The sequence below is a fragment of the Castor canadensis genome, chromosome 10, assembly GCF_047511655.1.
Source record: "Castor canadensis chromosome 10, mCasCan1.hap1v2, whole genome shotgun sequence".
NCBI classification, from domain to species: domain Eukaryota; kingdom Metazoa; phylum Chordata; class Mammalia; order Rodentia; family Castoridae; genus Castor; species Castor canadensis.
This window is the reverse complement of record NC_133395.1, coordinates 80681598-80825776: the sequence shown is the minus strand read 5'-3', so window position 1 is coordinate 80825776 and position 144179 is coordinate 80681598. Positions and strand designations below refer to the sequence as shown.

Genomic DNA, 144179 nt, shown 5'->3' with positions numbered 1-144179 from the left:
GATAGTGAAGGAAGATGGCTGTACAATAAACCTACAGACAACAGAACGGGGAGCCAGAGGGCTTCAGGGAGAATATGAGAGACAATGACATTAACAGCTAGTCTGAAAAATTTGACCACTGAAGGAGTTTTATAGTCTGTTTGAATGTCAGGGGAAGGATTAGTTAAAACTACATTCAAAAACTTGAGCCAGAAAAAATGCTCACCATCTCTAGCAGTAAAGGAAATGCAAATTAAAACCACACTAAGATTCCACCTCACCCCTGTTAGAATAGCCATAATAAGCAACACCACTAACAACAGGTGTTGGTGAGGATGTGGGGAAAAAGGAACCCTCTTACACTGTTGGTGGGAATGTAAACTAGTACAAGCACTCTGGAAAAAAATTTGGAGGCTACTTAAAAATCAAAACATTAATCTACCATTTTATCCAGCAATACCACTCTTGGGGATATACCCAAAAGATTGTGACACAGGTTACTCCAGAGGCACCTGCACACCCATGTTTATTGCAGCACTATTCACAACAGCCAAGTTATGGAAACAGCCAAGATGCCCCACTACTGATAAATGGATCAAGAAAATGTGGTATCTACACAATGGAATTTTATGCAGCCATGAAGAAGAACGAAATGTTATCATTTGCAGGTAAATGGATGGAATTGGAGAACATCATTCTGAGTGAGGTTAGTCTGGCCCAAAAGACCAAAAATTGTATGTTCTCCCTCATATGTGGACATTAGATCAAGGGCAAACACAACAATGGGATTGGACTTTGAGCACATGATAAAAGCAAGAGCACACAAGGGAGGAGTGAGGATAGGTAAGACACCCAAAAAACTAGATAGCATTTGTTGCCCTCAACGCAGAGAAACTAAAGCAGATACCTTAAAAGCAACTGAGGCCAATAGGAACCAGGCCAAGGGGACCAGGAACTAGAGAAAAGGTTAGTTCAAAAAGAATTAACCTAAAAGGTAACACACACGCACAGGAAATTAATGTGAGTCAACTCCCTGTATAGCTATCCTTATCTCAACCAGCAAAAACCCTTGTTCCTTCCTATTATTGCTTATACTCTCTCTACAACAAAATTAGAGATAAAGGAAGAATAGTTTCTGCCGGGTAGCAAGAGGGTAGGGAGGAGGGGGGTGGGGGGTTAAGAGAGGGGGCAGTGGGAAGTGGGGAGAAATGACCCAAACATTGTATGCACTTATGAATAAGAGAAAAAAAAAAACTTGAGCCAGTGCTGGGCATGGTTGTGCACACCTGTAATCTCAGCACTCGGGAGGCTGAGCCAGGAGGATCATGACTTCGAGGCCAGCCTGAGCTACATAATGAGACTATTTCAAAACACACAGAAGAAAAAACATAATCCAGCAAGCAAACAAGAAAGGATAATTATTACTCCAAGAAAAATGTCATATTAAAAGGGGGCAGATATTAGAGCTGTGTGAAAAGCTAGAAGCATCAACGTTGAGGGCCCCCAGAAGCTGGAGAGGCAATGAAGGGTTCAGTCCAGAGCCTTAGCGGGAGCCTGGCCCTCAGCTCTGTGGCCTCATACTGGAGCCCTGGGATCTGTAAGTGAATAACCCAAGTTGTTTTAAGCCACCCCATTTGTGGCTCTCTGTTACAGCAGCCCTACAAAATTAATATGCTCATACTCTTGGGACAATATGGCTCCCCTCTGAGTGACTCTCCATCATTAGCTGTCCATTGGCTGGAGTATCCCCACTGATGATCCGTCTAACTCCCAACTCGCAGCAAACTGGCCTCACCCTGTCCAGCACTCACACCTCACGCTGTCGCCACCAAGACCCCCTGGAAACCTGTGATGAAGAAAGTGCTAATTCACTGTGATTAGACACACAATCAACCATCAGCCAGATGCAGAGGAACCTTTTTAAGACACCCTTGGCTAACTGGGGCCAATAGGAAAAGGGGACCAGGAACTAGAGAAAAGGTTAGATCAAAAAGAATTAACCTAGAAGGTAACACACATGCACAGGAAATCAATGTGAGTCAATGCCCTGTATAGCTATCCTTACCTCAACCAGCAAAAACCCTTGTTCCTTCTTATTATTGCTTATACTCTCTCTACAACAAAATTAGAAATAAGGGCAAAATAGTTGGGTATTGAGGGGGTGGGGGCGGAGTGGGTGGTAAGGGAGGGGGTGGGGGCAGGGGGGAGAAATGACCCAAGCCTTGTATGCACATATGAATAATAAAAGAAAAAAATAAAAAGTAAAGAGGAGAAACAGAAAAAAAAATCTAGATTCTGCATATGAGAGAAAAATAAAAAAAAAAAAAACGAAGAAAAAAAAAAAAAGACACCTTGGCTAAATCCCACTCCCAATTTTCACAGTACTGTTCTGAATGGTCTCCACTTTCTTGCGACTGAAACTGTGACTGTAACTGTGGGGTCACTCAGATCACCATCCTGCATCAGGGTTCTGCCATGCCACCAGCTAAGTCCTCAGCACCTGCCCAGTGTGGTGGTCGATTGATTACCCCACCTGCCTCATCTGACCTCTGTCCCATGCTCCCATCAAACAGGACTCTTGCTGGAGCTGAGTCAGCTTCAGGAGCCAGATGTGGCACAGCTGCAAGGTTCCAGAACACTTTTGAGAAAGCATGGTGACCTCACCTGGAAGCTGCTACCATAGGAGAGAGAAAGCTAACTGGCCTAGGCCATGTGCACTGGCGATCACACAGGCTGACCCTCCCCTGCACTGGCCCTCACCTCTCGGCATCAGCCACTCACCAGCAGCGTTCATCTTGATCTTGTCACCACCAGGTCCTCCCTGTTAGGAGGGGCCTCCTTCGACAGGCATATCCTGGATTCCATGCTCCCTGGGCTCAGACCCAGTGGACCCGCTCCTCCCCATCTGCTCCTCCTCTCCCAGCTCTCTGGTATCTTCGTCAACCTTCCCTTGAAGGTGCTCATCTGTCTCTCTTCCCACTCAGCATTGGAAACTCCTTCTCAAAGACAATCAGTGAGTTCATCCTAATTGCATTTAAATGATAGTCACAATGAGTTGAACTTGACTTAGGGATTCAGGTGAGACAGTTTCTGTTATTTACAAGTCTCATACTTTCATGCAACACAATGAGCACTGTAAGTGAAAAATGGACAGTATAAGAGAAAGGATTGCTCGTTACCAATACATCTACCCAGGAGGGTCTTTGCTATGAAGTACTCTGAAAGCAGGTGATCGAGTGTCCAGGAGTTAATGGTGGAGTTTCGGGGGCTGCTGAAGACCATATTCCCATGATAGACCTCTGGGATCATAAGACTGATGGTAGTTTCCAGAACATGGCAGGAATTCAAGAGAACAGGGCAAACACAATCATTGCAGAGAGAATGGTGGAATTAAAGAATTAATTAATTAATCCCTAGGAAGGCAATTGGAGAGGAGCCAGTGACCGAGGATGGACTGGGTCACATTTGCCCTCAAATTTCAAGCAGTGGAGTGCTTTCTTCAAATTAAGAACAAAGGAAAGCAGGGTTCTGGTTAAAGCTGAGGTCAGAGGGCTGGCACCTGTCACTCAGTCCCATTGATTCTAGAAGTGAGTCCCTGTAGAACTGGAAAGTTGAGATGGTTTGGAGACCACTGGCTGGGGAATTCACCTTTCCTCACCTAACTCACAGCCACAACGGGCCATTGGCTATGTATATTGCTAAAATATTTGTGCTGGGTTACCAGAATACATATGTGGAGTTACAATATCTAGTTAAGAATTTAATTGCACACACCTTTCTTTTTTTTTTTTATTCATATGTGCATACAATGTTTGGATCATTTCTTCCCCCTTCTCCCCCGCCCCCTCCCTTACCGCCCCACCCTGCTCCCTCCCTTACTCCCCCTAACCCCTCACTATCAGGCAGAAACTATTTTACCCTTATCTCTAATTTTGTTGAAGAGAGAGTATAAGCAATAATAGGAAGGAACAAGGGTTTTTGCTGGTTGAGATAAGGATAGCTATACAGGGAGTTGACTCACATTAATTTCCTGTGCATGTGTGTTACCTTCTAGGTTAATTCTTTTTTATCTAACCTTTTCTCTAGTTCCTGGTCCCCTTCTCCTACTGGCCTCAGTTGTTTTTAAGGTATCTGCATTAGTTTCTCTGCATTGAGGGCAACAAATGCTATCTAGTTTCTTAGGTGTCTTACCTATCATCACACCTCCCTTGTGTGCTCTCGCTTTATCATGTGATCAAAGTCCATTCCCCTTGTTGTGTTTGCCCTTGATCTAATGTCCACATATGAGGGAGAACATATGATTTTTGGTCTTTTGGGCTAGGCTAACCTCACTCAGAATGATGTTCTCCAATTCCATCCATTTACCAGTGAATGATAGCACTTCTTCTTCATGGCTGCATAAAATTCCATTGTGTATAAATACCACATTTTCTTAATCCATTCATCAGTAGTGGGGCATCTTGGCTGTTTCCATAACTTGGCTATTGTGAAGCACACGCCTTTCTATTTGTGACTTTTTCTTAGGACACTTCAAATGCTTGAACTTCACAAGTTCAGCACCTGATACCCAGCGATGGGGACATCTGACATCTGTTGCACCCTCTTCGGTAGCTCTCTTAATTACTCATCCACTCAGTAAAGATTTAATAAATATTGATGAACTGTACATATGCATACGTATTCATATATATGCAGTGGGGACACAGATTTGAATGAGCATAACGCCCTCCTCTAAACTACATTAGTGGAGGAGATCATGGGGTAGTGTGATGGAAAGTAGAGGACGAGGACACACAGGACGTCAGGGGGCCGGGGAGAGCAGTAAGCAGAAGCCTAAGGATGCTTTCCGTGGGGACATTTCCCAGGAGGACTGATTCACTAGAGAGTGGGCGATGCAGTTGTTACAGACATGTATCCATAAGTTTCTAATGCAATCTCATGCTAAATAATTTTAACAAGCCATTTCATTTTATAGTTATGAAAAAGATAATTGGATTTCTTAATGCCAGTAATAACATAACATTTGCAATAGCATTGAAGACATCCAATAGTCAGTTCTAAGGATTTGCTGTAATGTCGTCTAAAGTCACTTTAAACCCCGAGCCAGCAAACATTGAACCACTGCTAGTAGATGGGGAAAAGCCAGCTCTGCAAGCCTCTTGTCACGTTTTCTTCAAATGATGACTCGTGGCCTTGTTTGTTTGCCTCTTGTTTCAAGACACCTGATTTAATGTGGTTGTTGACTTACTGACATCAAGCTTACAGCCAATTGTAACCCACATGTTCACTGCACAGGGCACAGGGCAACCTGGGTCCTCAGCTATGCTGGGAATGCTGGGAGGGGCCGAATGCCCTTCCCCCCACTGTGAACAGCATGGCACAGGCCAGGCCGCAGAGACAGTGTTCAAGGTCTGAGTGCTGAAACAGGAAGACCTCAGATGGGGATCGAGACCTCGGCTCAAATGTTGTACCTCTCTGCCCATCCACACGAGACCATGAGAGCACCACAAGGTTTGTTTGTTTGTTTATTCATCCTTTTTCAGGACTAGGGATGGTCCCAGGGCTTTACGCATGCTAGGCAAGAATTCTCCCACTGATCTACATCCGCAGCCCCACAAGTATTGATCGATCACACTCTGAGGGAGAAAGATGTCGCTTCTTATTTTGGTATGGTGATCGAGAGACTTCCTGAGTACAGGAGAGGTTCAGGAGGACTCCCAAGTACAAGTGAGTTCCAGAGGAGAACCCCTAGTTCTAGGGGAACCCAGGAGAATCAGACAGCTGTGCTTACCTCTTCTCTTTCTTTCCTTGCTTCTTTCTTCCCAGGCACAGATTAAACAACAAGGGAAAACAGCCTTAGCCTTCATGATGTATCTCCCTCAGGAGGTATTTTAAAGAACTCAGGTTTTAAGGAGAAGGGGTCAAGAGAAAAAGTTAGTTTTCTTTATAGTAATGCATGGCTGACCCTGACATTTTGGGACCCTCCAGGTTATCTAAGACTACAACTATAGTAATCTGAGCAATAAATAAATTAAGTAAGCCCTTTGGACACAAGTCACTCACAGTGGGCCATTTCCAAATAAGGGAGACAGAAAATTAAGAGTTCCTGGGCTGGGGATGTAGCTCAAGTGTTTGAGTGCTTGCCTAGGAAGCAGGAGAACCTGAATTCAAATCCCAGTACCACCAATGAAAGAAAAAAGAAAAAAAATGCTAAAAAAAATTGCATCTGAACATATATAGACTTTTAACTGGATGCCAGTGGCTCACACCTGTAATCCTAGCTATTCAGGAGCAGAGATCAGGAGGACCACTGTTTGAAGCCAATCCAGGCAAATAGTTCTCAAGACCCAATCTCAGAAAAAAAAAAAAACATCACAAAAAAGAGCTGGCAGAGTGGTTCAAGGTATAGTACCTGAGTTCATATCCCACTACCAAAAAAAAATAGTCTCATGCAGCTGACAAAATTGTATTTTGGGGTCCCTTTTGGTCCCACATCATCAGCCTTTTTGCTCACTTAAACTAAACTTAAACTTTTGCTCACTTAAACATGGGCTCACTTAAACTAATTTGGACTTTTGTCATTTTTCTTCCTTCCTTTCTTTTTTGTGGTACTGGTGTTTGAACCTGGTGCCTTGCACTTGTAAGGCAGATGCTGTACCACTTGAGTGTGCTTTTCCTCTGGTTATTTTGGAGACAGAGTCTCCCTTTTTGCCTAGGCCAGCCTAGAATGTGATCCTTCTATTTTCATCTTCCCTTCACAGCTGGGATGACAAGCATGAGCCACCTAAATGGCTTTTTTCCATTTAGATGGGATCTTGAAAACTTTTTGCCCAGGCTGGCCTGGGATAGCAATCATCCCAATCTCAGCCTCCCCCTTAGCTTGGGATGACAGATGTGGATCACTGGCCTTTTTTCTCACAGGAAAATTTGGACTTTGTAATTTTATGTTGGCAACTAGCAAGAAAGAGATATAGATACAGAAAAACCAGGAGGTTGTAGGAAATCTATGGTTTATGTAAAAATGAAAGTCCTAAATCCATCTTGCTATCCCCTAGGGAGAATTCCACCTGACTGGTCCATTTGTAACCTATGACTAAAAGGTTTATCTGGGAGTGCACACTAAATTAATGTGTGTTTTAGTCTTTTAAGCATTGAGCAAAAAATGTAATCTGCTCCTAGAATTCCAGAAAGCAGCTGTGATCACTTCTTTTTTTTTTTTCATTTTTGAGTTCATTTTATGCATGCTTAAGATGACATTCTTGGTAAGCCTACTTTAATTTGTGTGTGTGTGTGCAACTTTGGATGATTCTTGGACTGCAATAATAGAGTTATTGTAGATGGGCTGTTTTCTCTGCTTTCTCCTCTCCTCTGCTGCCTCTTGTAAAAACTGCTTATTCAAAAGTCCTTATCTCAGCCAGTCTAACTAAAGACAAGTGTTGAAGAGTTAACTTGCAGGCTGGCAGGATGGCTCAAGTAGTAGAGCACTTGCTCAGCAAGCTCAAGGCCCTGAGTTCAAACCCCAATACTGCTGACAAAAAACACTTGGCGACTAAGAGAAAAAAGATCATTTTAAAACCGAGCCATTTATTACATGTGGATAGGTGAGCTGAATCTGTTTCATTCTCTTGTAAATATATTTTAAATTCAATTTACTTTTATGGGTCTTTTAGCAAAATGTGTTTTTGTAAATTGTTATTGTATTAAAAAAAAAACCCACACAGTTTAAGATTGCTTTTTCCTGGGTCTTCATTATGAGTAAAATTATTAATACTTGAGATTCTGTTGTCAGATATGGTGGCTCATCCTTGTAATCCCAGCTACTCAGAAGGTGGAGATTAAGAGGATCACAGTTTGAGGCCAGTCCAGGCAAAAAGTAAGCAAGACCTCATCTTGACAAAAAAAAAACAAGAAAAAATCTGAGCATAGTGTCACATACCTGTTAATCCCGACCCTGCAGGAGGCATAGGAAAGAGGATAGCAGTCCAGGCCAACCCAGGGAAAAGCTCAACCCTCAACCTCTAAAAACAACCAAAGCAAAAAGAGTTGGGGGCATAACTCAAGTGGTAGAGCACTTGCCTAGCAGGTGCCAGGCCTTGAGTTCAAGTTGCAGTACTGCAAAAAAAATTTTTAAAAAAGGCTTAAGAGTCTAATTAGCAGATGTAATTCTAATTAACAGATGTAATTCTATATGAGACCCAAGGTCAAAATGTAGTACATTGATGTAAAGGAAAACCTAATTCTCTATGTGAGCAACAAGGCTATCTTAAAAAATATCTTTCTACTCTTAGCAATATTTTACCAAAAAGAAAACCTCACTTAAAGGACAAAGATTTTGTGTTCTATCAAAATAATTGCTTGCATTTTCTGCTAATTTTGTCAGGCTTTTGACTGTTTAGGAAACTGAGTCATGGTTCATTTAAGTATCTGTGTCACAGTCTCTCAAATGATCACTTTATAACTGTGGCTAAACAAATTATTATTTTAGGTAATGATAGTACATTGAACATCCTGTATGTCCGTGACTAGAAATGTGTGGACCGTATGTCTCAGCTTTATCTAAGTGTTGTTAAGTGTTAAAAGTATGTAAGTTTAATACCCACGAGGTGACCAGCAGGGCTCTCTTCTATGCAATATGGGTTGTTTATAGACCTTCAACTTACAAAATGGTTAATGAAATGTTTTGGCATTTCTGCTGTTTGTAATCAGTGCCCCGTCAGATGGAAAAAACTTGCCATTTGGGTGGTCCTGCTATTTAAAATGTGACTAAATTGAGCATTGATGTATATAATCAGGAAATAAGTCTATTTGTTCTCATTAACATCTGTCCCTTGACTTATAAGAAGCACCTGACTTTCGTCAGTATTATATACCAAAGATTCTAAATCTTACTTCAAAGGTAGAAACTAAATTAATATATAAAGGACTCATGTGAGGCTGCCATGCTAATCATTGCTTTGAATGTTAGATGTCTTTATGTTGCCCAAATGCACTTCCTTTAAGATGAAGAACTTAGGAAATCCTTTGACCAGGCTTGTGTCCTCCAAATTAAACTGTTAGTGATGCCAGCCCTTTACAGGCTTGGTTTGTGTGCTCTTAATTGAATCAGGACTATCATATTTAAGCAGAGGACATGTCCCAAAACTGTGCTCCAAGCTGAGCCGTTCTAATAAGGATCAGGCTTTGGTCATCTAGATGGTGTATGTAAATAAGCACATTCTAGCTTACTTAAAACTTATTTTTTTTTTTTTTGGTGTGACTGGGTCTGAACTCACTTGCAAAGTAGGTGCTCTACCCCTTGAGCCAAGCCTCCAGTCCATCTTGCTCTGGTTATTTTGGAGATGTCTGCCATCTGCCAAACTACTTGCCCAGACTGGCCTCAAATTGCAATCCTCCTGATCCCAGTCTCCCAAGTAGCTAGGATTACAGGGTGAGCCACCAGCACTTGGCTCTATTCATTTATTCTTAAAAGACAAAATTAAATGGGGCTATATATAAGGTGAACTATTTTTAATAATATATATACACACACACATATATAGTCATTCTTTACACTGAAAATTTAAATGTATCTTTAAGAAGATACTAAGGCGATCTTGATGGTCCTGACTTAATGCTGTCAATCATAATTATCCTAAAAAAGCTTTATTTAATGGAAATATCTAGACTGTTCAGTGATTGCCAAACTTTTTGCAAAATTCTAACCATGGCTGTTATCTGAAGTTTGGTTCCTTCTCTAAAGCATTAAACTCATGGAAAATGGCTGTAGCAAGTATTTATTTTTCAAACAAATTTGTTTTTTTAAATATTTGTTCTTGTTTGTTTTGTTTTATATTTTCCTAGTAAACTGTTGTAACAGATGTCTAATTTAGGCAACAGAACTTTACTATAGAAACAAAACTTCTAACAAAACAACCTACACAGTATTTTGAGATGCTAGGACATCACTCAATACACAGAATTAAACTGAAGAATGGACACCAGATAAGCCTACCCTAAAAGTCACTCCTTCTAAACCTCTTGTTGCTTCAATTTTGCTGAGTGAGGCTTATGGGCACTGACTTCCAGCTGTCTGTCACTTCTCCCCAGCATGGGGTTACATCAGATCATCTGGGATGACTCTCATCCTGGTGTCAAGGAACAATTAACACAGGGCGGTTGAGCAGCAATGTCTTCAGAAGAAAACCATTCAGAGACAAGGGAAAGTTTTCAGAGTAAAGATGGATTCATGCTAGGTGTGGTGGTACACACCTGTAGTCCCAGCACTTGAGAGGCTAAAACAGGAGGATCGTGAATTTGAGGTCAGCTGAACTACGTACCTAGACTGTATCAAACAAACAATAAACTCTAACAGCAAAAATGGAGTCATTTGAGTCAACCCTTCCCAAAGTAACTAAAGCCAAGAAGTTTTGCACATCTGATAGAAGAAAAATCTTTCAAAAGCTTTAAAAGATTTACTGGCATTTACCCTCACCCTGGGAATCCCTGATGTGGATTAGTTCTTCAATCTGTATGTAGCTGGAAGTCAGAGTACGGCATTCGCAGTTCTTCAAAACACTGAGTCAAATTCCTTAGCTTATAGCTTGTTTTTAAAACACTTACATAGTCACATCCAAAGACAAGCTTGTTGGAGTCACATTCCAAAAATGAATCCTATTTCTCTTGGATCTCTACAGCAGAATCCAGAAACAGCCAGATTCATTCATCCAAGACTAAAAATTGTACCACCAAATAAAAGCTGATGAGGAAACGGAGGCCCACACTAACTGGCTTGGAGACCCAAGATTTGGAGGAAGCATAAGTTCTATGCCATGAGCTGATTAGTTTGGCTGCGCTGTGGATGGCTGAAGTTTTCAATATGTGAAGTCCATAGACTTCACATTCCCTTAATGTTTTTATAATTTTTCCTTAAAAATCTTTCCTTTCAGTGACTAACACAGAGATACTCCTGATATCCTCTGGTCCTGACTCTGGAAGCCCAGCAACTGAATTTTCTGCCAACTAAATTTCCCACATCACCTTTTGGCTAAGATAGGAGGTCAGCTTCTACTCTCTTAGTAGATAGGATCAATGTTTGCTCTTAACATAAAATAGCTGTTTAAAAAAAAGTGGATTTTTTATTTCTTTTATGATTAAAAGGGGCCAACGTTGTTTAGGGGAAAATGAGACAGGACAGATAGACAGGTTACTGGAACATTTTTTTTTTAATTAAGAATGGCGGGTGGGTGGTGGAGAGGGGAATCAGATTGCTGATGGGCAGCATTACCTTTCAATGTCTTCAGTAACGAGAAATGCAACCTGAGGTACCAGCTGCAAGGACAGGCAATAGCCAGAGAAAGTCAGCTGACTAGAGCTCTAAAACAACTGCCACACTCAGTGGTGTTCGGACACAGATGAGTGACAGCAGCTTTTCACACCCCTTACTTTCCAAATGAAGCAGTGAACCAGATGTCTAGGTGGAAAAGGGAAACAAGCTTACCGTGGAGAAGCCAGACAGTCACTAGACTCCCTGAGCAGGGCAAATCATGGACTTCAAGGGTGGCAGAGTGTTTTCTGACCCACTAGCTGTGCTCAGGCATTCTGTCACCCACATCACTTCAGATGGATGAAGGGACAATCCATGAAGAGGAAATAACAATTGGGAACACATATGCACACAGATGTATAGCAAACAATGAGGTTAAAGCAATAACAGAGTTCCTCAAAAAAGAAAAGTGCAGGACCTGATGAACTCACTGCCGAATTCTACCAGAACTTTTAAGAACTAACACCAGCACTCCTCAAACTTTCCCATGAAATAGAAAGGGAAGAAACACTGCCACAATCATTTTATGAAGTCAGCATTACACTCGTCCCCAAATCAGACAAGGACACAAAGAAAAAAAGAGAATTAGAGACTAATCTATTTCATGAATCTAACTGCAGGCTGTTAGATGGTGAGCAGAGACGGTGCTCACTTAAAACCTTTCTCTCTCTTTCTCTCCTTTTTTCTTTTCTTTCTTTTTTTAAATAGAGTCTTGCTATGTAGCCCAGGCTGGCCTCGAACTCAAGATTCTCCTGCCTGGCCAGTGCTAGGATTATAGGCGTGTCCCACCACACTCAATTGATTCAAAGATTTTCTAAGTGATAACAGCTATACTATGGAACCACACACACATTTTTTTTAAGTGAAATAGTCACTCAAAAATTTAGAAAAGCAGCTGGACAGCAGTGGCTCACACCTGTAATCCTACCTATTGGGAGACTGAGATCAGAAAGATCATGGTTCCAGGCCATTTTGGGCAAATAATTCCCCATCTCCAAAATAACCAGAGCAAAATGGTTTAGAGGCAAGGCTCAAACAGTAGAGCACCTGCTTTGCAAGCATGGAGTGGAGCCCTGAGTTCAAACACCAGTCCCACCAAATGAAAAAGCAAAAAAATTCAGACAGGCATGAACCACAAAAAAGGTCCATGCCAAATTCGAAGGTGGGATTAAATTTGTCAACAACTAAATGGAATTGCACAATATCCTAAAGAGACACTGTTAGAGTTTGACATGCTCTAAGAATTAGATTTTTTTTTCATCAAACTCTGTATGAAGTGGATAAGACGAGTGGATATGTGCCTTCCTAGGAGGCCTGTGTGGTGCAATAGCAGAAAATGCACTCTTCAGACTTAGGCTGAAATCAGGGCTGCCAAAGCTTTTGGTCACATGACCTGAAGCAAGTTGTTTAACACTATGTGGTGTGAGGACAATACCAAGAGCTGACCTTTGACCCATGGTCAACTCTATGCTTGATTTTCAAACACCTAGTCAGCCCTAATATGATTAGTGGTCATATTAGAAGAGATAGTCTGATAATAAAAGCGCTCTAAGCCTGTTTTGGGGCATTGTTGGGGATCTGTGCTTTGTAGGGAAAGCTCTTGTCCTGACTTGACAATCTTAAAACATATGCATGTGTGTACAGACTTCTACACGCACACGTGTGCAGTCTTCCCCACTGTTCTCAAATGGGGTAGGTGGGGAAGAGCTGAAAAAGTGTAATGAAAAAATATAAATTCTCTCTCTCTTTCTCTCACTGGGTATTGAATCTCATGTCTTCTGCTAGTTTATTTTTATTACATCCATCAGCTTCTAAAAATTCCCTGAATAAAACCTGCCTCTGAAAGAGCTCTACCCTGCCCCCACAAGAGAACAGAATGATCACCCTTTGTGACCTTGCAATGAACAAAACATTCTAATAGATTTTTTTAATGCAACATATCCCAATATATTGAAATAAAGTTCAAGTCAAAACATACTTAAGAGGCAAATTAGATCATTTTGAACTAGCCAAGAGCATATCTCTCAATAAGAATATGTCATTAATACTAATGTAAAATTTCATAAGGAAAATAATGTTAAGATCAATTATCAGAAATACATTGGTAGTTGGAAACTACTTTCTCTATGAATCAAACAGGAAAAAATAAATAAAAATGTAAGAAATCTGAACTATGTAATAAATATTACCAAGTTCATTACTCTCACAGTAGAAAACATACTTCCTTTTCAAGTGTCCAGATAACATTCACACACACCAAAAAAACTGATGAGCTAGACCTGGTGGTGCAGGGCTGTAATCCTGGAGACTGGAGGATTGTGAGTTGCAGGCCAACCTGGGTACATAGCAAAATCTAAGAGATTTTTTGAAGTTGTTTTGTACTATTTCTTCAGTCTCAGGATTTTATGAAAGAAAGAGGAGCAAGGTGCATTTCAATGAAATAAGATACAAATATCTACCATCTTCCTCTTTGATGTGAAGTGAGACTCCTGCTGGGTTTTAAATGCATTGCTGTGACCTTGTCCCCTTGTAGGCACTGTTGCCCTCTGTAAGCTCTGCAAGGATTGTGCATTTATGGAGACCTGTGTGCTGGAAGTCAGAAGGGCCTGGACAGCCACCATGAAGGATCAGGGAGCACTCCGATCCTACTCCAAACCAAACAAGCCCCAGAAGCAGAGGAGTCCCCAGACCTTCTCTCCCCACCCATCCCCCCCCCCACCCCCGCTTCCTTCCTTCCTTCTTCCTTCCCCTCCTCACTCAGTCACCATTTACCAATCTCAACGTTCAGGGCAAGAGATAAAGAGATAACAAGATGAGTAAGACATAGTCCCTGCCCCTCTGGGCTCCAGTCTGATGAAAGAAAAGAGGGAGGTGTGAGGTACACACACCTGAGTGGAATGGAGTCAGAGAGACTCACTGCAGGCCATTGATGTCCCCACACCTCCAGAAGACTGCTTCCTCCTAGGTGCTGAGTGCGGCAGGTCCTGGCCTGACCATCCAAACAGATGCCCTGTATCACTGATGATCACTGCATTTGCATAGACTGGAGGTGTCTGTGGGCACCTATCCCTCTTGGAAACTGGGTAGAAAAATTGAAGGTAACATAACTTTGTCCACCAGGCCACCAGTTATTGGGAAAAATGATTATAAGTCATTAGTAAATGTATAATGCAGTCAGGGCCAGGTGCTCTGAGGGCACAAAGAGGAGGATTTTGCTGTGTATCTCAGCCATAGGTGGGGACAGATGGTAAGTGCTCACACCTTGCATCCTGGACCCTGGAGACAGCCCACCTGATACACTTCAAAATCAAATTCCATAAAGGAGGCCCCCCAAAGTTCATTTTTATTTAATTCCTCTTTCTAGATAAGAAACATAGCAGCAATAGAACAACAATCAGATGGGCTGAGGTGTAGCTCAGTGCTTGCCTAGTGTGTGCCAGGCCCAGGGTTCCATCCCCAGCACTTGAAAAAAAGCAGATAAATGCTTTTTTTACTTCTTATTGAAACTTGAAGGGGGTTTTGTTTTGTTTGTTTGTTTGTGGCAGCACTGGGGTTTGAACTCAAGGCCTTGCTTGTGCTAGACCTGCACTCTACCCTTGAGCCACACGACCCATCCTGAACTTGAAGTTTGAAATAGAATTTGGTGGTGGTGTCTTAACAGAATCTTGCTTCTCAGAAGTGATCCTAGGAAAGCTGAGGTTTGCTTGTGTGCTCTGTTCTGTTTTCAGAGTTTGTCTTGGAATTGTTTGGAGAAGTAGTTGTTGCTTGTTTTTGGTTTTAGAATAATAAGAGCTGGCAACAGAAGATGTCAGGCCTGCAACACCACAGTCAAGTGCTCCTACAACTCAGTAGCTCTCCAAACCTGAGCATAAGAAGAACCTTTACCGCGGACAAGGAAAGGAAAAGAAAAGAACAATAAACATTTTTGCAAAAATGCAGTGTTCAAGAGAAACTTCCTGGCCTGGCCTACATCTGCTGATTGGTAACATGTCACTCAGGTCAAACCCAACAGAATGAGCCTTGTTCTGATGCTGGCCTAATAACATCCCAAGAAAACTGTAGCTCTGGCAAGGGAGAAAAGCAGGCTGTGCTCAGAGCTGTCATTTGAGTTGAAAAGGCACTGTGATTTTTCTTTTAAAGGAACATCTTCAGTTTCTGAAGCCGTGCACACAGCTCCCTAATGGCACCTTAAAATTTTCCACTGGAGTCACTTGTGGGAAAAAATTCTGATCAGGCCACAGCATGTTGCCCAATTCTGCTGCCTGGGACACGCAACAGAGGCCTTGGCAGCTTTTGCTTCCTTGCCCAGGAAAATAATAATTCCACACAGTAGCTCTTCAGGTCTGTTCCAATCACAGCTGAGTCTTCTGGGCCAATCACAAATGGTACACTTGCGTAGAAACTGGGATTTAGTCTTCTAAATCAAGCCACCCTCTGCCAGGTGAGGAAGGACTTGGGGGTGCAGCCTTGCCTGAGGCCACACAGGGACCAGAGGAGCTCTGCAGGGGCCCTGACCTGGTTTCACTAGCAACTAGTCCTTAAATTGTCCTTAAACTAGCATCTGTCCTTCAGTGTTGCCAGCACCTTCTGTGCCTCACTCTACCTAGAATTGTCCCTCACTGTCCATTCCCAGTCTATTCCTCACAACCCTTCCTAATCTGCACCAACAGCCAGTGTTGTCTGCACCAATCCATACACAGCCAGGTGTGTCACTGGTCTCCAGGGCTTCAGTTAACCACGTGACCTTGAGAAAGTTACTTAACACCTGTGGATCTCAGGTTCATCAACTCTCAGAGGGCCCCTGACACAGAACTCACCTGACACAGGGTCTGCCTGGGGCAGAAACGGCCTCCTCAGCAAGCCCTGCACTAACCTTGCTCAAGTACTCAGCAAAAAGATTGGACACACATTCACACCTTGACACTTCCAGTTAATGTGAGACCACTTCCGGTTAATCTCCTTTCCATCTTAAATGCCACCTAAATGACAGTGAAGAGCAAAGGTGAAAACTCACAAGAACAGAGAAGGTGGAAGAGAACAGGGAGGATGGGAAGCCAAGTCACATTTGAGGGTGATGTCAAGACAATCTTTACCTCTGTGTTCCCTTTCCTAGGAACCTACTGGAAGATGAAACCAAGAAAGAGGAAGACGTGGAGCCCAGAGAGCAGAAGCCCAGACAGGGTAAGGGGAGCCTGGGTGGCCAGGGACAACTGACCTGGAGAACCTGCCTGGCCTGCAGCAGAAGAAAGGACACTGTCCAGAAACAAGTGGAACATAGAGTGTTTGGATCTAAGTCTGGGAAATCAAAAAACTATTTCTGGGCAGGCGACAGATTTTTGTGAAGAGAAGGAAGAACTTGAACAAGAGACATTCAGAAAACTAAGCACTGGAAAACACAGGCATACTTTACTCTACAGAGGTAAGTTGTAAGAGAAAGAAAACAGAAACACAGAGTACCATTTGGCCCAGAAGCAATTAGGTACACAGTTCAAATAATTTCACCAAAATAGGAGATAGGCTTGTGTTGTGTGAGAGTGAGGTGAGGGATGTGCGGGTTTTGTAAGAGTTAAACCTTAAACTACCATGCTAAAAAAAAAGTCAACAGATCTAAAATCCATAAATCAAAAAGTAGCATAAATACACATTATTTAAAAATATTGAGGTAAGTATCAAAAGAGCTAAAGGAAATGAAACGCAGGCGGGGTGCATGGCTCATATCTGTAATCCCAGCTAGTCAAGAGGATCAAGGTTCAAGGACAGCCTGGGCAAAAATTTAGCAAGATCCCATCCCACATTCAACAAAAAAGCTGGGTGCGCTTGTACATAGCTGTCATCCCAGCTACACAGGAAATATAAGTAGGAGGATTGCAGTCCAAGCTGGCCAGGGCAACAAACGTGAAACCCTACCTGAAAAACAACCAAAGCAAGAAGGGGTGAGGGTGTGGTTCACATGATAGTGTCTTCCCAGCAAGTGCAAGACCCTGAGTTCAAACCCCACTACCAGAAAGAAAGGGAGGGAGGAAGGAGAGAGGGAAGGAGGGAGGGAAGAAAGGAAGGAAGGAAGGAGGGAAGGAAGGGAAACGAAGAAGGAAGGGAAGAGAAGAAAGGAAGGAAAAGGAGAAAAAAGAAAAAGAAAAATGAACAGGATGAGCTGCCTCTGGGGCTCAGTATTGGATGAGTAGAGAGACTAGCAGAAAACTGACATATTTTCTTGTAAGCTTGAAATTTCTAATTGAAATTTTAAACATTTACCATTTTGATAAAATTTTATTTAATTTTAGTTAATATCCAGTGAACTACATAGAGCAAAATACAATTAAAACTTGTAGTTTATAATTTAAATGATGAAATGATCTATCAATATCAACAGTAGGCCCTGACCTTAAGTGAGAAGAAACTGGAGGGGGAAGCTTGAGGCCAGAAAGACCCTTCATGACCCTGGAAGCCAATTATTGCTGACAATAGTGCCTACCACACCATGCCCTGGAGACTTAGAAAGGGACTTGAAAGGCCAGACCACCAAAGAGATCAAGTGTTTGATGGTAGAGAAGAGTCTAGGGAAGGAAGGAAGAAAGGAAGGACTTACGTCTCTAAGTGAGTTGGGTCAAGCCATTGGCTCACTTTCTCTTTGTGTCTTTGTAAAGCATGTTGGCTTCAGGCAAATCAGGAAGCTTTCTGTGAGATTGATGAGTACTTCCCCAGGGCTGCTAAAGAGAGGTCACAATATCCATCTTCCTTATTAGCATATTAGGATCACGTGCCATTCTCCCGCAGAGTTGACTAACGTGGCTTTGAGCCCCACACAAAGGTGTGTGGTTATTGGGAAGGCCACCAAGGGGCTCATTTATGAGCAATTTGGCTGTGGTGAGATCCTGGCCATTGGACGTGGTTGTAGGCATTGAGCAAAGAGAGCAACAATGACTTCTTGTCCCCAAGGAATTTACCAGATTAAGGACATGTAAAAGAATCAAACTAACCCCAGAACAGGCAGACTGAGAGAGATGCCTTGTAAATAACTTGAAGCACGCTGGTTTTCTGTGAGAGTTCAATGAAGGCCTCAGAGACGGGGTGATGACTAGATTGGTCATCAACTGTCATGGCCCAATGAGTTACTTCTGCAATCTCCTTATGGGGCTGAGTGTCCCCTCCTTATTCGCTCACCTTCTGTCACCATGCATCAATCTGTTGTTCAATTACAAAAAAAAAAGTTCTAGATTGAAAAGTTGTGATGAAGCATTTACTGAGTGTTCACTTAAAATTGGGTCATTTAACTATATCAGTGTGTTCATTACCTTTTCATTGCTGTGACAAGACACCCGATGCAATCAACTTATAATGAAGAAAGGTTTATTTTGACTCATAGTTTAAGAGGTTTTGATCCATGGTCATTTAGCTCTATTGCTTTGGGGCCTGTGGTTAGACAAAACATCACAGTGAGGAGTGGGTGGCAGAGCAGCCAGAAAGCATGGGTTGTTGGATTCCCTTAAAGGGCACTCTCCCATAACTTCCTCTAACTAGGCTTTTCCTCTTAAAGGCTCTACCACATCCTGGTAGTGCTCAGTCTAGCTTTACACATGGGCCTTTGGTAGACATTTCCAAAGCATAGCAACTGCTGAGTCTTAAACCTGCTGGCCCCTCATTCCTCACCTCCCCAGCACTCCAGCTAACCCATGTCATTCGTGTGATCCATGGTTGTGACTTCTACCACAAAACCAGCAGCAGCTGCACTATGCCTCCATCATTCAGAAAATTCTGAAGCCACAGGGATTCAGCTCAGAAGACAAAATCTCCAGGGCCCATCTATTGCACCAACCACCTTTACCTCGGTCAGCTGATAAATCCTGCGGAGCTAGTACTTGTTAAAAAATTCTCCACAGGAAGGAACAAACAGCAAGCTGTCAAGTGTGAGATGACTTCTGTGCTATGAGAAATGCGTAAACCATTTGGGACTCTAAGATCATGTTTTCAAATAGCTGATCTGTGAAAGAACCGTTATCTTGGCGATGACTGTGAAACCACTTGTGTGGAATGAGAATGAAAGTAGTAAGGATGCTAGATGGCAAAAGCAACGTTGTAACCCCAGGGAAGCAACAGGAGTGCAAGTGTTAGAAACGATCCCGTGAGAGGACAAGCTGATTCTGTGAGGCGATGGCAGAGGGCAGTTCAGAAGAACCTGGCGCTGGGGTCAAGAGGGAAACAAAAGAAAAACTAGAGAGACCCGTTTAGGAAGAAAACATTTAAAAGATAAAAGGTTTTAATTTCAAAGCTTTCCTCTTTCCCAACATATTTCTGAAGTAGAATTTGAAATGAAAGCCAAACAACTGCAAACCAATACAATGGTGACAGCTCACTGGCATAGAGCTCAGCATGGCTTGTGGAGCCCCACTGGCCTGGCCTTCTGGCCACTGTCACCAGGCTTCCCAAAAGCTGTCTGTGCAAATTTCCAGGCACAACATTCTCATAAGGGTGACATGTGATACTTACAAAAGGACTGGATACCCTTGAAGTGTCTCCTGGGAACCACACTCACATTCCACTTGTGCACGGAAGTCATCCACACCAAGATTTAAGGAGCACAGTCTCATCATGTATGTGACCATACACAGTGCTTACTCAGCACAGTTGATCACATTATTTGTTTAGCCAAACCTGCTGCAGAACGACATGCAGCTGTTTTAAGGACCGAATTCATTCCCCCTGGGAGAAGCTTTGTGCACGTGGGTTCGAGGTCAGGAGAAGCTCAGACACTGGTTCCACCTCTTGATTGATAGGACCTAGGCAGGTCACTTTTCTGCTCTGAGGCATGGTTCTCTCAGATGGAGGGATTATAATTAACTTCTCTGAAAATCACATAAAGCCATTTTTAAACATGCTTCATATACTGTAAAAACAGGCATTAGGACAGGCTCTGGAAATAGATAACCATGATAGACATAAGAAGGCAACAAAAAATGGAGCCATGTCCCCCTGCTTGAACTTGAGCCATCTGTGACTTGTTTGGGTCAACAGAATATAGCAGAAATGTTGCTTGTGATAGGTCCAGGCCTATACCTTGGGATCCAGCTGCCACGTGAGAAACTCAAGCTAAACTTTAAATGCTGAGAGACCATGAGGAAAGGACCCTAAGGAAATAGAGGCCCGCACCACACATGCCAGCCAGCCTGGTTTCCAGCCAAACAAAAAGCTCAAAAGACTCCACAGTTGAGCAGCAGAACCACCTGGCTGAGCCCAGCCAACCCATGGTCATGAGAAATGATAAGTTTGGGAATGATTTGTTACACAGCAACAGACAACTTGAACCATGACTCTTAAGGGGAAGTTCTAGAACAGTTTCCATTGTTGGCAAAATTCTGTGCCTTCTATAGGGGAGGCTCTGAAGAGGACAGTCATCATTGGATCACGTAAGTACTCCTTTGGGTGTGTATAGATTGACACATGGGCCTTGTTGTCTTATGAATGGAAAGAGGGAAGGGAAGAGGACTAGCAAGTGACAGGTGCTAGGCACTGGGATTGCCTAACAGCTTAACTCACCAGCTTAACACCTTTCCCAACCCCTGTCCTGAACCCCACAAATACTTGACTTCTTTTAAGTGCAAATTCATTTTTATACTTTTCTCCTTTATTTAAAAAATTACTGTTATGCTTTGCTCATATTGGCATCCATTTAAATCGTCATTCAACATACTGAGGGAGGGAGATAGTTGGAGGAGGGAAAATGGCTTTGGAGATTTGAGCTAAGCCTATGTTCACCCCAAAGAAGCTGCTGACTCCTTGTGCCTAGATGCCATTTCTCCCTGCTCTGCCAGGGTGGCATCACATCTACCTGTATTGCCACCTAGCCGAGAAAGAGCCAGCCCTGATACAGCTTGGATAAGTGTGTCTCAAAGGCCCATGTGTTAAAAGGCTTGGCCCCTGGTTCGTGGCACTATTGGGAGGTAATAGAACATTTAAGAGATGGAACCTAGGCCAGGAGCCAGTGACTCACATCTGTAATCCTGGCTACTCAGGAGGCAGAGATAGGACGATCAAGGTTTTTGACGCCAGCCCTGGACAAATAGTTCAGGAGATCCTATCTTGAAAAAACTCATCACAAAAAGGGGCTGGTAGAATAGCTCAAGTGGTAGAACACTGCCTAGCAAATATGAAACACTGAGTTCAAATCACAGTACCACCAAAAAAGAGGTGGAGCCTAACGGAAGTTCTTCTAGTCATTGGAGGGGCATACCCTTGAGGGGCTATTAGGACCCTGGCTCCTTCCTCTTCCTCTCTTTTGTTTCTTGACCATGAGGTGAACAGTTTGTCTGGAGCTGCTGCCAAGGGGGCCAACCTGTCTCCAAAACTGTGAGCTGAAATAACCTTTCCTCTTTATAAATTGATCATCTCAGGTATTTGTTGCAATAATGGACAACAACTAACACAATCTCCTAAGTCTGTCACCTTCAGACTTTCCATGTATCTGTCACTCCCACATTTGGCCACCTACCTCTGTCTTCCACCCATGTCAGGAGATCCACCCCTGACACCACGTTCTGTGCATAATTCTACCGAGGAGATGCTAAGGAAACACGTGCTATGGAATGCCAAGATGTTGTTCAAACTCCACATTCAGACCAAGCTGGTTTACTGAACAGCACAAGGTGATAACTTCTACCCAGGAGTGAATGGTGGCTACTGAAGTTGGAGCAGGCTGTGCTCTCACTGTGCATTGTACATTTCAGGAAGTGTAAAACTTACAAGCTCTCCAAGCACACAAACTGCTACTTTAAGTATAAAAACCTTCCAAAAGGTAGGGCCTTTTAGGATTACAATTCTCATTCTCAAACTGTTTTCTCTTGTATCACAGATAAAAGGGAAAAAGTCATAAGGGGGAGCATTGTATACTCAGCATCATAGAAGTCAATTATTTGGGCAGAACTTGTCCACATGATAGTGCAAACTGGCACTACATTTCAGAGACATCAAAAGTGCTGCCCTTGGAAGGGATTGAGGTAGTTCTCATGGGACTCTGAGTTAGTGCTCAAGAGAGTGAGCTCTTACAAGAGTGCGCCTGACCCCTGTGACTCCTGTGGCTTCCTGTCTGACCATGTGATCTCTCTCCCTTGTATACAATTCCACCATTGTGATGTCAACCACCATGAGGTCCTCACCAGAGCCAGGCTGGCACAAGTGTCATGCCCTTGAACCTCCAGGATTGTGAGCTAAATAAAACTCTTTATGTTAAAAAAAAAAAAAAGAAGCCAAGAGCTGGACACTGGTGGTTCACAGTTGTAATCCTAGCTACCTGAGACTGAGATCAGGAGGATCAAGGTTCAAGGCCAGCCCGGGCAAATAATTCTCAGATCCCATCCCCAAAATAAGCTAATCAAAAATGGGCTGGAGGTTTGACTCAAGTGGTAGAGCACCTGCTTTGCAAATGTGAAGACTTGAGTTCAAATCCCAGACACACACACACACACACACAGTAAGAAATTTAAACCAGAAAGATTGATCTTCCCCAGGGAGTACATCAAAAACCAGCAATGCCACCAGGCCTCATGGTGCATCATTTACACCGCTTCGTCTTCTAGAGCCTTGGGTTCCTGGAGAATCTAATCAAAGCTGTGGATGCTTCCCCTAGAGAAATGCCCTGGAGCACACAGACACAAACTTCTGTGTACAGTTTCATGGAGCTCATGAACTAGAAGTTCATCTTTGTACTTTCTCTGGCAGATGTGGATTCCAGATTAAGAATTCCTTACATGATAAGGGAGATCCTGTCCTGAGGCCAGGAGAGCGGCTCGGTCCCACTTAACTATGCATTTGTTAGCTGTGCCTCTCGAGGGACCTCTCTTTACCTGGGAGCTTCAGTTAACTCGACTGCAGAGAGGGGAATCACAACTCTTGTATTTCAGTGATTGTTGTAAAGCTTCAAATAACAAAATTGAGAAGATGCACTGAAGAGATGGCTGAAATGTGTTGTCAAGTTCTAAGGAAACATCAACTGCAGCTAACAGAGTACAGACAGTATTCTCAACAGACACTAGCCATGGGCCATAACATCCATAAATAAATCATAAGAAGAAACCAGATATAATGAGGTTGACTCTCCAGAACTTCATCTGAGGATTCAACCAACTGTGGATCAAGGACATCTGAAAACAAATTGTGTCTGTACCGAACATACAGACTCTTTTCTTGTCAATATTCCCTAAGCAACACAGTGCATAGCATTTACTTTTTTTTTTGTATTACTGGGATTTGAACTCAGGGCGTACACCTTTTTTTGTGATGGGTTTTTTCAAGATAGGGTTTTGTGCACTGTTTACCCAGGCTAGCTTCGAACTGTGATCCTCCTGAGTAGCTAGGATTACAGGTGTGAGCCTCTGGCACCCAGCTTAGCATTTACATTTTATTAGCAATTAGAAATCATCTAGAGATGACAAACCACATAGAAGGATTGTTTAGGTTCTGTGCAAATACATAGCATTTGAAGCAAGGGCCTTGAGGATCCATGGATTTTGGTATCCACAGTTGGGGGTGGGGGTGGGAGGAGATGTGTGTGTCCTGGGATCAGTCCCCCATGGATACTGATAGGCGACTGTACCTGTCCCTTGCCACTTTCAAGGATCTTGATTGTGAGGGTGAAAGGAAGAAATACCACCGGTAAGAGCTGGACTAACAAGAAAGATGCCCAAGATAACCTGATTAAAGCAAGAACAGGAGAAAAGGGACTAGCGTTCCATTGGGCTTTGCACAAAGGCAGCCGGGCCCGTGTTCAGTGTCCTCACACTCTGTCCTCCACCGCAAGTAGGCACTCTCCCTGGCTGCTAACTTACTGCATCCCATTTTTATTTTATTTTACATTTCTTCTCTTTCAGGAAGCTATAACCTATTGTTTACTCTATATCTTCCTACCACATAATATGATAACATTCCATCTGGACACTTTTGTTGACCTATCTGTTGATTATTTTAATGTCTCTGGCTCTTCAGACTGTAGACTCGAGAGCACCATGTCAGTGACAGTGGCACTCTCCACACCGACTCTAAATGGGATAATTGGTAGTTATGAAAGAAGTTACTCCAGTATAACTGGCTGCTCCCACCCAAAAAGCTTAAAGACCTGAATCATGCTGAAGTCATCAGAGGGCAGCCCAGAATACACAAGCTCACTTGCCCTAAAGAGCTCAAAGCACATCACAGTCATTTGTTTGTTACAAACCGGTCACTAAAGGCAAAAAAAGAAACTAAATTGGTAAAGCCAAGGTGGCTTTACCTGGTCAACCTCTTAACCCACAGGAGCCTGTTCTCCTTGTCCAGAAAATAGCACTCTGGTTAGAGAGCCTCACAGCCATTCTCGCTTCCTTCCTTCCTCCTTCTTCCTGTTGTATTCTGCCACTAAGCCTGCTTGACAATAGTGCGTTCCTCCTATGTAGTCCTGTGTATATCACTTAAAGATAGCAATACATTCTGAGAAGTGTGTCAGCTGACTTCATTGATGTTTGAACACCCTGGAGTGCACTCACACACGCCTACATCGCTGAGATCAACCAAGAGATAATGTCAACAGCAGACATGGGAGCCTGCTACCCACATAACACAGAACACTGCTTAAAACTATTTCCTAAGTAGAAAAAGGGCACCATGAAATCATGGCTTAGAAGTATGGTATAGTAAAAATATTCACCAGTATGAAGTCGTTTGTTAACCATCAGTTATTACGTACTATGCATGATTGCACTGCTATACGTTTATATGACTAACACTGCTGTACTCAGCATCACCACACCACTTGCCACCATGGCACACTGTGCACCACAAGCCCAAAGCAACAGGGCCAAGCAACCATGGATTGAAACCATGAGCCAAAATAAACCTTTCCTCCTTATCAGGTAGCTCAGGTCTTTTGTTACAGTGACAAAAAGTTGACTGAGACCCTCCAAATCCCAGTAAAACCACCACCACCAAGGCCACCAGTTGAACAGACCACATTAGTGGAACATTCACCGCAGTTTCCCTGAAACTGTAGCCTACAGACACTCTGCATGAGAGCAACTTGGGATGAAGTTAAAAACAGAGACCTTGAGTTCTGGGCCCAATAAAAAGAAAAACCTATCAACCAGAATTCTGTATACAGAAAAAATATCCTTTAAAAAAGTGAAAGCATTCTCAGGTAAACAAAAACAGGAAATCTATTGCAAACAGACATGCTCTTCAAGAAATGCTGAAAGTCTTTGGGCTGAAGGGACACAGATAAAAATTCTATTTCCGGGAAGAATGAACATCTCAGAAAATGGAAAATGTAAAAAAAAATATATATATATATATATAAATTCTTTTTAATTTCATTAAAAAGCATCTGACTCTTAGTCCAAAGAGTAAAACAATAGAATGTAGGCTTTCTAAAATATGTAGATGAAAATGTATGTGACAATAACAAATATATGTGATAATGGAAACTTTACTGCAAGTCTCCCATATATTCTATTTTACTTGAGGTAGGACGATATTAGTTCTAAGCAAATTGTGAGAAGTTAAAGATGCTGATTTTAGCTCCCAGAGCGCTGGTTCTCAGAGCATGGTCCTCACTGGATCACTTAGCACCCATCAGAAATCCACATTGACGGCCCTGCCCCAGACCTTCTGAATTTAAAAACCTAGGGGTGGGCCTAGAAATTTGTGTTTTAACAAGCTCTTAAAGTATGCCAACCACTTCCCTAGAGCAACTGATAAATATAATGCAAAAAGATACAGCCAAGGGCTGAAGATGTGGCTCGAGCAGTACAGCATCTGCATAGCAAACTTGAAGCCATGAGTTCAAATCCTAGTATTACCAAAAAATAAAATAAAATAAAAAGACACAGCTAAAAAGCCATTAGAATAAATAAATTGGAATAGTAGAAAATAGTCAATTGACTCCAAAGAAAATAAGAAAGGACAAAGACAGTGATAAGAGATAGAAGGAGAGACAGAAACAGAGAAATAGCAAAATAGCAACTAAATCCAGTCATAGCTATAATTCCATTAAATGTAAAGGGACTGAAAGTTTTAATTCAAGGCAACAATTAGCAGACAGAAAAAAACAGAAGCAAGGCTCAAGTATATTCTTTTACAAAAGATCTAGCTTAAATAAAAAGGCATAAATAGATTAAAAGCGAAAGAATGGAGAAATCTATACATGCAAACACCACTTACATGAGAACTGGAGGTAAGGAATCTATCTAAGATAAGGAACAATACTTCAAGGTCAAAGTGCCACAAATACACACCAAATGTGAATGTGTGTGTGCCTAATGACAGCACTTGAGAATTCATAAAGCAAAAACTAACAAAGCTGAAGAGAAAAGCAGACATAGCCACGATGACGGTTGAGTAATAATACTACTCTCTCTCTAACTGATTGACCATGTAGACAAAAACTATAAGGAAACAGAATATCTGAATGACACCATCAACTGCTTTGACCTCATGACATTCACAGAACACAACACCCAACACTGTGGAATCTGCATTTTCAAGAGCACACGAACTCTTCATAGAGGTCCGCCTTATATGGGACCTTAAAGCAAGTCTCAATAAATTTCAAGAGATGAAAGTGACCAAAATAGAATTAAATTGGAAATCAACTAATAATAAGATATGCATAAAAGCTCCCCAAATGAGTAATCCAAAATATAAACATTTAATTAACTTGGGTCAAAGAAAACATTGCTAAACAAATTAGAAAATAATTTCAACCTAATGATAGTGAAAATGTAAAACCAAAATTATGAGCTACAACTAAAACAATGCTTACAGTTCAAAATTTTGTAGTCATGTAACACTAGAAAGGAAGATTGCTCAAAACTCAAACACACAACATAGCTTCCCACTCACCCACCCATTCCATCAGCACCAGTTTTTAGGATAGGATACCCATCAAAGTTCTCTGCTTCAAAATACCTCTTTCAGCAGCTTTCAGAACATGTGAAAATGTTGAGAGAACCATTTCAATTTAAACACTGCAAAGAAACAACATTTTGAGTTTTCGTGTCCTCACTTCTTAAAATAAATGAGTCCATAGCTGCCAAAGAAAAATCCAGTGATGACGAAACACAGGTAAAAGTTCTCTAAAAAAAACAGTAAAGATATAAACTAGGAGGAACGAGTATCCAAGATGGCAGAGGAGTGGAGAGCATGAATAATAAACTTTATTTTATTTATTTAATTTTTGGCAGTACTGGGATTTGAACTCAGGGCTTCACACTTGCTAGGCAGGTGCTCTACCACTGAAGCTATGCCTCCAGCCCCTAAATAATAAACTTCAAAATGTTCTGGTTTCACCTACATGGAAGTGTAAAATTAGTCACATTCCAGATAGGAGTAAGTTCAAAACACAAGCATAATGTTGAAGTAGAGGCAAAAGTCTTGATTTTTCTGGTAGTTGATTCTATAATACTAGTAAACAAAAAGGTCCCATGGGACTTTGGTTCTAACAATATTAACTAATGCTACATGATAGATCTAAAAACTTGTCTATGCTTAGGGACAAAAATATAACACAGATGAACAGGCAAGGATCTCAGATGGCTGCTGAAAGGACAAGCACATGCCATGATGGACAGGTCAAATCCCAGAGCCCGAGGGAGGTGACTGGATGAGAGTGCCATGTCTGCAAGACACCTCCTAGGGGTGGTGCAGCGGGCTCTATGCTTAAGAGGGAAGTGGATAACTGGAAACCAAGCTTCTTCATGGCCCGTTGCAAGCACTTGGAAACTCCTGAAAGTCCCAAAAAGTCCTGGTAATAGAACCAAGAGCCACTGTTGACATTGGCACCTTACCCTCCCAGTGCCCTACAGTCAAGGTCTCCTTTTCTCTGTCATTTGAAGTGACAGGGATGGTTTGGCCATGGATGTAAGGAGTCATAGTCACGAGATGGGCAACTCATGTTCCTAGTAGGCAAGCAGGTTGGCTCAGGCTTACAAGGGGCAGAGAGGTGGAGCAAGGGTATTCAGGGGATCCCTGCAGGTCACCAGCTGCAAGAGCCCATAGACAGATCCACCAACCCGTGGATCCCATTTCCCAGCACCCTGAGGACTCCACCAACGCCTACTGGGATGAGCAGGAAACACTAGAGTCACAGCGTTCCTGTCCATGAGTGGAATTCACAGCACACGCTTGCGCTGCAGGGTTTAGCCATACTCACACGCAGCCCCATTCTTCTCACTGCTCCTTCCAGGGACTTGAGTAATATCGGCAGTGCTCGGGGAAGTCGGTCCCAGCTGGAAGTCCTTGCTGGGCAGCTCTGTGAGCAAAGTCACAGCAAGTCACTCCTGACTCATGACGGTATCTCTGTCATCAAGCCCACATCATTCTTATAAAGAACACAGGGTGACCGCACAACATGGGGAGGTGAGCAAGTCTCCCTTACTCTAACTTCAGCCAGTGTTGGATGTTAACATTAGAGCATTTTCCTGAATGACACCTGACACCTGCCAATGACAGCCTGGTGTCTGCACCTGCACTAGTCACTTTGCATACACAGAGCGGCTCCTGATGGCTGCATGTGATCCCACCCAGCTCCCCTGAGCAACCTGAGGCAGGACAACTAACTGAGGCTTTGTGAGGTTGAGCGTTTCTTTACCCTGGTGGCGGTGTACATCTCGAATCAAGGTATTTAATTATCCAATCTATATCAAATAGGACTCACAAGAAACAACTCAGCTTTAATCAGCTGGTATTTTCTAGGAAGCCCACTCTTTTTTTTTTTTTAAGTGCCCACTAAACACAGACCAAAAATGGCAAAGAAACTTAAACAGGTAGCTGGAGAAGTTCAGCTTGGTTAGCCCCATGGGATCCCAGTGAAGGCGAAGTTGGGTGTTTGCTGGGAGCTTTGAGGACTGCTCACAGCACAGTGCTGATCTCCTTGTTGGAACAATCTTAAGTGGAGAAGCAATCTGAGACGTATCCAGGTGCAGCACGTCTAACACGTATGAAGGACAGCATCGAGCTGCCCTGGCCCACCCCATGCACACTGTGGTATGGGGCAGGGAAAGTGCTGGGCAGGAATTGAGGCAGGTCCCAGCTAGTTTCCTGCCCAGGCAAGTCCCTCTGTCTGTGTGTCTGGCATGGCCTCGGCCAACAAATACTTGTTACCTGAAGAAACAAATGAACCATCCTGAGCCCTGCAAAATATAAACAAAGTCTACTTCATCTACTGAGAACTGTTTGCACGGGGGTTGGTGCGTGTGGAACCCTAGAGCGCTTAGCCTGTGTGAACATGAATAGCTACCTTCCCTTGCTTCCTGAGTAAGGTGCCAGTGCCCCCTGAGAGGAGCCTCCTCACCGACCACCCACACCTACCCACTGTGGTAGCTTGCTCCCTGTCTGCAGAGCCGTGGTGGAGGCCTAGGCCCAGGAAACCAGACCCTTTGCTTTCATTTCAGTTTTTCCTGAAGAATGGAACTTGAGCTGGTTCCCATAACCCTGTTCACACAGTCTGAGTTTAGAAAAGATTTCAATATAACTCCTTATACCATACTACATTACATGGACTTTTGTGTTAGTGATTAATTACATTCAAAAGGATTGACGGCCATGTCACACCTGTAGTCGTACGTTTAGACTGATGATTTCTTAATAAAGGAAGCATGTTCTTTAAAATCATTAATTCAGTTAGGAAAGTGAGCCATAATTCAATTTAACAATGTTCGCTGAGAGCCTGCTGCATACAGGCACTTTCCTGGGTGCTGGATGCTGACGCTAGTACTGGATGATGGTGCTGGGTACTAGGTTCTAGATGCTGGGTTTGCTGTTCGGTGCTAGTGCTGGGTGCTAAGTGCTAGGAGTGTCAATAGTGATGTGTCTGTCCCCAAGGGTCTTTTACTCTAAAGACATGGAAATACACCTCCAATGTAAGATGTCAGAAAGGCCTGCGTACTAAATACTGGTATGATAAGATACCTCAGGATAGTGGGAGAGAGGGAATTCTCAGCAATAAGAACGAAGAGGAGCAATCTCATCCAAACCTTGAAGGATAAGAGCCATGTTCCAGGATGGAGGAAGCAAAACCCAAATTGCAGGGGCAGCACAAACACCAGGCCAAGGCAGCTCTAGGGCTCTGTAGGACACGAGCGTGAGCAGAGGTGAGCTAGTGCAGTGAGGCCAGCAGTTGGTCCCTGCCTGTAGGACACTGGGAGGTGTGTGGACACTGTGCTAAGGCACACAGCAGGGCACAGCAGGATGTGAGGAGCCAGAGAGGTGGACAAGACTGTTTGAGAAATGCAACTGCAGCTGCGGTGAGGGAGAGAAGTAGGGACACCTGACTGATGTCCTCCTCCCCAGGCGAAGCCTCCAGAACACTTTGCCTGTGCCCTCCAGGCTGGTGTCGCTCATCTTCAGGGCACCCTGATGCCCCCTGTCACAATCCTCCTGTGAGTTTGGGGAGGGAAGCAAAGGATAAAGAGGCTTCTAACCAGAGAGGAGGACCCAAAGGAAAGGTGGATGGGACACTTCTCAAATGTTTCTCCCCCAGTCACTAGTCACCGTGCTTCTCCCTCCCCTCTCCATCTTTTCCTTGCTATGAAATAAAATTGAGCATTGTAAATAACAATAGATGTGAAAAGTCTTTATTTCTATGTTCTGTCATCCCCCACACTCATGGGAAACTAGCCACAAGAGATATGGAACTCTTCACTACTCACCTGTCAGGGAATATCATTTATCCGCTCAAAGGGGTGAGTGATGCCTTCAGAGTTTGTCATGACCTGTCAGAGAGGCAGGTTTGGGTAGCTCAGTGCCACCCAAACACAAGGATGTTCATTTTGGAGTGACTGACACTAAACAGCTCTTCTGATACTACCTGTAACAGCACCAGGTCCCAGACATAATCCTCGTCATGAGCACAAAGACAGATATTGATCCTTCCCTAAGCAGACGTGAGAGCTTCTGTGGCCAGTTTGTTTAGCTGAGCCAAGTTTTTGGTTAAAGATTCAAAGGAGAAGCCATGCGACACAGTCTTATTTGATCAGGAAAGTCAGGAGCTGCCTGTCTGAATTGCTGGAGCTACGAGCCTAAGAAGAGAAGTGGCCTGGGCCCCTGGTCAAAGTCTCATGAAGGACCCGGAAAGATCCAAGCACTGTTTCAAGGGCTGAAGTCAGGTCAGACTGCAAGTAACAGGCTCAGCTCCTCCTTTGAATGAATAACCGTGTCCACATCCACCTTCTCATCAGAAATAAGTGCTTTGAGGAACCCCATCCTGCAAAGGTGGAAGATGAGAAGTGACAGACTTTCTAAGTGGCTTATCAGAGCCTGCTGGCTTCCCTCTGTGAAATGGAAAGGAACTATTTTCTATTCTGTGAAGATAGAAAGCCTCTGAACTTCCTAAGAAGTCACAGCATGGAAATTGTAAATAAGTAACCTTGTGTATGGTGGCCAGAGCCACCTTTGCTATATAACGACAGGGTTAGAGAAGATAGAGGCTTATCAATTTGTGCTCAGAGACAAATGGACTATAACTTACAGTGCTCCAGGGCCAGCCCCGGCCACCCACACACCTGTTCTTTCATTTGTTTATCCATCCATCCATTCATTCATTCATTCGGAGTACTAGGTGCTGCTTTAGATCTGGAACACGATTGTTTCAGCCATCTGCTGAATGAATTAAAAACAAAATCAAAGCAGGAAACAAGGTAATAGAGAACATAGTTGTTAACAGAACAAAATGTTTAAACATCCTATTGATTTGTATGTACAGATTATTTGATACAGAATATTCCTCTCTTAATGCAAGACCTTAAGCTAATGAACCAAAGATTGTTTTAAATTAGCAGACTTTATTCTTTTATGTACTTTATTTTTGCAGTGCTGGAGATGGAACCCAGAGCCTTGCACGTGCTAGGCAAGAGCTCTATCACTGAGCTACATCTCCAGCCCTTGATTTTTTTAAGACTGAATCTCACTATGTAGACCAGGGTGGCTTTGAATTTTCCGGAATTACAGGTGTGATCTTTTATTTTTAAGAGCAGCTTTATATTTACAGGAAAATTAGGCATACAGTATAGAGAATTCCCAGAGACCCTCCTCCTACAACAGTTTTCTCTGCTATTAACAAGTTGCAGTAGTGTGGCAAATTTGTTACAATTGATGTGCCAATGTCAACACGTGATTATTCACTAAAGCCCAGGTTACATGAGGGGGTCACTGTTAGCGGGGTATCCTCTCAGAGTGTGGGCAGATGTATAATGCCATGTGTCCCCATTACAATGTCACAGAGTCATTTCACTGTCTAAAACTCTTTGTGCCACCCATTCACCCCTCCCTCTCCCCAACCCTTGACATTCACTGATCTTTTCACTGTCACCGTAGTTTTACCGTTTCCAGAACGTCAGATACTTGGAATCAGTCATCCAGCGTGCAGCCTTTCACTTAGCAGTGTCCACTCGAAGCTCCTTGAGTCTTTCACTGCCCCATAGCTTTTCATCTCTGAGTAGTACCCATTGTCTGGATGCATCACTGCTTGTTCATCCATTCACCTGTCAAGGACGTCTCGCTTGTTTACAAGTTTTGTCAGTTGTGAACAGATTTCTATAACCATCCTGTGCAGGTTCTTTCGTGAACCTGAGTTTTTGACTCTGTTGGGTAAATACTAAGGAACTGCATTTCTAGATCACATGGTAACTGTGCTTACCTTGCAAGAAACTGCCAAGCCTTTCTGGCTTGGCTGGGCCACTATGCTTTCCCACCAGCAGGGAAGGAGTTCCTGTGGCTCCACATGGCCACTCCAACAGGTGTGCAGTGCTACCTCACTGCTCTTCTAATTGCATCTCCTTGACGACAGATGACATGAGGCATTTCTTCACATGCTCACTCAGCATCTGTATAGGTCTTCTTTGGTAAAATGTCTTTAAGGTTTTTGCCCTTTTTTAATTGAGGCATTTGTTTTCTTATTGTTGAGTATTTTAGGTACTGGTCCTTTATTGAGTCGCTGTATTTTCTCCCAACCTGTGGCTCAGTTTCTCATTTTCTTCGCGACGTCTTTTGCAGGGCAGAAGTTTGTAATTGAATGGAGTCCAACTTTATAATTTTTTCTTTCATGGATGGTTCTTTTGGAGCTGTACCTGATAAGTTACCACCAAACCTAAATCACCCAAATTTTCTCCTACCTTGTCTTCTAGAAGGTTTAAAGTTTTGCATTTTACATTGTAGGCGCATGATCCATTTTGTATTAACTTTTGTGAAAGGTGTTACCACTTTTTAAAAACACTGTCTTTTCTCATTGAATTGCTTTTGTCCTTAAAAACTAAATCTTTAAACTGACAAATATGGTAGGGGTTGGTTGGTTGTTTGTTTTGGGAATGGGGTTTGAACTCAGGACTTCACACTTCCAAAGCAGGCACTCTACCACTTGAGCCACATCTCCAGCCCACTTTGCTCTGGTTATTTTGAAGATGGATCTCTCTAACTTTTCACCAGGGCTGGCCTCAAACCTCGATCCTCCTGATCTCAGCTTCCCAAGTAGCTAGGATTACAGGCATGAGCCACTTTTTAAGTCAGCCAAATCTACAGCAACCAAAAGGAATAAAGAGAGAGTCTGAAAAATATGCTTCTAAATACCAAAAGCAGGAGAAGCCCATGGGGCAGATTTGAGCCCCAGTTATTCCCCTCAGTGACCCTGGGGCACTGAATTACCTCCCCACCAAGTCTTCACGTGCAAACAACCTGGCATGTCAGAGCAGAGGCTGAAGTGGTCCAGAGGCTAGATGGCACAATGGGGAGCCCAGGAACAAAAGGGCCACCACCCCAACACAACACCATCCCAGCTGAGATTAGATACTGCCCTCCCCAAATCACATGTGGCAACACCATCAAATTACAACCTGGCAAGACAAGACAGAAAGGGGCGAGGGACGGGGAACATGACACAAACGGGACTGTCTGCAGCTGACACTTTTGCTGACATTTGGGCTGGGAAACAGAGAAGGAAGGTAGCAGGAGTTGTCAGGACCTTGCAGGAAGCTTGTGAGGGAGGATGGGGTGGGGAGGGTGGTGCTGGGAGCACTGCTGGAGCAGCTCCAGGTCCCTTTCTCTGTGTCCCCTACATGTCACACTCTGTGGTCTCTGAAATAGCACCCAGAATTGACTGAAAATGCACTTTCAGACTTGCTTCAGATTAAGGGAGGACCCCAGAGCCAACAACCAAGACCCCAACTGAGTGTCACCTCTGTACACCCAACACACTGAGACCAGGGCAAGAGAAATCTCACGGCAGCACCCTTCTTTGGGGAGAACCACCAGACCTTGAAGATGGGCATGTTTCCTCATGGCCAAGAGCAGGTGGAAAGGGAGGTACCGGAAAAGCTCACTGGAAACTCCATTAGGAGTTCCAGGAGACACCTAAAATACATAGTCTGTATCTCACTTCCTGGCCAGGCATGCCTGTGCGCTCCTGGGGTTTTCTGATACTCTATCCTGAATTCCTTAGCTCTTGCTGCCAGGCAGGCCCTCCACTCAAAAAATCACCATGTGCTGTGTTCAGCCTAAGCCCTGAAAACTATCATTGGTAGTACACACATGCTAAAACTGTCAGATAGTAAGGCTTCCATTTTTTAGAATAGCCAAAGAAAAACAGTAAACAAACAAAATCCAATGAAAAAGTTCATCACTCTAAAGGAATACATTTGTAGTTAATGAATTTGACATCTAGCAGTGGGTGATTTCTTCATTTCCAAAGGGCACACTCGTCAGCAAATGTCTCATATATTTTTCATTGTTTTCAGAGAAAGGATGAATTCGATCGTATTCAAACATACCAAGTCTCTTCTGTTTATTTTTAATCTTTTTTCTTATAATAAATGTATCATATATTCATTGTATGGGGGGAGGAACAAAATTAAAATTGCTTGTAAAATCACTTATAGCAAATAACAGATAATGGTTAACATCATACACAGCTGGGCATGGTGGTACATGCCTGTAATCCCAGCCCTTGAGAGGCAGAGGCAGGAGGACTGTGACTTGGAGGCCAAACAAACAAAACCATCACGTAGTTCCTTTTAGTTTGTATACCATACATAAAATTAGGATCTTAACAAGTCTCTGCTCTGTTCAGAAACCTTTTCTTTAAAGTCCAGGACCTGATGGATTCTCTGCTGAATTCTATCAGACCTTTAAAGAAGAACTGACACCAACCTTCCTTAAACTGTTCCATGAAATAGAAAGGGAAGGAAAACTGCCAAACACATTTTATGAAGCCAGTATTACACTTATCCCAAAACCAGGCAAAGACACCTCCAAAAAGGAGAACTATAGGCCAATCTCCTTAATGAACATTGATGCAAAAATCCTCAACAAAATAACAGCAAACCGAATTCAACAACACATCAAAAAGATTATTCACCACAGCCAAATAGGTTTCATCCCAGGGATGCAGGGGTGGTTCAATATACGAAAATCAATAAACGTAATAAACCACATTAACAGAAGCAAAGACAAAAACCACTTAATCATCTCAATAGATGCAGAAAAAGCCTTTGATAAGATCCAACACCATTTCATGATAAAAGCTCTAAGAAAACTAGGAATAGAAGGAAAGTTCCTCAACATTATAAAAGCTATATATGACAAACCTACAGCCAGCATTATACTTAACGGAGAAAAATTAAAACCATTCCCTCTAAAATCAGGAACCAGACAAGGATGCCCACTATCTCCACTCCTATTCAACATAGTACTGGAATTCCCAGCCAGAGCAATTAGGCAAGAAGAAGGAATAAAAGGAATACAAATAGATAAAGAAACTGTCAAAATATCCCTATTTGCAGACGACATGATCCTATACCTTAAAGACCCAAAAAACTCTACTCAGAAGCTTCTGCACATCATCAATAGCTATAGCAAGGTAGCAGGATATAAAATCAACATAGAAAAATCATTAGCATTTCTATACACTAACAATGAGCAAACGGAAAAAGAATGTATAAAAACAATTCCATTTACAATAGCCTCAAAAAAAAATCAAATACCTAGGTGTAAACCTAACAAAAGATGTGAATGACCTCTACAAAGAAAACTATAAACTTCTGAAGAAAGAGACTGAGGAAGATTATAGAAAGTGGAGAGATCTCCCATGCTCATGGATTGATAGAATCAACATAGTAAAAATATCTATACTCCCAAAAGTAATCTATATGTTTAATGCAATTCCCATCAAAATTCCAATGACATTCATTAAAGAGATTGAAAAATCTACTGTTAAATTTATATGGAAACACAAGAGGCCACGAATAGCCAAGGCAATACTCAGTCAAAAGAACAATGCTGGAGGTATCACAATACCTGACTTCAAACTATATTACAAAGCAATAACAATAAAAACAGCATGGTACTGGCACAAAAACAAACATGAAGACCAGTGGAACAGAATAGAGGACCCAAATATGAAGCCAGACAACTATAACCAACTTGTCTTTGACAAAGGAGCTAAAAATATATGATGGAGAAATAGCAGCCTCTTCAACAAAAACTGCTGGGAAAACTGGTTAGCAGTCTGCAAAAAACTGAAACTAGATCCATGCATATCACCCTATACCAAGATTAACTCAAAATGGATCAAGGATCTAAATATCAGACCACAAACTCTAAAGTTGATACAGGAAAGAGTAGGAAATACTCTGGAGTTAGTAGGTATAGGCAAGAACTTTCTCAATGGAACCCCAGCAGCACAGCAACTAAGAGATAGCATAGATAAATGGGACCTTATAAAACTAAAAAGCTTCTGTTCATCAAAAGAAGTGGTCTCTAAACTGAAGAGAACACCCACAGAGTGGGAGAAAATATTTGCCAGCTACACATCAGACAAAGGACTGATAATCAGAACATATAGGGAACTTAAAAAACTAAATTCTCCCAAAACTAATGAACCAATAAAGAAATGAGCAAATGAACTAAACAGAACTTTCTCAAAAGAAGAAATTCAAATGGCCAAAAAACACATGAAAAAATGCTCACCATCTCTAGCAATAAAGGAAATGCAAATTAAAACCACACTAAGATTCCACCTCACCCCTGTTAGAATAGCCATCATTAGCAACACCACCACCAACAGGTGTTGGCGAGGATTCCGGGAAAAAGGAACCCTTATACACTGTTGGTGGGAATGTAAACTAGTACAACCACTGTGGAAAAAAATTTGGAGGCTACTCAAAAAGCTAGACATTGATCTACCATTTGATCCAGCAATACCACTCTTGGGGATATACCCAAAACACTATGACACAGGTTACTCCAGAGGCACCTGCACACCCATGTTTATTGCGGCACTATTCACAATAGCCAAGTTATGGAAACAGCCAAGATGCCCCACCACTGACGAATGGATTAAGAAAATGTGGTATCTATACACAATGGAATTTTATGCAGCCATGAAGAACGAAATGTTATCATTCGCTGGTAAATGGATGGAATTGGAGAACATCATTCTGAGTGAGGTTAGCCTGGCCCAAAAGACCAAAAATCATATGTTCTCCCTCATATGTGGACATTAGATCAAGGGCAAACACAACAAGGGGATTGGACTTTGAGCACATGATAAAAGCGAGAGCACACAAGGGAGGGGTGAGGATAGGTAAGACACCTAAAAAAATTAGCTAGCATTTGTTGCCCTCAATACAGAGAAACTAAAGCAGATACCTTAAAAGCAACTGAGGCCAATCGGAAAAGGGGACCAGGAACTAGAGAAAAGGTGAGATCAAAAAGAATTAACCTGGAAGGTAACACACACACACACAGGAAATCAATGTGAGTCAACTCCCTGTATAGCTATCCTTATCTCAACCAGCAAAAACCCTTGTTCCTTCCTATTATTGCTTATACTCTCTCTACAACAAAATTAGAAATAAGGGCAAAATAGTTTCTGCTGGGTACTGAGGGGGTAGAGGGGAGAGGGAGGGGGCGGAGTGGGTGGTAAGGGAGAGGGTGGGGGCTGGGGGGGAGAAATGACCCAAGCCTTGTATGCATATATGAATAATAAAATTAAAAAAAAAAGAAACCTTTTCTTTGCTCTCGTGTTCTTGCCCTATCCATGGCTTCTGTTGCCCTTGATCTTTTCACAGCCCTCACTGCTGTTCTGCACATGGTTGCTTGGTGACTGGCTGCACTACCCAAATGTGAGCTCTTCAAAGGAGCAGTAACCTGTGGGCTCAGAAGGCTTTATGCATGGCAGGAATCAGCAGTGCTGGGAGGACGAATAGACCCACTTGGTTAATTTTATGTGTGAACTTGGCTAGGTCATGGTGCCAGGTTTGCTCAACACCTGTCTATCAAAGGCTTTTTTAGATGTGAATAACAGTTAAATCTTTGAGTAAGCAGATGACCCTGCACAATGCGGGGTCATGCAAGCAGTTGAAGGCCATGGAGAAGAGGCTGAGGTCCCTGAGAAAGAGGGGCTTGCCCCCCAGCTGTCTCCAGACTGTGCTGAATCACCAATTCCTCCCCGGGTCTCCACCCTGCCCTGTAGATTACTGATTTGCCAGCCACACAAAGCATGAGTTTCTTAAAATAAATCTGTGAATACACACACATACAGACAGACAGACACACACCACACTTCCTATCAGTTCCGTTTCTCTGGAAGAGCTATGATTCACTCACTTACAACCCTTCAAGAAACTGTCCCCACCTAGCCTGACATTGCCATACTTGTCCCTCTCCCAGCCCAGCCTCCTCCTCCCCGATCCCTACTCCCTCGGGGCTCGCTCTGCTTGCAGCCTTTCTGTAAGACTCAGTGCTTAGACTTCTGGCTTCTCTCTCACTGTGTCCCATAAAAAGACAAATTACTGGTGGTGCACGCCTGTGGCTCCACTTGGGGGTGGCTCAAGGCAGGTCGGGGAGCAGGTGACCATATCTAAAAGCAAAACTAAAGCAAAAGGGACTGGGGCTTGGCTCAAGTGGTAGAGTGCTTGCAAGCATGAAGCCCTAATTCGAACCCCAGAACTAGCAAGGAAAAAAAAAGAAAAAAAGGCAAATTCTAGCAAACGTAGCTTAAAGACCTAAGCTGGCCCATGTTCACAGTTGTGGAATCCGGCCACTCTCAGGACCAGAGCAGTTTCTGAGAACTCAGGGCTGCCACACCACACAACATTTATGAACAGAAAGCAGAAGTGACACAAAGATGGCTTAACTGTCACAGCCCAGCCCTTGTCTCACTTGAATGCATAAATCACCTGCCACTGACTGAGAAAGCTCAGTTGCTGTGATTGATGGATTGATGATTGGCGGATTGATCACTTTTTATACTAAATTAGCTTGCAGTTTGTTGTGTAAGGGCTCAAGTACAAAGGCTTCCTTTTAATTTAACATTAGAGAACTCGGTCCTCCATATACTGACTGAATTTGACCAGCTCTCTCTGCCGATTATGTGGAAGCACGGCGTGCGTGCATGAAGCGATGGTCCTGGGGAAGCGGCAGTGATACAGAGACAAGTAGTGGGGTCTGTCCCGAATGTCCAGACAGTTGAGGAAGCACATGCGAGGGAGGCAGCATGGTGCCCACCTGAGTATCTGAGAGGGAGGCTGGGTGCCACTGGAGGAAGAGCGGGCCCAGGACACAGCCAGGAGGGTCAGGAGGAGGCAGGTGTGAGGGCTGAGCCTCATGCTAGATCTCCAGATCCAGAGCGCCTCCCTGACTGGCCATCTCACTTCACAAGAACCTTTTACCACAGCCCAAGGCCAGGGTCACCAACAGCGCACACTCCCAAGTCAACTTTTTGGTCAGCATCTCTTTCAGCTCGTAGCAGAAATCTGCGACTCTCTGGCTCATTCTGGCTCCAAACCGAATGTCTTCTCTCCCCAGTGGCCACTGTGTCCGCATGTTTCTCATTCCCAGCCCCAGGGACTCGGCCACACAGTCCTGAGAATTCCTTCAGCCCCACCCCCAGCTTACTGACCTTTGGGTGGCCTCTGCACAGCCCCTTGCCTGGCAGATCCCAGGTGCCCATTCTGTTCTGGTTGTGACTGTCTCCCAGGGCCGTGGTCACACTAGGTGAGAGCAGTTTAGGAAAGTGCAGAGACACTGAACCTCTATTGGTGCCACCCAAATTTCAATGGTTCAGCACTGCTCTAACCACAAACCAGAGGACTGACAAGAACCAGAAGTTTACTGGTGCCCAGTCCTGGAAGCAGCCAAGACCAAAGTGAGGGGCAGGCAGGTTTGACAACTGATTCTGAGATGGTGACTGTCTCACTTATCTTCACAGGCACAAGGGGGGAGGGCAAAAGAGCAAAAGGGGACCGAACTCCCCCTTTGATAAGGTCATTAATACCACCCAGGAGGGTGGGGCCCTGGGGCCTAATTTCTTTTTAAAGGTCTCACCTTTTACTCTCACAGCAACAATTAAATTCTGACATGGGCTTGAGAGAGAACATTCCAAGCACTTCAGGTAGTCATCCCACATTCCAGCCAGGCCAGCCCTCCCTATCACCAATACACATGTTCATCCCAGAGGCCATGTGCCGCCCAGGTTGTTTGTTGAGCTTCCTCATCTTCCACCTCATTGAGCCATCCCTTTCTTAACCTCTTGCAGTGCAGAAGTTGGCTTTTTAATGTCTCATTTCTCTTTTTTTTTGGGAGGGGGGCGGTATTGGGTTTGAACTCAGGGCCTCACGCTTGCTAGGCAGGCACTCTACTACTTGAGCCACTCTGCCAGCCTTTTTTGTGTGTTGGGTATTTCAAGATAGAGTGTCTTAAACTATTTGCCCTGGCTGACCTTGAACCTTGACCCTCCTGATCTCTGCCTCCTATATAGTGCGGATTACAGGCGTGAGCCATTGGCACCCAGCTCTCATTTGTGTTTACCTCATGAAATACTTTTCTGTGAAATATTATTGTATTATGTTAAAATATATTATATATTCTTCTATTATCAGAGGCAAGAAAATTTTAACAACTCACCCCAGGATGTGGATTTAAGGTCACAAAAATGTTACCCAAAAATAAGTACTGAACTGCCAGTGATGTATCCCAAAGAAGTTACTGATGAGTTATTAAAGAAACCCTGGAAATAAGTTTTACAAATTCATTTTTTAAACAATAAAGCAAATGAAAGAAGAAAAAGAGCCTAGGTAAATGTATTAGAAGAAAATTACAGGGCTGGCAGAGTAGCTCAAGTGGTAAAGCACCTACCTGGCAAGCATGTACCAGTACCACCAAAAAAGAGAGAGAGAGAGACAATTACAATCCACTGAGGTGTACTTTGACATGAGCAGAGAGGCGAAGATGTGTTTAAGAGCTGTGGACTCCAGACAGGTTAGAAAGCAAGATGCCAAGACGGAGGGTGGGCAGGTCCTTGCAAGCCCCCGGCCTCCATGTGATAGCACTTGACTGAAAAGGCATTTTATCCGGCCCCACTGCTTCATGGAAATAACGCTGGAAACCATTTTCCCTGATTCTAGTCTCTGCATTAGACCATGTGTGGGAATGGACTGGCCTCCCACGTGGACTGTCCACCAAGTGTACACCAGGGACAGGGGCATCTCCAACAGGAAAGAAATACATGAGCCTGTGGCCTGGGATCTAATCTCTTTAGGATTTGAAGACTTCACAGCATCATTTCTGAGCCTGCAGAGTAACCCACAACACGACACCCTTCACCTCACTGTATGCAGGAGCCTTCAGCCTCGCTGATGGGGTTCGGGCACCTCCACATTTGACAGCCCCTTTCTGTGTGACAGTAAGTGCCACCCTCCCTGTGAGAGTCTAAGCATGTTGAGAGCCAGCATGATGCTGCATTGTTCCTTATAGATTCCACCCTATTATGTGCAAGGCCCCTGGAACTAGTCTTTTCCTTGTCACTTTCACCGGTCACATTCTTCTCCTAATATTTGCAGTTAATTCACTCAACAAACGCTTCTTGAATGCATTCATTCAACAAATGTCTGTGGAATCCCTGAGCACATCGAGTGTAGCTCTGGTGCTTGAATGCGGTACCAAAAGTTGGGCAACCAGCCACGATTCCTGTCAGCAAGGAGCCCACAGCTAGGCAGGATGACGAAGATGAGCAAGTGCACATCACACCTGTAGTGCTCCAGGAAAGGGACACAATTCCTTGGAGAAATGGCTGCTAGAACTGAGCTGGGGATGTCCCAGGTGAGCCTGGAGCTTCTTTAGCACCAGGCAGAAAGTGTTGAAACACCCTTGCACACATACACAATTCTGGTGAGTATCAAAAGGGAACAGGAGTAGAGTGAACGAGCTCTCAACAATCAAATTGGAGACAATTTAAACAAAATATTGGATTCTAATGCAGGGTATAAAATAAATATCCATGAGTCCACACCAGTAGGAGTAAATGATTGACTAAATGAATGAATTGGGAGAAGGTACCAATGTCACACGCAGGACACTGACACACCCTCAGGGAGGTGAAGCCTCATTCTCCACCTAAGTATGGGCTGTGCCAGGTGACCTCCTTCCAAGAAGCACAGTGAAGGAGAAAGAACTCTCAGTGGAGAAACCAAAGAAACCTGAGCCCTGAGGTCAAGGTCAACATCAACAGTGACAAGCTGTGCTGGTGAGAGAGTGTGTCTTTGCTATGAGATGGAAATCACTTCTGCGGTCTTCCTCCCAAGACATATATAAACCCTATTCAATCATGAGTTAAAAATCAGAGAAACCCCAGTTAAGCCACATTCTGCTGAATACAGTATGGGATCTTTTTGTTGAATGAATAGACAAATGTTAGTTTTCAGTTCAAGTGAGCACACATTTCCTTCTCTGCAGGCATCTAGGACCGCGTCAGTTAAATGGCAGAGTCCCTGTGTGGTGTTTTTAGGTTGGATGGGGAAAGCCTGAGCACTGGAGGCGAGTCCCTCCAAAAGCACATGCGCTGGCAGTAGGCAGTGGCTCCTCCTTCTTTTCAAAAAGGTCAAGAGGCCACTTAGAATTTATAGATTTTCCAAAGAGCCTCTCACCCACCCTTCCTTCACATTTCCTCGTATTGCAGAACCCACACTCACACATTTTGCGCCCATTAAATTTACAGCTTCATTAATCACCACAAAGATGCAGAGAGAAGTTATTAATCAAGTGAATTTCATGTCACCAATTACAGCCAGGACTACAAGTGTCTTTTTAAGAGTGGTGCAATACTATTAAGTGGACAGAGGGTGGTAATCACCTCCTAAACGTTTGACACACAAAATCACCATTCCAGACATCTTTGTATCATTAGCATAAAATGTTTAATTAACTTCTCAGTTTTCCAGTGAACATTTTATCAGGTCCATAACTTTGTACAATCCACATCTAGTTTCTGTTGCAACAAGACCACCTAAGAAATGACAATGAATGAGGAGGTTAAATACTAGGAAACAAATGCCAAAATAAAAAGTCCACACCTTTAGGCTGGTGTGGATAATCAGAACAAGAAAAGAGATCATTTCAAGTGGTTCCCTTCTGGATGCCAGCACAGTATTGCATTCTCTGTGGCAGCTTTGGTCTGAGGGGTTCTATCCTGCATGGGTCCTTGAACAACTTCCACTGGTCCAGAAAGTAAATGCTCTGGCACCGTTTTGCAAGGAACCAGCTGCTGGATGAGCTCATGGCATGCTTCAGAAAAAGCAAAAGCTAATTCCAGGATTGCTGTGCTGAGCAAAACACAAATACTCATAGAATCACATGTACTATATGCAAAGTACTTTACCTATTACTGTAGAAATGCAAAAAAGAAAAAGCAAAGAAGGCTTAAATTGTTTATAATCCCCAAGCAAGCTTACCATCTGCTTAGAAAAGTCAAGTTGTTTTCCTCTGCAGACAGATGTGCCTGTCTGGAGTGTGTTTAGAGTGTGATGGGGAAGAGACTGGGAGATACACCATCATCAGACTGTGGAAAGTGAGAGAGGCTCAGGGAACACCAGGGCAGCCTGTGTCTAATTTGTGCCTTTCCACCCTTGGGTTCAAGGCCATCCCAGGGGCCATCCAAAGTGTTCTAAACTTGTTTGACCCAGAACCATTTCTCTGAGAATCCCACATTCAAGCATCTTGGAAGGTGGATTTTTATAAAGTCTTGGTTCAATCACCATGACTTGGAAGACACATTTTATTTTTTTTTTCATTTTTCTTTTATTATTCATATATGCATACAAGGCTTGGGTCATTTCTCCCCCCTGCCCCCACCCCCTCCCTTACCACCCACTCCGCCCCCTCCCTCTCCCCCCCCAATACCCAGCAGAAACTATTTTGCCCTTATTTCTAATTTTGTTGTAGAGAGAGTATAAGCAATAATAGGAAGGAACAAGGGTTTTTGCTGGTTGAGATAAGGATAACTATACAGGGCATTGATCACATTGATTTCCTGTGCATGGGTGTTACCTTCTAGGTTAATTCTTTTTGATCTAACCTTTTCTCTAGTACCTGTTCCCCTTTTCCTATTGGCCTCAGTTGCTTTAAGGTATCTGCTTTAGTTTCTCTGCGTTAAGGGCAACAAATGCTAGCTAGTTTTTTAGGTGTCTTACCTATCCTCACACCTCCCTTGTGTGTTCTTGCTTTTATCATGTGATCAAAGTTCAATCCCCTTGTGTTTGCCCTTGATCTAATGTCCACATATGAGGGAGAACATACGATTTTTGGTCTTTTGGGCCAGACTAACCTCACTCAGAATGATGTTCTCCAATTCCATCCATTTACCAGCGAATGATAACATTTCGTTCTTCATGGCTGCATAAAATTCCATTGTGTATAGATACCACATTTTCTTAATTCATTCGTCAGTGCTGGGGCATCTTGGCTGTTTCCATAACTTGGCTATTGTGAATAGTGCTGCAATAAACATGGATGTGCAGGTGCCTCTGGAGTAACAGTCTTTTGGGTATATCCCCAAGAGGGAAGACACATTTTAGATACCTCCATTAGTCCTGTTTCCTGAGAGAATATGACCCGACAGGTAAAATATGGTCAAGGTGGGGACATTTAATTGCCAACTAATTTTGTGGAATAAGCAAGTTACACTTCTCTTGTCTCCTGTAGGACAGGTCAGAAAACCTGTAAAGCCGGGTCCTTAAATGACTTCCAGCGTTTCCACCCCACCAGCCCCTGCACCACCCTGTGCTCTGGCCCTGTCTGTGACATCAGGGGACACCACCGAGTGTCTCGATGGTACACCAGTCTGAGGAAAGCCACTCCGCTTCCCCAGAAGGCTTCAAAGGTTGGAGGTAACTAATAAAAACACCCGTTGTAAGTCCTCTAAGTGGCCAGTGAGAATAAAGCACCTCCTGGCCGCTCTGGAGCAGAAGGCACGGTACGCGGGTACCAGGCAGGCGGCAAGAGGATGGCAGTGTCCATCCAGCAAGGGAGAGGACAACGCGCCCCGGGGAAATGCAGCCTGCCCCTAACTGCGTTCCCATGGGAACCCTAGCACGCCAGCCACAGAGCTCCAGACTTATCCCAGGCTCTGCCATCAGACCTGGCTGGGCTGGCCTCATCTCCGGCCCCACGTCCCCCGGCCGGGCTCTCAGTGCCCCGCGCGCCTGTCACCTCGGGACGAGGACCCGGCCGTGCGCCCCCAGCCCGGAGGAAGGGTGGGAGGGGCCCGGCCTGGGCCCCGGGGCGCTCGATCACCGATCGCCACCCGCAGCGCCCGAGCCGCGTCAGGGCAGAGGCGGGGAGGGGCGCGGTTAAAAGGCGCTGCAGGTGGGAACCGGTCCCTGGCCTGACCGTGCGTCTCCGACTCCCGCCCGTCACCCGCCCGGGAGCCCGCGGCGCGCAGCCGACCTGCCGCCTGGCCCGAGCCGAGAAGAGGGCGCAGCCGGTTCGCTGATCCCCAGGTAAGCGGCCCCGCGCGGCTGGGCACTCTTCCCGGAGAAGCTCCAGCGGGCGAGGTTGCCCGTGTCGCCGCGATGCCCAGGGCGGCGGGGTGGGTGCCGCGCGTGGCTCCCGCGTCCTCATCCGCTCCATCCGCATCCCCCGCGCGCGCCGGGTCCCGCCGCCCCTGCTCGCTCGCTCGCTCTCTAGCTCTCTCTAGCTCGCCCCAGGAACCACGATGGACTGGTTTGGCTTTCGCGGCAGGCTTTACGCGTGTGTGCATTGTGTGTAGAAGTGGTCCTTCCTCCACCCCTCCCCCCACACACACCCATTTCTTTTGCTGCGTTTTTGGATTTTCATCACTTGGCGGGAAGGGAGTCCACCGACGTTTCCCGCTTGAATTTGGGGAGCGGAAAGCCAGGTCAAGAGATGGTATTTAACTTCAGTGAAACTCTGCGACCTGGGATGACAGATAAATTCTGGGGAGAACTGACCAGAACTGGCTGCATGGCTTAAGTCCTAGGAACTTGTGAAATGCTGATGACAGTGGTGTGGACAACAGTAATTAAAAGTAATTGGTGACACATCTTGTTAAAAGGTGCAGTCACCAGTCCAGTTAGGACTTCCTGTCGGGCGAAGGAGCCAGTCCCAGGTGTCCTGCACCCTATGTTTTGCTGACTTCTGTTGGCGTCCCTTCCCAAGACAAGGACCGGGGTCCGGGTGAGTGTGGCCTGCACGCTGCTATTGACACTTGGAGGGGCTAAGAACCTGAAGCTATGGTCAGGGACACGGAGTTCAACGACCTCAGTGTCCCTTAGGTGGAAGCTCACTGTCGGGTTTGTGCCTGACTGAGTTAACCCAGCTCCCTTATTGTTTTCCGTCAAGTAGACTTTATGCTTTCCTTGCCCCAGTTCTAGCGGTCTCACCAATGTTCTAGAAGAAAATGTCCTGCCCGGCTCCCCGCCCCCCTGCACTTTCCTTAGAACTGCAGGATGCTGCTCAAAACGGCTCCTGTGGAGAGCTTTGTCTGTTGTTTGGATTGGGCAGAGTCTTTGGGGGTGTTCTGTGCCAGAGGAGGGGGGTGTTAGGAAGAGAGAACACCAAGTCTCATAATTGGGGGTGCCAAGGGCTACCCTTCATCACTGTGGGGACTAAGACCCAGAGGACACTGGTCTGTCCACCTGCTCCACTAGTTGTTTTTAGGACAATTTCTGGTACAGGTAATGGCAATTTAATTCTCTTTTTCTTACTTTTTCCCTTCTGAACTATAAGAGCGTCAAGAAGGAAAAGAACTGTGTAAGATCTGAGGTAACAGTGTCAGTAGTGTGAAAGAATGATGCTCTAACAGCACATCCCGCCACCATCTTTGTTTAGTCTGAACATTCTAGGGGCTATGAGTAGAGTGTGTACATTAGTTAAAGTGATAAAGGAATAAAATCTTGGGAAGTCATTTGTGACCAAACTTCTTGGTGGCAAGGGCACAATACTTCCAGTGGCTACTGCTTGGATTGACCTGCTTGATCCATGAGACTGTCGTGGACCCCTGGGGGCCATTTGTTGAACATAAAGATTTGGTTTTCTTAAGTGCACAGACACTGCTAACAAGTCCCAGACAAGGAAAGGTGAACTTGGGGGGAATCATTTTTGTAACTATGGATTTTTCAAGTGGAGTAAGAGACATGGAATTCTAGGAAGTGTCTGTAAGCTTCCTTTTTATTGACTTAATTCTGAATCCTAACTTGGTTGTCATAACTGGCTGTCACTTTGAAAACACAGTGGCTATTGACTATCATATTATCCCTTGGATCACCTGCGATTTCTAAAGACAAAAGATGTTGACTCTTCTTGATTAAAGAAAGAGTTTGAGCTTTTTCTAAGTTGCTGATTTGGGTTAAGGGTGTACCAATTTCTCACGCTCTTCTACATTCCCAGTTTTTAATGTTTGAAGAACAGGTTAAGGTTTGGAATAGGAGCTCATCATTATTGTTGTTATTTTGATAGGAAGAACTATATTAAAGAGCATCATTGGTGTGTGTGTGTGTGTGTGTGTGTGTGTGTGTGTGCGTGTATGAAGTACAAAGCAATAGAAAACTGACAACATCCAAACTTACCCCATAACAGTTCTGGGAAGGAGAAAAGCTACCCACAAAGTTCATTCAATGAACATGGGCGGGAGGAGTTCAAAAAATGTGGCAACAACTTCTATTTTTTCTTCAACAGGAGACCTCCATACTGACGTCCAGAAATAGAGCAAAGATTTACATTTGCACCAGCCCTGCTCTGCTGCCTTCCCCACAAGCAAGTGGTGGAGAGGAAATCAGAAGCCCCGCAGCGGGACCTTGCCCCATTCTTGGAGCCTGACACACCGGGAGTCCTTGAAAATAAGGCTCAGGTTTGCTTGTTTTACTCCGTCCTTGTTTTCCTTTTCTTCTCAACTCTGCAGAACTCACGTGGACATTGTGAGGAGCATGCTTTCAGATCTATCAAATATCTGCCAAATGACTTTTTCAAACTCACTACCAATCTAAAAAAAAGAAAGATTCTTCCTACCTCTTGGAGTATGCTGACGGGTAATGCTATCATATTTAAGATTTTAGTTTGCAGGGAAGCTAAACTGGCATTGTCCAAGCAGCTATGATTAAATTCCTAAATAAAAAGTTTTAAAATAATCAAGAGATTACCCTTCTATTAAAATGCAGTAGGCATAAGCGATTTCAGCTATGAGAGGGAAGAACATACAACCTGCAAATACAAATAAGAAGGAAACCTGTGTTTCCTTCTTATTTTTGGAGCTAAATATTTAGGAGATGGAATTTTAATATCAAGAATGGACATGAAGTTATGCATTGTAACTAGAGATATGTCACAAAACCAGACACAGTTTACCTTCCTAAGTTTACATGGAGCAGCATTCTTAAGGTGACAACTACAGGAGCTAAGCATGATTATTTGTTCCTTGTAAGAGAGCCAGAAAGCTGTCAGTCACAATACACCTCTAGTTTCTGAAGAGTTAAGATTCCTCCTGTTGAAGGAGCCCCTCCCAGTGGCTCCAGCCCAGTTGAAACCTGAAAGCAAAGAGGAATTTGTTTTACTGTGGTTGCAAATGGTTCTACTGGGTGCAGTTAATCTTGGAAAGTAATTTTAAATTAGTGACAATTTCCCAATAAGTGTTGGGCCTCCCACTCTTTTCTAACCAAAGTATTTATGAAAGTCCCCCCCCCCCACCCAGGTCATGTGTTTCTGCAAAGGAAGTTCAAGGGCTGGAACTTCCATATCTCCCTCTCCTTGCTCTTTGGCCCCTTCCTCAGTCTGTTCCCACACTGGCCAAGGTGTCTTTCCCCATGACAGGAAGGAGAGAACAGGCAAGTGGAACCCATATCCTCTCTAACCTGGCTGAATCTTCAGCTGTCTGTCACCTCTGTCCTCACACAGCTCTTTTGGTGGGGAAGAGTCTCCTGGAGGGCAGCCAGGCCCTTCCAGTGACTGCAGTCATGTGGCCAGAAGTTTAGGGCTCAGTAAGTCCAAAAAGAGGCCCACCACCCAGGCCTGTCTCTTACTACTGTGAGGCCACCCCTTCTTCCTGGCTTCTGGCCTGCAGAGAATGCTATGCAGGGCAGATTCGCAGACTTGGTTGGTAAGACCTCAGGAACGATATGGTCCAGACGAGAGAATTGCAGGCAAGTTTCACTGTTAGGCAACATTGGTTCAGGCTCCCTGAAGCCCTGGGTATCCCATAGGGCCAAGGGGAGCATGGAGGGAAGAAAACGGTTATCTTTTCAGATCATTTCTTCTGACGCAAGTAACAGGGCCTTTGTTACTCTTGAGGGAAGATCCTTTGAATCAGGTGACTTGCTTTTTTCCTGGCTAATTGTCTTGAGTGACCAGTAGGCTAAACACACCTATATTTGGGCTTGACCTCATTTTGTGACCTGGGTATCTTGTTTATTTTTTTCTTCCTTTAAAGGTATAGGCAGACTCTTTAATTTTTAATATTAAAGTTGTAAGCATGGTTGAAACAGATTGTTTTTCTCTGCAGTTTTGCTACTTGGGTAGAAAGGACAGGCTTCAGAGTGTGTCATTTGGAGACCTAGAAAAATCAAAAGAAATGAAACAAGCTGCTGTTGTCATAATCATTTTTAAAGGGCAGAAGCTCAGCATTGTAGAGGTCAAGGCTTCTTCCTCTATTTAGGAAGCTAGAACCAACATTCCTGGGGGCAAATTCTAGAGCCTCATCTGTGACTTCAGCCCTCAGAATTCTTCAGGTCCTCCAGTCCTTCTTTTGGCAACTTGACCCATTGGCTTCTGAGAAGGGCAGATGGCAGGTGACCACAGATGTGCATTGTCCAGGCAGGTGATGGGTCAGGAACTTGGAGAGGAAACAGTCTTCTTACCTGCAGGGGCTTTAAATTCTGTGGACCTCAAAGCATGGGGAAAATGTGACCGGACACATTATTGAGCAATGAGAAGACCCTGTATTATAAACGAACAGGTCTGGCTCTGTAGGGGCTGGCTGCTGTAAAATGTGTTTAAACCTCAAGGTGTATGAATTTCTGCCTCCTCACTGCTCACATCCTGAAATGACTCCAGGACAGAATGGCAATAATTAGGAAAATGTATTGTACTGCCTTTCGTCAGGGACTAAAACTTATTTTTATAACTCATTTTTAAGATGAGTTTATCAAAGGGACTTTTTCTGTGGACGCTGAAAGTCTCTTTGGGCTATAGAATAAGACGCATATGAAAGGGAATATTTAATAAGTACTCTTTAATTATGGAGTCTGGGGACCCCTGCTGTCCAGTGGGCCCCTGTCTCAGCCATGGCTGGGCTCCCCCAGTCTCTGGCTCAGTACTTTGAGATGAGAACCGTAGTTTTAGAGAGCCTATTTCAGTCAGGCATAGTGGCTCACCCCTATTATTCCAGCACTCAGGAGGTAGAAACAGGAGGATCGCAAGTTTGAGGCCAGCCCAGGAAAAGGTAGGGAGACACTGTTTCAAAAACAAAATTAAAAGGAGGGGAGGGCTGGCAGCGAAGCTCAAGTTGCCTAGCATTTGTCAGGCCCTAGGTCCAATTCCCAATGCCACAAAACAGGGAGCTATCTTCAATTTTCTCAGCTTTTTTGTTTGTTTTTAAGCACACCCCTGCTTTTCCACTAATGCTAAGCACTGGATCCATTTCTCAGTTCTAGATCAGTACAAGGTTTGAACCCTTCTGCTACAAATACTGAGATTGGTGCAATCACGTGTGGCACCGATGCCCTGCTAATGAGGAACCACTGATGTTAAGTTCCATGTGAGGATGGAGTTATTAAGCAACCATGACAACACAGTCAGCTTCCTGATGGTATAGGAGATATCTACAGATGCTATTCAGACCTGAGGCACCTGTCCCTGCCATTGTCATGGCTGCTACTACCAGTCTCTTACAAGGAAGTTTAATGATGCTGTTTAAGAACTTTGCTGGACGTTAACTAGAAGGCTTCCCAGATTGTGTATACACATATACAATAGCCAAAAGGTGGGCTGGATAAGCAAATGTGGTATATCCATATGATGAAATATTAGTCAATATTAGTGAAAAAGGAAGGAGGTCTTATCACACGCTACCACGTGGATGAACCAGTGACACAAACCAGTCACAAAAAGACAAATACTGTATGACATCCCTGGTATGATGTCCCTAGAGTAGTCAAAATCATAGACACAGAAACTAGGGGATGATGGTTGAGGGCTGGTGGGAAGAGGAAACAGGGAGTTATTGTTCAAGGGGTACAGAGTTCGTTTGAGAATATGAAAAGGCTTAAGAGTCTATTTCCTGGTGTGGATATATACAACATGACTGAACTGTGCTCTTAAAATAGTTAAGATGGTAAATTATACATTATATATGTTTTACCCACAATTAAAAGTTCTTAAACACTCTTAACAACGAAAAAGGCAATGAAGCTTCTAGAACGTGGAAAAATTCTGATACAATCTGCAAATTTTTCAGCACTCTGATTTAGTTCTGAGAATGGAGACTAGAGTTCCCCTCAGAAGGTAGGTTCTAGCTCAATACCCATCTCATGTTTTTTAGAAATAATTTTTAGAATAATATGCTTGTTAGGGCAGCAGTAAAATAAGAATTTCTGGACTGGGGGTGCAGGTTAGTGATAGAGCACTTGTCTAGCATTTGTGAGGCCCTGGGTTCCATCCTCAACACCACACGAATTAAAATTAAATTAAATTGCAAAATTCTACCTTTTATTGGTTGTCACTTAGAATTATACCATCTGATCTAATGATTATGCCTGCTGCTTTTTTGTACTTTGGGCTCAGGTGTCATATTTTTCTTTCTTTTTCATATCCCAACTTTTTTACATTTTTGTGTTCTGTTTGTGTTTTTGTAAGGTACACCCAGTATAGTGTTTTAACTTCCTAACGTTGTTACAGGTTTGGCCCTCCACTTTCGTGTGGGGATCAGAGTCACTGCCTGTCTTGCTATAATTTTAAACACCATTTCTCAGACTCCCAGAAGTCCCTTCCCTCCCTTCCCTGACCTTCAGAACTCTGGACACATTCTTTAAGAAGCCTCCTTCCCTGGCCTTTGCAAAGCTGTAGTTATGGATTCAATTCTTCTTTTCTTTTTAATTTAAAAAATTAATATGCTTCTCTAAAGGATAGGCTAAGTTAAAGCCATCATGTGAGTTGCCCACGACATGTTTCAGTTTTGATTTAAGAATCTCAAAAGCTTCTCATGGCACTCCATTTTCATAATCTGTGCCCAATAGCATTTGGCCAACTTTTGGATCTATAAACATTTTGATGCTCTGGCTGAGACGGGGGAAGAAACGCTTTGAACCAAAATATAGAAATTTCTAGCTATGTCCTGGTTGCAGTCCCCTCTTCTCCCCGCTTGGCATGTGCCTGGCCCAGCAGACAAGAATGTGCCCACAGGTGTCGGGGCAATGGTGACAGCTGCTTCCTTAGACCTGAACCGAGGGTCTTTCTGAGAAGTGTGGTACCTAACAGCCAACCCAAGAGCAAAATCAGTTTGCATTACAGCAGAAGTTTCCGTAGATGTACAGAAGCCCTTTTCTCTTTGGAGAAGATGGTCAGTCTTCAGCAGAGTCAGAGGCCCTGGGTGGTGGTGATAGCTGGTCCCTTTCATCATGTCCCCTGCTGTGAATGGGACCCATATTTTGAGGGAGAGCCAACACCAGGCCCGGTTACATGGAGAACAAGGACAGATTTGTATATAACCTTGTGATTCTCTTTTGGAAGAGGGTGGTTGATAATATGAGCTTTCCTAAGAACACATGATTACAGCAGATGGTGTAATCCAAGCTTGAATACATTGTTACAGGAGACTAATAAATATTTGGTTTCTTTTTTCCCATCTTAGTCTGCACAATAAACCAGATTATACCATTCTAATGAATGATTTTTTTTTTTTGGCTTGCGTGAGCTATTTAATGAGGGAAATCTGCAGGAGTTCTGTGAGTCCTTGGTTTACATAAAACCACACTGATGTCACGTATATCTACACAGTGATGGAAGGGAACTTGGATGTGAATTCGTTTACCTGTGTTCCTAGGTTAATGGTCAACAGCCACCTAGAGTGTAATCTGAATGCAGCTGAATCAAGATGCTTTTAAACCTCTCCCCAAAACAACACAAAGTGCTTAGAATGGGCCTTCCTTCCTTATGAGAAAAACTCCTACTAGCCGACTAGGAGGCTGAGGTTGTAAGTGTCACAGCCTACTTTAAGCGACATTGTTTGCTCCTTGTTTAGGAATAAGCTGGCACGATGGACTGGAGCTCCCTGTACACTTTCATCGGGGGTGTCAACAAGCACTCCACCAGCATCGGGAAGGTGTGGATCACGGTCATCTTCATCTTCCGCGTCATGATCCTCGTGGTGGCCGCTCAGGAAGTGTGGGGTGATGAACAGGAGGACTTTGTCTGCAACACCCTGCAGCCTGGCTGCAAGAACGTGTGCTACGACCACTACTTCCCTGTGTCCCACATCCGCCTCTGGGCCCTGCAGCTGATCTTCGTGTCCACCCCGGCGCTGCTGGTGGCCATGCATGTGGCCTACCACAGACACGAGACCGCCCGCAAGTTCAGGCGTGGGGAGAAGAGGAACGAATTCAAAGACCTGGAGGACATTAAGAAGCAGAAGGTGCGGATCGAGGGCTCGCTGTGGTGGACGTACACCGGCAGCATCTTCTTCCGCGTCATCTTCGAGGCCGCCTTCATGTATGTCTTTTATTTCCTCTACAACGGGTACCACCTGCCCTGGGTGCTCAAGTGTGGGATCGAGCCCTGCCCCAACCTTGTCGACTGCTTTATTTCCCGGCCGACAGAGAAAACGGTGTTTACCATTTTTATGATTTCTGCATCTGTGATTTGCATGCTACTGAATGTGGCCGAGCTGTGTTACCTACTGCTCAAAGTCTGTTTGAGGAGATCCAAAAGAGCCCAGACGCAGAACAGTCTCCCCAACCACACCGTAAAGGAGAGCAAGCAGAACGAGGTGAATGAGCTGATTTCAGAGGGTGGCCAAAATGCAATCACTAGTTTCCCAAGTTAAGCATTTCAAGGTCAAATGTAGCTGAACCCAAACAATACATTCGGCTTCTCTGGGAGGCAAAATCAACCTGAAAATTCCCTCTCTAAGCTGAAGAGTTTGTCTTTATAAACGACTGTCATCCCAAATAGATACTTGAGGTCACTTTCCGCAGAATACTTGCACCGTTCCCATGCAGCATAGTCACGTAAGCGTCCTTCTCTGAAAGCAAACACTGGTGACGGCGTGGATGTCACTTTAACAAGTCCATTGTATGTGGGTGTTTCCTGAAAATTGATGTAACTGTTGCTGATAAGGAGTGATTTATCTAGAATTTGATACTTTTATTAGTAAAGGATATTTTTATAGGATTGAATGTTTTAGTTTTGACTTTGAATTTATATAAAGTATTTTTATAATGACTGAAAAAAAATCCATAAATGTTAGTTTTACCTATATACACCAAGTATCTAAATTTTGAACTTACAAAGGGTCTAGCTTATTGTGAATACTGTTTTGCATTGTCTAGTGACAACTTTATGAGGTGTCGTACTCTTAAGGATGAAAGTGTTGGCTCTACAATGTGTTTTTATTGCTTTCTGAATAGATGGGGCTATAGGGAAGTAAGACACTAACTTTGCCTGTTTGCCACTTACTGTCAACATTGGAAACAAGAATGTGACAACCTCAATAAAGCTCGTCCCCACTGTTCATGCTTTCATGTGAACTATGAGTCTCTGCTCCTTCTGGGCCCCGCCCCCATTTCTAGGGGAGTGACAGGTTGGTGACTTGCTGGGGAGGCAGCCAATGTAGGTGGAGGTGCCTGCACTTCAACAAGAATTCTTGCATCAAATGAGCAGAGCCTCCTAAGGCCTCAGCTTGGAGAAGGGTGGGATATTTGTAAGACTCTAGGAAGATATCCTCTGATCATTTCAGCCTTAATAAAGAGCCAGTCACAGTGGCACATCCCCATAATCCCAGCATTCTGGAGGCTGAAGCAGGAGGATTACAAGTTGGAGGCCAGCCTGAGCTACACAATAAAACCCCATCTCAAACGCAGAGTTTTTTTTTTAAAAAAAATGCTTAGGTTGGTCTTAAGCAGCTAGCTGTCTTAATCACTTTTATGTTTCTGGAACAAAAGACCTGAGACTGAGTGACAGTTGTAGAGCTCACAGCTTGGTGCTGGCTCTGATGAGGACTTCTAGATCATCACAGCATGGTGGGTGGCTTCATGGTGGGATCATAAGAGAGAGGGGGAGATCACGTGGCAGGGCAGGAAGTAAGCAAGTGATTACGAGGAAGTGACAGGCCTGCCTTCAACAACCCACTCTAGGAACTTCCTGAAAGCCATCATTAATCCCTTCTGAGGGCATGTCCTTGTGACCTAATTTCCTTTCACTAGGTTCCTCCTCTCAAAGTTCCACCACCCGAACCTCATCACACTGAGCACCAGGCTTCCAGCACATAAACCTTTGAGCAACACCCTCACACCATCCCCAGAGCATAGCAGCAGCCTCGGTAAAACTCATCTCAACAGACTTACCACCTGATCCCGTCAGTCCACGGTGACGGACAAGAGCACCATACCTCGCACCCAGAGGTGGGGAGACCGCTTTCTCCCCAGGGTGTGGGTGAGTCAGTGCAGAGTGGTCACTCCTGGGAGTAATGACACACATGAACACAGCCTCTGTGGTGAGGGGTGGATAGCGTGGTGGGCAATGCATTAGGACATCTGATGAACAGTGAACACATGGACGGCTCCACAGGGCACGTCCATCCCCAAAGGACTTGTTTCAGAACCTCCCTCTAGAAAAACAAAAAGTAATTCTTCTTTGTTCATAGCATAAAGCAAACCCCAGACATTTCACTTCATTTACAAACATTTTAGTGCTAATCTATAAAAACCAAAACTGAACTTTTCAAAATAAAATCACAATTCCATCTTCACATGAAAAAATCTGAGTCAGCATTCATAATTCCTGATTCTCCTCTGATGGTCATTTCTTTTGAGACAACAGTTTGAGTGATTATTGAATGAAGCCCATAGCATAAAGGGGTGGGGGTGAAGTGTCAGGGACAGATAGTGCCACCACGGTCGGGTCCAGTCTGGATGGAAGAATTACTTCCCACCCGACTCTTGGACCACCCTTCTCCCTCAGGACTGCAATGCGTGGTGGGTCTCTCTTTCTCTCTCTCTCTCTGTTGAGTTGTGATCTATGGTATTCCAAATACCTGAAACTCACCACCAATTCAAAGTAATAAACACGTGTCATTTCCAAGAGTTTCCTTGCTTTTTGATGTGGTATGTAACGACAAGTGACATGAGGGCCACCCTCTTGACACACTTCAAAGTGCAGCATACTACATGGTTAGCTACAGGCCTGACGTCTCACAGCAAGTAGCTAGAACTTCCTCATCTAGGTTGGCTGACACTTCATACTTCCTGGACAATGAGCCCCACCCACAGCCCGGGACACCCCTGTTGTATTCTTTGCTCCTTTTTGGCTATTTTTGATACCTCATAAAAATGGGATCATGCATTATTTGTACTGTTTCACTGAGCATAGTGTCCTATAGGTTGTAACATTAGGCAGGACTTCTTCCTTTTTAAGGTTGAATAATATTCCATTATGTATACACACCACATTTTCTTTATTCAGAACTACATGACATCTGTCAGGATGGCTGTTATCAACAAAACAAATCAAAAAATAGCTAGTGCTGGTAAGGAGGTGCAGAAATTGGAAAGCTCCTGTGGAAAACGGGTCAGATCTTCCTCGAAGTCATCTGCCGCGTGACCCAGCAGTCATTCTCCTGGGTGTATACCCACAGCAGCATTGATCACAATAGCTTAGAGGTGGAAACCACCCTCTCTGCTCTCCTCTCATCACCCCTTCCTCTTTCACTTTTTTCTTTTTTGCAGTACTGGGGTTTGAACTCAGGGCTTCACACTTGCTAGGTAGGCACTCTACCACTTGAGCCATGCCCCCAGTCCTGTTTTTGTGTTAGTTATTTTTGAGATAGGGTCTCCTGAACTTTTTGCCCAGGCTGGCTTCGAACCTCCATCCTCCTGATCTCTGCCTCCTGAGCAGCTAGGATTACAAGCCTGAGCCACCAGCACCGAGCTTCTATACCTCACTGGATGTTCTCCCTCGTGCTATGGCCCCACCTCTCCTCCACCTCTCATCAACATTCTGAGAGTGGTAGGCATCCATTTCTCTCTCCCCACCTATTTCTCAGCACTAAATCTCAGCTTGCCCACTATTATCCGCATCAATGACTTCAGGAACACAAAATCTAATGGCATCGTCTTAATTTTCATCTACCCACAACTCTTTTTCTGGATTCTGAGATACTGCCTGACTCAGTCTGGGTCTTGCGACCTACCTCCAATGTGCCTCTGTCCTACTGGCTTCGCTTCCTCTCCCCATCCTTGAGTGATGTGACCCCAAGAACCTCCCTCCCCTCACCTTACACCCTTCCTTTACAATCTTAGTTATCTGTACAATTACTCTATGAGCTATCGGCCGCATAGGGAAAAAGGCTAAATAACTTGCCCAAGGTCATATAAGTAATAAGTAGCAGAGGCAAGAGTCATGTCAAGGCTAACTGATGCAAAGTGCTGGCCTTACCCACCCAGCCCTGCCTCCCACAGCTCCATGCACAGCAACCACTTACAACTACAGCCTTAAGAGCCCACACGTCAACCCCCAGCTTTCACACTTACCTATTCCTGGTTAATCATCTTCCAACCAACCCCCACCCACTGCTGCTTTCCTCTGGATGACTCTAAGGCAAATCCCAGATATATCGTTTCATTTATATTTTGGTATGGATCTTTTAGGAACATGAAACAGAGCTGTAAAATGGCAAATTCTGTGTTCCTAAAAAGTATTCAAATTGTTTTTCTGGTCACAGTTTTGTATTGCATATTTTTCAGCCTTATTGTTTGGTGCACACACATTTATGATTGCTATATCTTCTCCATGAATTAACACTTTCAGCATTATATGATGTTCCTCTCTGTCTCTGGTAATTTTCTTTGCTCTGAAGTCAACTTTATCTGATATTGATATAGCTATTACTGCTTTCCTTTGATTAATGTTTGCGAGATATAGCTTTTCTAGTTGGGCACCTGTGGCTCATGCTTGTCATCCTAGCTACTCAGGAGGCAGAGATCAGGAAAATTGCAGTCAAAAGTCAACCCCAGGCAAATCTTCAAAATACCCAACACAAAAGCAGGGCTGGCAGAAGGGCTCAAGTGATAGAGTGTGTGCTTAGCAAGCAAGAGTCCCTGAGTTCAAACCCCAGTACTGCAAAAAAAAAAAAAAGATACAGCTTTTCCATCCTTTCACTTTCAACCTGCCTATATAATTAAATTTGAAATGAGCATTTAGGTGGCAAATGGTTGGGTCATTTTTTTTAATTTTAAATTTTTTAAGTCCATTTTGTCAATCTGTCTTTTAATTGATTGATTTAGACCAGTTATGTTTAGTGCAATTGTTGGTATTTTAAGGGTTTATGTCTGATGTTTTTGCTGTTTATTATGTCCATTTTCTTTTTTTCTTTATTCATATATTCATATGTGCATACATTGTTTGGGTCATTTCTCCCCCCATTCCCCCACCCCCTCCTTCTCTCCCCCCACCCCCTTGCTTCCAGGCAGAACCTGTTCTGCCCTTTTCTCCAATTTTGTTGAAGAGAAGACATAAGCAATAATAAGAAAGACAAAGCGTTTTTGCTAGTTGAGATAAGGATAGCTATACAGAGAGATTCCTAGCATTGCTTCCATGCACAAGTGTATTACAACCCAAATTGATTCATCTCTACCAGACCTCTTCACTACTTCCCGGTCACCTTCCCATAGTGACCTCTGTCATTTTAACGTTATTATATTAGCTCCTCTACAGTGAGCACATCAAACACTTTCAAGTTTTAGGTTTCCTACCTTTCCCTATTCCTCCTGTATGTGTTCTCCCCTTAGCGTGTGACCCATGTCCAATAATATTGTATTTCCTGAATGAATGGTTTGCCTGCATGGTTTTTGGAATTTCATTTTTACTCACCTAGTGTTTTGTGTATCTTTATCTAGATTTTTTGATAGCTCTAGATATTATACCTTAAGTACATAGCTATGTCACACTCTACTGATGTCATCATTTTACCATTTAGAGCCACAACAGTCAGTGTTATAATTTTTGTTTCAATCATCAAACATAATTTAGAAAACACAAGAGGAGAGGAAAACCTATAGCATTTACCCATATTTTTGCTTATCTTGTTCTGACTTCCTTCCTAGGTGCCAAGATTTCTTCTATCATTTCCCTTCTGAATGAAGTTCTTTTAGTCATTCTTTTATGGTAGGATGCCTGATGACACATTTTCTCTACTTTCTTTTATTTGAGAGTATTTTTACTACCTCTTCTTTCATGAAGGATTTTTTTTTCCAAAACAGGGTCTTTCTATGTAGCCCTACCTAACCTGCAATCGTTTTGCCTCTGCCTCCCACATGCTTTGATTATAGGTATCACATCTATGCCTGGTGGCTGAAGGATATTTTTACTGGGAATAGAATTCAGGTTGACTTTTTAAATCTAGTCAACCCAGATGATCTCTGCTATCTGGCCTTCATGATCTCTGATTACTTTTCCCTTTGCAGAAATCTCTGTTTCTCTCTGGCTGGTATCATGATTTTTTCATGGTCTTTAGTTTCCAAAAGTTTTATTATGCTATGTTGTGGTGTGATTTCTTTGGGTTAATTCTGCCTAGGGTTTACTTCTTCACTCTGTAGGTTTGGGTGTTTTGCAAAATTTGGAAAATTTCCAGCAATTATTGTTTCAAGTAATTCTTTTAGTCCTGTTTCCTTTCTCTTCAATTTCTTAGACTCTAGTGTCACCAGTGTTAGGGCTTTTGTTATAATAACACAGGCCCCTGAGGCTCTGTTCATGATCATCTTTTTTTAGTCTGTATTCTCCTTCTTGTTCTACTCCACTTATTCTTCCTATTCATCTGCTGTTAAGCCCACCCACTGAGACTTTTTATTTTATTTACTGTATTTTTCAGTTCTAAAGTTTCCATTTGGATAAGTTTCCACATACCGTGTGTTTCTCTGTGTGTATGTGTGTGTGTGTGTGCATGTGTGCTACTAGGCATCAAACACACAGCCTCACACATGCTAGGCAAGCATTCAACCACCGAGCTTCCTCCCCATCTTATATCATCTATTTCTATGCTGCCATTTTCTGTTTCTTTACCGAGGCTTTTTTTCATTTGTTTCAAACATACTTGTAATTGTTCATTGAAGCATTTTTATCATGATTGCTTTAAGAATCTGTCAGGTTATTTAACGCTCTGTCAATAGTATCTATTGTGTTTTTATTTTTTCCATTCATGTTGAAATCTTGGTTCTTGGTATGACAAGGGCTTTTAAACTGAACCTTGGACATTTTGAGTTTATGTGTGACACTCTGGGTCTTATTTAAACCCACTGCTTTGGCTGGCTTTCTCTGACACCACTCCAGAGGGGCAGGGGTAGGTGCCCACCCCCACTGTCAGTTGGAGGTAGAAGTCCACACTTTCCACTGGACCTCCCCTGAGGTGGGGGAGGGGTTCCTCATTGCTGCTGAGTAGGAGTGGGAGTTCCAGCTCCCAGTGTGATCTCCACCCATTCCATGGCAGGGTTGACCTCATTACCAAGGGCAATGGTGAAGTCCTGAGTCTCTCAGGCCTCCTTTAACACAACTGAGGGTGAGGGGTAGTAGTGTCCCATTTACTGTCATCAGACTGCCACATGGTCTCATTGGTATCACTGCTTAGCCTCCTTTGACACCATCCTGATGGGGGTGCTTGTGTACCCCATTACAGCCTCACTTGAGTAGAGTCTGAGCTCCTTATTTGGCCTTTGCTAGTATGGCTCCTGGAGGAGACACAGTTTTTTTCTGGGGTATTTGGCTGAAGTAGAATGGTTTTGTCTGAGATTTTTCTGTCTTGCTAGGATTCCCTTTTACTGAAACAGAGACTTTTCTTGGGTTGTTTTTGCTTTTTTGTCTGTACCCCATGGGCAGAAACTGGCTTCCCAAACCCCCTCTGCCCTCACATTCCCAGGGTTCCCTGACACCCCTGCTGTTTCCCCGAGGGTCATTTATTCATCCTCCCTCTGATCATTACATACTCTCCTACTGGAATGTCCTACCTGCCTGTCCCCTCCTGCACCTGTCCTTCTAATCAGTTCAGTGTCTTCACCCATCCTCCCTGCTTCACCAGAGGCAGAACTGCTCCCTCCTCCCCACATCACCTTCTCTCTGCTCCTCCAGTAGGGCAGGGGCTTCTGGTCAGAAAAGAACTGCTCTCACTCCCTTTGTCCCCTGCCGACATGTCCCTTCACATAGCCAGCATGGGCCATGCTGGTGCTTTCTCTCCCAACGTGGTGGCTGGCTATTGAAAAAAAGGCTCATTAGCTTCCCTACCATGGGAACCAGAGCCCAGGGAACAGCTTCCCTATCTGCCATCACTGGGGTTGCCATGGCTCTCCCACCCACAAGGAGCATGAAGGTGAATGCTGATTGACAAACACAGTGGGGCCGGCCAAGGGCTTTTCAGGTCATTTTAATAGAGGAAAAAGTTGGTGAAGTAACAGAATGCCTTGAAACCATTCAGATGGCAGAGCATAGCAGGGAAACTCACTGAGATAAGAAACTAAACTAAGGAAGCTAAGGAAGCGACACCAGGAATTTCTTTAAAGATAATGCCACCATGATTCCTCTGCCTCAGGAATGTGAAGGCACTTGTCAGCCTCTGTTATTCTAGGTATTATTTATTGGATAGGCACTAAAATAATGTATTCCTAGTTTTCTCTGAGCATATTTTTTTACTTATGTATTTAGGATCAATGTGATATTTTAAATTATGGTTAACACCAAGCTATAAGGAGCTTTTCTTTGTTTTTGTTTTTTCAGTTGGGCTGGGGTTTGAACCCAGGGCTTTGCGCTTACAAAGCAGGCACTCAACACTTGAGTCACACCACCAGTCCACCTTTGGTATTTTGGTTTGGTTTGGCTTGGTTTTTTGGAAATACTGGGATTCAAACTCATGGCCTCACACTTGCTAGGTAGGCACTTTACCATTTAAGCCACTCCACCAGCAGGAGTTATTTCTTTGTATACCACATTACTCAAGTCTCTCACTATGAAGTTAGTGTCTAATTCATAGTATATTAACAGAACCAGAGATGGTCTCTTCTGACTGGTCAGTAGTATCTATTCAACCTTCCATATTCAGAAAAGGGAGGAGGGCTGGGGCATGACTTAAGTGGTAGAGCGTCTGCCTAGTAAGTGCAAGGACCTGAGTTCAAATCCCAGGATTTCCCCCCACCAAAAAAAACTGAAAAAGGGAGAAATAAATCCAGAGAGGAACTGATTGTTTCTAGTTGCACTTCAGCTCTAAGACAGACCTATGATTTATATTCAGGACCTCCCACAGAAAGGGGATGGTCAACACTCATCAACAATTCATATTTAGACTGGGTGATTTGGCACACACCTATAATCCCAGCACTCAGGAGGCTAAGGCCCACATTGAGGACATCCTGGGTGGAAGGAAGGAAGGAAGGAAAGAAAGAAAAGAAAGAAAGAAAGACAAAGGAGGGAGGGGGAGGAAGGAAGGAAGAGAGGGAGGGAGGAAGAGAAAGGGAAGGGAAGAGGGAAGAGGAAGAGAGAGGAAGGGAGAGGAGGAGGAGAGGGGAGGGAGGGGAGCCTTTGGGTTCAGCCTTAATATCATTGATGATCTTGGCTGAAAATGTGCCATGACCTCTAACCTACTTGCCCGATGCTTGGAATTTGAGCCTTCATCTTGTTGTCCCTCCACAGTTCTAGCACCACAGTTCTAGCATAAACAGAAGACAGACTCCCTCATTTGGAGATAATACTGAGAATTAAGATCTTAAGATCCTCCAAGGTACATCTGTCAACATAGTGCTTGGTTCAGGCTGCTATAACAGAATACCATAGACTGAGAGACTTATAAACAATGGAAATTTATTTTTCACAGCTTTGAAGCCTGCATGGTCCAAGATAAGGCACCAATAGATTCAGTGTCCAGTGACAGCCTGTTCCTTGGCTTGTAGATGGGGGATTACTCACTGTGTCTTCATGTATTGGGGGAGGGAGCTGGAGTCTCTCTTATAAGAGTGCTAATTCCATTCCACCTAATCACCACCCAAAGACCCCACCTCCTAATACCGCGTGCTAGGTCCAATTGGAAGATCTCAACGACCAAATTAATACATTCAAAGTCACAGCTTTCTAAATCTTCCAGATCAGAAATTCAGGTCCCACTAAACAGAAATCTGTACTTTTAACAAACTTCAGAGCAGGTTAACTGGTCATATTTCAGTGTGCTTAATACTCACCTGGTGGGGCATCTGATATGCCTCAAGACCACTCCCATAAAGCCTAATTCAAGCAGCCCAAGTGGGCTGGGAACTGGCATTTTTGGAAGCTTCATGAGCTCGCCTTCAGAAATAGTCCCAGACACAATGTCATTTCAGGCAAATTCCTTGAAATAGCGCATCTCTCTGAAACAGTTCCACTCTACAAACACATCGTAAAATTTCTGCCACAGGGTGATAAAAATGGACTTTTAAACACAATGGATTGATCCAAATGTTTCAGCCCAATGGACTCACATCTGAGTTTGGTCTTTCACAGCTTGTCACCTGCAAGGAAGCACAGTTGGTCTCTTCCCGACCTACCCACCAAGCCACCTCCCTCCCATGGCTGCCCTCCAAGACATCCCCAACATCAGTCTGGTCTTCAGACTTCTGTAAGTTGGGCAGTCATTCTTTCAAACATCCTATAGTTGGCCATCGCTCTCCTCACAAGTGAAGCCACATCAAAGACCTGGGCTCAGTGAGAAGTTCGCCCAGGGTGTCATTTCTGTCCTTATCCACTCACTATCCCTGTCTGCTTCCTGTGCTACAGCTCACCCGTTGTTCTGTTAATCGTTTGCTTTCTTCTGGAGCTACCTTCTTTCTCCTTTCTTTCAAAATCTTCTTCCTTATCTTCTGTGATACCAGCAAAAGGTCAAGAGCCAAGCCCATCACAAGGTGAGAACCAAGTGTCCCCATTTGTTCTGTGTCTCTCCTGTTTACAGAGAGCCCCATATGGGGATAGCAGCCAAATCCAGCCACAGGGCTATTATCAGAGTAAAGGTGATAATTCCAATCACGTCCCCTCACCAGGGTGGAGGTAGGGAGACCTCTGGCCCCAGAAGGTTCTCCTTCAACTGTGCCCCCACCCCCACCCTGTTATCCTGAGAGAATCTTTTTAAAATTGGAGGCAGATGACTCTTAAACACCCACCATCACCAGGTGCTGCTTCCTTCATGAAAGACATGTCCCCCCACCTCAATCCCAGAAGGAGAAACAGACAGAGGGATGAGCTATTGTGTCTAAGGCAAAGAGCAAAAACTCAAATTCCCAGTCCCTGCCACCTCTCCACCAGCCACCTCTCCACCAGCCTTCCCACAGGAGATGGGGAAACGGGGAGGGGTGTGAACAACAAACCTCCGTTGTTAATGAAGCCCTTTCTCCAGTGCTGGCTGTGTTCTGCCTCAAACACCACATGCCAGGACACAGGTGTGAGGAAATCACACAAAAGCAAGGCTGGAAGCAGCCTGCTCAGTGACCCAGGATGCCCAGGCCAGAAGTACTGGTCCCACTTGCCTGGCCTACAGAGCACTGTAAAGACGTACCTTGGTTTTGATCTTGTGAACAAAAATTTACTCTACAGAAATACTCTAGTACACAAAGATAAATAGTCAAGGATGTTCTTTGCAAAATTATTTATAATGGTAAAAAAATGGAAACAACTTGCATATCCTTTATTAAACTAAGTCAGAGACATTAGTTAGTATTTGCAAAACATTTAGTCATGTCTTCTGGAAAGAACAGATGCTCGACTGTTGTAAAAGGAGAAGAAAAGCAAACAACTTAGAAAGGGAAGGGAAGCTCCCTTTAAAAAGAAGAAATAGTGTGAGAATTGGGAGTCTTTTTTCCTTCACTGCAGGATCTGTAAGGCCAGCTGTCTTCCTGAGACATCTACTAGAGACATTTTCTTGACTACTGCCCTTAGGGAAGCAAACCAGCCAGCCTGCACAATTTCCTTTACACATTTCTCACAATCAGTAGGGAGACTGTTAAACAAGTTTTCATTGAATTATGTTTAGAATAAGAGGCAGTTGTGAAGCAGGACAAGGTAGAAGGATCCTCACTGACTTGGCAGGCAGTGTGTGCACACACGAGGCTGCGTGTGCGTGCGTGTGCAGGCCTAGAAAAAGACAGGATCTCCACACACCCAGCTCTTCCTGGGAAGGGATCAGGGGCAGCTTTCACTTTTTTCTGTGTTGGAGTTTTTGTGTTGAGTACCTCCTTAGAGGGCCTATCCTGAGTTCTCCTTTTCACTGCTGGTATTCCTTTCTGCCTTCATTTCTTTCATGTAGTGATTTGTCAAGCTTTTAAATATAGTTTATTGAAAACTGTTATATTTGAAGTGAGAAGGGGAAACCTTTAGAATTGGTCCTACGGACACGCTGTGAAAACCAGCAGTTTCTAAGATTTTAAATTCAAGATGCACACACATTTCTATCTTTTCTTTTCTGTGCACGCTAAGCAACTGTCTGCTACTGAAATACACCCCAGCCCAATATTTTTATAGAGTCTATCAAGTACAGCTGTACCTCTGCATCCAAGGGCTGAGGGTTCCACAGCTACAGTCAACCAAGTGGGGATCAGAAATATTCAGAAATAGTGCAGAGCCTATGCTTAGCGATCCTTCATGAGAACGTCCTCTCAGTCAGGAGGGAGATGGTTCTGTCTCCAACCAAAGGAAAAAAAAGAAAGAGAAAGACAAGAAGGAAGGGAGGGAGGGAGGAAGGTAAAATTCCAGAAAGTTCCAAGAAGCACAGTTTATTTGCCTTTGCCTCACGCCGACAGTGATTGTGTCTGTTCTGAATGTGCAGACGTCTTCTTGTCATTACCCTAAACAATACACCGTAACAACCATGTGCACGGCGTTCCATTCAGCCAGGTGTGGTAAGTCACCCAGAGACAACTTAAGGCACACAGGAGGATGTGTGTGGCTTCTGTGCTAACACGACACCCTTTCGTATAACAGATCCATGGGTTTTGATATCCACGTAGTGACCTGGAACCAGTTCCCGAGGATACTGAGGTGCGATGTTGTGTCCTGGTCTCCTTTCTTCCTTCTTCTCTATTACTTCTACTTAATATTTCCATAAGTGAAACAAAATTCAAAACTACTGACTTTTCTCCTTACTAGAAGGTTTTAAAACAATAAGATTTAAAAAAAAAAAAAAACAGAACGTTTCAGGGCTGGTGGAATGGCTCAGCTGGCAGAGCACCTGCCAGTTGTGTGAGGCCTTGAGTTCAAACCCAGTGCTGCCAAAAGAAAAAAAAAAAAAAGTTACCAAGCACAGTGACTCACCCCAGTAATCCTAGCTACTTGGGAGGCTAAAATTGAGAGGATTGAGTTTCAAGGCCAGCCCAGGCAAATAGTTGGTGAGACTCCTATCTCCAAAGTAACCAAGCAAAATGGACTGGAGGTGTGGCTCAAGTGGTAGAGTGCCTGCTTTGCAAGCAGGAAACCCTGAGTTCAAACACCAGTCCTATGAAAAATTTCTTAAAAGGTCCATAAAACATCTTCAGAAGGAGGTTCGTGCTTAATTCTAATGTGGGTCTCAGGAAACTCTCATGGAATCCTTTCTCATGCTGTCGTTTTGTTTTGGTTTGGTTTTGGTTTTTTCTGCTTTTTGTTTTGAGGCAGGGTCTCACTATGTAGTCCAGGTTGGCCCGAGTGCTGGGATTACAGGTATGTACCACCACACCTGGCTTTCAATTTTCTTAATGATACAGTTTCTCTTTCTTTCTGTGTCCATTTTGATAAGCTGTGTTTCTTAAGAAATTTGAATCTGCCCACTTCAATCAAATTATTAAATTTATTGACATTTTCCTGATATGTCATTATTAGCTTTTTTAATATCCATGGGATTTGCAGTGACTTTCCTTATTTCATTCTTACTAATGGTGATTTGTTGGGGTTTTTTTTTCCTCTCTCTCTTTTCTTCTTGATTGGTCTTATGAGGAATGCAATGAACTGAGCTGGTGTCTAATGCTCTTTGGAGGTGGAGGCTACGGGTGATGAAGTCATGGGAGTGGAGCCCTCCTGATGGGATTAGTGCCTTAGAAGAAGAGACATCAGAGAGCTACTTCTGTCTGAAGTGTGATGACACAGCAAGGAGGCCACCGCCTGCATGCAGGAAGGAGTCCTCATTGGAACCGACTAGGCTGGCCCCTCCTGATCTTGGACTTCCCAATTCCATAACTGTGAGAGAATTCATTTCTGATATTTAACCCATCCAGCCTCTAGTATTTTGCTATGGCAGCCTGAGCTAAGTTAAGGAGTTGCCAGTTTTGATATTTTCAAAAAACTACACTTTGGCTTTGTTTTATTCTCTTTATTATTTATTTTCTAGTTCATTGGCTTCTTTGTTATTTGCTTTCTACATTGAGCTTTGTTCTTGTTTCAAACTCTGTAAGGTAGAAATGCAATAGATTTTAAACTTTTCTTTTAAAATATGTACATTTAAAAACAGATCTCTGTTAGAACTGTTTCAAGTGCATCCCCAAATTTTTTGTTAGTATTTTTATTCTTATTCATTTAAAATATTTTAATTTGAATGCCATGCCTGTAATCCCAGCTACTCAGGAGGCTGAGACAGGAGGATCCCAAAATTGAGGCCAGCCTAGACAACACAGCAAGACCTTGTCACAAAATAAAATAAGAGATTTTAAATTTGTCTTATGATTCTTTCCTTTTTTTTTTATTATTTATGTGTGCATACAATGCTTGGGTCATTTCTCCCTCCTGCCCCCACCCCCTCCCTTACCATCCACCCCACCCCATCCCTCTTCCCCCCACCCCCTCGATACCTGGCAGAAACTATTTTGCCCTTATCTCTAATTTTGTTGAAGAGAGAGTGTAAGCAATAATAGGAAGGACCAAAGGTTTTTGCTGGTTGAGATGAGGATAGCTATACAGGGAGTTGACTCACATTGATTTCCTGTGCATGGGTGTTACCTTCTCGGTTAATTCTTTTTGATCTAACCTTTTCTCTAGTTCCTGATCCCCTTCTCCTATTGGCCTCAGTTGCTTTTAAGGTATCTGCTTTAGTTTCTCTGCATTGAGGGCAACAAATGCTAGCTAATTTTTTAGGTGTCTTACCTATCCTCATATCTCCCTTGTGTGCTCTTGCTTTATCATGTGCTCAAAGTCCAATCCCCTTGTTGTGTTTGCCCTTGCTCTAATGTCCACATATGAGGGAGAACATACGATTTTTGGTCTTTTGGGCCAGGCTAACCTCACTCAGAATGATGTTCTCCAATTCCATCCATTTACCAGCAAATGATAACATTTCATTCTTCTTCATGGCTGCATAAAATTCCATTGTGTATAGATACCACATTTTCTTAATCCATTCGTTGGTGGTGGGACATCTTGGCTGTTTCCATAACTTGGCTATTGTGAATAGTGCTGCAATAAACATGGGTGTGCAGGTGCCTCTGGAGTAACCTGTGTCACAGTCTTTTGGGTATATCCCCAAGAGTGGTATTGCTGGATCAAATGGTAGATCAATGTCTAGCTTTTTAAGTAGCCTCCAAATTTTTTTCCAGAGTGGTTGTACTAGTCTACATTCCCACCAACAGTGTAAGAGGGTTCCTTTTTCCCTGCATCCTCGCCAACACCTGTTGTTGGTGGTGTTGCTAATGATGGCTATTCTAACAGGGGTGAGGTGGATGATTCTTTCTTTTACCTGTGGGTTACTTGTTATTTAATTTCCAATTTTTTTGGCAATTTCTACATACACGCATATCTAATTCTATAAAACTCCACGTGATTACTACTCTTTGGAATTTAGTGAGGCTCATTTTACAGTTCAGCACATTTTCTTTTCCTCAGCAAACATTTCAGATGCACTTGAAAAGCACATGTATCATGCATGCCATAGCTGGAAACAGAACTCCACAAATGAGAATGAGGTCAAGTTCATGGATAGCGATGTTTAGAAGTGTGTCCTCGCTGACTTTTGTGTTCATGACCGGCCAGTCTCACTCGTTCTGTGAATCTGGACTCACCACTTTTCCCTTTACTGCTTTCGATTTTGCCTCATGTAGTTTAGAGTTCTGCTATTTATGGACACACATTTGGATTGGTGTCTTTTTTTTTTTTTGTCTTTGTGGTACTGGGGTTTGAACTCAGGGCTTCACAGTCTAGGCAGGTGCTCTACCACTTGAGCCACTCAACCAGCCCAAGGTTGACATCTTCTTCTATTTTTTTTTTTTAATTTTCTTTTTTCCCCAGATAACATCAGACAGATGATGGATTGAGGTCTTCTTGATTAAATGACCTTTGGGGTTCTTTTGGCTTTTTGTTTTTATTTTTGTTTTTTGTAGTAATGGGATTTGAACTCAGGGCCTTCCACTTGGTAAGCATGTGCTCTACAAATTGAGCCACATCACCAACTCTCTTTAATTTATTTTTCAGGTAGGGTCTCATGGTTTTGCTCAGGGCTGGCCTCACACTGCAATCCTCAGCCTCCATATATGTAGGGTTACAGACATGAGTCACTACATCCAGTTCATTTGTTGAGATGGAGTCTTGCTAACATTCTGTCCAAGCTGGCCTCTAATCACAACCCTTCTATCCCTGCCTCCTGTGTAGCTGGGTTGCAGGCATGTGCCACCACGCTCAACCCTGAAATGACTCTTTTACCATTTGAAATGACTCTTGAATTCTGTTACTGTTATTTTGAAGCATGTTTTGTATGGTATAGCCACTCTAGCTTCCCTCTGATTTGGGTTTTCCCCCATCTGCTCCTGTCAACCGACCTGTGGGTCTACTTGTATTGACTAATTTTTCTCCCAACTATGGGTCTCATTTTCCTGTTTTTTCACATCATATATTTTTTACTGAATGCTGGATGTTGTATATAAATGAATTCCTGAAAGTGTTTAGCTAGTTTTGTTTTTTTCCCCGTGAATGCAGGGCCTTCTCTCAGGCCCAAGTGACTGGAGTGAGAATCTGATTGTTCAGATTTCAAGAGTCAAGTTGAGTTGGCAGACTGACTCAAGTGGTAGAGTGCCTTCCTAGCAAGTGTGAGACCCTGAGGTCAAATTCCAGCACCACACAAAAAAAGAAACAAGTTGAGTTGAGACTGGATTGAAGTGAAAGTTAAACTGAGTGTGTCTCTGATACCTATGGGAACAAAGACATTTCACTTTGCCTTTTAGCTCACCTCACTACACCTTCCTCTACCTTCACTGTGGAGTGGCTTGTCTCTTTGGTCTTGCCAGTTTTGAGCTAACAGGAGGTTAAGACACAGTTTTCATACCAGTTTAAGTCACCTTGCCCTCAACTCCATCATGGCTCCAAAATTTGAACACTGTGGAATTGTCTGACTCCACTCTCTAGCCTTGTTTCCACTGCCACCTTTGCAGCAAAACTGGGGGAGAGGTGATCGTGGAGACAAACAATTTATTTTTGCATTTATGTGTTAGTCAATTTTCTGCTGCTATGACAAAGTGCCTGAGGTAAACACCTTGAAAGGAAGGAAAGCTGATTTTGGTTTGCAGTCTCAAAGGTGTCAGTCCATGGATGGTGGGTTCAGCCTGAAGTGCAGCTTTCCACACTCCAAGAATCTTTGGAGAGCACCTCACTAGGCCAGAAGAAGATCCAAATTCAGAATTTTCAATACAGTTTCTACTGAATTGCTTACTGCTCACACTGTTAAAGTCAAAAACCCGTAAGCTGAACCTGGAAAGACAGGGACCATCTCCATATAGAAATCCTGGAGAAAAACAGTCAATAAAAGTTGTATATGTTGTTGGTTCACACACACATATGTACACAAATATGTACATATGTATTTTTACAGTGCTGAGGATTGAACCCAGGGACTTGGACGTGCTAGGCAACCACTGTACCACAGAGATACACTCCAGCATCCATTTTAGATAGATAGATAGATAGATATTGATCCATATTTTTTTTAGATTTCTTTTTTTTCCTTTTTTTTTTGTGGGACTGGGATTTGAACTTAGGGCTTCACACTTGCAAGGCAGGTGCTCTACCACTTGAGCCACACCTCCAGTCCATTTGCTCTGGTTATTTTGGAGATGGGGTCTCATAAACTATTTGCTTGGGCTAGCCTGGAACCATGATCCTCCCAGTAGCTATAGGTATGAATCACAGGCACCAGGTTGTTTTTTAGGTTTCTGGGATTTCTTCATAGAAACAAAGCATAGAGTTTTTGTCTAAAAAGCACCACATCCTGAGTTCGAACTCCAGTACCACAAAAAAAAAAAGTTCAGTATATCAAAGTGTGGGTAAATGATTAGCAGAAAACTTTGCGTTGATTAGCTTGTGCCCAGAGATCCCTTTGTGTGTATGTTCTTTTGTGTGTCAGTTACACAATCTAACATAGTCATTCAATTATGCCTATCAACCTAGCATTCTATACTTGATGCCACATAGGAGGTATGAAAAAACAAGTTTCCCGTCTGCTGGCAACTGCCCACTGCCATCTCCTCCCACGAAGCCAGGTCCATGGAAGCTATGACCTAACCAGTGAGGACAGCTCAGTCCGCTCAATTCTTCATCTTCACTGACTCACTTCAACACCAATGCAGGCGTGATGCAAGATCCGGTGTTCATTGTCTTTCTAGTCAATCATCCAAGGCAAGTGTTCAAGGTGCAAGTCTCCATCTGCTTCTTTACACACACAATCCATTAAAATGGCTGAGTCAAGGCCACGGATCGTAGTACGATCACAGCACTATTTAAATCCTGTTTCCAACAAATAACTTTATTTAGTAAAAGACCTCACCATGTGTTGCTTTTGTTTCTGAACTCAGCAAAGGGGAGCCCTGGGGAAACAGTGATGGTAGGCCAGGTGTCCTTTTCCAACCAAAAAATGTCCCTAAGGTAGCCACCCACCAACACACCACCCTGGCATGGGCGCCGGACTCACTTGGCTGTGAGCTCAACACAGCCAAAGTCATAGTTAGGAGGCCGGTGTCACCTGTGACCACAGTAGTGTATGTCTTGTTACCCTGAAATGAAGCAGAACATTGGCTTTCCACTGGTTTTGGTGGTGGTGGTTGGTTGGTTGTGACAGAGCTCTCCAGCAAGAAATGAATTTTACACTGGATGTTAGACACACTTAGGAAAGCACACACTGGACACAAATGTTTCACAAAGCCTCACTTAACCTTGCTAAAAGTGACACATCCTGATATTCTCCTTGCTATTCTGTTTCTTTTCATTTAAAAAAAGGAAAGACATTTATTTCCTAGCTCACGAATCAGGTCAGACCCCCAACAGCACACTAGAAGAAAGAGAACCTGTAAATGAGTGTTTGCCCTGCACAGACCTTCCCGGCAAGTCTTCCCAGCGCCACCTACCGAGCGCTCTGGGTATTGCAAGCGCTCTTTTTTTGTTTGTTTTAAGAATGATAACAAAGCAGAGAACACCTTCTCCTAAAGTAGAAATGACTCTCAAACCGTTTGAGAAGTCTAGATAATACCTAACACATCAGACCAAAGGCCATCACCAGTCCTTGAAAGGAGGCTTTGCAAGTTACTGAACACCTGCCCTCATTGGGACCTTAGGTACAAAACTGACCTTGTAATCTGTGGTTTCCAGAAAATAATAATTTTAAATTCAGGACACTGTAGACTAGCATGTTCCCTAAAGCTGCTGTGACCTATCAAATATAACCAGGGAATCAGTAGTCCCTTGTCAAACATATGACTATAATATTTTTCTAATAGGTCAAATAAGATGAGTATTTTTCTAAGCTTGTTCCAAAAAAAAAACTTTCATAGTAATGTAGAACACATATTTGTGATAACACAAATTAGAATGTAGAAATCTCTCACTTCCTTGTGAATGGCGCAGAGTTTCCATGTTGACAGGTCACTATACCTTATGAAATTTTACTTCTATACTCAATATGTCAATTTTTCATATCATCAAACCTAGGGAGTAGAAGCCAAGCTGTGGATTCATTTCAGACCAAAATATGGTTTTGACACAAATACAGTTGGAAGTTTCTTTCTAATTTCTCCATGGACTGCTTAAATAATCATAAGAGAGCTACATGGATGTATTTGCAAGTAAGAGACTGCCACCATCCAGCAAAGCCAAGGACGCTGGCTTATCTTATCACAGTTTGCACACTGAGGTAAGATTGAAACACATTTCAACAACAATTTCCCCAGAATAATTTATGTATAAAAATTAGAGCAGAATGGGGAAAAATAGAAATGTTTATAACAGTCTGTCCCTACTTAAAAGTTGTACTTTTAAACAAGATGTCTTTGTTTTGAAAGTGAAGAGGACAATTAAATTAGTGAAGTCTGAACTCTTTTGTTTATTTTTACTCTTTGAAGGTAACAGTTGCTCTTCTTCCCCTAAGTGATTCAACATTAACAATTTTCAAAAAATATAACAGGGTGTGATTCAGTCGTGCGGAGAGAAATTGTAGGGAAGCAGTGTACCCTGTAATAATCACCTGCACAGATTAAAGGGAGAACTGGAGAGCCACCCCTGTACCGAGATCCATTATCATACATAAGTCGTTATTAATTATCCAGGTTTGCCAGAGGCTCTTCAGTTTCCAACTGCTATTTTGGGAAGGGCTGACTTTTCTCTTTTTTTGCCACTTATAAATATGATTAATCTTTCAGCAGCAAAATCAAGACAAGAGGGTGTGGCCCCAATAGCTGATGGCTCTTGAAGAGACATTTAATGGACCCACCTTGCCCTAAAACTGCCAAGTGGTAGGGCTCCACACTCTCACAAGTCTCTTCCTGTCTTACATTTTCTGCCATCATCTACCTGTGATCTGTGAGTCAGAAATGTAACTGCAAGATTTTAAATGTGCATCCTTCCTGGGGGGAATTTCAGAGGCTAACCCAGCAGGCACCTGGCAAGCAATCATTCATGCAAATGTCAAGAAATAAGATTCATCTTGCACTGGTCTCTTGCACAATAGTCGGTTCTTTCTTTTGGGTTTAGGTATAAAACAACTGTCAAATTTAAAATACCAAACAGCTTCCAACATTAGCATTTTCACCTTCTAACCTTCCGAGTGCACCACTTTCAACATCTGAGTAAAAGTTCAGGTCAATTGATATCACCTGGGATTTACCTCTTTGGCGCTAACCATATATGTAAAAGTAGCATTCTCTTGGCTTTCTGACACTTCAATGTGACACGGTGTGGTTGTCACAGATCCTCACTGATTAATCATCAATAGTTGTTACTCCAAGGGTCCCTGCTCTTCTCTGGCCATCGCTTGTCCTGTTAGCTTCATTCACTGCCAACCTGGAAGACATCGGTTTTTTGTTTCTGTTTTTGTTTTTGCTTTCTTTTTTTTTTAATTAAAGCTGAGTCAAAAGCTATTCTCTATTTGGTTAGTCCCTATGGGTTAATCAGACAAAGGTGAGCCTACCAATAGTATGCATGTCTGTGGTGCTGGGAGGCAGTGGTGAAGAAGGCAGACTGGGGCAGAATGCCTCTGTAGCCAGTGTGTTAAAAAATGAAATCAGGGTGAGAAAATTGTGGTTTATTTCCAGTGCCTACATTTACCAAACTAATGCTTTCATTAGTGTTGATTACAAAGTGATTTTTTTAAAGGCAGGATTTATTTTTTTTAAAGATACTAATTTGTGGTAATGTTGTGATTGGGTATATGCCTAAACTCATTGGGAGATAATTTCAAATAACCCAACTTTTCCCTACTCTTTTCTGACCTCACTTTCCTCCCCTATTCTCGAGAACACAAAAAGTAAATACATAATTTTCTGCCCTAGAGAAGCCCCTAGTCTAGCTGGGAGAAAACACTGGGAAGAACAACAGAAATCATACAAAACAGAAGAAAATCAAGTGCTGAACTGTAAGTGAAGACTGAAGAGCTGTAGGAGTTCTAACTACAAATCCTAAAATCTATCAAATGGCAAAGGGCTGGGGTGAGGCTCCAGTGATAGAGCAGGGACTGAGCATAAACCCCAGTCCTGTTTTCCTCCTTTCCCACCAAAAGAGTGGCTGTGATAATTAGCCAACAACAGTCACGAGGCAAGTCTGTAGCACCAAGTCAGGGAACACAAGGAAAAGGAAGTTGAACCTATAACCATAATATGGGCACTAAAATCTCAGGTGAATTTTTTTCAGTGGGGGAAAGTGAGTCAATTTTCATCTTTGGGAGGGCTTGAACACAGGATTTATATTTGCTAGGCGGATATTCTACCACTTGAGGCATTCTGCCAGCCTTTTTTGTGTTGGGTATTTTCAAAATAGAGTCTCACTAAGTATTTGCCTGGACTGATTTCGAACTGAGATCCTCCGGATCTCTGCCTCCTGAATAGCTAGGATTACAGAAATGAGTCACCTCCACCTCACCAATCTTCCATCTTTGGCAGGCAGCTTCTCACAATGGTTCTAGAACCTTCCTTCATGTTAACCCAACCGGAACTCCAGCACTGCCTCTGAGAAACTTTAGGAAGAGTTCCCTGGTCAGCTGTCCCACCCCACTTGTCACTTCAACCTAAGGTGTTCCTAAGCCCAGGAAGTTTCTTCCACCCCAGCCAGCTTTACAACCTAATTTCTCACAAGCTGATTCAGCACTTCTCTTCCCCAAAGAACCAACGGGTGGCAGTTGTGGGGCCTTGCCCCTTCAGGAGCAGACACTCCCTCTCAGCCTAGTACTTGGAGTCAGAGGTGGGTAGTAACCTCTGTTCAAAGCTCACACTGGCCGGTGCAAGAAGTTGGCCCTTGGCAATGGGCACCACCTTTGCAAGAAAAGTCAATGTCTTCACTCAATGGTGGCAATCATGGGAAAGCCAGTTCTGAGCATAGACGAGCCTTGTCAGGATGAATCACCATCTTCTCTGCTCGGAAAACCCAAGTGAGAAAACCCGGCACCAGGACACACACCCTCACGTCTGTGCTGCAGGACAGGTGAAGCAGGTGCCTGGGTAGGATGAGGCCAGCCTCACCATTTTGGACACGATGTCTCCAAACGCGGCCTGCTCTTGCCATTTTAATTTCTCATCCAATTGCCTGAGAACCCCCACTTCCTTCCACTTGCACCTCAAAAATATCAAAATACCCAGCCCGGTGGGAACCTGAGACTCAGATCAGATATCAAGCTCAGTGGAGAAAGAACTGCTAGTGTGCCCTCTTTGGTGCGCACACAGAGAGAGAGGGGGGTGACAGGCGTCTTGTGTTGTCTTTTCTTTCTGAATAATCTGGGCACCCTCTCCCCAAAAGAGTAACTTTGCAGTTTCCCAGATGTGAACGCTGGCAGGGCCAAGGCCCAGCAGCCCGCGCAGATGGCAGGACCGCCATGTCCAAGGCAGGCGGAGACGTCAAGGCCAGTCATGGCAAAAGCAAGACTTGTGACCTCCAAGCGCCCCCCCAGTCTTAGCCCTGACACACTTTAAATCAGAAATTCACAGAAACAGACAAAACACTTGTAGCGTCTCCTCCTTGCTGAACACAAATTCCAGAGGCCCTGCGCCCTACGCTGGAGCCCCTTGCATATCACCGAAACCTACTGGCCTGCACAGGTATATTCACGCTGTGGGAAGGCCTGCTTTTCTAACAACAACAACAACAATAATAATAACAATAATAATTAATGATGACGATAATATAGCAGCCGAGTGCCGGGTGGTGGCTCACGCCTGTAATCCTAACTGCTCAGGAGGCTGAGATCAAGAGAATCAGGGTTCGAAGCCAGCCGGGGCAAATAGTTCACGAGCCCCTATCTCAAAAAACCCTTCACAAACGCTCCACAAAGGGCTGGGGGAGTGGCTCAAGGTGTAGGCCATGAGTTCAAATTCCAGTACTGCTAAACAAGTAAACAAATAAATAAATTACTAAAGCAATGCTTTACAGGCCATGGCACTCCTGAGCTAATTGGAGTGGAAATAACTAACCGCCCTTGACCTTCACCCACTCCCCAGACGCGCGGAACAGGGCAGGGGTGTCCGTCCTCGGAGTACGGACTCCATCTCTGCTGGCTCCGGGGTCGGAGCCATGGGGCGCGGGACTTGGAGTCTGGGGTGCGGGGTCCCGGCCATGGAGCACCGGGCCGGGGCGCTTTGCGGGCCGGGGAGGCCAGGCACGCCCCGCCGGCGGCGCTGGGGGCGGCGGGGCACCGAGGAGCCGCCCCTCGGCCACTTTCTCAAGCGCTCGGGGGAAGAGGCGTGGTGTGCGGCGGGGTTAAAAGGCGCAGCTGCCCGGCACAGGTGTGGAAGACCAGCAGCGCCCGGCGCGCTCCGCTGTCCCGGACTCGGAGCCGGTCCTGCCCGCGTCCTCTCGCCAAGACCCGCGCCAGCCGCGCGCTCCCTCCACGCAGGTGAGCCGGCGCCCGAGTAGCGGCCAGGGCTGGGGCACCCGGGGACAGCATGTGGCCGCGGCGGCCCCGGGGGACCCGAGGCACGACAAGGCCGGATCTGAACGCAGCGAGGCCCCGCGGCCCTGGGGCGAGGGACAGGTGGCAAGAGGGTGGGAGAGTGGGGACAGTGTCTGGGATCGAGCCGGGCGACTTGGCAGCAGCGCTGGGGAGGGGATGCGGTGGCACAAGCCCCAGCTGAAAATGGGGTTCGGGGCGCCGCGCGCGGTGCAGGACAGTGTAAGGAAGGAGGACCCGGCCGGCCCGGCGCGGTGGCGCGGCTGTCGCCGATAGTCCTCCGAGACAGTTCTCCCACAGCCGCCCGGCTGCTTTATCTGCCGCCATCAAAAGTTTTAAATTAACCCCGAAAGCTTGAAAAGAAAGCGCGGTTTGGTTTGCTAAACCGGAGTCTCCACGGGAAGAACTGACCTTTACCTCCTGGCGCTGCCTTGGCAAAGAAAGCGCGGGGATGAAGTCGGGCGACAGCCCAGACTCCTCCGAACGCAGCTCCTGGGGCCACGGCCCCGACCTGGGCCAAGGTTTGGGGCGCTTTGCTTTTTCTTGAAAGTTTTGAGAGAATTCGCTTCCAGGCGCGACTCCAGCTGGAAGGACACCTGTGCACAGGTGAAGTGGCCTTAGGACTCTTGCGTCAGCCCCTTGGTGCCCCGTACTGGAGCTGGGCTGAAGGTGCAAACCTTCCAGCTTCCTAAGAGTGCACTCTAGGACCTGGGGCTAGAATCTACCTGGGACTGCTTTGATATGCTTGGGACAGCTGTGTCCCCACTTAGCCTCCTAGTTTTGATAGTATGGATCTAAGTCAGTCACAATTACAGGCACTTGCTGGCGGAGTGGCTCAAGTGGTAGAGCGCCTGCCTAGCAAGCATGAGGCCCTAAGTTCAAACCCCAGTACTGCCAGAAAAAAGAAAAAAGCATACAATTACAGGCACTTCTGAGAAGGATGGGCACTCCTGCAGGTGGCTCACAGGTGGTTAAGGGTTGGGAAGGTAAAAAAAATCCCCTTCTCCTTTTCTGGAGTGGGGTGATTCAGCAGTGCCTTCTCTAAAGAACTGACCCAGCTCCTCTGCTGGAACTGGCTGTGCTCCAAGCCATTGCAACTGGCCCTAGCCAGGTAGAAAGCTGCATGTGACATCCCAGGGTCAGGAAGCCAGGAGAGCAGTTCCAAGACCAGAGCTGAACATTGAGAACAATTTTGCCTTGCTTCCTTAGTCCATCTTAGCCTACCCTATTACCCCTCTTCTAAGACTGACCTTTAAAACAGGTAGCTGCAAACAAGACTCCATGGTATACACTTGTAGCCCCAGCTACCCTGGAGGCTGAGGGAGGAGGATCCTTCGAACCCAGGAATTTAAAGGCAGTCCATACAACATAGCCAGACTCTGGCTCAAAAATCAATAAATATATAAAAACTAAAAGTAAAATTTTAGAAACAGCGATATAGGGTATACATGAAACTTTTTCTCAAATGATAGGAATTGGACTAGTCTGTGTTTGATGCTAGAGAGAAGAGCAGAGGCATAAGGCCCACCTTCTCCCCCCTTCATATTTTTGACTAGATGAGTGGATGTCTATTTCTGTGAATGTCCTGTATTCTACTTATAAGCACCTGTGAAGAAATGGAAGGTCAGATTCTGTGGGATGGTTTTTTTTTTCATTTTTCTTTTATTATTCATATGTGCATACAAGGCTTGGTTCATTTCTCCCCCCTGCCCCCACCCCCTCCCTTACCACCCACTCCACCCCCTCCCTCTCCCCCCCCCAATACCCAGCAGAAACTATTTTGCCCTTATTTCTAATTTTGTTGTAGAGAGAGTATAAGCAATAATAGGAAGGAACAAGGGTTTTTGCTAGTTGAGATAAGGATAGCTATACAGGGCATTGACTCACATTGATTTCCTGTGCATGTGTGTTACCTTCTAGGTTAATTCTTTTTGATCTAACCTTTTCTCTAGTTCCTGGTCCCCTTCTCCTATTGGCCTCAGTTGCTTTTAAGGTATCTGCTTTAGTTTCTCTGTGTTAAGGGCAACAAATGCTAGCTAGTTTTTTAGGTGTCTTACCTATCCTCACCCCTCCCTTGTGTGCTCTCGCTTTTATCATGTGCTCATAGTCCAATCCCCTTGTTGTGTTTGCCCTTGATCTAATGTGCACATATGAGGGAGAACATAAGTGTGGGATGGTTTTGTTAAAATCTGAGTGCTATTGCTTTCAGAGGCTTTGCTGTTGGGGACAGGACCAAATTGAGCTGTGGGACCTTTTTCAGGACAACAAGGTCCCCTAAGAGCCTCCCGCGACAGTCTGGGTTTAAGTGGGTCAGGGCTGAACCTGCTAAACCACTGTTTTTTCCAACACTGTTTCTGTTTTTCAAGCAGAGTAAGGCTAAGGGAAGCTCTAACTTCCCTGCCCATGACTCTGCTGCCCCCCTTGACCAAGGCGGCATGGAGCTGGTTTGGCCAGACTTGGGGTTCAGCAACAGCAATTGTGGGTAATGAGAGACACTCATCCCGAGCCTGCTCAGGAGTCCAGTGGCAAACAGGATGCAACTTGCCTAAAATGAGGGGAGCAGGATGCATTTAAGCAAGAGAGGAGGATTCATTACTGCTTGGAAAGGGTGGAAAGCAGGTGACTCATCAGGGCTGTGGAGAGGGCAGGGTCTTGTTTAGGAGAGGGCTTGATTGTGACAGACAGGGTGCAGCTATGAATCAGTGAGGACAATTCCTACCTGGGATGAAACAGAAGGCCACCAGCTCATGGGGCATCATCCAGGGGCTTCTTTCTGTACAACCTCTTCTAATAAGGACCGTTTTGCTTACCCAGCAAGTCCTGATCCTGACCTGCCATACCACAGTAGTCCATCACCTGGGTTCTGTCCAGTCTAGTGAGTCCTATGCTGGGTTCTTTGTCTTTTCCAGTGCCAACCACACAGAGGACAGGATGGATTGGGGCACGCTGCAGAGTATTCTTGGAGGTGTCAACAAGCACTCCACCAGTATTGGGAAAATCTGGCTCACAGTCCTCTTCATTTTTCGAATCATGATCCTCGTGGTGGCCGCAAAGGAGGTGTGGGGAGATGAGCAAGCTGATTTTGTCTGCAACACCCTCCAGCCTGGCTGCAAGAACGTGTGCTATGACCACTACTTCCCCATCTCCCACATCCGCCTCTGGGCCCTGCAGCTGATCTTCGTGTCCACCCCGGCGCTGCTGGTGGCCATGCACGTGGCCTACCGGAAACACGAGAAGAAAAGAAAGTTCATTAAGGGAGAGATAAAGAATGAATTTAAGGACATCGAAGAAATCAGGACCCAGAAAGTTCGTATCGAGGGCTCGCTGTGGTGGACGTACACCAGCAGCATCTTCTTCCGGGTCATCTTCGAGGCTGCCTTCATGTATGTCTTTTACATCATGTACAATGGCTTCTTCATGCAGCGTCTGGTGAAATGTAATGCCTGGCCTTGTCCCAATACCGTGGACTGCTTTATTTCCAGACCCACAGAAAAGACTGTCTTTACTGTATTCATGATTGCGGTGTCTGGGATTTGCATCCTGCTAAATATCACAGAATTGTGTTATTTGTTCATTCGCTATTGCTCAGGAAAGTCAAAAAAACCAGTTTAATCTTTTGCTCAGCTGTCAGATAAAAGATTGCATGACAGGATGAGGCAATGTGTGCTAAGCTGTCAAAGCTCAGCCACCAGCATTTCCCAAGACAAAGATTCCCATCTTAAATGCAACCTTTTGAAGTCCTGTGGGCCTCACAGGAAACTCAAGATGCCTGGATGGGGCTCCCCTTCCAAAAAACTCCAAAACAAAGGCCTAATTCTATGCCTGTATTAATCTTTACCAAAGTTAGTTCCACTGAGACCCCATAATGCCAGGGGTCATTCCTGTAAGATACTTTCGTGTTCTAAACAAAGGATCTGAGCATTTGTCTCTCTTTCTCTGAGGATAGGAGAGAAAGGCCTAGGTTCTAAAGAAGATACTGAGAAAGTCCAAGGGCCTCTGGGCCGCCCTTTGCCAAGTTTCCCCCCAGTGAAAGGTAAACATAGAGAATCGTGGTTCTTTTATTTGCTTTGGAAGTTTTCATCAGTAACAATGGACACAGTTACCTAATGCTTCGAGCTGTGTTGTACTTTTTTTTAAATGAACACTTAAAAATAAGATAGGTTCTTTTGATCACAATATATTCTGGAAACCATTATCTACTCTTCCTATTTCAGAGCTAAGCTCAGATTGTGATATATAAATGGTATGCAATTAGATCCTATAACTTAGTTTAAAATTGGTCATAATTTGCAGTGTGACCAAGAGGCTCCCCACTGCATTAATTGTGGTGTGTCATACACAACCATGTTGGCAGTCTCTCTCTGATGAGACAAACTAGAAATTCTTCATGATGGCTTATGATAGCAAACGGCCTCACTTCAAAAAGTGAGATGTACTTTACAAAATGTATAGATCTTTTTTGGATGGACCACCAACTGCTACCTGCAACCAGGCAAAGTCACACCCGTGTGACTGTAGTGTGTGGTGGTCAGCATCAGAAGGAACACTGACTTAAAGAGGATGCTTGACAATTTTATTGCCATGGTACAATTTAGTGGTGCAGAACAAGGTGGGGCGGGGGCAGGGGATTTACTGTTTTCAAAGAATTAATGGAAAGACTAGACTCTCAATTCTGTTGATTAAAAGAGTTTTTTCTACTCAGAAAGTTCGTTTGCTTTCCTGTTCAGTGTGCAATTTTTAAACTGGAAATAGAACTATAGACATTTGAAAAAAACAGAAGCTAGGCTTTCGATGAATATGTAGCAGCTCTAGGGCAAGTTGAAGCCCCTATTACCACTGTGCTTGAGGTAGCTTACAAAAAGTAGCACTCCACATACTTCAGTGAAGGCAAACGTTTTCCTACTGACAACTATCGCATTGTTCTGCCATTGTGTAATGATAAATGATAGCTTCAATTATGCTTTTCACTAAAATAATTTTGTAAAATCTCAAATATTAAAATACAATTCATTCACATAGTAATAATTCTTTAAAATCAAATATAGTTTTGTAAAGTACCAAAATTAATTTCCTCTTTTTATATGCGCACATTTGTACTTTATATTTTGTACCACCCCATACGTATTTTCACAGGTTATCTGCCCACCATTCTGGAATTCTTCCTGCCCCAGTTACAGAAAAGCCTCTGTGACTAGAAAAATTGATAGGAAAAGGAGGAAAAAGATTCCTTTAGCCCAAACCCATAACATCTCCAAAAGGTTTTGTATCACACCATCCTGAGAGTGGTGCAGGGTATGGATCAGAAATGCAGCTTGCAGAGGTAAAGTGAACCTTAGGGCCCCAGGTGAATCCCATTAACTGACATTGTAGAATGTTCTGGGGCTGGAGGTCAGTGGCAGAGTGCATGGCCCCAGGTTTAATCCCAGCACATCAAAAACAAAATGTTCTTCATATTCAAAAATGAAAATGAAACAGTCTTTCATGCAGAAGACTGGCTGAAACATGACAACAGTTCTACCTGATAGTCTTTCTATGGTATTTCCTTTATATTTATTCCTCTGGTTTTATGAGACTGCTCCGTGTTCCTCAGTGCCCACCTCCATGAGAAATCCACCTGCCAGGTCAGCATGTGGTGTGAGTGACCGCTTAAACTCGGTGTCCCCAAGATGGCCACCAAAGCCTCTGTTCCTTCAAGGTACAAACTTTCCATCACAGGGTGTCAAAGCACTTTACACATCAATAGGATTATTTTATGGAGGACTACACACTTCTGCAATGAACTGAAAAGGATGACACCAGCCCACTTTCATCTAGATAACATGAAGGAAGGGAAAGAGTTGCTGCCTACTTTCCAATGTGCCCTGCTCATCACCTGTTAAAAATAACACAACTTTTTAAATAATTAGGTTCACTCCTACCAACTACGAAGATTATCACTCTCAAGGTATTAATAGTCAGAGCTAAAATAATTACAGACCACTTCATACGACTGATAGGTCTGGCCAAATACCTGAGCTTGAAAGCTGAAAATGAGAATCCTGAATCAGCAGCTGGCTATTTGTACAAGGGAAGAAAAGACCTGTTCAGAGGGCCTCCTGCTGGCAGTGCCCTTGCAGATAGGAGCTCAAAGACATGAGGGAGGTTCTGAACAGAGGGGACAGCCCAACTGCCAATTCTACCTGCACGGCTTTCACTAACAAGCCCCAAAACACAGTGCCAAACAGATGTGTGCCTGTGGAAAGACAGTCATAGCTGGTACAAATGGGTCAGATCCACTGGGAGGACTAACAGTGTTCTTTGGGGACCCTGCTCACTCTCCCAGACCGAGTGATCCAAGTCAAGGTAGAGCACCCTCACTTACCCCAACCTGTGTTTCCTCATCTGAAAATGGGCTTCCTGAGTTCTTCCCAAGCATGAGGTGATCAGGTGAGGTCATTCACAAAAGCTGTCCACCTAGGATAGCACTAAGATATTATCACCCATTTTTCACTCAGTAGATCCCAAGCTGGAAAGATGGATGGCACTTTTAATAGCAATGACTCCTGAAAAGCTCAAATCAACTGGAAGCTTGAGAAAATCCCAAACAAGCAGGACACAGTGGGAGGACAGACTAGCCATATCAGTCAGGGAAGAATGGCTGAGCACAAATACAGCAGCATAAAAAAAAGATGAGGTGACAACTATGTTACTCAAGAAAATCAAGGGCTGTTGTGTAGCTCAGTGGTAGAGCACTTGCCTAATGTGTTCTAGGCCTTGATTCCATCCCCAGAACCACAAAAAAAAATTAAAAATAAATAAAAAGGAAAGAAAACCAACATTGCAACAAAGAAAGTTATAGGTTTGTCTGATCAGGATTTATAGTCTACTTAAACACATATCACCAAATACTTCACAGCTCTTCCCTCCTTTAACTCTCAAAGTAACACTAGAACTAGGCTGAATTTGGGTGTGGTCACACACGCCTGTAATACAGCTTTCAGGAATATCATGTATTCGAGGCCAGCCATGTGCCTCTACCCTTTTTCACTTTTGTTATGCACAGAGAGAGCTAAACCAAGAGAAAAAGAAAAGCAAAAGAAAGAAAGTAGTAGGCTGACAGGCTTATTCCTCTGGAGTGGATTGGGAGGGCATAGCTCAGGGAAACAGGGTAGGTGCCAAGGCCAACAGCAGCTGGCCCTGCCACACAGAGTGTATGTGTGCACTGGGCTCAAGGATCCTCTAGCTTGCTCACTTCATTCCCAAAACTAGAACTGAACCACCAGTCCCCTCCCCACCTTGCCAGACTCTCTGTCCTATTCCTGCATCTCTCCAATGATTCTTCAGCCAGTATTTATTGAGCACCAACTGAGTGCCAGCAATCATTAGACACCAGGGACAGAGCTGTGAACCAAACAAAATCTCAGCCTTTGTAGTGAAGAAGGCAGACTGTCAACAACTCCCACAAGGGAAACGGCAGACACTCTACCGTGTGCTGTGCTGCTGAACCAGGGTGGCCGGTAAGTTGGGTAGATTAAATGTACTTTCAACTGAAGGTGTGCTCAATAAAAAATGGGGTTATAGGATGTGATCCCACCATAAGTGAGCACACATCCACACTTCTGTACACATACACAAGCAAACACAAGTTTTGTATGTATTTCTTGCATTGTGTTTTCTGTGATCGTTTCCTATTTAGCATGATGCTTGGTATGTATAGATATTTGCTCTTCACAATAACAACCTCCCTGTTAAGGGACAGTTGTATTGTTCCCATTTTTTCACAAAGACTTCCTGCCCTTCCATTCCCTAGCCAAACAGAGTTTCCCTCTGCAAACGCATGTTGGACAGATTTTTGTAACCTAGATTCGGGGCTGTCCCTGCTATAGCTCATCTTACTGGTTTTGGCTCTCTTTCTGGTTCAGGCTCATCCTTCTGGTTCATCCAGATCTGTTTGAACCCTGTCTGTACTTTATTAGCCATTTCTTACAACTTGATGGCATCTGTCAGTTTAATGAGCATGATTTCTCTATGGTCACTTAGGCCAATAAAAACATTGGCTATGGAATGTCATCAAAGACTTCCTGCTCACTTTGCCTCAGCTCATTCACCATCAGGATTCAAGTTTGGTCTTTTAAGGACAAATGTGTCTAGCAACAACTAGTTAGTAAATTTCTATCTTTTTTATTTTGCGGAGCTGGGGTTTGAACCCAGGGCAGGTGCTTGCTGGGCAGGTGTTCTATCACTTGAGCTATGCCTCCAGATCTTTTTGCTTTCCTTATTTTTGGGACCTACCCCAGCCTCACTTCTTGCCAGGCCAGCCAAGACTGCATCTTCCTACTGATGCTTCTAGAGTAGCTGAGCTGACAGGCAAGCACTACCACACCTAGCTTAGTGGTTGAGATGGGGATTTGAGAACTTTTTACTACCACCGCCCGCTGCCACCACCACCACCACCACCACCACCCCACCCTGCTGGCCTCAAACCGTGTTCAGCTGATTGTTTTGTTTTGATTTGGGTTTTGTGGGTCTTCAGGAACAATTTCATGAAAGCTAAATCATGACAGGAAAGACCTGAGACTAGTGGTTAGTTTGATCTCTTCAGTTTCTTTAAGAAGCTGACTTGCCAAGGACTTGTTTTTTGCCACTTAATGTTATAACTGGCTAAAGGATTTCTGAGAAGCCTTTTGTCCCTCTGTCCTGTGGCCTGTAAAGCCTCTCTCTGCTGCTATCTGCTGTCTACAAGGAGTAAGTGCAGAGCTGACCCCAGGAGCACAGTCTACATCTTAGGCAATTCTTCCACCTGCACAGCCACACTTAGCCCCCATCAAACCCTCGTGGGCTCCCATTGCTTTGGAGTTTGTATTTCCATTGTTGTTTTGTTAGAGCAACTGTAAAAACTGAAAACACAAGTTCCCACACACATACACTATTTCTGATCACAAACGGTACAACAAGCAAATAAAGTTCAGTTTTAGAAAACTGCCCATGATTACACTTACTGGCTTCCCATAAGACTCTTACTTAGATTTGCCCTCTGGCTTCCCTAACAATTCTGTTGCTTGTATTTTGAAATCTTCCCATAAATGCAATAAGGTCAGATTACTTCTTTCTCAACACTCATCCATGTGAAGAAAAAATGTTAAATCGTTACATACTGTGAATGTGGCAGCTCTCTAAAGAGTCAGGGTTATTTGATTTTAATTCCTTTATTATTATTATTATTATTGTTATTGTTATTGTTATTGGTGCTGAGAATGGAACCGGGGCCTCAAACATCCAAGGCAAGCACACTGACACTGAGGTACGCCCCCAGTCCTCCCTATATTATTAAGGGGAAATTTCAGACTCTTTATAAATTGTGGCATCTGGTTTTCAAAACCTAAAAAAAAAAAATGGGGGAGGGGATTTTGAGTCACAATAATTCAGCATTTTTTTCTACTATTTGTTGTGACTTTTCCAAAAGAAAGAGCAATCTCAATTTGAACAGATTTGTAAAACCACATTCATAGCACTATTCACAATTGCCCAGATGTCCATCAGTGGGGAGAAGGATAAACAAAATGTACTCCACCCATAAAATAGAATATTATTCAGCCTCAAAAAGGAAGGACATTCTAGAACATGCTACATCATAGATGAACCTTGAGGAAATAATGGTAAGTCAAATAGACAAAAGCCACAAAAGGACAAATATCATATGATTCTTCTTATAGTAGTCAAAACTATAGACCCAAGCTGGACACCAGTGGGTCACATCTGTAATCCTAGCTACATGCGAGGCTGAGATACAGAGGATTGCAATTCAAAGCTAGCCCGGGCAGAGTTCACATGATCCCAGAGACTAGTGGAAAAGAGGAGCAGGGAAAACTGTGGAATGGGTACAGTTTCAGTTCAGTTTGTGAAGACAAAAAAGTTCTGCAGACAATGGAATAACAGTGATGGGAACTGCACCGGACAATTACCTTAAAATGGTTACGATGGAAAATGTTATATTTAATATTTATTTCTGAAGATCTCTTTTCTCCACCCAAGGTACAGTGAATGATGTGCATGAGGAGACTCTCTGTGGTATGAGCATGTCAAGATGTAGTCTGAACTCAGACTCACATCAAGTACTGTTAGCAACTCTCTTATTTTATTAGCATGACGATGCACTGAAATAAATTCCAAGGTCAATATAAATTAACCATAAGCATTAAACTAATAGAACAAGTCTGAACACAGAGCTAAGTCTTACCCTACTTCATGAAAAACAACCACACTCAAGTCTGGTCAAGTTATTTAGGGAAGAAGTACCATAAATTACCCGGCCTCAAATTTACAACACGCCACAAGTGACCTTTCCCCTAATCTCAAAAATATTGAGTGCCGCTATACAAGCACGAAACCCTAGGTCCAAATCCTAGTCCCACCAAAAAAAAAATACAAGAAAATAAAATTGGGCTGGTGATAGAGTTCAGTGGCAGAGTGCTTCCTAGCATGCACAAGGACCTAGGTTTGATCCTCAGCACCTCACCAAAATAAATAAATAAATCACACAAAAAAGAATTTTTTCATGAGACTTTTCACCTTCTAGAGTCTCCAAAACACTCCTGGACGTGGAAGTGTGCTCCAGAAAGCAGCCAACTGAGTCTTTATGGGGAACAGAAAGTGGATACCTTTGGTGCTATCGTTCTTTTGTGTGTGTGTGTGTGATTTCCTTGGTTAATTCTGCATTCTGAATAGGAAAGTAAGTACATTTGCAGGTGTATGTTATGGGAAAGCTAAGATGTGTTCCTCTCAGAAGGACAGAATAGAATTGACAAATACCCAGCCATTTCATTCTCTGAGTTCCTTACACTTGTTCAAAATTTTGTGAAATGACTTTGTTTCATTCATCCAGAGAACAAAACAGGAAAACCCAAAGAGTTTATGAGAAAATTCAGTTGAATTCAAGGATGGCCTAATAGAAAAACATCATGATACCATTCTGCACTCATAAACTTAGTCCCACACGGCTCTGAAGGAGTTAGAACCCCTCTAGAACTTAGCCCTGGACTCTGGAAACTCGAGGGAAGTGAGAGCAGGGGAAGCTCACCACTGTCATCCTGAGAACAAGCAGAGTGGAGGGGGAAGAAGCTTGGTCACGCGTTTGAGCTCAGAGCAGGTGGGGAGGCCCATGGCTGGGCGCTGGGGGTGGAGGCCCTGGAGCAGAAAGAGGACAGAGTGTGTTGGCGGACAGTGGGAAGCCCTGGAATGCTTCTGAACAAGAATCACAGTCAGAGCGAGTGCCCTGCCTTTGAGCTAGATCCCCCCCAGGCCTCCACCTGGAAGCCACACTTACCTCTCCATAAAAACCTCGTGGTTCCTATTGCTTTGGAGTTTGTATTTCCAAACAGGCTCCAGATGACTTCAACATCAAGATGGTTGTAGAAGGGCTGATGGGTGTAGGCTGTTGGAAAAGGCAGATGTAGGAATATGTGGCCAAGTTAATTTGGTGACAGAAACGAGAAAGGCATATTTAAATGTTTTAATAATAGTCTTGGGGAACCAGACGTGGTGGTGCACACCTCCCAGGACTCGGGAGGCTGAGGCAGGAGGATCAAGAAGTCCAGGCCAGCCTGGGCTACATAGTGAGACCCTGTTCATAAATAAATAAATAAATAAAACTACAACTCGGCAACAGATTGATTATGGAGCAAAGACAAAAAAGAAGTTTTCCCACCTGAGCAGAAATGAAACAGAAATAAAGAGGCCACAGGGCATCTGTATCATAGGTGGAAGCTGATTTCAGACATGTTGAAAATGAGTCACTGCAAGGTGGGGAAATGAAGCAGGCATTAGAATGTGTGACTGAAAGTCCCCCCAAACAATCAGGGATAAGGTCTGGGGGTGGGGCACAGAGATAGAACACTTCCTAGCAAGCATGAAGCCTGGGGCCTACCTCCAGTACCTCAAAAAAAAAAAAGAAAGAATCATGAGGGCTAGAAACATTCACGTGGGTAGTGCTGTCTAAGACCATGACAGGAGGTAGATTCTGAAGGGAAAGGGAAGTGGGGCAGGTGAGGGAGTTGGCAAAGCTTGGATATGAGGTGTGAGGAGCTGGGGCCTGGAAAGAAGGGGAAAGAGGTAGAAAGACTGTGGGGATACCACAGAAGAGGCTCTGTGACAGGAGGGAGCATAAGGGGGCCTCGCTAGGCTAGCTACAGTGGGTGACAGCAGCTTCATCCTGCAGGGAAGCTCTGGGGATAGCTCAGCCAGGTCTGGACCTTGGGCATGAACCCCACACCTGTGGACCATTAAACGGCAGTGAGGGGAAGAGACCATCATCCCCCAGGCAGGTGCTGCAAGGTAGTCTGGCCTGGATACCGTAGTGGGGCCTGGTATGTCATGGTCAAAGCTCAGACAAAACAGAAATGAAGTCAAGAGTGGGGCAGATGGAGCACCAATAGGCACTGGTTAGGAAGGTAGATGGATGGAAGGTGTGGCCATCACTGAAATGCAAATCTAAGCCACAGAGAGATACAGTTCACCCCTATTGGAATGGCTATCCCCACAAGCATAGCAGGTGCTGAGGAGGATGTGGGGAAAAGGGAGCCCTTGCACACCGTTGGTGGGAACATAAACTAGTATGACCTTAAAAATAGGACTACCATATTACCTGGCAATCCCACTTTGAGTACATATCAAAAGGAAATTGGTATGTTTATTGCAGCGCTATTCACAATGGTCAAATATTCAGTCAACCTGTATTTCCATCAGTGGATAAAGAAAATGTGGTGTTGATATATGTTGGAATAAAGGTACTATTAATTAATTAATTAAAGCTACCCCATTAAATGTGCAATCTTTATGTCTTTATATATCAATTAAAAATGAAGACAATTTTTTTTTAAAGGACGATCCTATTATCTGGGACAATATGGAGGAACCTGGAGGACACCATGCGAAGTGACATAAACTAGACACAAAAGACAAATGCAGAATGATCTCACATACACATGTATGTGCTAAAAGTGGACTCTGTGGAAGCAGAAGGAAAGTTACCAGAGGCTGAGTACAGTGAGGTAGAGAGGGACGGAGAGGTGGGTCAAGGGTGCCACCCTTGGTACATGAGAGAAGAGAAGAAAGTTCTGGTGGCTTGGTAGTACAGGAAGGCAACCACAGCCAACCATTTTGAGGCCATGATGAGCTCAAAGGTACTGCAACTGAAGGCCCTGGTCTCAACCCCCAGCACTAAAATGAAAAAATGTATCTTCCAAACTAGCTAGCAGAGGATTTTGAATGTCGTCACCAGAAAGAAATGTTTGAGGTAATAGAGATGCACCTTGATGTACAAGTGTATGGAGACAACACATGGACCCCACAAAAAGGCACAGTCATTCTAAAAGTGACAGAACTTTTAAAAAGAGAATTTTGGAAGCAAAAAGGAAGAGGTAGGGCCCAAAGCCAGCAGGAGATAGGCTACAGGTGGGAGCTGAGGTCCTGGCAGCAACCAGCAGCGCCTGGCTAGCTGGGCCATTGTGCCACTCTCTGTGCTCACTGTTGCCACAGGCACCCTTGCTGCACAAAGACAGGGCTGTGTTTTGCAGTTTAGGAGGCCCACAGGTGTGGCCTCTCCGATGCCAGGGGACTGAATAGACATTTAGGTGTCCCACCCAGTGATGTCAGGCTCTTCCTTTCCTAGGTAGCAGCTCTTTATCTTTGGTGTGAAGGGCAGGGGACATCTGGTTCTGCTTATCCCAGCCTATGACTCCCTCCACTTCTCCAAAATGGGTCCTGTGCATGTATGAGGGGGGCAGCTCCCTGAGGGGAAGCAGAAAAGTGTGCCAATCAGATGGATGGTCCTGTAGCTCCCAGCTTGTACAGGTGCTTCCCAAGGGACTCAGCAGCATCTCTTCTCTCCGTGAGCCCCTGAGAGGTCGTCCTGGAAGTTCCCAAGGACTGGAAGCAGACCCTGTTGGATCTCTGATCAAACCACACAGAGCTGGGCCCATAGCCCCACCACTTGGGAAGCTGAGGCAAGAGGATGCCAAAAAAAAAAAAAAAAAAAAAAGAGGTTAACAATACCATGAGTTCCACCACCAGCTCAGACAGAGCAGTGTAGAATTGGAGCAGTTGTTTTAGGACAGGGCAACTTGGTCAAGATTCAGAACTACCCAAAGCATAGTGGCTTTGCACACTCAAACTTCTCTGTGTGGCCAAAAACTAGGCTTCATTGTCACCTCTGCCTGGACCAACTTTGTACAACCTGAACTTACCCAGTTGGTAGAGTCAGGGGACAGGGACTTAGGAGTCAGGATGATGGCCAGGCCATGCACACAACACCTGCTTGGGGACCACTTTTGGGACATTAGAAGAGGCCAGCAGCTACAACACAGTTTTGTCTCCTCTCAGTTTTATCTTGGCATGAGTGAGAATCCAGGGCAGGGATGTAGCTGGCTTTTCACTGTAAACTTTCAGGAGTAAATACAGTAAGGTTTGTCACCAGCACTTCCTTTCCACAGAATGCTAAGGAGCCTGGTTCCCTGTGTGACCCTTTCTCAGCTCCCCTTTCCCCCGCTGAAATGCCTCCTCTTTCATGGGTGGGAAACCTGGCTGTTTTGCCAGGTCTCAGGTATGACCAGGCTATTCAAGATTTCTTGAGCTGACTTCACATAGTACAAAGTCCTCACAGCAGAATGAGGTCACCTGAGCAGTGGTTACTTCCCTTTCTTTCACAATCATTAGGATTTTTAATAGGTTCCAAAGCATGTTTTGTCTTAAAAACAAAAACTATGAAAAACACTCAAGCTACTTCTCACAGAAAGAGCCCTTTCCGGTATTTGGAGTGGCTGCGGCCCATGGGTGGCCAACAGTGTGAGGTTTGGCTCTGAGTACTTTTTGAAATTGACAGTATGATCTAATCAGGGGTTGTATTTACAGTCTGGATTGGATAAAAGGATACAGAAGTATTCCAGCAAGCTGTCTTTAACTCGGACAGACAGCCCAGATTGGAAAGATAGATCTCTTTCCGGAAAGCCTGGAGAGATCACCAGCAAGAAGCAATTTGAAGAACTCACCTCCAGCCTCAATAAAAATATTGAATATTTGTAAGCTGCTTAATAATGTTCACCTTCCACCTTTATGGCTGTAATATTTAATTCTCAAGACAACCCTTTGAGTATGATTGTATTATTCCAGTTCCTGGATAAGGAAACTGAGTTCAGAGAAATTCCCTGCTCCAAGGTAATACAACTTATAATAATACAAAAAACTAATATCTGCATACCTTTTGAAGAATTCAGACTCATTTTAAAAGGTACCCACACACCGAAGCGCTGGCAGAGTCACCAGCGCATAGTGCAAGCCTTGGCACATGGCGTAGGCCTCAGTGGATTGCTTTTCCTTCTCTTCCAAAGTAGCTTCACTTCCATAATGCTAGAAAAACAGGAGTGACCTTCCCCATGGCATAGAGTCACAAGCTTCACTTCTGAGAACTAGGGGCTTGTCCACAGCGGGACAAGCCAGACTTTGAAAGTCTTTTGGACTTCCTATAATTCAATTTCTCCAGTTGAAGATGTGCTCAAGAAAGCTTTTATGTAAGTGGGAAATTATTTCAAACTTCCCTAGTATTTCAACAACTGGCACCCAACCTGCTATAAGTGCTTTCAAAATAGCATCGGGGAGGGGGGGTGCATAGGGTGCGGCTCAGTGGTACAGCGCCTGTCTACCATGTGTGAGGCCCTGGATTCCATCCCCAACACTGGAAAACAGTACAATAAAATAAATATCGGGCCAGTGACTTTAACTAAAGCTCCTTGAAGAGGGAAGTATTTTAATTTATTTATTTTTGTGACACTGGGGATTGAACCCAGGGCCTTGTACATGCAAGGTATGTGCTCTACCACTGAGCTATATCCCCAGACCTAGGATTTTTATCTTAATCCTGTGTGTGTGAAGAGGAACATAGTTCAGCAGTCAGACTGAAGTAGCATCAAAACCCCCACCCTGCAGGGTCAAGAGTACGAATGTTTGAATCCTGAAGTACTTAGGCCAAAACAAACAGCAGGAAAATGATCTTATGCTAATCCACATACATTTGCTTCCTCCTCCGCAAAAGTAAGAAGCAGGCAGGGCCTCAGCTCAGGGCTCTGCGGAAGAGACTCAGCCCTGCTTGTTAAGCACCACCTGGCACCAGGCACCCCTAATTTCAGCTCTGAGGCTGTAATGATTCAATATGTGGAAGGGAGGCCGTAATTATTGAAATTGCCAGGATGTGTGGGAGTGTGCATGGCTCGCAAGCCCTCTGACTTCCCTCTGAGTGGGTGCCAGGACCAGGTCAGGACAGGTTTTTTAAAAGGCGTGGGGGCCTCATCCTCAACATGGAAGGAGGAAGCAGAGAGCCCTGGTGAGGAAAGAATCATCACATTGAGGCCTTCACCTAGGCCAGGAAGTGATGGGGGCCTTGGGGAGGGCAAGAACCCCAGTTCAGAGCACAGGGAAGCATGGCTTTTTGAAGCTGAGATCTTGATTGTCTTATTTCTTGTTTCCTTCCAACCTTGGGAGGTGCTATAGTTTGGATGTCTGTTGCCCCCACCAAAACTCATGTTGAGGCTTGGCCTCCAGTGTCATGTAGTTGCGTGGTGGTGGGCCTTTAAGAGGCACTGGAGCAGGAGGAATCTTCCCTGTGAATGGATTAAGTTTTTCTCTTGGAAATGAGTTAGCTATTGTGGGAATCCAGCCCCCTTTTCCTCTCTCCCTTCCACCTCCCACCATGTACAAGAAGCACCAGAAGCTAAGCAGACACCAGCACCTGATCTTGAACTTTGAGTCTCCAGAGCCATAAGCCAAAATAAACTTCTTCTAAGTAAGTCATCCAGTCTCAGATAAACTATTAGAGCAACAGAAAAGAGACTAAGACAAGAGGGGAATAAGGAGCCCCCAGTGACCCTAACGTAGGCCCAGGTAGGTGAAACTGTGAACCCACAGAGCACCTCATCTCCCGTCTTCCTCTCAGTGCCAAATATCTAAGTACCTGTGTAATGAACAAAGAAGGCAGTGGCCTCTGGTGGGGGAGGGGAGCTTCACAGAGGTAACAATCTTCAAAAGAAGCTTGCAAGGATGCTGAGTGAGGAACAGCAAAATCCACCAGAGGCAGTGGGACCAGCCAAGCAAGCTGTACAGGTGAGATAGCCTGGCTTGGTGCTGGCCGGTCCTCCCTCACTGTTCCTCTCCTCCTGGGACCAGACCCCTGACCACCATAACAGCTCAAAGACCATGATTTTCCCAAAGACAGGGTCAGTGTTGTCCAGTGGAAGCCCACAACCATCTTCCCCAATGTCCATAAGAGCCACTGGAAGACCCTCATCTTCTCAACACTCAGGATGGCCAGTGGAAGACACTCATGACTTTCCTCATTGCCTTTATTTATCCAGTTTCAAGTTCACCATGTCTGGAAAGCTCCAAGTCGTCCTCTCCTCTTCCTCCTGTCACTTTGGGAGACTCTGCTACATTGAGATGACCCAGCTAGGGTCACAGTAAGGTAGACATCTACTCTCAGACCTCCTCACCCCCTAAGATACTCATGGTCTAATAGTTGTCATAGGCCGCCACAGCCACCTCCAACAGGCTCAGAAAGAAGGGACAGTAAGGGGGTCAGGCCCGGGCCAAGCACTATGGACATGACCAGCCCCTGCTTTTGTCCTTGGCAGTGACCTGTCTCCCATTCTGTAGCTCATCTCCGACGGTGTTGACCATCAATTATCATTTTCCCAATTCCTAGGGGCCTCGATGGGTGAACATCCTTCACTCTGACCAAGATATTCCAAATGGAATGGGCAACGCGTCTTAGCACATGAAGTAGAACATTAAACCTAAAAACCTGTTCCATTTCCCTATTGTCATTTACATAAGTTGATCCTGGGAATGGGCCAGCCCAAGCCTTTGCTACCACACCACGCTCCCATCGTCACATGACAAATGCCACAAAAGTCCAAGAGCTCCCCTACACTCCGCTTCTACCTCCACCACTCCATTAGCTCTTAAGCCTCAATCCCTCTGAGCCTCCCAGTGCCCCTCCCCCCACCAGCTTCACCCCTTGCCACCCACACCATGGCCAGCACCTCAGCCCTTGCCTCACTGACCTTCTGAAAAATCTGCATGTCCATTCTTTGTGCTGAACTACTCACCATGCAATCTTGCTGCACCTGCTCCTGCCAGGGAACATAAACGAAGGATGCTGGTTCCCTCCAGGCCAATCTGGGGTTGTTGTAAGCCTCCACATTGCATAGCATTCCTTTGACTCGTCCTCACACTCCTGAATACCCAGGACCCAGGTGCACAGGTGGTGGGGCAGAGCCGGTCCTGATTGCCTTTAGACCCCAGACAAGAATTAACTCATCTTCTGAGAAAGTGCCAGGGCCTGGAGACTGCATATTTATGAAACTAAAGATCCTTCCAGAATTTCCTACTGCCTGGAAGATAAATTCCCTCCTTATTGACCTGTCATCCAAGGGCCTTTCATATTCTGGCCCTAGTTTACCGTCTAGACTCATCTCTCATTGTGTATTTACCTGTTTAATGCATGACTTGTTAGACTCTAAATCCTATTGAAAGCAGAGGTCACGCCTTGCTTGCTTCAATAAATTGATATTAACGGAGTGATATGAACTCCCACTAATGAAGTATAAGCTAGTGAATCCATTATCCTCCATGAGAGCTCCACAGTTCCTAGTACAGTTAGGCCAGCTCTTTGACCCAGCCGGTGCACAACAGTCAAGCTAGACAACATCAGATGCTTGGTTGGCCTGTGCTCCACTGTGACAGAAATAAAAGGATTAAACTTGTTCATTCTCTTAGAGGAAAAGCAAGGTATGTCCTGTCCCTGGGAACCTGGTGGCTTATGCTTTCTTTTCATTGGCAAACAAGTGTCATTGCCTTTGTAAACAGAAGGCCTTTGTGAACTGAAATCTCCACACATGAGACCTTTCATTTTGTCTCTGTGGCAAACATACTGTGCCTGGGGACATCACAGAGGAACCCTATTGGAAAGGGAGGCCTTTTTTTTTCTTCAAGAGGGCTAATGATCTTATCTGTTAAGAAAATGACACCCTTCTATATTCTTAATAGCCACTAACCACTTGTAAACACATTGTCCCTACATATCAAATAAAATGAATCCTGGATAAACAGGAAATTAAATTTGTCCTCCTTGACAGAACATGGAGTTCCTGGTCCAGTTCATCCAGTATGAACACTGAGGAGCAGTTTGAGCCCAAATTCTTCAGCATCGGTTCTGCTGACTATAAAAGGGGCCTCATGGAGAGGCAAAAAGGAGGGAGAGGAGATGGTAGGGAGACACAGAGTTTTATTTCCAGCATTTACTCTCTCCCAAACTAAAATTGGAGTCTTGTTTTGCAGTGGATTCATTCAACACTTGAGGAGCTCACCAATATCCCCAGCACATAGCTTTTACGAAGAAGAAAAAGATTGTGGGGTTTTTCCCTCAATCTTTTGAGGACTGACACTTTTGCAAATTAGAATTTAAACACCACAACAATGTCAAATTTCCAAGTCAAGTTTCCAAGTAATCATAATGAGATCCATTTTTGGAGCACTGACTATGTAGCAGGCACTGTATGATGCAAATTCACACACTAGATCACATTGGCTTGTCCTCATCATCACAAGCCTATGTAAATAATCTCCACTTTGTAACATAAGAAACAGGTCTCTGAGGTTGACACTTGCCCAATGGCAAAGAGCTAGTAAGCTCAGGCTTGTGACTTAAAGTCAGACGTTCTCCAATTCACTAGTATTCATGAGTATATTAATAATACACTCATTAGTCATCTGATAACTGCTGCTGTGGTGGGAATTTATCAGCAAGAATTGGTGTGGGGAGCCTTGTCCCGAGTCATCACTGCTGATCCATCCCATCACAAGTGGAAGGGGTAGAGGAGGAAGAGGAAAAGACCCCTGCCATGGAAGGGGCTGGCTGTCAGCAGAGAAGAGCAATTAGCAATGAGGACTAAGGAAAGGGAAAAAGGAAATAACATACATGGGATCCACTATATCCACAGGTCTGCATCTGCAGATCCAACCAGCTGCAGGTCAAAAACACTCAAAAATAAAATTACAACTGTAACGAACTGGTACAGACCATTCCTTGTCATTACTCCTTACATGGTACAGTCTAACAACTATTTACATTGCAGTAGGTATTATAAGTCCTGGAGGGATGACTGAAATTCTGTGGGATGACATGAGCACTTTCTGTGCAAATACAGCATCATTTTATAGAAAGGATAGGAGCATTAGAAAAGGCAAGTGAGAAGAAAATGTGCCAGTGGAAGACCAGAGAAGCAAAAGAGTAAAAAGGGATCAAAGAACTCAATCCATGACCAACCATGACAATCAATGCTGCAGGTGCAGCGTCCCAGCCTCCACTCCAGGGCTGCATTGCTGGTTACCTGGCGCCATCCTGCCTGGAAGAGCAAAGGTTGCTTCAAGAAGAGGCATCAGCTTCACAGGATCCACCCATCCCTCCCAAGTCTTCTTCAGTGCCTGGGGGACAGAGTGGACTCCACTCACAGTGCCTCAAGCCTCCCACCAGATGACTCAAAAGACACACCCTTTTCTTCCTCTGAGAGATGGCTCAGAAGAGCAATTGACAAGTTTCCAAAATCAACTGAGTCATCCAATAGGTTTTATTTAATGCTTTAACATACTGTGCTAATTAAACCCGAACTCATCTTCCAAAGGTTGTCTTAACCACCTCTGCACACACATTCCCTGGCCACCCCAGACACCTGACTCTGCACCACCTAACCTGCTGGATACCCAGGGGTAGAGACAGTCACTTCCTTAAGCCACCACTTCTGGCATCTCTGGTAGTGCGTATGGAACAGATTGAAGCAAAAGCCATTTTTCAGTAGCTTGTCCAGAGGTTATAACTGTCCCTTTGAAGTATGTATGTATGAAATAAGCCTAAACTATTCTCTCTCCCTCTCTCTCTCTCTCTCTCTCTCTCTCTCTCTCTCTCTCTCTCTCTCTCTCTCTCTCTCTTTCTCTCCATGGGGCACATGCTGGTCCCATAAGATTATAATGGAGGTGAAAATTCCTATTGCCTGGTGTTTTTACTATACCTGTCCTTTGTTTGTAAACACAACTATTTACTACTGTGTTAGAATTGCCTGTGGCATTCAATACAGTGACTTGGTTTGCAGCCTGGGAGCCTAGGTGGGCTTAGGTGAATTCATTCTGAGGTTTGCACAATGATGAGGCCTAAGGATACATTTCTCAGAAGGTGTCATGCTGGAGAAGAGCAGGGCTTGGGGCTAGCAGATTGCTATCAGTGTCCTAACTGTGACACTAGCTGCATGGCCCTGGGCAAGTTTGTTCTTTCTGAGCCTCTATTTCCTCATTGGAAAAGGGGGGTCCTGTGAACTTCAGGGGGTTGCTGGGAAGTTCACAAGAGCTAGTGTACAAAAATGTCTCAGCCCAGTGCCTGGCAAGTGGTCAGTTCAGTAAGTGGTCACTGAAGACAAGGGCAGAACTTTCTTGGCCCAGTCCTTTCTCTCAAGGGAGGATCCTAGCCCCTCCTGCCTTTCTTGGTTGTTTCTGATTTTCAGTTCCCTCTCTGTTCTTTTAAATGGATAGTGTCCCACTGTTTCTGGGGACACTTTGGATTCTGTCCCAAAGAAAACACGTGCCTTGAAGTGCAGTTCACGTGGCAGAGTGGAGATGCCACAGCTGTCCGGTGCTAGGGATGGCCTTTCAATAAATTGGCTTCTGCAGGCAGAGACTTGCTGGCCAATTCTGGCCTGCAAACTCATGTCTGCCTCCATCCATCATTCATGGAACAAAAGAGGAAGTCCTGCTTCCACATCTTGACAGGCATCTCTTTGTGATGTGACCATCCCCCTGGATGGTGCCAGTGTTGGGGACTAGGGGAGAGGAGGGTTTCAGACAAGTGACCACAGTCAAATACTGTCACTCACTGCAGGCCTGGGGAAAGGAGTAGCCACTCTGCTTGAGACAGTGAAAGCTGTTCCCAAGAGAGTGGGCTTTAAAGAATCAAGGGCTGGGTGGGAGGAGGGGCACATTCACAGGGAATCACAAGAAACCTGCAAGGGGCTTGTTGTGGGTGTCATTGGTGAAGGGCAGGACAAGAGGGGGAATGAAGCCTAGGATGCAGATGAAAGTAGTCAGGGCTCCTAGGGAGGCTCCTAGGGGGACTCTGAGGCTGCCCCAGTGCTGGCAAGAGGACTGTCAGCTCCCAGTGGCCAGAAAACCTGCCTTCCTGAAGTTCCCAGGAATGGAGAGGAGCAGAGGGGGTTCCAAATCCAGCTTCAGAAGTCCTTTATGGGAAACTCCGTGCTGAGGGAGCAGCTGAACAAAGAGGCCCAGCCAGGGCAGCTCTTGTCCCTTTGCCAAGACCTATCAGGTCCACCTCAGTACACACACTGGAAAACACAAGGGAAATCTCATGCCACATGAATCACAGGATGAGAAGAGAAGCCAAAAGGGAAAACCCACCCTGAAAAACAATTTTCTGAAGAGGCAGGTTCTGCCCTTCTGCCTCAAGTGCACAGGGAACAACTGCCTCCTCCTGTGCAAGACTTCCCTGTGAGCACCCCAGCATCCCCCAAAGTGCTCCAGGGGCCCGAATCAGTCACCCATCTCTCTCTGTTTTGGTTTCCTTATTTCTCAAAGGAGGCTTAGTGATATTGACACTGCCTTAGAAGATTATAAAGAGGAGAAAGAACATTTTATGCAAAAGTAAGAAATGACAATGTACCAGCTTCCTCCTTCCCTCCCTTCCTCCTCCTCTCTTTCTCTCTCTTTTTCTCTCTTTCTCTTCTCCCTTAAGGTGCTGAGGATAGAATTCAGGGTTTTTCAAAGGCTAAGGCCTGAGCTGTGCCATTGAGCCACATACCCAGCTCTCTTCATTTTTATTAAAACAAAGGATTTCACCTTCTGAATACCACCAAATTTAAATTTCATCACTTCAGATTCTAAGACAAAGTTCTCAAGACCTTGCCTGTGAGGCTCACCAGGAGGCCAGAGGCCCCTGCACTGAGGAAGTGGGTGGGCTGTCTTATACACTCTGACCATGACCAGGGCCCATCATCTCGGAACCACAGACTGGTGAGTGAACATCACTAACACTGCCCTCTCTAGAGGTTACCACAGCTCTCCCTGACTTATGGACCACTAAGTTTTTTTCTTAGGTAACCCAGAAGTCTCACAGTACTACACAAAAAGTACTAGACTTCTACTCCCAAGGTCTCAGCTCCTAACAATAAGCTAGTCATCTAGCAAACCATTTACCTCTCCATGCCTCCATTTCTTCCTCTGTAAGATGAGAAGTGAAATGATCCCCACTTTTCCTTCCACATACATTGTGATGCTCAAAAAAGATCAAGCACAAAGCCAGGCATGGTGGTGCATGCTTTAATCCCAGCACTTGGGAGACTGAGGCAGGAGGATTGTGAGCTGGAGGCCAGCCTGAGCTACAATAGTGAGTTCTAAGCCAGCCTGAGCTACACAGTGAGACCCTGTCTCAAAAAGAAAGAAAGAAAGAAAGAACAAAGATCAAGCACTTTGAAAACTCAAGAAACCAACCAGTTGAGATGGGTTACTTTATTATCATCAAATAGTATTAGATAGGAACTTACTATGTAGCCCAGACTGGCCTGCAACTCTTGATCCTCCTGCCTCAGCCTCCTGAGTGCTGGGATCACAGGTGTGCATACCATGTCGGGCCATGGATGTCTTTAATTCTGAAATGCATGAAATAGCAAGACAAGGCTTGCTCCATCTGAGGACACCTGAGCAGGCAAGGACACCTGTACTCTTGCTTGTCTAATTTTGTCAACGGTTTTCCTTCTTGCTTTCAAAACCACTCTAGCTCTAGATTAGAGGAGAGCAAATTGAGCCACCACCCAAACTCTGTCTTAATCTTCTGCGGACATTTCCATCCACCTTCATGCAGAGCTCCTGGGCTCTGTGGCAGGAAGCATGCTTCTTCTCTGTAAGGCTTCTCTTGGCATTTTTTTCCCACAGGCTCCTTCATGCTGACTAGCCAAGCAAGGAATTAGAGATACTTAGAAGGCATACACCAGCTCACACCTGTAATCCTAGCTACTCAGGAGGCAGAGATCAGGAGGATAGCGGTTCAAAGCCAGCCCCAACAAATATGTCTCAAGACCCTATCTGGAAAATGCCCAACACAAAAAAAGGGGCTGGCAGAATGGCTCAAGTGGTAGAGTGCCTGCCTAGCAAGCATGAGACCCTGAGTTCAAACCCCAGTACTGCCAAAAAAGAAAAAATAAATGTACAGTAGTCAAATGTGGTGGCACGTGCTGTAATTCCAGTACTTTGGGGCAGCGGAGACAGGAGGACTGAGAGTTCAAGACTAGGCTGAGCTACACAGGAGAGGCTGTCTCAAAAAAAAAAAAAAAAAAAAAGAGCCAGGTGCCAATGGCTCACACCTGTAATGCTATCTACTCAGGAGGTAGAGATCAGGAGGATCTCAATTTGAAGCCAGCCTGGGAAAATAGTTCTCAAGACCCTATCTCAAAATACCCAATACAAAACACAAAACAAAACAAAATTTAAAAAAAACAAACAGAAAGTATACACCAAAAGAAAGTAAAGAACAGCTTTGAGGGAACTTTCTAGTAGATTAATTGAAATTTTCTGGGTATAATATACAACTTTCACCAAGAAAGTTAGTTAATACACTAGAAATGCTTGGGTATAATCATTGTACAAGAAGAATACAATTCTTGAGGCATTCATGAAACTGTACACTCCTGTAACAAGATTAATCAAGTCTGATTTATTTGCCTTCCCACCACCATGTTTACAAAGCAAATTCCCGCAGGAGGTGGAATCTCAAATGCTTGCACTTAACTTCTGCAAGAATGAGAAAGGATGCTTTAGAATGTCTATCCCGTTGCTAAATAAATGCTATTTCCTAGTGTTCTGGTTTGACATTTTTTGCTGTTACAATTTTTGCTAAAATTGTACCCCAGCAGAACACTTCATTCAGACTAGTACTTGTAGAAAGTCTACACTCATATTGCCTCTGCTGGCTCTGGTCTCTCTTCCCTCTCTGTTCTGACCACCCAATTTTCTGGAATAAATTAGTGATGTAACAAGGATTGAATACAGGTCAATAACTCAGCCTAGAGAAGTTCCATGGCACACAATCCAAAGTCTGCAGAGCCTATATGAAACCAACTTTCATTTTTACATGCAAAATAAGAAATTGAACACACTGCATTTTAAACTTTCCTCCCAATTGTAATTGCTTCTGGAAATCGTCTCATGGATTTTCATAGTCTTGTAAGAGCTGGTAAAGAAAACAAGTGTCAGTCCATTTTCTAGTGTTGATGACCAGTAAAAGTGGCTTATTTTGCCTCATGGATCTGGTCAGGGCTCCAAGGCCTGCGTCTGCTGACAGCCTTGCTGGCACAGGGCCATGGTGAGCATTCCCGCATCCTCCAGCCTAACTTTCTATTTTATTTTATTTCATTTTATTTTATTATTGGCCATCCTGGGGTTTGAACTCAGGGTCTCGCACTTGCTAGGCAAGTGTTCTATCACCTGAGCCATGCCACCAGCCTGTCTTCCTCTTTTTATGAAGTCACCAGGATTCAATCATGACAATGATGGCCTAATCATATAATCCCACTCACCTCTAAACACCATCCTCAGATTGTTTCTGTCCTCTCAATCTCTCACAAGGGGGACTGAACTCCAACCTAAATCTGGGGACAAACCATGTTCAAAGCATAGCAAGGGCTGGAAAACTGAAGAACTCATGGTGAAACAGAACCCAGGCTTTGGGATTACTGAGTTGGGCCTATCTGGCTTGATGGGAGGATGGGAAAGACTGAGCCTGCAACAGCCCCAGTGCCCAACTCAGGAGCAAAAGCTGCTTTCTGGATTCCTTCCCTTTTGTGGCGTGACCTGTGCTGTAAATACTAAGACTGGAACTGTAAATTACTACATTGTTATTAGTAGCAGGAGAACGAGTTCCAGGTTCTCCCTTCCCTACACTGGTTTCAGCTGTGCACTGGTCAGTTCACAGTAAGAGAAGCCTGAGGGGTGGAGGTACCCACCACATGGGGGACAAATCAGGAAAAGGTCAACACTATGGCTCTTTTTGTTCTTTCCTCTTTTCTTTTTTTGTATTATTGGGGCTCGAACTCAGGGCCTTATACTTGCCCACTTGAGTCATGCCTCCCAATCATTGGCTTTTTTTTCCAGATAGGACTGGGCTGTCCTCCAATAGTGAGCCTCCTGCCTCAGCCTCCAGAGTAGCCAGGACCACAGGCATGCACTACCATTCCCAGTTCTTCTCCTTTTTTCACCTCTTCCTCCTCCTCCTCCTCCTTTTTTCATTAGGCAGGGTCTCTCCATATAGCCCAGGCTGGCTTCCATCCTTAAATACTTTAGCATGTGCAACCACATCTAGTCTTTTATTTCCTTTCCTTTCTTCTTTTCTTCTCCTCCTCTCCTTCCTCTTTCTTTCATTCTTTTTTTTTTTTTTTTGAGAAAGGGTCTTTCACATGCTGGTCTCCAACTCCTGAGTTCAAGTGCTTGGGATTATAAGCACACACCATTGCACCCAGCCTTAACACTACAATTCTTCATACTAGTGTGCAGACCTGAAAAGATAGAATACTTGAGACACTCCATTCTTGGTGGATTGCTAAAATCTTGACTCTCTCCTAAGAAATACTCAAGAAAAACTAAACTGCCAGGCTGGGGATGTAGCTCAGTTTGTAAACCCTTGCCTGGCATGCGTGAAGCCTGAGTTCAATTCTTGACACCACAAAAATAAATAAATGAATCAACTTAATAACAAAAAGAGGAAGCCAGGCACCGGTGGCTCACTCTTACAATTCTAGCTACTCAGGAGGTTAGGAGGATTGCGGTGCAAAGCCAGCCTGGGCAAATAGTTCTTGAGACCCTATCTCAAAAAAAAATTCATCACAAAAAAAGGACTGATGGAGTGGCTCAAGGTCTAGGCCTTGAGTTCAAATTCCACTACTGCAAAAAAAAAAAGGAAGAAAAAAAGAAGAGGTGTGGCTCAAGCGGTAGAGCACCTGCTTTTCAAGCATGAAACCCTGAGTTCAAACCCCAATCCTACCCTCCTCCCCCCCAAAAAAGTATATTCTGCAAGTCTCCAGTGGCTCATGCTGTAGTCCTAGCTACTTGAGAGAATGAGGTCAGGAGGATTGTAGTTCGAGGCCAGCCCAGGCAAGTATTTCATGAGACCCCCCCAGCTCCAAAATAACCACAGCAAAATGGACTGAAGGTGTGGCTCAAGTGCTAGAGCATCTGCTTTGCAATTGTGAAGCCCTGAATTCAAACCCCAGTCCCACCAAAAAATAAATAAATAAAACAAGAGTGGCGTTACACACCCATAACCCCAGCACGGGGGAGGTGGAGGCAAGATGAGAGCAAGTTTCAGGCCTGGGCTGCACAGGGAGACCCTATCTCAAGACAATAGTGTATAGTAAATAGAGGTCCCCCTGTTCCAAGTGGCCTGCAGTGGACCAGTGAGAGGAAAAGCACCATTATAATTCTATCCTAGCATGATCACGCACGGGATTATTGTTGCTTACTCTGGGCTTCCACACACAGACGGACAGCTTCACTTAACAAGTATTAGTTGAACTTTATTCCGTATACAAAGCAGAAAGATTCATTCAGGTTCTCAGGCCAGAGAAGCAATATCCGCCTTGACTACCAGGGGGCGCCCGAGGCAAGCACATCTTAGCGCCAGCGGAAAGTGAGTGAATAGAGTCGGTTCCTGTCCATATCCCCGGGCTCTGGTCCAGGAGTTCAAAGAGGTGCACGTTGGCGCGGGGGTATAGCTCAGTGGTAGAGCATTTGACTGCAAAGAGGTGCACGTTCTTTGGTAGACACATTATCAGAACACGGAAATGTAGCCCATTGTGGAGAATTCAGCTCTAGTCACTTTGGCATGTGTGTATATATGCATATACATATATTTCCCCCAGAAATTATCTTAAGTACAACCTTTCTTGACACCAACAGTTCAACCACTTGAGCCACGCCCCCAGCCTGCCTTCCCTTTTCAGGTCAAATAATATTCAACTGTATGTACATACAACATTTTGAATTGCCATTCACCCATACATGGACATTTGGGTTGTTTCTACTTTTTTTTTTTTTTGGCTATTGAATAATGTTCCAAACATGGGTACACAAATATTTGAGTTACACAGTATTTTAAATGAAACGCTGTAAATCATTACAATATTCTATTTCCATTTTTTTACCAGAGCCTACAAGTATTAAGAACTCTCAATACTTCTGCGATGAAGAAAAATAAGTACAAGCTATTCTTGTGCACTCAGAGAGATTATGAACTAGAGAAAAATACTAAGGTACTGAAAAAATCTTCTGGACTTAAAAACCCTGTCTATATAACTAGTACGCACTATATACATACACCTCCAAGTCTGAAAGGGGAGAAACTATAAAGGCGCCTGCATGACCCTGGCTTGCTTTCTTCTTGGGATAACCTAAATCTCAGATCTCAACGGGACAAATAAATTCTTTAGGGCAAACAAATAGCTCAACCGAGTAGCTCTCAACCCTAAAAAAGGCAACCAACCGAGGCTGCTCCGTGGAGACTGGAAAATAGCCAGCCTCGGATTTTGCCACATTCCTGGAACTGTATCATTCATAAAGGGAATTTTGACATCATTTTCAGTCTTCAGAATGCCACCGAAACAGTTAACTACAATTTTTTTAAAAGTTAATTACAATTTATTAAAAACATCCCTTTCTGGCCAAGCCCTCTACCAGACCCTGGGGAGCCAAAGGAACACGAAGAGGCCAGAGTGGAGACAGTAATAGATGGGACTCCCTCCTTGCTTATGGCCTTTTGTCCCAGGCGTCCCTTTCAAGTGTGGGTAAATCCAGCCCTGGGGTTAAAGAGACAGACGTTAAAATTGTTTTCATGGTACAGGCCGGCCGGCTAGGCCGCGCCCTGGAACGAGTTCTATGTTAAGAGACTTAGAATCCGTGGGACGGCCGGCTAACTTAAGTGCGTGTGACAGGCGGCAGACTCCGGCTGCTATTTATAACCGGGCGCCTCCTCGACAGCGCCCACGCCACGCCAGGCCGGCTCTCTGCCTGGGGCTTGCCAGGTGGAGCTGGGCTCGGGCTCCGGCCGGGTCCCCGCCCTTCCCTGCCATGCCCGGTCCTACCCGGCCCTGCCTTCGGCCGGGGGTGCGGCCGTGTCCCCGGGCGGCGGCACGCGGCGGGGCGAGGCGCCGACGCCCACACGCCCAACTCCGGGCGCACTGGGGCCGCGCGGACCTGCGCCGTGCGCCCTGGGCGCTGCGCTCCCGGTGCCCAGCCTGACCGAGGCGGGCGGGTGCGGGGTGCGGGCGCAGGGCGGGGCGGGGCGGGGATGGAGGCGCGGGGCGCGGACGCCGAGGGGGCGCGGCCGGGCGGGTGGGCGGTGGAGGGGGCGGGGCGCGGGGCCTGGGGCGCACGGCCGGCGCGCGCTGGGATGGCGGCCGCCCTGCGCGGGGCGCACGCGTGGAGCTGCGCGGCGCGCTGAGGGGCGGCTTCCTCTCCAGAGCAGCCGAAGCCCCGCTTGGGAAGGAGCGCCCGGTGGCCGCCGCGGCGGAGCGGGGTAAGGCGCGCGGGGCGCAGGGGCGGACGGGCGGCACCCCCAGGATCGCTTTGGGGTCCTCGGACGCCCCTGCTCTGGAAACCTTCCGCGACCCTCACGGGGAGCCCCGGGGCCTGGAAGACTTTCTGAGAAACTTCTGGAATAACTGGCCGTACTCCTCTGCTCCTGGAGGTCTCGGCCTGACGCGTGGCAGAGGCTGGGATGAGGTTTTCCTGGGGTCGTTGTCGCCCTTGGGCCGCCCCAGGATGCAGGGACCTTAGAGATTGTGAAGTACTGGAAAGGCGCAGCTGTGGTGGGAAGGCGACTGCAGGTGCCGGTATTAGGGTCGCAGGTGGATCCGTGGGGAACGAGGTCGGCCGCCTCCTTGCTTCTGAAAAACTTTCTTAAAGTTTTTTTCTTCTTCTTTTTAAAGAAATGCTTTAGCCCTGCGCTGATGGTTCAGATGGTAGAGCTTGCCTTGCAAGCGCGAAGCCCTGAGTTCAAACTCCAGCCCCCCCCAAAAAACTTTAGGGGACAGGGAGCTTGGCTCAAGTGGTGGAGCACCTGCCTAGCAAGTGCAGGACACTGAGTTCCAAAAAAAACCAGTTATTAAAGTTCTTAAATATTTTAGTTTTCAGCGCCACTACCTAACTAGCCAATCTGTGTACCCACCTGTGATGGTGTGAGTGGAAAGAATTACAGAAGAGTGGGGAAACGCTTACTGCACTGGACAGTAATTCCGTCTTTTGGGAGACTTGTAGTGACAGTAACTTGCCGTGACAGGCAAGTGCCTTGCTGTCTGCTCCACGCTCTAGTGAACAGGATTCATCCCCCTACGCAGGGCTCTCGGCTTGGGAATGTGTGTGACTGGGACTTTAGCACACCAGTTTTTAATTGTATGAAGATCTCCAAAATATACGCCATTTGACTATGAGTGCGCACAAACAGCTGAGAAGTGCATTAGGCCCTGGCTGTCACCTCTAAATTCAGACCGATGGTGATTTGTGATGTGCGTCGCTTTGCTGATGGCCGCTCCGCGGTGCTATGAAATGTAAGACAAACATAAAAAAGACCAAAGAGGAAAGGCAGGGAGTTACTTTGCAAGTGTCAGTGTGACCAGAGTAAACACCAGCTAATGTGGCTCAAATTCCTCCTGCTCAGCACTTTCCTGCGGGTTGAGATAAGCATCACATAAGGGCAGTGAGTGCACGTCTCCGACGTCTCCGACCCCGTCTCTGTCTCTGTCCCCGTAGTATGAACTGATTCACAAAACTGTGCCGGGGCAACACAGCAGATAGTGCTACGCTGGGTGACTGACACATGGCTGAAAGTGGTCTTAAAGTAATGGTGAGCAGCCGGTATGGTAGCCCACGACTGTAATCCTAGCCACTTGGGAGACTGAGATTGGGAGGATGGAAGTTTGAGGCCAACCAGGGCAAATAGTTGGTGTGAAGAGCGAGCCTGGCTGAGTTGCCAGCTTCACTAATCCATAGTCTCTCTCCCTCTGGAGTGCCAGGCCTGCTCCCAGGACAGGGACCCATATTTTACAAGTCTGGCTCTCCGCTTGCCTGCTGCAAACCACCCTCCTTTGGCTTATCTTGATATCTTGATTATTTTAATATCCACAGTCCATAGCACAAGGCCACAAACATAGAAGGATTTAATAAAGGGGGAAAATTGAAAAGGGAAAAAATCCAATATTGTCCATGTGATAGAACCACATTGGCTATGTCTATAAAAGCATTTTTTTTCCAATTTCAGTATAATGCTTAAAGGCAATAAAATAAGTTTCATCTTAATTTTCATCCCTACAGTGGTGGTAAATTCTCCCTCCTGTTAACTAGGTTAGTCCTCTCCTCTTGCTTTTTAAAAACTACTACGTTTCCAAACGTGTGACTTAGTAATGGTTGCTGTGGCTAGTTTGTGCGCCCTTGAATTTTTTCTTTCATCTGAAGAATTAGTGCTTTGTTTAAATGGACTTGTTAAACTAATGGTACTAAATATAACAACTTATTTTTTCATGCCGTCCACATGATTGTCTTCATAAATTATTTCCTGTTAGCTTTAAAATGAAAGCTATCTTTTGTTCTGGAACCTAGATGAGAGTTCAGGTTCTACGCTAGTAGTAGATATAAGTAAGAAAAGTTAAGTTTATGTTCCTGTTGTAGGAATTTTTCTGCAACAAAATAGAAAGCACTTTAGCATGTACCTTGTGTCAGTAATATGAATGGAATGATAAAATACAGTTACCAAGTTGTGGGGTTTTGTTCACTGACATCTGAATTTTCTTTTAAGTAGTGTTTCTAATTTCTATGATGAATGAGGTCATCGGGCTGCCTTAGCATACTAGCAATTTTTATAAAAGTGCAAATGTTCCTTTAGGCTCAAAGGAAGAGTAAAAGCTTAAAACATGCTCTCACCTGCGTTTCTAAATGTGTTTTGAAGTGTGTTAGAATAGGGTGGCAGTGCAAAGGCAGCTGTTGTAACCTGAATCCCCCGCCTGGTGTGAAACCCCGCAGGTCACAGGAAAGGGACACAGAGCTGGACCTGGAGACCCAGTGCGGGGTTTCCCATTCTGTAAGGGAGGAAGGTAAACCAGTCAACGTCTAAGTGCTCTAATTCCCTGTGTCCCCATGGATGGTGAGGAGGATGTGGGGATGAAGTCATTGGGTTTATGTGGGGTTTATAATGACCTCTTAACTGGAGTTATGGGGTCAGTGTTAGAAATACTGCTCCCACTGCCTGAGTTTGGTGTTGGAACATAACAAGAGCCTGTTCAGATCACTGTTGTGTTAAGCACCCTATAATTTTCTTGTACCTTGCCCTTACCCATCCCTCAGAAAATGCGCTACTGATAAGTTCCATTCATTTATTAAACGTTTGGGTAAGTGAACAGTTTTAGTGGAATTCATAGGTCTTTCACAGAACTCAAAAAAAAAAAAAAAAAAAAACCCTGACAACGCTGTGGAATAATGGACAGAAGAAACAAGAGGACTGGACCCGGGTAGTTAAGAGTGAGGGCATCAGAGGCAGGGGAACCCTGGTGTGACCTAGGTGGTCGTGGGGGACAGCCAAGTCTCCACGCTCTGGACTGTCTTCACCTTCCTGTTGATCTAACCGAAGGTTGGCCAGCTGTTAATTTTGTAGATTACTGTTAGGATTCTAATTGTGGAAACAATGACTCAGTACTGATTTCCAGAGGGAATCTTTATTTGTCCGAGTATTTCAAGAAGAAAGGATAAAAAAGCTAAGTGTACTGTTGAGTTTGCTCATCCTCAGTATGAAACACTGAAGCCTTTTGTGTTTAAATGAGCACATTTGTCTAAATTGCTTCCAAATGAAAATTAGCCTTCATTGCAGCCAGGCATGTTGGCATGCTACTCGTAGGCTGAGGCAGAAGGATTGCTTGAGTGTACAAGTTCAAAGCCAGCCTAAGCAACATAGCAAGACCTTGTCTCAAAAAATAAACTAGGATAAAATTAGCTGACACTGAGCTTCTAATTTCGAAAGATCAAAAACGAAAAACTGAGCCAGGTGCAGTGGCTTATACTTAAAATTGTAGCTACTTGGGAAGCAGGGATTGGGAGGGTCAAGGTTCACGCCCAAGTAAAAAGTTTGGGAGACCCCAGCTCAACCAAGGCTGGATGGGAGGCATGCCCTGTCCTCTCAGCTACGCAGAGAGCATAAATAGTAGTATCGAAGTCCAGACGGACTCTGGCATACACATGAGACCCTATTTGAAAAATAACCAAAGTGAAAAAGGCTAGGATTATGGCTCAAGTGGTAGAATGCCTGCCTGTCAAGTGCAAGGCCCTGTGTTCAAACCCCAGTCCCACCAAGAAAAAAATATATCCCAGAAAAACTGATTTACTCTTCCCTTTGATTAGGGATAGAAGTGTTCACCATGTTTATTGTATGCAGCCAAATGAAGACTCAAGAACATTCAAGTCTCAGTTACTCATAAGGGATTAAAATCCCCACATGAAGGGAAAATAAGAGAATTGACCAGAGTGATGCAGAGGGGGCACACTCTACCATAAGTGCTTGCTGTGCCTTCTTATTTCATGTGTAATGTGAGTAGATGAAAGTGTAATTTAAGGGCTAGGCATGCAGCTCAGTGGTAAGGCCTAGCATGCACAAGGCCCTGGGTTTGATCTGTACCGCTGGAAGCAAAGCTAGCAGTAAAATGTATAACAAAGTTTTAAAAGTCCAATTTAAAAACAATTCTGTGCTTATAGAAACTTGTTCTCTGACAATAAAAATATGTAATTCTAGTAGTGCTTTAGAACTATTAATAAAGAAGATGAGAAATTAGTGTTTTATAATTTCATTAAACCGTTTGGTTCTGGATGAGAGTATTAGATTATAAAAAGTGGCATTGAGTTATTAAAAAGTAGTAGGACATTTCATTTTTCCAGTCAAAATTAGAGCTAAAAATCCCTGGAACTGTGTAATAATAATAAATGTAATAGCCAGGCGCCAGTGGCTCACTCCTATAATCCTAGTAACTCAGTTCAAGAGACCCTATCTCAAAAAAACCATCACAAAAGGAGGGCTGGTGGAGTGACTCAAGTGATAGAGCACCTACCTAGCAAGCATCAGGCCCTGAGTTCAAACCTCAGTGCTGCCAAAAAAAAATAATAATGATTTTATGATAGTGTAAAAGATACCCTTAAGTGTGTATTTTATAATAATTAATGTGTTAGTATTTAACATTTTATTTAGTATTAGATGTCTGTTGAAGACATCCTTAGAATTATTTGTAGACTTATTCTATATACCATGAATATAATACACTTGGGAAGATACTGGAAAAAAAAGGAAAAGTAAACTGTCATTCTTTTTTAAGCATTTCAAAGTTGGTTCTTTAAGAAAAACTTCTAGCAAGGCTAGTATTTTAAAAAGCCTCAACTGAGCATGAAACAATGAAATCTAAGAAAAAGTCATAGAGTTTAAAAATCTTAAGAAAATGCAATGAATAATTTTATGTCAATAGATTTGAAACAGAGATGAAGTAGAAATTTTTCTAAAAGATGCAAATGATCAAAAATGCCCTAACAGCAGACCTCAGTAGATCACTAACAGTTAATGAAATTGAACTTGTAATCAAGTCCTCCTCCCAGCTACCTCAAGAAAAGACATTAGTCCCTTTTATAGGGGATTCTTACATGAGGTTATTCATAGAATTAAATTTTTTCAGACTCAATTAGCTTATATGCCAGAATCTGATACTATTACCAAAAAAGTTGAGACGAATAAGAATCCAAAATAAAGTAGCAGAAAACTGAATGTTGCACATTGGAGAGTAACTCATAGTGAAGAGGATTCACCCCAGCAAAGCCAATGGGGTCACAGTGTGAAACAACTGGGCAAGGTGCTTTATTAACTCAAGGATTCCGTCATGGAGTGGAAACGAAAACAGCACGAAGTCCTTCGCCAACAAGAGAAACTTCCTAAGCCTGATAAAAATTGAGACGCAGTCAATGATAACAATTTATACACATTTTTGTTAAACTCAGAAACGAGAAGATGTTGCACACACTGTCTAGAAGTCCTGGCCAGTATAAGAAAAAGAACAGAAAGTAGAATTAGGAAAGAAAGAGGCAAATTTGTGTTTATTAGCAGGTGATCTGATTGTGTATCTAGCTGGGAAGTCAGAAGGAATCTCCTACTGGAACTTTAGGGCTTTCTAACAGGTTTCTGGATACAGGATTAGTATATAAAAATTGTGTTCCAGCGAGGGGCATCCATCAAAAGATTTTTAAAAACTATTTAGAACAATGTAGAACAACTCTCTACAACCTCTAGGAATAAACCTGAAAGTTTTGTGAGGCTTTCCGGGGCAAGAGCCCAAGAGCATTTGAGTCATTAGAGGAGATCTGTAGCAGGGCTGCTTACTGAGTGCAAACAAGGTGATGAAGAGGTAAACTTGATTCACCTGTACATCTAGTGCATTTCCAATCAAAATCATAGTTTGGATTTTTGTGGGATGCCACAAGATTTCATTTGGAAGAAATAAAAGGCCCAAAATGGTTGAGACAAATTTGGAGAAGTACCCCAGGAGGCTCCTTCTACCAGACATCAAGTGCAGTCATCCTGGGCATGCACTGGGGTCCAGTCCCAGTGCATCCCTCCACAGGTACAATCCAAGGATGCTGAGGTCCCTCTGCGACATGGTCCAGTATTTGCACCTCCTCCCTGGTACTTTCAGTTGCTTCTGGGCTTAAAACCTACACATGCACAATATAACACCTAAGACATATAAATGTCATGTTACACTGTGTAAGTTAGGGAGTCATGATGAGAAAAATGTACATGCTTGGTACAGACAGAATTATTTTTCAGATGCAATTTAAAAAACACATCTGATCTGACACTGGTTGAATCTGCAAGTTCTGGAGGAACAAGTGTACGGTCTCAGCGTGAAGGAGTGAAAGACGCTAATGGAAAATAAATCTTCTTTTGCTACAGAGAGAGCCAGAGGTGCCCATTCATCATTGTATCGTCTTTTTGACTAGTTCAGTCCACTGTGTCCTTTTAGATATGTGCCAAAACTTACCACGTGAGCCAAGCAGACATTTCCAGTTGAGCATTGGTAATGTCTTTCTGGATGAGAGGACATGTGACCTCAACATCACACTCAGCAGTGTCCCAGGCAGTCACACAAAGTGACACAAAGTTAACTTGCCTCCTCCTACCCCACATTATTCTACCTCTCCTTAGTAAGTCCAGTAACAGTGCTTTAATTGTCAAGACACTGTTATAAAAGGCAGTGGAGTACAATACAAATGAAATATTTTGGCTCCAATTCTGTTCCAGAGTCACAAACTAATACTTGCTCCCTTGCCATCCCCTCCTATGCTCCTCCTGTGGACGCCAGGGTACCCCAGGGCTCTAGCCCTAGCTCCTTCCCTTCTCCCTGCAGCCTGAAGATTTTAAATACCACCAGTTGATGATGAGTCCCAGATAGGACCTTCAGCCTGGACACTTGCACATCTCTCGAGCATTTCAAATTTCACATGTCACAAATAGAGCCCATGGCTGCCATGCCCTTGCCTGTCTTGCCCTTTCTGTGCTGTCCATTTCTCCAGTAGGGAGAGGGGGGCATCAGTGCTGACACCCTCCTCAGCCTCTTTGGCCTCCCCACCCCATCCCATGGTCATGTCCTTTGGGTGTGGCTGTCAGGCAGGCTTGGTGTTTTTGCCCCAGGCACTGCTGGGCATCACTCTCTGGGTGGCAGCATGGCCTCCTCACTGGAGACTCTGCATGTTCTCTTTGCCCTTCTAGATGTCCCTTGGGTGTACAGGGCAGATTAGTCCCTCAAGCCTAGCAGGGAGGCTCCCTCCTGAGCCCATACTGCCTGGAGTGCTTTGCCCTGCAGCCTAGGTACCCACTTGGGTCTTCACACCATGTCCCCTGCCCCCTGTGGCCTGCTGCTCCTCTCTGACCTCTGTGCCCAGACTTGCTGTCTCATCTCCAGCACCAGGAGGGCACTGGATACACCTGATTTGGCTTGTGTTGTGTCTCCTCCACGTGGGTGAGAGCTGCACCAGGACAGGGCTCGGGTCGGTTGAGTACCAATCCCTCAGCCTGGAGAGGGTCTTGTGTGGAGCAGCCTCACAGTTGTTCAGGGCTGCACGCAGTCCATGGGTATGGCATCTGGTTACAGAGGAGAGCCAGGTGGCACCAACCTCTCACTTCCTCTTTGCTCCCTCATCATGGACTCTTATCATCTTGAGGGCCTGAATGACCTCCTTCTTGACCTTACTGACAAGAGTCTTGTCAACACTTTGGGGAGTTTTCTTCCCACACCTGCCCTCTCCCCTCCCTCCTGTCAGGGAAGGAGTCTGCCTGTCCTCCTCACTTCTGACTTTGCCCTCTGATGTCCACAACCCATGGCTCCCCTCTTGAAAATGTCTCCATTGAGCCCTGCACCCTTTGGTGCTGTGACTCCTTCCTTTAATTCCAGACTACTGAGGAAAAATTCTATACCACAGCCTCCATTTGCCCCATCTGCTGCCTCTAACCCCTCACCTAGACTTTTGTTTTGTTCCTACTCTCCTACCAGAGTGCTCAGTGGCCCCCTTCTTGTGCAATCAAAGGGCTGTACCTCATCTTTGAATGCTCTGAAGAGTGTTGACACTGTTAGTCACCCCTCTTCAAAGCCCTGTGTTGGCCTTCTCAGTACTGTACTGCCTTCTGAGGTGGGAGTGGCATTTGCAGGCGTCCTGTCATAGATGTTCTTTTGCCCTCAAGCCCCTCCCAGGTCCCTATGCACCTGCTGGCCCCATGTTGACTACAAAAGCTGCAGGAACTACCTGAGCACTTCTTCCCTAAGGTTAGACATTTCTAAACTTCCCAGCTACTCAGGAGGCTGAGGCAGGAGGATTGCCTCCTATAAACCCAGCACTCAGGAGGCTGAGGTAGGAGAGTCCCAAGTTTGAGGCCAGCCTGGGCTACATAGAGAGACTCTCTCAAACAAAACAAAACCATTTCCAAACTAACTTTCCTGTAAGACTGAGGGGAGGGGCTGGGGATGGGCTCAGTGGTGCTTGCTTGGCATGCCCAAGGCCCTGGTTCATAGCCAGGGCCACAAAAGAAAAGAAAAAAAAAAAGACTGCGGGGAAATGATCACAAAAAAGTATAAAAGGGTGAAACAATTCTCAGAACACAAATCCCAAGTGTTTGATAAACTGCAATGTCTTGGCTTCTGTGTGGATCTACCTGGTCCACCACAAGACACTGGTGTCCTCACACCCAGCACCACTGTGCCCAAGCTGTGCTCAGTCCCGGTGCTCAGTCCTAGTCCCTTCCCCCATTGCTCAACTGTGTCCCCTTCCCCGAGACCGGAGTCTCCTATGGCACCCCATCATTTTGCTGGGTTTTCTCCAAAGCTCATCATGAGGCCTTTGTTCTTTTGCTCTGTTTCCCCCAGGAGAGGGGAAGGTGCAACTTCCCTACCACTTCCTGCATTCCGCGAAGGAGGTTGTTGATTCTGTCCTGCAAACATCAGAATGTCCTAATGCAAACTGAGGCAGCCACGCATCACTACGTGATATGGCCACATAGTGACTGTATACAGTGGCATCCTTGCCATGCCTGCAGTCCATCATTGACTCAACTATTATGTAGCAGAAGACAATCTAAAAAGTGCTCAGTAAACATTGCACAGTACTGTCATCAGACCACCTGCACCTTAAAGTTAAATGTCTTCCACGATACCACAGAGCCAATTCTTCCAGTCAACATCCTGCCTGCCACCTCTTGCTCTTTAAATGGCCCCATTACTTCCCCAGTCACCAGCTTAGAGGTGGAAGTCTTGTCTTTCATCCTTAGCTCTTACTCCCTGCCACAGAAGTTCAATTTTTGTCTTCAGAACATGTCCCTTTTCTGTCCCTCCTTTTGTCCACTTTGTCCTGGGCCTTCAGCATGCCCTCTGAGATTGCCACACACCCTGAGTCCTCCAGCTGTCAGGGGCCCCCTTTTCTTGAACAACACTCCCACAAATCTCTCCCCTTCACAGTTGTCTAGTGACTTTCCATTTCATTCCTTTGGACCTAGTGTCTGCTGAGTGTCCACTGTGCATAGAGCAGGGCCACAGCCTTCGAAATTCACTGCTTTTTTATAACCCAGGAGCCCTGATGCCATTGTACCTGGTCGCACCTCTCCCCCCCCATAGTGTTCCCTTCTCCCTTTCTCCCCCCCCATAGTGTTCCCTTCTCCCTTTCTTTTACCTAGAACTGCCTCCCCTAATCCCAGCTCCAGTTCTGCTCTTCCACAAAGCATTCCCTAATTACTCATTTATTTCTTTGTTTGTTTATTTATTTATTTGGTGCTACTGGGGTTTGAACTTAGGCCCTCATGCCTGCTAAGCAGTTACTCTTACCACTTAAGCCACTCCATCAGCCCATTTTTGTGTTGGGCATTTTCAAGATAGGGTCTTGCAAACTATTTGCTCGGGGTTGGCTTTGAACCTTGATCTTCCTAATCTCTCCCCCCTGAGTAGCTAGGATTATAGGCATGAGCCACCAGTGCTCATTTTAATAGTAGCATCCCTTTTCTCTGAAATCCCTCTGCCTGGATATATCACGTAGCTCCTAACTTACTGAATTTTCCATCTCCACAAATAGGCATTAAAAGACAGACTGTACCTTACACTCACTGTGTCCAACAAACTCTATGGCTTAGAACTGACACAAGATTGTCACTGTTATTTATAGTAAAAAGCCACCAATTAATCTGAAGGGAAATCACAGCATATCCCAAAGGCCCAGGTGAAAACTGTAACTGTTGGAAGGAAGATAGGGCTATTTAAAAGCATCTATAAAAACTTTGAAATGTGTTTGCTACTCAGTGGTATGAGTCAAATCTTGGTTTTTTTGTTTGTTTTTTGGTGGCACTGGGGTTTGAACTTAGGGCCTCACGCTTGCTAGGCAGGTGCTCTTAGTGCTTGAGCCACTCGGCAAGCGTCCGATCTTTCACTGAGATAAAAATGAAAAGACAGAGTGCCACATCATGGAGGTGAGTAATGTTTTGTGTCCAGGTAGTATAACCCACTACCACCATTTTTAGATCAATTGCTTCCATGCCTCACTTCCAGCAGTGGGGCTTTTGTCATTGTGTGCACATCACAGAGTGTGCTTACACAAACTAAGATGACTACCTCATTGCCAGGTGGCACATTCTTATAGGACCCTTGTTGTATCTTCCATCTATGAATGACCAAAATGTTGTTGTGCAGCTATCTAAAAAGTACTTCTGTAATGCAGGGTGTAGTATTCTGTCACTAGCTCATAGGCACCTTACAGAATTCATCAGTCACACTGGGAGTTTCCCATCAACAACAATAAACCCGGGCTGTCCTCCGTATTAGCCCATTTGATTACGAAAATACCTGAGGTGCACTATTTATGAACAACAAGAGAGGTTTGTTAAGCTCACAGTTTCTCAGGTTCAGGGGATGGTGCTGGCATCAGCTTGGTGCTGGTGAAGGCCCTCCTGGCTGTGATACATCATTAAGTGAGAGCGTGTGAGAGGAGAGATCATGTGGACAAATAGGAAGGGAGGCTGAGGTCCCTCAGTTCCTTCTGAGGGCCAGCTACCAGTTGACCTTAGGACCGCCCACCAGCCACCACCTCCAGACACATGAACCTTGGAAGACAAACTGTAGCACCCTCTTTCCAGAAGGACTCAGGCCATTCCCTTCCCCCCAGCCTTTGTGCACACCCTTGGGGCTCTGCTCTTCCCTTAGGAGTCTCTGGACCAGTACCTCACATCTGTGCTGATTTCACTGTCTGACTGGTGTCAGAGATGTGATTAAAAAGCGGTGTTGAGCGAGGCACCAGGCACCAGTAGCTTGCACCTGTAATCCTAGCTACTCAAGAGGCAGAGATCAGGAGGACTGCAGTTCGAAGCCAGCCCCAGGCAAATAGTTCTCAAGACCTTATCTCAAAAATATCCAGCACAAAAAAAGAGCTGATGGAGTGACTCGAGTGATAGAGTGCCTGCAAACAGATAGTCCTCTGGTTAAATTTTTCATTCATGCTTGCATTCAAAAAACCAAACCCACACCAAGCGATGCAGCCAGGACAGTGAACAGTGACAGTTAGGAACATGCACTCCTGGCCCTTGAGGGCTGCTTCCCCTGACGTGTGTTACCACCCACAGCCCTCACCAGGACTGGCAGTGCGCCTCTGTGAGTTCATCTACTTACACAGGTAAGCAGACTGTTTTGTGTTTGTCTTTTGTGGGCCCATCATAGGCCCAATTAAATAGCACAAAGCAGTGGAAACCATTGCTGCTTTCCAAAAACTAGGACCTTAAAAAGGAAGGCCCTGGTCATGCATCCTTTATGATGACAAGTGTGATGTGTTGTTATGGGAAATGCAGAGATGTATGAGAAGAAAGTAAAAATCACCCCGTTCTCAGAACCGTCCCTGTAAACAGTTGCCTATCATTCTTCTCTTCTCTGTGTGTGTGTGTGAGTGTGTCTGTAACAGCAGGTGTCAGGCTGCAGTCCTGTGCGAGGTGCTTGCCATTAGTTATTAGAGCACCGGTGTTTCATGTCATCAATGTGGCTTGAATTACATTCAACTTAATATACTAATACACACTTTAGTAGTTATGAATGATACGATGTGCTTACATTTTAGTAATTATGAATAAGATTTTCGCTTACACCTGGCCTTATTTCTATAAGAAATTTAAGATATACTGGTGATTAATTCTTTTGCAAGCAACAAAAGTCTAACTTAACAGACAGAGTAGAAGTAGCTGACAGGGTCAATTCAGCATCTTCACAATGTCACAGAAGATGGCTATGGGGCTTTCACGGTTCTTCCCTTATGCTTACCAACTCATCCTTACAAGGCAGTTGCCCAGCTCCAGGCATCACATCTATATTCAATCTGGAAAAAGGACAGGGACTGCACAAGTAGCATCTCCCTTTTCAAAAATCTCGCACCTCACTGGGTGAGTTACCTTTTATAGTCACCTCCAGCCAGAAGGGAGATTAGGGGAGTAAGGATTTCGCTTCCCTTAGAGGCAGGCCAGGGAGAGGAGGATGCACGTCATTGTGGGTTGGCCAGACCACAGTATCAGCCACAGACAACCAGACACCATGATTGATTCAGCTGTCATTCTTTGGTGGCTATTTGTTTCCATCTATTGCTTCTCACTAGTAACATTTCAGCAAGCCACATGCAAGCTCAACCAGTCTCTGGTTGTCTCCTTAGTATGCCTGGAAACACACTTGAGGTCAGAGGGACTTGACTTTGCGTCTGTCACATTACTCACCCCTTCCTTGGGTGCACTACCAGACTGAGCACTTGAGAGCTCAGAAGCTCTTAAGTTATTCTGCCCTTAGGACTCAGTGAGCTGAGTCGCTGCAAAGCCCAGGCAGAACACCCAGGAGCAGTGCCATCATTCTTGTGGTGGCACCAGAGCACACACTTGAGTGTTCTGAGCACCAGGCACAGGTGGCTCTCTGGAAAAGGTGACCCAGGACAGAGCAGCAAAACGATGCTGCAGTCAGTGTCCCCACCCTCCTCCACATGATTTGCTGATAGAATAAGTAGTTGTTTGGCTGTCTGTGTACCTCAGTGGGTGCACACAACAGGCCTTTGAGGTGGTTGATCCAACACCATGGGACATGTTGCCTCTCTGGCCTGTGCTGTCCAGTCTGCCACGCAGGAGAGTCTCCTCCCTTGCTGTGTGCCATCAACCCTTCATGGGGAGCCCTGCCCACCAGACTCTTAGTTCATGTTGATACTTGCTAGCCAGCACTTGCACATCTGAGTAAGATGGGTGGCTGGAAAGATTGTTAAATACCCACACTGGCCTCTTCTCAGGAACCCCCAGAAGTGCACACCCCTGTTCTGTCTGCAGAACACAAAGGATGGTACACATGCCAGCTCCATCTTGAGGACCAGAAGTAATGGTCAGGTGGTCTCTGGAGAGCAGAGGCTGTGGTGTCCTGAGACAGCAAAGAAAGTAGATACCTGTGAGGCTTAGCTAGTGAGGATGTGAAAGACAGAGAGAACCTTCCAGAACAGAGAGAAGCCACAGTCACTAGTCTAGGGTGTGGCCTACAGAAGTGTATCCAGGGTACTAGTTTGGGCCTTCACTGGCCACCCTTGAGGGGAATGAGAAATGAGGCCAGGTCAGCAGGCCAGGCCCTGGACTGGGGCTGGGTTTCAGGCACAGCAGTGCAGTTTTGGGGGCTGTGGCCTGGTCCTGATGCATCTTGCTCACTGCCACCGTTCTGTCCTTCACAGTGCTGCCCAAGGCTGGACAGCACTGTGCTCAGGTCTGTGTGGTACAGGGTCTCCACGACCACAGGCAGGGGAGGGCCAAGGGCTTTCTATCACTGTGATGCCATACCTGACAGGGACTACTTATGAAGAAGAGGTTTCTGAGCTCAGTTTTGGAAGTTCAAGGTCATGGCATGGACATCAGTTCAGCCTCATTCATAGTGGAGGCTTTTATCACTAGACAGGAAGTCTGAAGGAGAGAGAAACACTGGAGTCACACAATTCCCTTTGAGGGCACGTCTCCCATGACCTAAGGACCTCTCAATAGACTCTACCCCTCAAAGGTCCCTTCACCTCCCCAAACCACCACCCTAATGACCATATCTCCAACACATGAGCCTTTGGGGGACTCCATAGCAAGGGGTCCTTTGTGATAGTTTGAGGGGAGCTGAGCCTTTTCTTCTGGGGACAGCTGTGGGGGCTGGTTAAGAGTCAGAATTGGTGGATCTGAGGAGAAGGGACCGAGTAGAACGGCTCCCTGAAACCCTTCATGGGTACAGTAAGTAATTTTCTGAAGTAAACCATTTACCTTCCAAGAATGTGAAATAATGCCAATACAGGCAAGGAGATGGCAGGATGCATGAAGAATGGTATTTCTCTAAAGATCTCTAGGAAACAAGCAAAATGTTGCAAAGAGAGAGTTCACTTTTCTGTTTCATTACATTGCTAGTGAGTAAAGTTTATTTGCCTTCAGACCTATTCATAAAGATTAATGTTCTTAAACCTTTCAAACTAAAAATGGAAGGAGTCACCTGTGGTTCCAGCTCACAGTCCAGCAGCTAGCCTGAACAGCAGCCATATGGGGGCATCTTCTAGTCTTGGTCCCCACCTTTCAAAGAGGGCCTGCATCTTCCCTCCCTCATCACTGTGTACAAGCTATGAAACCATCTCCCCATTGTGCACAGGCTCCTGCCTGGGGTCTTTGACCTAACATGTGCTGAGGGCTGAGCCTGCCACAGTGTTCTCCCCAGAGTGGGCCCCTCAGGAATAACGGGCCCTCCACATTCCAGCCCAGAAGACCAAGGCCATATGGTCTGTTTCTTTGGCTCCGCTCACTAGCACCCAGGCTGCTGTTGGGTGTGTGTTTTTCCAGTGCTCAGCACAGCACTGGGGACACGCAGGGGGCCTACTAGTGCTTTGAGTGACCGACTGCTGCAAGCCCCACTCTGCTGGACTGCAGCCGTGGTCCTGGCAGGATGATTATGGCCAGCTTGCCCTGGGTGCCTACTCAGGCACCCAGCAGCATCCTGGTCCCATTGAGGCTTTGCCCATGTCATCACCCCATCTCTCATTGCCTCAGTGTCCAATTTGGTCTTCTATAGGCAATGCATGTAATAGGTGAGGTGATTCTAGGTGGCAATTGATAGGGAATCACATGGTGAGAAAATCCCTTACCAATTCTGTTGTCTTCATGGTGGCCTTGGAGAAAGTCTGGTTCGACACTAGTGCGCTTGGCCCCCACCATCTGCAGACTCAATCAAGGACCAAAAATACTCAGAGAAAAATGTGTACTGAGCACATATAGAACTTTTTTTTTCATTATTCCCTAAAGAGTATAGTATAACAACTATTTCCGTAACATTGCACTGCATCGGGTATTACAAGTCACGCAGAGATGATCTAAAGTATACACAAGGATGTGTAGGTTCTGTGCAAGCACTGCCTCATCTTTTAGGAAGGGCCTGAGCATCCTTGGATTTTAGTAGCTGCAGTGGAGCGGGAAGCCAATCCCTTTTGGATAGTGAGGGACACTGTGTCTTTAACACCTGTCTATTGCTCCTCCCTGCCCTCTTTCACATAGTGAGAGCTTAACCTCGGGGTACTGGGCAAGTAATAGCTAATGGAATGTATCACCTTTGTTGTTATCAGTGGGTTCTTAAAGTTACCATCCATTTTTGGGACCAATGTCTATTTTTTATAGTAATAATTTAAAGGTAAATTTAAGCATTTAAGGTAAATTTAAGCATAAAAAGAAAGTTGACATGAAAAAAAGGAAGTAAATAATAGGAAAGGTAGTAGATGGACGGCAGAAGTTATGCAAGTGGCATGGGAAGGGTTTCAGTTTGGGAAAGGGGAACAGAAAGGTGAAGATGAGGAGCCATCCAGAGCGCCTGCAGAGTCCCCAGCTCCTGTCGGGAATGCAGACAGGCCAGGGGAAGTCACTTTTCTAGCCGGTTCCTTCGTCCCTGGAACGAGAAGAGCAACAGTGGTTACTTCATTTGGGCCAGCAGTGACGGCTGCACAGGAGAGTCCCTGTGCTTAGGCATGTATTCAACCGTGCTTGGCAAGACAGCGGGGACACCTACAGTCCGTAATCAGTCAGCCCACGGTATCCATGGGGAACGGCTACAGGACCCTGCGTACCCAAATCCTCACTTTGTTGGCACAGAATGGTGTAGCATTTGCGTATAACCCATACACATCCTTCTGTATACTTTAAATCATGTACACATGAAAAAAGGCAGTAGTTATTCAGAACATACGCCATTTCTCCACCTCCAGTACTTTGGTTCTGAGGTTTGTTGAACTTGAGGATGAAGAGGGGCTATGAATGTTCTCTCTCTTCTCCTCCCCTCCTCTCTCCTCTCCTCTCCTCTCTCCCCTTTCACACACAACACACCCACACCCACCCCGCACACCTGCCTCTGTTCTGTCTCTTGGGCATTAACACGCCACGTTCCCTTCCAGGTTAGGAGTCTGGAGCAATGGGCGACTGGAGCTTTCTGGGGCGACTACTCGAGAACGCACAGGAGCACTCCACGGTCATTGGCAAGGTCTGGCTGACGGTGCTGTTCATCTTCCGGATCCTGGTGCTGGGTGCAGCGGCCGAGGAGGTGTGGGGCGACGAGCAGTCGGACTTCACCTGCAACACCCAGCAGCCGGGCTGCGAGAACGTGTGCTACGACCGGGCTTTCCCCATCTCGCACCTGCGCTTCTGGGCACTGCAGATCATCTTCGTGTCGACGCCCACGCTCATCTACCTGGGCCACGTGCTGCACATCGTGCGCATGGAGGAGAAGAAGAAGGAGAGGGAGGAGGCGCTGCGGAAGACGTCTGGGTCGCTGCAGCAGACGTCTGGGTCGCTGCAGCCTGCCCAGGACGCGCTGCCCATGCGCGATGAGGGCGGCCGGGTGCGCATGGCGGGCGCGCTGCTGCGCACCTACGTGTTCAACGTCATCTTCAAGACGCTCTTCGAGGTGGGCTTCATTGCTGGCCAGTACTTTCTGTACGGCTTCCAGCTGCAGCCGCTCTACCGCTGTGACCGGTGGCCCTGCCCCAACACAGTGGACTGCTTCATCTCCAGGCCCACCGAGAAGACCATCTTCATCATCTTCATGCTAGCCGTGGCCTGTGCGTCCCTCGTGCTCAACATGCTGGAGATCTACCACCTGGGCTGGAAGAAGCTCAAGCAGGGGGTGACCAACCACTTCAGCCCAGAGGCCTCCGAAGCCCAGCTGAGGGCGGGGGACCCGCTCGAAGCCCCACCTGGCCCATCCACCGTCACCGTGGGATTCCCGCCTTACTACACTGCCTCTCCCAGGGGACAGACAAGTGCCGCGGGCTATCCCAGAGCAGACTTCAAAATGTTACCCCCAAACGAGGCACAAGGCAGAGGCCACCCTGCCCAGTTCTGCAATGGCCACCACCTGCTAATGGCGGAGCAGAACTGGGCCAACCAAGCGGCCGAGCAGCAGACTCCTGCGCGGAAGGCCTCCATGGCCACCAGCCCGCCACTCCTGCAGGAGGCCGAGCCCGGAGGCAGCATGCCACTGCTCCTGGGGGACAGTGGTGGCAGCAGCTTGGAGGAGAGCACCTTGGCGGTGACACCCGACACAGAGGAGCAGGCCGTGGCCACCGCCGTGGAGGTGCACGCGCCACCCTTGCCCCTTATAGACCAGGGAAGATCCAGCAAGGCCAGCAGTGGGCGGGCCAGACCTGGCGACTTAGCCATCTAGCTGTGGTCTCTCCAGACCCTGTTTTCTAGAAACCAAAACCAGATCAGCAGGTAGAGAGCGGGCCAGAAATCGAGAGCGTGCTGGAGTCTTCCCGGGAGAAGCTGGAGCAGAAAGCCTCAGGTGTCGGTGTGCAATGCTTGCTGTTCGTAGCACTGTGAGCTAGAGTGGGGATGACAGCAGGCTCCTGAGATTGGGAGTTAGGGCAGTGGGGGGCAGGGACTGTCGCCTTTAGATAGTCACAGCAGCCTGAGTGCTGCCTCTGAGTAACCGTTCTGTTGTGCAGCTCTCAGCTCGGTCACAGCTGGTGCCTCCCAGACACACTTAGCTCTATCTCTGCCTCATACTTTAACTGAGTTGAATTTCATTTGGGATATTTGCCAAACGGTACTAAAAAAAGACTTTGAGTGAGTCCATGTAGTGTCATTCGAGTTTCTGAAATTGCATGTGAAGGCCAGGGTATCAAGCTGCAGGCTGCATGACAAGTGACAATGAGCAGTTACCCTCCAGGGGTGGATTCAGTGGGACAGGGATGCAGAGGTTGCAGGCAGCAGGTAGGTGGACGTGCAGCCACGTGTGCGAGGAAGCTGACATAAAGTGTGGCAGGTATGCCTTAGGTATTTATTTTTAAAGATATTTTGTGCTTTGATCTGAATGGTACAGCTAGCTCCTCCCACTTTTTATCTTTCAGGAAAAACAGTGCTGTAAAAATGGACACTGACCCAGAGGATGCTAATTTGCCCTAATACACACTAGTAAAGATTTCAAACGTTCCTTTAAAACAAATTCTTCAACTTCAGAGTCAGCCAGTCACCATGAGAATGTATTATTATATAAAATAAAAGCGGGGGTGGGAATTTAAGTCCATTTCAAACACTTTAGGTTGTGAAGATTTTGAATGGGAGCTTAAAAGTTAACTACTGTTGCCAAGGAAAATATTTATACAGATGAATCAGTGATCTACACTTTTTTTTTTTTTAAAGAAAACAGTACAAAATAAAACGCTTCAAGTTTCCTAACCATTCTTTGTGGGCAGCCTGTTTGCTTTCTAAAGTGTAAATAAAGATGTCTGGGTTTTACTGCCTGTGTAACAACGTGTGCTGACTGTGGGGGTGTCCGCCGCACACAGAGCTTCCAGGTGTCCTTGCTGTGTGGAGGCCCAGCTGGAAGATGGCAGGATTTTCTCTATGGGTCTTGGTCACTATTCGTTTATAAACCAAGGAATGGTGGTAATGTTGAGCCCGTCTCTACTTGTATTTCTCACCTCCGACTTCCACAGTGTATCGTTAGTCGTCATTCAGCAAACAATCATACACTTCCCAGTAAGTTCATTTCTCACAATTCATTTGGGGCCATACTACACAATTTTCTCTTTTGCATCACCTGTGCTTGAAAAATGCTAATTTTTCATACATGTCCTGGAAGCACAGTTAAACCCTTTGGGAGATGATCTGAGTGACTCCTCATTTCTTCTGGCCGCTCTAGCTGCCTACCTTCTAAGGGCTCACATGCAGTGGATGCCTCGGTTCTCCTGAGTGAGGGACTGAGAAAGTCCTAGCGTGAAAAGCATTGTGATGGAACCCTTTGGTCCTCTTAGAAGATGCAGTGGCAGTCATCAGAGCACACAGGCCCCATTCATGGCGTGGGTGTGAACACTTAGTCCATTAAGTTCCGCCATAGTAAACATGCATGGTAACAGTACACTTCAGCTTTACCCACAATTGATTTGGGGTAGGGTTAACCATGAGAATGGGAACCCTAACTGGATTCGTTTTTACATTTAAAATTGAATTTGGCTGCAATGTGTTCATGAAAATGTCAGTATTGTTTGGCCATAGTTGCCTCATTTTAGTCCATAGGTAGGAATGTAAAATTCACCTACCTAAAACTCACCAATATATAAAGAAGTGATACTTTTCAACAGAGTATTGCCTGTGGTATCTTTTTTTCAGGGTAGTGTACTTGATTTCAATTCATGTGAGAAATGAAAACTCGTCTTGGTCTCTAAAGAGGTGTCCAATTCAGAAGACCATGATCTGTGTGTGACCCTCCTGGGCAGTGTAGAATTGCTCTGTGCTCATCCAGTCATCCTAGCATTGAAATGTGCAATAAAAATAGAATTGCCTCTCCTGACAGGCAAGATTCCAGACATGTTTTTTTCCTAACCTGCTAATGATTTGGAAACTTTACTAACACTGTTTTTCTCTTGATTTATGGAAAAAATTTAATACCTAGACATCTTTTAAAGCTCAGATGCTGTATTTATTGTATCTGCACACACCATTGCTTCTTACAGCCCTGTGTTTAGAAGCACAGCTATCAGCTGCCCTGAGCACAACCCACGATAATTAGGAAGTGCTCACAGCACCAAAATCCACTTTTAAAAATGCTAAAATATTTCTTATATTATCACTTTCTCCTTTTTAACCTTTATTTTACTGAGTTACTGTCTTTTTTCCCCCCATAAATGGGGGGAAAATGGGTTTTTTCCCATTAAAAAAAAAAGGGAAAAAACCAAGCTGGCATATTCTGATCTATCCTGCCTGTCTTTGACCTGGATAAATAAGTGGACAGATCCTAGAATTCTTATGTAAGAACACCTAGAGTAAGAACTATGGATGTAATTCAAACATTACTTCAGTCAAAGTTAGCCCAGTGGGTTTTAGGTATTTTTTTCAGTTTAGGCTTATAATTACTAACGCTTCCTTTAATTCTTTGATATTACTGAATAAAGTCCTTTTTTCTGAAATATTTTTCTTTTGTACTTTTTCTTCTGATATTTTCAGCATTAATTCATGGTCTTCACCACAGTAAATACTTGTAAAGCATTGCATGATTTACAGAGTGAACGTGTTCTATAAAGATCAATGCATTCCTGCCAGGAGTTCAGGATATTCTAAATAGCCTTTAAATATAATGTACAGACACTTTACATTTAAAGTCAGAGGATGAGGGGCTTAAGGGTATGGTTCAGTGGAAGAGCACTTGCCTGACATGCACAGGACCCTGGGTTCCATTCCCATACAGAGAGAGAGAGAGAGAGAGAGGAAAAGTATTTCTCTTCTTGGTTCTACACTACCCTGTGAATCTTGAGTCTACTCCCTCTAAAATTTCTTTCTGCCTAAAGGACTTTGCACTATGGAATGACATAAGGTTTCCATGGTCAGGGGTTGAAATGACACTAAAATATGTGAATGGTTTCTAGAAAGTGCTGTATTTGAAGATGTTTGTTGTGGAAATGTTCACTTAGCTCCTTTGTTTACGAAACTCTTACTAAAATGATTTTTGAGCCATAACCCTGTCTTCCCCAGATTAAGTTATAACTGAAAATGAGCATTTTCTAAAACAATAAAAAGTAACCTTCACTTTAGATTGGTAGCTCTGTAGTTGGTTGTGTGGACAGGCTCTTTGGGCAGGTTTTCAACAATGTAATAAAAACACTTTCCCTTAGAAGTCCAGAAATTATTTCTAGAAAGCCAGACATGGTTGTGCATATCTATAATCCCTGCACTAGGGAGGCCGAGGCAGGAGGATGAAGAGTTCTAGGCCAGCCTAGGCTACAAAGGGAGATGCTGTCTCAAAACAACAACAATAATAATCAAAAAAGGAGAAAAAGAAGAAAAAGATCTTGCAGTTACTGTGCTATCATTTCTTAAGCTCTTCTCAACTTAAATACAGATCTTACAAGGGTTCTTCTAGTATCACTAGCATGCTTTTGTTTGTTTGTTTGTTTCTTTGTTTTTTTGAGAGAGGGTCTGGCTGTGTATCCCCAGCTGGCCTCTAATACACAATCTTCCTGCTTTAGCCTCCCAAGTTCTGGGATTATAGGTGTGTGCTACCTTCCCAGCTTGATTAACTGCCTCTTGCAGTGTGTTCTTCTAAAGCAATACTGTTGTGAGAGTTGTCTTCTTTCTGTCCTGTTAAGTCCCCCTTGGCCCCTGGGCCCCTCCTGCTTCTGCAGCCTCTGTCCTCTAGCAAGCCAGGAGTACATGGTACCTGGGAAGATGTTTCTGTATATAATTATTAATACTTGCACAGCTGTATCTTGGCTTTGGGGTCACTGGACAGTGCCTTGAATGTGTCTGATTTCCAGTCTTGATCGGAACCACAGATGCTGCTTTCACCGTCCCTGCTGTGTGAGGCCACAGGTGGGGTGATTCCCAGGGACACAGAACAACAACAGGATTGCTGCTGGGTGCTTGGAAAGCTCTCAGAAGCCTAGCATTGGAAACCAACCCCCCCCCAACACCAATTGATGGAATTTCCCATATTTCAGACCAGAGGTGCAGAAAGAAATATGTTGTGACAACAGTTTGGGAAAGGTAGACTCACCCTGTAGAGGAGAATGTTAAACAGTGAGTCCCAGGCCATGTTGGAAGACTGGTACACAGTGGTGGCCAGGGTGGCTTGCTCGATAACATCACTCCAGTGGTGTTGGGCACTGCATCTCACCTCCGTGAGACAGACTGTGATGAGAAGGCATGGCACAGACCACAGCCATTGGCTCAGTGGTTCTGGACAATCTCCTGAGGAGATTGGAGGGAAGGAAGGAGGCCCACCTGTGGTGGTGGCTGTGAGATGCTGGCAGGTGTTGCAGGCACACACAAGGGGACAGAGGTACAAGAACCCTGCACCAGCAGCACCAGGCTGCTGTTAGGGAACCAAAGCCAGGTACAGTGTGGCAGAAGGACAGGGGAGGGGATCCAGAGCGACCTGCCACTGGCCCACTGAGACTCAGGGTAGCAGCACTTGTGCACACGTGTAGGTGTGAATGCTGTTCTGTCATCCGTGTGTCCTTTCCACTCAAGACACCCTCTTCCCTGGAGACCCTAAGAACCCCGTGTGGTAGACGGTTCCCCTCTGGCATCCAGGCTGCCTCCCTCCTTCCAGTCATGATTTCTGCGAAGCTATTTCACCTTATTGACTTTTTTTTTCAGCTGGGTTTCAGATGAGTTTTCTCATTTGAAGAATGGAAATAAAATGACCAGGAGTTAAATGAGAATAGTCTTAAAATGCTGTGAATAGCGTGTGACCACAGTGATTGGCTAATGGACAGGAGCCTTCGTGTAAATAATACACAAGCTGGCCAAAATTTTCATGACTTTTGAATCAAGGTCTCACTGTATATTCCAGACTGAACTCAAACTCATGATCATCCTGCCTCAGCCTCCAGACTGCAAGATTTCAGGCATGATGGTGCAGTGCTGGGATCTGAACTCAGAGCCTTGTGCTTGCTAGGCAGGTGCTCTACAACTTAAGCCACCCCCAGCCATTTTTGCTTTAGAGGTTTTTCAAATAGGGTCTCATATTTATGTCCTGACCAGCCTGGCCAGGATCCTCCTATTTATGCTGCCTTGAGTACCTGGGGCAACAGGTGCACACCATCACACCCAGCTTATTGGTTGAAATGGGGTCTCGAAAACTTTTTGACTGGGTAGGTCTTGAATCACTAGCCTCCTGATGTTTACCACCCAAGTAGCTGGGATTACAAGTGTGAGCCACCATGCTTGGCACCATTTATTTGAAAACAAAACCATTGTATCATGCAATCGACTATTACACAGCTTTAAAAAGGAAGCAAATTGTAGGCAGGTGCTCTACCCTTGAGCCAAGCCCCAGCGTGGATGAAGCCTGAGGACATTACGCTGAAGATATCCAGTCACAGAAGGACAATACTGAAGGATCCCACCTCGATGAAGTACCCAGAGTAGTCAAAGCCACAGAGACAGAAAGTAGAACGGAGGCTAGCCGGGCTCAGGAGAGAGGAAATGAAAGTTAGTGATTAATGGACAGAGTTTCAGTTTGGGAAGATAAAGTTCAAAGACAGGCAGTGGTGATGGTGCATAACATTGCAAATGGACTTACTGCCATGAAGCCTTACACCCCAAACTAGCGAAAATGGAAAGTTTTATGTGCCTTTACCACAACTAGAATCTTAAAATAAATAGGCTCGAAAGGGAAAAAATTCAAATTGAACCAAAATAGCCATATAAAATGGTGAGATGCCTCAATTGCAGCTCAATGAATCTGGGCGCACCCAGAGCAAAAGACAAACCATGTCTTCACCCCAGAAGCTGCTCTCTCTTTTCACTGTCTGTCGTGATGACCTACCCTTTCTCTTGTCCTTCATTCTAACGTTCCTCAGGGAATCAGAGCGCCCCTGGGAGGGCAAAGGAGGCAGACGTGCCAGGGAGCAGCACAGACCCGGGCACCTGTAGGAGCGACTGCCAACTCCAGGGCGCTTGCAGAAAGCCATCCAGATGGACACTGGTCCTGCAAAGACAGCAGTGCAGACTCACCTCTCCCCAGAGCACTATCAGCCCTGACTGGACTCTGCTTTGAGCCATTTCATGAGGTTTTTAATTGCCATTTTTAGTGGGAAAATCAAAAAGTCTTATTGTTTTGTTTTGTTTTTTGATCTACCCAAAGGCAATTTCTAAAGACTTTTCAAAAGAGATGGCTTTGGTCTCCCAAAACAGCTCCAGAGAGAGTTCCTAAAAGGCCTGGAGCCAGGCAGTGCCCTGGGCTTGGAAGGTGGCTGCCTCCTAGGACCCCCTGGGAGGTCTGTGGGACCACCTGCTTGCCATAAAAACAAACAGGCTTGTTTCCTTAAAGAACACACACCCACTTTCCTTAGCTTCTAAGCACAGATGTAGGTGATGGTGTGGCACCAACGTAGAGCCTGGGGCACCTGTCTGTCACTGTCAACCATCGCTACCATTTAATGTGACCAAAAATCATGTCACAGGGTTGCCATCGGAAGGCAGGGTAGCAACAAATTTGCCACTGCATTCTCAGACCCAGAGGTCTATCAGGCATAAAGATAACCATTAAGTGGACGATGGTGTAATCCCAGCATTCAGGAGACTGAGATAGGAGGATTGTGAGTTCAAGGCCAGCCCAGGCCTTGGAGATCCTGTCTCCAAAGACCAAAAGGTAAATAAATACCATTAAACATCATAAAATTATAAAGTTGTATCATAAATGTTCAAAGGATCTCAAACTCATGGAGGCATGATCCAAAAAGCCCTGAATTCAAACCCAAGTCCCCCCAAAACAAAACAGTATTGTAAAGATCCCAAACTTTGAAACCATGACAGCTGAGACCCAGGTCTGTCCCACTGTAGCTGGGCATCCTCTGGCCAGTGGCTCGCTCTCTTTCAGCCTCAGTTTCTCCTCAGTGAAATGGAGATGACACCCCAGGTGCTGTAAGGATTAATGATACTTTGTGACATCAAGGTCAAATTGACATTATTACATGGTCAGGCCAAGGCATGGGGGAGAGGGGTGGGGGTTTACTGATCACTGGGTTCAGTTTCCACATGGGAAAAAATTCTGGAGATGGTGGTGAATCTAAGTATACTCAGTGCCGCTGTACTAGACATCTAAAAATGGCTAAGGTGGCACATTTGATCTTATGAGTATTTTACCATAATCAAGCATTTTAAAAATAAAATATTTTTAAAGGAAATGAGCTAACTTTCTTTGCCCCTCTGAGCCAGTGTGAATGTCTGCCACCCCACATTGGAGAATGTGGTCTGTGATATTGTATTTCCTCAGGACAGCTCATTGTGGATACATGTGCTCATTCCCACTCCAGGATGAGGTGGTCTCTGACGTGTAGACCCCAGGCTCCTGGCTTACAGATTGGGCTGGTCATTGGACTATTTATACTGGTCATGTTCCCCAACTGCCACAGCACTACAGCTGTGGAACTCCTGCCAGCCTAGCCTCCCACGGGACGAGGTGGCACCAGGGCAGTGACAAGTTGAACTCAAAGCTGGGAGCTAGTGTCCTAGAGTTTCAGGGAGACTTCTTGGAGGGTATAAGAGATGTGGCAGGCTAAATAACAGCTCCCAGTTCAGATCTACAGAACCTACGAATGTCACCTCACATGCGTACAGGGGCAGTGACAGAATTAAGGATCCTGCTGAGAAGACCATCCTGGGTTACAAGACAGGCAGGCGAGGTTTTCGCACAGCCAAGGAGGTGACACAGGAGCACAAACTGCAGTGATGCACTCAGAAGACAGCAGCAGGGTGAGAGTCAGGAAGGCAGGGCGGCTAGAAACTGAAAAAAATACAGGCTCCCTGAGAGCCTCCAAAAGGAGGCTGATGCCTGGGTTTGACCCCAGTGCTGAGTTCTGATGTTGGCTTCTGGCCTCCAGAATGGGTTAAATACATTTCTGCTGTTTAAAATACTAAGTCTGTGGTGATTAGTTACAGCAGCCCCAGGGAACCAATAGGTAAGGCCCAACTCAGGGTTTGGAAGGACTGTCAAACCTCTCTCTAGACAGACAGGGTAAACCCCCTACCCCAAAACCCACTTGTGCATCTGTCTCAGCAGGGCCAGAGGCAGAGAGAGTGGCTCCCACTCCAAGGCCTGCAGTGTCCTCTAGAACCTTGCTGAGAACATGTCTTCCCCACATGACATGGTAAGCAATGACATCTGTAAGATTCTCGTGTCAGAGGCCAGGCTCAGTGGCTCAAGTCTTTAATCCCAGCCACTTGGGAGTTAGAGATCAGAAGGATGACAGTTGGAGGGAAGACTAGGCAGAGCATTAGTGAGACCCCATCTCAACTAATAAGCTGGGCATGGTGGCCTATGCCCATGGGAAGCACAAATGGAAAGATCACAGCCTGGGCAAAAAGTTAAACTCCATCTCAAAAATAAGCAAAGCCAAAAGGGTTGAGGTGTGGCTTAAGTGGTAAAGCACCCTCTAGCAAGTGCAAGGCACTGAGTTCAAACCCTCGGACTGCCCCCCCAAAAAAAGACTCTCATGTTAGAGAACAACAGCTCTCAGTGACCCCCACTTCCTCTCCTTTCTCACATACTGTCTCACAAACCATAGAATCTACTTGTGTTGTGTATTGCCCCCCGCCGGGTTTACCTAGAGTATTATTCAAACTTTTCATCACCATGACAAAATACCCAAGAAAAGCAACTTGAGGCAGGAAGGATTTCTTTCTGCACACAACTTCAACGGTTGGCTGGTTCTGTTGTTTCTGGGCCATGGTGAGACAGAGCATCATAGTGGAAGGGCGTGAGGGAGTAAGACTGCTCACCTCCTGGCAGCCAGGAAGCAGAGAGAGAAGGCCTGTATGGGCTTCCTCCTCCTCCCCCAGGGCACCCCATGGGGCAGTGGCACCTTCACTCAGTGTGGGTCTCAATCTTAGTTGATCCTCTCTGGAAATGCCCTCACAGACACCCAGAAGTGTGTTAGTAATCTAGGCATCTCTCAATCCAGTCAAGGTGACAATCAAAATTAACCATCACACCTAGAGTGTAGAGTAATGCCTGACACATGGTAGGTTCTCAATAAATATGTCCCAAAATGCATGCCTACTTCACTGAGCCCCAAGGGAGCCAGGCAAACACAGCCAGGCCATTGGACCCAAGACATGCAACCTCACCTATACAGAGAGGTAGGAGTTCTGGTGATTCACGCCACCATGAGGCTAGGGCACAGCTGAGCCACCTTTCCTGGCACAGCGGCACTTGCTTCTCCATGTCACTGCACGGATACCCACAAAAGGAGAACTGGCACTCCTGCTCCCCCTCAGCATTGCACACTCTGAGGTCCAGCAGTAAAGACTGCTGCAGGGACTGGCCCTGCAGTCTCAAAGGGCCTACAAGGGCCTCCGTGGGACTCCAAATATGGAAATCCTCTTTATAGAATATGAGGTGCTCTCCTTTCTAATGAGTTTAAAGCAAAATAAGCAGTGGGGAAAAATAGCCCTCAAGAGTCAGTTCTCCTCTGACAGCAGTGCAGTGAGCCTGGCGAAAGCTGAGCTCAGCCCACTGCAGAACAGGACGGGTGCACTGGCCTGGCTGGGGGGAATAGGAGGAGCCAGGGACGAGGGAGGGAGGGAGGGAGGGACAGAGGGAGGGGCACGGCCAGTGCCTCTCTTCCTGCCCTCAAGGGTCTGGGGCCAGCAGGAGGGGTGCTGACCAAGCAGCAAATGCAATGGGCCACTCGGGGTGAACTCATGCAGAGAGCTCTCACAAGCATGCCTGGGCCAAATAGCGATCCCAGCATGTTCAGAACCCCCCACCCTGCTTTCAGCACGTGCCTGTGTGTATATGTGTGTGAGTGCACGTGTGAGTCTGTGAATGCAAAACTGTGTGTGTGTCTGTACTCTGTGAATGTGTGAGTGTGTGTGTGTCTGTTCTCCTTGTGCTTGCTCTTAAGCAGGTAGGGCGCCTGCCAGACAGAACACAGCCCCGTGGCTTTCCATGCCATTCCCAGTAGGCTGCAGATGTCATGGCCACCAGTGCTGGGCCTGCTCCTGTGTCTCCTGCAAAGGTGCTCTGCAGTTAGGTCTGATCCCCCAGAGGGTTTCGTTGTGGGATGGAGGACTGAGACCTTAGGCCACGTCCCAGGAGAGACCATCCAGACAACAGCAGTGTGGAATGCAAAGAAAGAACTTTCCTTGTTTTCTTAAGAAAAATCCAAACTTGTAGCACAGACCCCAGCCTGAGCCTGGAGGTTTCTCTTACCAGGGCCACTCAGGGCCGCCTTGATTCTCACGGTGGTAGTGACAGACAGACTGGCATTTTAAAAATTCATTAAACTGCACTCTTAAAGGAACTCACTTTTACACATGAATTACATGCCAGTAAAATTGATTTCGAAGGAAGTATTGTGTGTACATATGTAAATTCTCAGTAACTCCAAGCCCTATGGTTCACGCAGTAGTGAGTCTTTGCTTTCGCCTGTCTCATTTCCATCCTGAATTCTAAGATTTTGAACCATTGGGGTGCGGTCCAAGAGATGAGCTTGGGGGTAATCGCAGGCTGGGGAGCCAGCAGCAGCCAACTGTAGTTCTCAAAGTGCAGAAAAAAGAAAGAGAACACTTGAGTTTCAGCAACTATGGGGCCAGCCGTCACACAAGCCATGTTGGACAAGGTGCCTCTGCCATCCCCACAGGCCTGAGGGACCTGTTCTGAAGACATGCGTTCACTTCCTGTGGTTTCCACAAGGAAGGACCTGTGGTGTAATGGCTGAAAAGACCACAAATGGGGCTGGGGTGTGGCTCAGTGGTACAGCTGGGCATGCCCGAGGCCCTGGTTCCACCCTGAGCACAGCCACAAACAGCAACCCCACACACGCAGTCCCCCTCAGTCTGGAGGTCAGAAGTCCATAGTCAGTTCTGCTGGGCTGGAGTCCAGATGTTGATGGCAGTAGCTCCTCCCCTCTCCTCCCCTCTCCTCCCCTCTCCTCCCCTCTCCTCCCCTCTCCTCCCCTCTCCTCCCCTCTCCTCCCCTCTGTTTTCCTCTCCTGTCCACAGCTCCAGTCTCTGCCTCCTTTGCTGCTTTTTAGGTTAGTGGCCATCTGACTTTTTTGTCCTTGTTTGCAGAGCAGGGGATGAACCCAGGGCCTCGTGCATGCCAGGCAATTGCTGTACCACTGAGCTGCACCCCCAGCCACCCTCTGACATTCCTGACAAGATGCCTACAGAAATGACACATCCCCCTCTCTGTGGGGTACCAGGGAACAGATGATGCCCATCTGACTTGGCACTGGTGAAGCAGACCTCAGCTGCTTGCTTAAGGGAGCCTGTGCTCTGATTTCCACTGTGCAGTTAATAACCTGGGGAAAATATTCCACTGTCATCAGGCTCTGTGGTGGACTTCAGGTGCTGCTGCTGATTTCTGTTTCTCTTTCCTTCTACATTTGGGAATCCATTCAGCCCCTCTGACTACCACAGTCCTGCTGTTGGCTCACCATGGGTTTGCAAAAAGCAAAAACTCCCGGGACTCTGGGAACAAAAGATCTACCATTTGTAAACTCACAGGACACAGAGTGCTTTCACTAACACTACCTCAGATTTAGTCACAAGAACGGCCCCTCAGCTGGGTGCAGTTGCTCATGCCTGTAATCCCAGCTTCAAGGCCAGCCTGGGCAAAAGGTTATTGGACTCCATCTCAACAAAAAACAAAACTGGGCATTGTGGTGCATGCCTTTCACCCCAGCTACATGGAAGTGTAAATAGGAGATTTGTGACCCAAGTCAATGTAGGCAGAAATGCATAAAACAATATGGAGGCACCTCAAAAAACTAAAAATAGAACTGCCATATGATCCAGCAATTCCACTCAAAGAGGTATCCCAAAGGGATGAAAATTAGGTTACAATAAAGGCACCTGCACACCCTTGTTTATTGCAGCATTATTCATAAAAGCCAAGCTATAGAAACAACTAAGATGCCCCACTACTCATGAATGGATTAAGAAAATGAGGTATTTATACACGATGGAATTCTACTCAGCCACAAAGAATAATGAAATTTTGTCATTTGCAGGTAAATGGATGGAACTGGAGAACAACATCTGAACCTGGCTAAGTGAAGTCACGATAAGGGAAGGTCACTAATGGGAGAGGGAGGGTAAGAGAAGGAAGTTAAGAAGGTAAATATGGTTGATGTACTTTCTATACAAGAAAGAATATAGAAATTTTAAACCTGTTGAAATCACCATAAGAAAGGGATTAAGACTGAAAGGAGACAAATGGAGAGGATGAGCCAGTTTGGGTTATAATACATATATACATGGAAATGTCATAAGGCAACTCCCTAGCTTAAACAAACAAATGTCTTTTTTTCAAAAACGGAGAACAGAAAGGTAAAACAGGTCCTGCTTGGGGGAGAGGGGTGTGCCAGTGGGAGGGGGAGGACATAAGGAAAGGGTGGAGGAGGGTGAATATGTACTCACATATGAAAATAAATCACACAACAATCAGGGGAAAGAGTAAATTTAAACCTTGTGATGAGAAAATAGCTCATTTTGATTTTCTAAAATTGCTAAGAAATTGTTCATGATTGTGTGCACTTGGGCGTGCAGTTGGAAACAGGAGGTCTTGTATAACCCCCAAGAAAATGACAATTAAAATATGCCTCTGGGAATGTGCCTCCAGTGGTAGAGCACCTGCCTAGCAAGTGCAAGGTCATGAGTTCAATCCCATGAGTTCAAATCTCAGTACTGCATAAAAACAAAGAAAGAAAGAACACTTTTCATCTATTCATAACTCAACAAACATTTATTAAGGAGCTATCTCCCAGGGACTATTCTGGACACTGGACATACAGAGATAACAAAACAATTTCTGGGGAAAACACAGTCTTTTCAATAACTGTTGTTGGAAAACTGGGATCCACTTGTGAAACAGTGTGGGTGTCTCACACCCAATGTGAAATTAGCTCATATGGATCTAACTACAAAACTCTTACAATAAAGGGTAGGGGAAATTCCTGACATAAATTTTGCAATGATTTCTTTTGAAAGTATATAAATAATACACTTTCATCATGTTCACCCCCCCCCAACACTGTCCTCTTTCCTTCTCCTCTCCCCTCCTACTGGTCCTGCCACCAGACTGTCCCCTTTCACACTCAAGTACAAAGCCCTGAGTTCAAACCCCAGTACCACACACACAAAAAAAAATAGCTTGAATAGATGAGTTGTACTTTCAACTGAAGATGTTAAGGGAAAAAAAGAAATAACCTTCGAAGAAAGTTGCAGAAAAGAAATAATAGAGCTGAAATCAATAAAATAGATCACCATGTTACATGAGATGTCAAGCTGAAAAAGTCAAACCTCACATGTTTTTGCTCATATGCAGAATCTACACCTAAAATGGTGATGATGGTAACAATATATAATTATAATAATAATAACAAGACATCTATTCCTAGGTATTTAATGTTTTGGGTAATTGTTTTACTGATTTCTCACTCTGTTCATTATAAGTATATAGAAAAGCTATTGATTTTTTTAATGTTGATCCTTCCACTTTGCTGAAAGTGTTTATCAGATCTAAGAGTTTCTTGGTGGAATCTTTAGGGTCCTTTAAGTGTAAGATTATATCAGCAGCAAATAAAGATAATTTGACTTTTTCCTTTCCTAGTTGTATCCCTTTTATTTCTTTTTGTTGCCTTAATGCCCTGGCTAAGTAGTCTAACACTATCTTAAATAAAAGTAGAGAAAGCAGACACTCTTGTCCCAATCCTAACTTTAGAAGAAATGGTGTTTAGTTTTTCCCCATTTAGGATTAAAGACATTGCATATTGCCTTTGTTGTGTTGAGGTATGTTCCTTCTATTCCTAGTTTTTTCAGAACTTTTTATCATGAAATGATGTTGAATTTAATCAAAGGCTTTTTTCTGCACCTATTAAAATGACCGTGTGATTTTTCTCCTTAATTCAGTCTATCTGTTCTAATTGCTTTTATTGATTTATATATGTTGAACCGTCCTTACATCCCTGGAATCAAACCAACTTGATCATGGTGTAATATCTTTTTAATGTGTTGTTGAATTCAACTTGCGAATATTTTATTATACTGAGAATTTTCTATGTTTAGCAAGCCAATTGGCCTATAATTTCTTTTTGTGTGTATCTTTTTCTGGTTTGGGTATCAGGATAATATTGGTTTCATAGAACAAGTTTGATAGCATTCTTTCTTTCATATTTTATGGCCTAGTTTGAGGAGCATTGGTGTTAGTTCTTCTTTAAAGGTCTGGTAGAATTCAGCAGTGAATCCATCAGGTATTGGGCTTTCCTTTGTCGGGAAACTTGATATTACTGCTTCAACCTCATTACTTAAGTGTTTAAGTAGTTTGCACCCCCTCAGTTTGATTTTAGCCAGTCAAAGACACCGAGAAATTTATCTATTTCTTCTAGATTTTCTAGTTTATTATAATGTAAGCTTTTGAAGTATTCCCTAATGATCCTCTGAAATTCATTGGTATTTTTGTGATATCTCCTTTCAGCTCTAATTTTATTAATTTGAGTCTTCACCCCCTTTACTTTGGTTAGTTTAGCTAAGGACTTATTAATCTTGTTTATCTTCTCCAAAGAACCAAGTTCCTACTTCATTGATTTTTTAAATCTCCATTTCATTAATTTCTGCCTTAATCTTTATTATTTCTTTTCATCTACTGATTTGGGGTTTAGTTTCTTCTTGTTTTTCTAGGATTTTTGAGATGCACCATTAGATTATTCATTTGAGATTTCTCTACTGTTTTGAAATGTAGTGCTCGTAGCTATAAACGTTCCTCTTAGCACTGTATTTGCTGTATCCCAAAGGTTCTGGTATGTTGTGTTTTCATTTTCATTTGATTCTAGATATTTTTTTAATTCCCTCTTTCCTTTCCTTTTTTTTTTTTTTGGTGGTATTGGAGTTTGAACTCAGGGTTTTGCACTTGCTAGGCAGGTACTCTACTGCTGGAGTTTGAGTGACATCTCCCATCCTTTTTGCTCCAGTTATTCTGGTTATTTGGGGATAAGGTTTCATTCACTTTTTGCCCAGGCTAACCCAGACCACGATCCTCCTCTTTATTCTTCCCATCATCACATCAATATAGAATGATAGGCATGTACCACCACACCCAGCTTTTTCCATTGAGATAGGATCTCACGAACTTTTTGCCTAGGCTGGCCTCAAACTGTGATCCTCCCAATCTCAGTCTCCCAAGTAGCTAAGATTGCAGGCATGAGCTACCAGTGCCTGGCTGAATTCCCCTTTTATTTCTTTGATGACCCTCTGGTCATTCAATAATGTATTATTCGGTACAATGTGTTTGAATATTTTCTGCAGTTTCTTTTGCTATTGATTTCTAGTTTTATTCCATTGTGATCTGATAAAATACAGGAAGTTATTTCAATTTCATTGTATTTGTTAGGACCTACATTAAATACTAAGTTATGATCTATTTTGGAGAAAGTTCCATGGGCTGCTGAGGCAGCTATTGAATGAAATATTCTGTAGATGTCTGTTAAGTCCATCTGGTTGATAGTGTTTAATTTCAAATTTCTTTGTTGATTTTTTTGGTTCAGATGAGCTATTTGTGAGAGTGGGATATTGAAGTCACCCACTATTATTGTGTTGTGATCTATCTGTGCCTTTTTGTCCAGTAGTGTTTATTTTATGAAATTGTATGCACCAGTAGGTAGTGTACATATGTTTGCAATTATTATCTCTTTTTTTTTTTTGGTGGTACTGAGGTTTGAACTCAGGGCCTCACACTTGCTAAGCAGACACTACTACTTGAGCCACTCCACCAGCCCAAGTTATCTCCTCTTTATGAATTGTTTGCTTAGTCAATATAAAAAGACCTTCTTGGTCTCTTCTGACTAATTTTAGTTGGAAATCTGTTTTGCCATATATGAGTACAATTATTCCTGCTTGCTTTCTGGCTCTATTTGCTTGAAATATCTTTTTTCCATCCTTTCACTGCAAGCTTGTGTCTATCGTTGTCAGTGAGGTGACTTTGTTGTAGGCAAAAAATGGTTAGGTCTTGTTTATTAATCAAACTCACCATTTTATGTCTTTTGACTGGACATTTAAGATAAGTGACATGCAGCATAATTGGGGGAAGAGAGGGAAATGGAAATGTAATGGAGGGAATACACATATATGGAATTATCAAAATAAAGTTCCCTCATTTTTTTGGTGGAACTGGGGTTTTAGCTCAAGGCCTCATCCTTGGTAGGTGACATTCTACCAATTGAACCATATTGCCAGTCCTGGTATTTTTGTGTGTTAGGTATTTTTGAGATAGAGTCAAATAAACTGTTTGCTGGCTTCAAATTGTAATCCTCCTGATCTCTGCTTCCTGAGAAGCTAGGATTACAGGTGTGAGTCACTAGTGCCTGACCCCCTCTGCTAATTCAAAAAGAAAAAGAAAAAGAAAGAGGTGTGGTAAATCCTGTCATTTTATTGTTTTTTGGTGTTCAGTTCCTTCATAATTCTCCTTTGCCTATATTCTGTCTAATGGGATTTGTTCTTTCCCATATTTTCCTGATTGTATTTATCTTCCTCTTCTCTGTGTAGATTCCTATAAGTATCTTCTGCAGTGCGGGTTTAGTGGTCATGGATTCCTTGTTTTTGTTTATCATGGAAGGATTCTATTTCCTCTTCAATTATGAAGAATAGCTTTGCTGGATACAGTAATCCAGGTTGACAGTTATTTTCTTTCAGGGCTTGAAATACATCATTCCATGCCATCCCTCCTTATGTAGAATATGTTGAGAAATTTGTTGTTGTGATTGGTTTGCCTTTATATGTAACATGTTGCTTCTCTCTTGCAGCTATCAATATTTTTTCTTTTTTCTAAATATTTAGTGTTTTAGCTATAACATGCTTTGGGAAGTTTCTTTTTTTACCTTGTCTACTTGGTGTTCTAAAATTCTCTTGTACCTGGATAACCCTCTCTTTCTCTTGGTTGGGGATATTGTCTGCTATTATTTTATTGAATATGTTACAAATGCCTTTAGTATGCACATTTTCTCCTCCTTTTATACCAATGATTCATAGATTTTGTCTTTTTATGGTGTCCCAGAGATCTTACATGTTCCCTTTGTATTTTCTTAGTATTTTTTCTTTGTCTTTATCTAAGTGTTCTAATCCTCTACCTTATCTTCAAGCCTTGTTATTCTATCTTCACCTTGTTCCACTCTGTTAGTTAGCATTTCAACTGGGTTTTTAGTTGAGTTACTAAGATTTTCATTTCCAGAATTTTAATTTGATTTCTCAAGATTTCTGAATATTTATTGAATTCCTCTTTCATATCCTGCATTGTCATATTTATTTCTTTCAATTGTCTATTTGAATTGTTTGTTCAGTTGTTTATTTATATTCTCTTTTAATTCTTTTAGGTATTTATACATAGTCTCTTTAATTTCATTATCATTCTTATCTTTTTTTTAGTTTATTCTTTGAGATTTCATCCACTTCATTATCATTCATCTACTTACTGTGGAATTGTTGATTTTGAAGAAGACATGATGCCTTGTTTTTTCATATTATTTGTGTTTTTATATTGGGATTTATGCATCTGAGGCCAAGTTTTTGTTGGAGTTTTTACTCTCCTGCATCCTTTCAACTGAAGTATTTACAATGTTTAGGAAAGACTGGGTAGTGACTGAGTTGTGTATATATTCTCACCACCAGACTGGGCATGTGGTTCAGTAATCAAACATTTGTCCACCATCCTCAAGACACTTGGTTCAGCTCCTCCTTCACTCAGGGAAATTAGCTGCAGAAGCAATCACGTTGGTAGACACACCCACTATAAGAATACAGTAATTCCTAACTTAGAGAACTACCACCACTGCTCCATATCTTTGGAGGAAAGAAGGAGCAGGTAATACTTCATGAACTAGGAAGACATTATTAGTAAGGGTGGTGATGGAAAGAGATAGGATTAATAATACAAGATGTGTGGTATAGTACAATGGAGGAGGTGGTAAGTAGTAAATAAGGTAAATAGAGAAGAGTATTGAGACGATAAGGAAGCAGAAAAGGATCCAGCTAAAGGTGGAGTGAGAAAGGAAAAAGGAGAAAAAGTGATCTGGCAATCTAAAAATCTGCCAAAAATAATGACAACAAAGAAGGATTGTGAACAGGAGAGCAGAAAGAGAAGAAAAATAAGAGACAACTAACTGAGCTAACCTAACTGTGGACAGAAATAAAGCAGAAATTGGGAAGTTGCCATGACGGGGGAGAGAGAAAGTATGGTTAAAATTAGATATTAAAAGGTGAGTGTTGTAGCTCACATATAACTATAAAAAAAAAAAGGAAGGGAGAAAACGAAGAACAAAAAGAAAGCAAGAGGGCTGGTGGAGTGGCTCAAGCAGTAAGAGCACCTGCATAGCAGGCATGAAGCC

General features: G+C 44.6%; 3 protein-coding genes and 1 long non-coding RNA gene across 6 annotated transcripts; 3 read left to right on the top strand and 1 right to left on the bottom strand.

Moving 5' to 3' along the window:
* Nucleotides 1-45399: 45399 nt before the first annotated feature.
* On the top strand, nt 45400-55289 carry Gjb6 (gap junction protein beta 6). Of its 3 annotated transcripts, XM_074043669.1 has the most exons (4): nt 45400-46053; nt 46629-46750; nt 48251-48422; nt 53802-55289. In XM_074043669.1, exon 4 carries the CDS (start codon nt 53817-53819, stop codon nt 54600-54602), a length of 786 nt encoding a protein of 261 aa, XP_073899770.1. In that variant the 5' UTR covers nt 45400-46053; nt 46629-46750; nt 48251-48422; nt 53802-53816; the 3' UTR covers nt 54603-55289. The 3 variants fall into 3 exon arrangements, with proteins under 3 accessions (XP_073899770.1, XP_073899771.1, XP_020033203.1); XM_074043670.1 differs by lacking the exon at nt 46629-46750; XM_020177614.2 differs by lacking the exons at nt 45400-46053; nt 46629-46750 and adding an exon at nt 47094-47250.
* Nucleotides 55290-77917: 22628 nt separating this feature from the next.
* On the top strand, nt 77918-83194 carry Gjb2 (gap junction protein beta 2). Its single transcript, XM_074043668.1, has 2 exons — nt 77918-78077; nt 81041-83194. Exon 2 carries the CDS (start codon nt 81063-81065, stop codon nt 81741-81743), a length of 681 nt encoding a protein of 226 aa, XP_073899769.1. The 5' UTR covers nt 77918-78077; nt 81041-81062; the 3' UTR covers nt 81744-83194.
* Nucleotides 83195-84491: 1297 nt separating this feature from the next.
* Nucleotides 84492-93618, bottom strand: LOC141411497 (uncharacterized). The gene is made up of 3 exons (XR_012436288.1): nt 93361-93618; nt 89434-89541; nt 84492-84584 (listed from the first exon to the last, which is right to left on the bottom strand). It is a non-coding gene; the product is annotated as an uncharacterized lncRNA (long non-coding RNA).
* Nucleotides 93619-107638: 14020 nt separating this feature from the next.
* Nucleotides 107639-127459, top strand: Gja3 (gap junction protein alpha 3). The gene is made up of 2 exons (XM_074042832.1): nt 107639-107769; nt 124248-127459. Exon 2 carries the CDS (start codon nt 124265-124267, stop codon nt 125513-125515), a length of 1251 nt encoding a protein of 416 aa, XP_073898933.1. The 5' UTR covers nt 107639-107769; nt 124248-124264; the 3' UTR covers nt 125516-127459.
* Nucleotides 127460-144179: the final 16720 nt, after the last annotated feature.

Excerpts from the sequence above, each read along its gene's own strand:
- Gjb6 (XM_074043670.1), top strand. The coding sequence starts at position 53,817 with ATGGACTGGAGCTCCCTGTACACTTTCATCGGGGGTGTCAACAAGCAC.
- Gja3 (XM_074042832.1), top strand. The coding sequence starts at position 124,265 with ATGGGCGACTGGAGCTTTCTGGGGCGACTACTCGAGAACGCACAGGAG.
- Gjb2 (XM_074043668.1), top strand. The coding sequence starts at position 81,063 with ATGGATTGGGGCACGCTGCAGAGTATTCTTGGAGGTGTCAACAAGCAC.